Source organism: Melospiza georgiana, chromosome Z (genome assembly GCF_028018845.1).
Source record: "Melospiza georgiana isolate bMelGeo1 chromosome Z, bMelGeo1.pri, whole genome shotgun sequence".
NCBI lineage: Eukaryota > Metazoa > Chordata > Aves > Passeriformes > Passerellidae > Melospiza > Melospiza georgiana.
In genome coordinates, this window is record NC_080465.1 from 10,434,998 (window position 1) to 10,579,176 (window position 144,179).

Genomic DNA, 144,179 nt, shown 5'->3' on the forward strand with positions numbered 1-144,179 from the left:
GTTATCAATATGTTATACTAGAGAGTATTTCCTTTTAACTGAAGTAAAATCTCCTGGCCAGTTTCTCATAACTTCCAGTAAAACCAAGAATATTGTGATGAACTTAAATTTCAAAAAAGTAGTCATAGACTTTTAGCATACTTATTATGATATTAAACAGAGTTAAGAGAAAAAACTCCATGGCAGCAAAATCAGCTGATGATACACATGTGCTAAGAGTTTTGTAATCGTGAAAAAGGTCTCTCTCAACATGAATATCTCTTCACATTGCATCTTCTGTCAAGTAGACAAAAAAATTACCATTAAACAGTGTGAACTTTCAGAAAAATTACTGTGAACTTTTAGAGCTGTCCCTTTTAGCAGTGAAAAGTCCTTTAATAACCCCAACAGTAGTTTTATTTTTCTTTCTTACAAATAAAAGAATATTGAGATCAATAGAACAAAAGATAGGATACACATGTTTATTAACACCTAGAAGTTTCCTTTCATCAATGAACACTTTCTACCCAAAAATGCTTCTAGGTTATGATGGTAGAAGACTGGCTGTTTATGTATTAGTGAGCAAAAATTATAAAAATAGCTGAAATTACATGATCAGATCTGACTGTTGAGTGATGTCTGAAGGCATTGCTTGGTGATATTAAAGGCTGAACTTCTTTCATATCCACCTTAATTAGTAGTTGCATGACATAAAGTTAAAATATGATTGCATTTTCACTCTTAGAGAAAGAAAACACCTCCTGTTCCCATGCATGTGGTGCATCAAACCACCTGTTTTACGTGCCTAACTATATTCACAGACTATTATGTGGAATTGCACACATCACACAAATTACTTAAAATCTGCTCACCATAATTTAGCAAGGATTCGTGTAGACTTATATTCATAAAACAGACAGAATTTGGTCAGTATTACATTAAAATTTCTACAAACTACTTTCTCTCTCCTGACTTAAGCAGAAAGAAAATCCATTTGGTTAGCATGTACCTAAAATTATACTACAAAATGCATCTGAACATCCATGCAAATAAATGTTAGTGGATTTTGGACCTCCCAGTTATAATAACCAACAACAAACTGTAAGATTTCCTCACTTACACGCATTATCCTGAACTGCAAGCCAGATAAAATAATGTTTTGCAAGATTTGTACATTTTTTCATCTTTCAGACTATCAGGAGAAGTAGTGACATCTTCTGCCAGTAGAATTCCTCAATTCACTGCATATGTTAAAAATGCACATAATACTTCCCACCATTGAACTGACAAACATAACAATGAAAGAGGTTTAGTTAGAGAGGGTCCAAATTATCTGCTGTGGGATAAACAAATTTTATTTAAGTATTTATTAAAAAGTCCAGCAGTAGCCAACCCAGAGCTATCAAAAAACCCAAACCCCATTGGGTTAAACTTACTTATTTCAGAGAAGTAAACCATAAGAACAGAAACAGGAATTCAGAAATTAAGAGAAAAGAGATGGTATCATTTACTCGAAACCCAACAGCTGGGTCTATTTCTACTTTATCCTTTACCATAGACACCAACAAAGCTATTTCAATCTATAACACAGAGGATACTGCAACCTCAACTCTTGACCTTGCTGTACTTACTTTGCTTGCAGCAAATCTCCATAATTCAGAAGGAAAAGCAATCTTAGAAGTTCATACACAAGATCTGTGAGAACCAACCCAGAGAACACACAATTCCTAATGCACAGTCAAATTTAAAATTAAGTTGCTATAACAGAATTGAGGAAAATATTCAAATGAATGTAATATTAATGTCATTAACATTAATTATGCATGACAGGCAGTACCTTTTTGTCTATTAAAAACACATAGTCTTCTCTAATACTCAGGATGCAGAAAGAAACCTGCTGAAAATATTTGAATTTTTTGAAAATCAGAAAATGAGAATTCGTCCCTTAGAAATTATATTACAAGCATAATCCACCATACACCACCTGAATCAGGGTTCTCAGGTGGAGCACACATCTTATCAGTCAACTCTCAATAATGAGAATCATCCAAAGCATCACACATGGAGAAATGGGGATTTTTACTCATTCAGACATCTGGTACAAAATCAATACAGCTAAACAAAGACTGTAGAGAAACTTCTTTAAATAAAGAAGTCATAATTTATCAATAACTTTCCCCCAAACTGTCAGACAATAATACAAAGAAAAGTGTAGCAGGAAAATAGTTCTTTTCTAGATGTACTTCCTAGTGTTGTTCTACACAATAGGAAAGTTGGTTTAAATGTAATTGAAAAATTGGGGTAAATAACCATTACTTTAAATTTACAACCAGGTAATTTTGAACTTTTCATTCAGGTTTCTGGTTTGACATAGGGTACAAAAATAAATTATTCAGAGGGTGCTTTTCAGGCTGTGTATATAAGGTAAATGTCCTCATTCCTCTTGTTGTACTTGCACAGTTCATGGATGCCCATGTATTACTTGTATGACTATATAAACATTCAAAAAGCAGTGTGGAAATTGGCTTCTGGTCTTTTTCACCAATTTTTCATTTTAATGGGATCATAAAAGACCTCATAATCTCTGAAAGTATCTCCTTGTGGTAGTAGAAAAATCCCCATTGGTCAGATCATTATAACAAGACCAACTCTGTGCCCATCCCAAACCCCTCAGCTCGCCTCTAGAGTAATCTTTATTTTTGAGCTTTAATGAGATAGTTGAATTGAACTGGTATAAAAATGATAAGGCTAACTGGATGAATTATTTACATGAGCTGAAGCCAAACTTTTTATGTGTGAAGTCTATGCACAAAGGAGCTTTTGCACTGCAGATTTCCAATAACATTTCAGTCTAGATTTTCTGGTTTGCAGTTGGCTATGCTCAGCAAGGAATTTTTGTCAGTTTCAGACATCCAGCAGCCCCTGCAATTGGCTTTTTTGACCTTCACATAAATTTAAGTATCCTAATAGCCTACTGCCAGCAACTGCAGAAAAGAATTCAGTGGCTAATGACTATCGTGACCTCTCTTTTTTCCCAAGGAGCTCCCACATCAGGGCAAGGAGTAAAATCAGAATCCATTACCATTAATTAACCCCCAGAAGTTGTGTAGAAAAGTGTTATGGAGGCTGAGTTATCAACTTTCTATCTGCTTTCCAAAACTACTGCACTGCACAAATGTCAGGTCTTTCACCTAATGACAAAATGAGTGAGAAATCAGAAGGACTGACATAACATTCCCTTGGAAACAGAGCCTAAAATGTTGCTAATGCAGTAGATAGGCCACAAAGCTAAAAGCATAAACCAAATTTATTTCCTTGCTTGATATAAATTTGAGCAAGAATTTTGAGCAAACCAATCCTAAGCAGTCTTAAAAGATGTTCTTAACATATATTTTACGACAGTCCTTCTCTCTGAAATTTTTCCAGAGGTGGGTATTCATCATTGGACATCAAGAAGTCAGATGACAAGAATAATTTCACAGAATTTCTTATTCATGTATTCACCTGAAAATTGCACTTTAAACAGGTTTCTTTCTGATTGAAACACCAAGAATCTACTTGTTATTTTCCGGGCATGATTCTACAAATGGAAGAACTACAACCAGGTATTGATCAAGCTAATATTAAGGGTTGTAGAGACTTTGTATATTCAATGGCAGAGAACTTGACAAGTTCTCTATGTACATGCATTTCTTCCTAAAATAACTGCTATTCATTCAGAATGGTAGTCACGCCAACTGTCTTCCATTTATGAATATTTACTTATGGTGACCATTTTCACAAGAACATTTTTCATCCCTATAGAAAACTAATAAGCACCAAAAATATTGCGACTGAAACACTGCTTGACACTTTTGTCAACGCCATTGAGAGTTTTCTACTACAGCAGATGCAACAGAAAATCCAGGTTATTCACTAAGCTCCTCTCCCACTCTAATTGCTTTGAAAGAAGCAAAATCTGCAAAGAACTGTGTCTGCACTAACTCAGCCATGTAGAGGCTGCTGCAGTAGTCCTATGGAGGCCTTGTGAATTAATTCCTCTAAATTTCTCTCAATAGTGCAAAAGGGTTTTCTATTTATTCTCTCATGCAGTATCAAAGTCACACATGTGCACACACAAATACACACAAATATTAAAGCAGTGAAAAAAATCCTACTAATGTTTTATTAGCAAGCCCAACAAATTTGCTAATGCTAAAAATATGAAGAAAAAAAATCAAAGAAGGAATTTGAATATTCTTCCTACAGTTACAATAAACTAAAATACAGAGGTTCATAAAATTGCTGGAATGCTTATGAGAAATGTCAATGAAATGCAAGAAAAATGAAAAAATAATACAAGCCAACAGACACAATTACTTTCCTATTCTGTTTCACAGATTGTGGCATCTAAGACAGGCTTTTATTTCATAAATGGAAGTTAGACCAATTTGGAAACAAGAACAGATGTATATAATGCAGGCAATTTGGAAAAAGAGACAGGAAGAAACTGGGAAGTCCCTGACAATCTGTATGGTGGAATCTCTATTCAGAATAGTCTTCAGTGGACTGAAAAGGAGACTGTGAAGATGCCTTACATATTTATGCAGTAACAACATCCTTGAGTCTTACATGTTCTAGCTTACTACTCACTTGCTATAAGAAACAAAGTCCACCTTCCTACAAAATTACATCAGGAAAAAACCAACCAAACAAACTCCCCCCCCACCAAAAAAAAAATAATCCAAAAGAAGGAATGCTCTTTTGTTCATCACTCTATCAGTGCTCTTCTGACCAAAATACAAGATTATACCCCTGATGTGCTCCTTCAAGATATGACTAAATTGCTCAAAAAACCCAAAGAACTGAGATATAAACACTGATCAGTTAGGAATGGCCTACTCTTCTTCCCACCACTTACCTGTTTCAATATAGAATAATAAACACCAAAAACATATACACTGGGTTTTGAAATGATTACGAGTTTGCACCTGCTGCCTCTTATTACATCAAGGAGGCACCACTTCATTCATCACATAGATTCATTGATAAGATCCCCCTGAGCTTTCTCAAGGCTGAGCAGTCCCAGGTCTCTTGCATGCTCCTGTAGCCATCTTGCACTTGATGTGATCCAGGATATCCATGTCTTTCTTGCACTGGGAAGCCTAGAGCTGGACTGACAGTTTCAGATGTGTCTCACATGTGACAGAGGGCAAGAAACAGTATTCTCAACCCACCAGCAGGCAATGTCGTTCCTAATGTAACTCAGGAGACCTCTGGCCTTCTTCGCTAGGAGGGTGCATTCTGGCTCATGGTCCACTAGTTCCCACCGGGACATCACGGTGTTTTCCTGCCAGGTTGCTTTCCACCATGTCAGCCCCAAGCTTTCAGAATTCAGAAAATTATCTTGTTTTCAGTGATTTCAGAGCAAACATTCAACAACAGCTTTGGCATTGGAAAGCCACCAGATTTTCTCCATCACTTTGTGGCTCGAAAGCTCAGTATGTTTAATCTTTGCCAAAGGATCAAATTTTACATAAACTCTGGGTATATCACATAATGTACTCTCTTGCAAAGACATGGAGTGCTTTTAAATGAAAAACTTTTTACAGTTTGTGCTGGTTCAACAACCTTGTAAATTAAAAAGACTCATTAATTTTTCATCTGTATTTCTCAATGACACTTTTAAAAATCTTGAAATGCAATTCTGCTAATGGTGCTACAGCTAAAGATTCATTAGTCAGAATTTTCACCACAGACTCTTGCTCTCAAATGTGCATCATAAAATTATGTTTAGATATTAACATTAGTTTTCTAAGACTAATTGTAAACTAGTTCTAAGCCAGGAGCACACACACAAGAAAAAGAACCAAGAAAACCTTTGTTGTGTTTGTGTATTTTCCAGCTTCAAAGCATAAAGTCTCCCAGCTTTTATGTTCCTATAAATTGTATAAAACAAAAATCAGAGTGTTTCATAAACTGCATGTTAAAGAGAAATTACTGAAAATTGTTCTAACTTTCTGTTCACTTTGATGAAAGAAATGATGAAGTTATCCTTGAGAACTTGATACTACAAATCAGTACTCATTGTTTGGACTCATTGTTTGTAAGTAGAACCTTCTTCCATCAGATTGCTACAATCTATCTTATATTAAATGTATCCTGAAATTGGCCAGTAATGTACTTTCCAATTCAACGATGTAACAGATAGTCAGGTGAAGATATATAAGGGCAGTGCTCGAAACATATATGAGACCGTAAAATGCATTATGCACCTCATATTTGAGCAACGTTTGCTCATGTTCTTGGCTACCCAAACCTCTTAGAACTTCCATTAGTTCTGTGATTATGCTCATAACCTAAGTGACAGCAGCTGTTTCTTTAAAGTCAGAAGACCAATGACAGAAAATTTGAGTGTGCCAAGAACTACTGCGTATAACTAATTACTTTAAGAAAACTTAGAGTGCATTCCAAACTTTTGTTTATATTTTGCTGATTGTCATGGAGATAAAACATTAATTTTTTTCTAGAAAAAAATCAGTTCACTTTAAGAATAAGATATGAGGAAACAATGCCTTTAAAAAAAACCTCAGGTTGAAATGCCACAATCCTTTACACATTATGGTAAAAAAACTGTTAATTAGTACCCTGAAAGAAATTCAGAGAACTTAACATTGTAAAAATTTGTTCTTGTATGTCTTTTATCTTTCTCATATATCAAAACTATTAGTATCAACACTGAACCATGATTCCCATTAATCACCACTTAACAGTACTGTGTAAATATGCAATTTTCAAAGTAGTACTCTTTGTACTTTAATCATTTGATTTACCAAGCTAAAGCTTTGTTTTATAAGTGGGGAAGCTTCACAGGTCACTTTCTGATCTGTGGAATTTGATGAGTTCTTTGGACTGGACTCCTGAGGGAGGAATCCTACCTGAATTCTGCTCAGCTTCAGGCTTGACTCATAGATCAGTTCCAAAAGGAAAAGAAAATGGAGAGTAACCTTGATCAGTCAGGTGCCCGCTGGAATATGCTCTGAGACTCTTAATTCTTCAGCTGCTTTTGTCCATGAACTTGATGAAACATGACACTGACTCAAAGGCTTTTAATTACTACAGGGAGCACTCAAGAATCACCTTGTTGTGTCTGGAGTAAATCACATCTGTTTATGCTTTCAGACTTAGGTAGACTGTAACTACCAGTTTCTCTCCTTCTGTATTTCTGAGCTTTTCATCACACCTACAATGACACTCACGCTAAGATTCATCCTATCTCACTAATTTTTAATTGATGCACTCTCCTGGTTTGAGAGGAAGTGAGTTTTTTGGGATGCTGTGGTCAAACCGATAGGTGCTCAGATTTGAATATTGGCACCTGATGTGGCCCCTGAGGACATGGACACGCCTCTGAGAGCACAGGGGGTTGAAAGCAGAGAACTCCCAGGAAAGCTTTTTCTTGTGTTCCAGCGGTGAAACAAATCAGAGCTCCCCGGCCCGGCTGCTGTGGGCTGGGCGAGGGAGGGGAAGCCCCGCGGCCGGGTGAGGCGAGCCAGGGCCTGAGGATGGAAGGGTGGAGGGGCACCAAGAGGCACCGGGCAGCCAGGGCCTGAGGATGGAAGGGTGGAGGGGCACCAAGAGGCACCGGGCAGCCAGGGCCTGAGGATGGAAGGGTGGAGGGGCACCAAGAGGCACCGGGCAGCCAGGGCCTGAGGATGGAAGGGTGGAGGGGCACCAAGAGGCACCGGGCAGCCAGGGCCTGAGATGGAAGGGTGGAGGGGCACCAAGAGGCACCGGGCAGCCAGGGCCTGAGGATGGAAGGGTGGAGGGGCACCAAGAGGCACCGGGCCCTGAGGATGGAAGGGTGGAGGGGCACCAAGAGGCACCGGGCAGCCAGGGCCTGAGATGGAAGGGTGGAGGAGCATCAAGAGGCATCGGGCCCTGAGGATGGAAGGGTGGAGGAGCATCAAGAGGCACCAGGCAGCCATCCCCTCCCCGAGAGAGAGAGAGAGAGAGACGGTGCCTGTGTCTGTGCCAGTAAGGCAGTGTGGGAGTTCTGGACAGGCAGAGCCTGAGATTTTTAACCCTTTTCTTGGATGATGGAAACCTTACAAATGCTGATCCTCCTGGAGTTGAATGAGAAGAGAGATAGAGATGAGATAAGAGGAAATGCGCCACGAGGGAAGTGGAGAAGAATCTTGGGTGGGCGGAGGTGATGGACTGGCCTTTGGCTGGACTTTTCTTGTATAGCCATGGACAGAACCATTTTTCCTGTGACACAGAGACTGCATTTAGGGGGAGGCAATGGCTTGGAGCCAAGAGAGTGCAGTGATGTTATGTAAAGGAGTGCGTGAACTGTGACGACGGGTGAGGAGTGTGGTGCCGTCCATCTTCAGGGAAGAAGAAGAAGATCTCTGTTCTCGAGACCCTCAGTCCCAGGGGGGCGAAAGTTTGGGTGGACAGATGTGCCAAAAGTGAAAAACTGTGGGTTTTTTTGGAACTGGGCAAAGCATCCTTAAAAGGGGAACCCTAGAAGCAGCTCTGGTCCATGCGCAGAGATGAGAGCACTGGGCATGAAAGGAAGATGTCACGATGACAAATGTTCTCTCATGGAAGGAAGACGTCACAATGACATGTGACATGGAAACACACAAGGTCTCAACTGTGTTTCCAGGGGAAACCTATGGTACAAGAGGGACTCCTCACTCCTTGATGTACTGAGAATAGATAATCTAAAGGGTGGTGATGGACTGAGAGTTGATGGTCTGAGGGATGGATGTATTGGAAATTTGGTGGGGGGAGGAGGAATGTTTTTGGAAGGTTTTCATTCTTTCTGTGTGTTTCTTTTCACATATAGTTGTAGGTTAATAACGTTTTTCTTCTTCATTCCTAAGTTGGAGCCTGCTTTGCTCTATTCCTGGTCACATCTCACAGCAGACACCAGGGAGCATATATTTTCATGGGGGCACTGGCATTGCACCAGCATCAAACTGTGACAGGCACTTAGGTCAAGAATCTAGTCATCCTAGACTTCTGTTACCCTCAGCAGCAAGATCTCAGATAAGCCTTAACTGTTCTCTGGAAGTATCCTGTGTCTCACTCTAAAGGGAATGGAAGTAATGAACAATCCTGATTTGACTCCTGCCTGATAAAACATTCCGTTCAAAAGCCTAACACTGGGTCTGACAAACTTTGGCCTTCTGACTTTTCTATATAGAAAATTTATGCTTCCCAAATTTAAATTCTGGAACAAAATAATTTCTGAATTGTCAGAGTAAAATTAAATGATGCTTTGTTTTACATTTTCACGTAAGTAACTAAAATTATTCTATGAATGTGAAATTCTATCCTTTTTAGCCAAGTGTCTCCTTTACTTGTCTCTTCATACCTCTCCATGTGCAGTAATGATTCCATGTTACTTCTGATCCTACTTACTAAAAGTTCCATACTAAAATTTATCCTTTTCTTGCTCACTCATTCTCTGCAGCTTTTTCTTTGCCATACAGGCAGCAGACAGTCCCATTAATCCCATCAGTCACTCCAGTACTATCACACATACCCCTTCCCCATCCATTTCTAAGCTCCATCACACACTTCCAAATTCCTTATCAGGGACTTGGTACAAGGACTCATCCTGCAGCTCTAACTGTAGACACCACAGATGTGCACTCCCTGTGCATCTTTTACTGTGAATTCAAAAACCTCTCTCTGTAAATAAGTCAGACCCACTTCATTCCCAGTACATCTCTTGTTTGAGCACCACAACAAAGACCTATCGTCCATCTTTTGCTCATGGGATCTCTTCAGAGTGCTTCTGCAGTTTATTTTCAAGTGTTCCTCCTGCAAGGGATCAGGGATAGCTTGGTCTTTTGTCTTTTTCTCCTTTTCTCTTTTTCTGAATCTTGCTTTTGAGCAGTCTTTTCTGCTATCATAAATTCAGCATTTACCTCTGGACTGAAACATAGAGTTGTTTTTTTCTACTCCAAACCCACCGACCAGTAACAATTTCTGGATATGAAACGTTTCGAGTTATCCATGACACCTTCATGGGATTTTTTTTTTTAATTTGCAATAATACTTAGGGAATCTAGCAGGTATTAGGACCCTAGTTTTTACTTAACACTTTATTTGTGTGTAATAAGAGAAAATTTTGGCCTCACACAACCAACAACTGAAATAGCCAGCTGAACGACTGGAACTGCTTCTTTGAAAAGAAAAATGTAGAATATAAGAATTATTAAATAATACATTTATGATTGATTGTAGAAGAAAATGATGTGCTTTACGCACTTAAACATAATATCCCAGGTGCAAGTTCATCACAAAATCTTCCTTTTAAGCTCTGTTTTCATACACTTTAAAATAATAATTAAATTCAGATTTTTTTTAAATTTAAATTCTCAAAGTGTTGCTGAAGTTGAGTGTATTCTAAGCAGGAAGGAATTTCAATGTTAATTCTGCTTTCTTAGTAACAGAGTTCTGCTTTCTTAATAACAAATGATCATAAATAATTTATGATGTAAATATAGTGAGTTTCACTAAAGTGTGTGTTCTAATGGGTACATAAGGACAGTAACACATGAAGACTTGTCTTCTTTGTGTATGAAAACTCAACAGTGAAGAAAGTAACAAGGAAAACACCTGCAATATTAAGAACAAATTTTTCTATTCTATCTTAGAAGTCAAAACAACTAATTTCATAAAACCTGTTTATAGAGGACAAAGGTACTTTTTACTGTACATTTTTTCAATAATTTTCCTATGTAAATAAGAATCCCTCTCTTGGGGAAGAGGCTGGCATCATTTTCCCATAATTTCCCCAACACACAGTCAGCAGCAGGGGCTGCCATCTTGGGAGGGGGCAGTACCCCAACATTTTGGGATTCTCCTTGTTCCCATGGGGCTCCTGAGATATAGCAATTTTGTGTTAAGTGATTATTTACTAGTTGGTTTGCAGTTTTTTTTGCTGTTGATGTTTTGCCTCTTAGTAATCGCTATTTTTAAACTTATATCTACTAATATCTGTTCCTTATCGGTGGAAAGGGATTGGTTGAAATTAGGGGGAGGCAACTCATTTTAACGAGCGTCCACATCTTTAAATTGTCATGACGAAAAGAAAGGGAGCAAGCCCAGAACACAGGCCTTAGTATCAGTAAAAATGAACTCCTCTGGCAAAAGTCAAAGCAAAAGCTATAGGAAGCACCAAGTTGCAGAAAACCTTCTGTTTTTGTTGTCCTCCGTGCCTAGTTAACATTACTGGCACTTCTTTCCATGAAACTTCTTGAAGTTTAAGTTCAATTCAGAAAACATAAAAGATTAATTGAAATTTCTAAAATTTACTTATTGTCATCACACAAAACAAACTTCATACATATTTCATTACATCTGTACTGAGCATACAAATGCAAGTGTCTGCAATAATCGTGCATTTCAGTAAGTGTTCCAAAAATATAACTTTTATGCATGGCTTCTGGGACCAAGGCCAGTTGCAGCTACAAGATGGTCTACACAGCTGCTACCACATCACATGAACCTGGAGAGTGCCAAGATAAAGGGAGTGAAATAGGACCCAGCTATAACCCCCTCTTTCTTTAAATAGTTTTCCATTTCATCTCCCCTGTGTTCTTCTGCAACATCTTACATCCTACAAATAGAAATACAAAATTGTAGAATACTCTGAGTTGGAAGGCACTCAGCAGGATCACTCAAGTCCAACTCTTGGCCTTGCACAGGCCACCCCAAGAATCACCCCACATATTTCAGAGCATTGTCCGAACACTTCTCGAGCTTCTCTCAGGCTGGTGCTGTGACCACTTTCCTAGGGGGCCTCTTTGCCCATCTTCTTGGTGAAAACCCCTTTTCTAATATCCAACCAAAACCTCCCGTGACACAACTTCAGGCCATTCCCTCGGGTCTTGTCCCAGTCACCACAGAGCAGAGATCAGTGCCTGTCCCTCCTCTTCCCCTCACGAGGAAGCTGCACCTGCAGTGAGGTCTCCCCTCAGCCTCCCCTTCTCCAGGCTGAACACACCAAGTCACCTCAGCTGCTCCCCCTATGGCTTCCCCCTCTAGGCCCCTCGTCATCTTTGTAGCCCATAAATATATGCTGCCCTGCAATGTGCAAACACAGACAGTTGTTCACAAAGGAGAGAAAATAGTTCAGAAAATTGCATTCCAACACTGTGAATACGTGCCAAAATACTGGAGTGAAATACTGACACCACTGAAGAAATGTCAGAACAAAGCATCAAAGTACAAAAAGTGTTATATGGGGCAATGCCTCAAAGCATCCTGGCTGTGACAAGCTGACAAGAAAATCTTGACTTAGAATGCATTTAAGTCAAAAAATAATATGACAAAAGGGCCGACAAGGAAGCTATGAGGCACAAAGACTCTTAACTCTGGACGACCACTGAGGTTTAAAAAGGCAGAAAGAAATAAAGCACTTATTTTAAGCAATGATTAACTAAGTGAGAAGAAAACAAAATTGTTGGATGAAGAAGGGCCAGAAGTGTGTCATTGGGGCCTACAAGAAACTTTCAAAGCAAGTTATTTCAGTTCAGAGGAAAGGAAAATTGAAGTTATGACCCAATAGGCTACACAGATGGAACAATTTTAATTGATGTGAGGCCAGGCTGGCACTGGTTGGATTCACAGAACCAGCTGGCTCCCTGTTCCTGCTTCTGTCTTTCTCTTTGCTAAGATGCACAATGGAACCTCTGAGTGGCATATGTAGGGATTAGTTTTGCATGAAATACCAAGACAAAAGGAAGGAGCTCTTTATTTTCCTTGGAAGATTTTTCCTCCTGGATTTTTTGCATTCAATTTTACACTCACTGCAAACAAAAACAACCTAGATGTGAGATTATATCCAGTAATTCTTAAACATATATTGACAGTATGGTGTGTATCACAACTAGTACTAATCTATACAGTCAAATTCAGCTCCTCCTCGCACAGATCACTGTGCACACAGGTCACAGGTAGCTGCCTGACATTGGTGGTACGACAAAGAAAAGTTCATTCTCTGATGGTTGGCTGACTTTTGCTAAACTGGATATAACTGTTCAAGTCTGAACTTTTATGAAGCACCCGCTGTGGTAAACACCCCTCATCTGCAGTGAGACTCAAAGTACTCTCAGCAAACATACACTTTAAATTAAATTCAGCTCCTGCTGGAACAAAATTCCTTTACTATAAGATGAAGGGATGAACTCAAAGTATTTTCAGTTGGATCCTTACTGATCCAGATGACATCTAGACTGCTGCTGAACATCCAGCACCACCTTCAGAAACATCCCAAATGGAATTCAAAAGTAACAATTTGAAAGGACTAGCTTGGGCTAACCTCACTTGCATGCAAGGCTTGATAAAAAGCACAGTCAAGTGGGATTTTGCCTAAGCATCAGTTAGAAATCAAATATTAAAATATAACAAGATCCAAATGCTAGGTCCTGCAGATAAAATGTATTACGGAGACAGTTGACAACAGTTGTATTTGTAGAAACATTCAGACTTTAAAGCAGAATTCTAGGCACAACAGTGCCATCCAGGGGCCAGCTAATTGCTGGAAAATTTCCTGAAACTATTTTGGGGGGTTTTCTCTTTGTTTTGGGTTGTTCGCTTTTGGGTTTTTGTTAGTTTGATTTTTTGTTTCGTAAAAAAAAAAAAAAAAAAAACACAACAAAACAAAAAAAAAATTTATTCATTCTCTAACATACTAAGCTTTGCTTACATTTAAGCACGGCCTTTGCAAAAGTTTCAATAGAAGAATATTTGTAGCAATTTAAATCAACAAATCCTCCTAGCACAAGAAACTGGCAATGATGAGGAAAGTTCTGATGAAACGTTGCCAAAATTTTCAGACTGAGACATCACTCAGTCCAAAACACATGCTCAGCCGCACTTCACCACGGCTATTTAAAATTAATTACATATATAAAATTTCACACAACCAAAGCTTCAGGACGTTTCTACACAGCCCTAAATCTTCCTTCTGCGCAAACGGAAGACTCAATCTGAAAATTGTGAGGCACTTTTTTGAAAACGGAGGCTGTTTTGTCACGGTGGCCATGGAGCAAAGTCTGGAGCTACGGCAGCGCCCACAGCTTACTCCTGCAACGCCTTCCGCTCAGCAGCAATAAGGCAGGAAAAGCAAAAACCCCGAAATATTTCTATTATAAACTAGAAATATTTCTACTATAAGCTCGTGGGGGCAGAGCCCCTTCAGCTTAACGATTTACAAGCCTACATCGGCCGGATTAAGCCAGCGAACCAGCCGGCCGGCCGGCGACGCCCCGCGCCGCCAAGCTTTAGGTTTCGCCTGGGGCCAGGCGACCGCCTTAGGCTCGGCCCAGACGCCCCGGGTAGGCCGGGCTCGGGATCCGCCCCGTGTCCGGTGAGGCCCGGGAGGAGAGCAGCCCCAATCAAAGCTCCTTAACCCGCGTTGAAGGCGGGCTCCGGGGCGGGGTCGCGGCCCCTGGGCGCCTGCGCGCGGTTTCGGTTCGTGCGGCGGCGTGCGGGGCTCGGAGCGGCCTGCGCGGTTCTGTGGCGCCATGGCTCCTGTGCTGAACCTCAACAACGAGGTGAGACACCCGGGGCGCCGCTGGGAGCGGGCCGGGGGGGGCTTGGGCCGGGGAAGGGCCGGGGTGGCGGCGGCGGATCGGCCTGCGAGCGAGCCGGCTCGGGGCCGAGCCTGCCGCAGGCGGCGTGGCGGCCCGGAGCCGTGGGGGAGATCGCGGGTGATCGGCGCCGTCCCTTGGTGTGGGAGAGCGCGTCCCGTGTGCTGGAGCTCCGCTGTGGTGGAAACAAACATCCGTCGGGTGAAGTTGAGCTGCTTGCGGGGGGTGGCACGCGATTCCGACCGACACATGTGCCTCGGTGCGGCGTCCTGACCCCCGGTGCCGTTCCATCGCGCCGGCCTTGCTGTGTTTGTGTTCACGCTGAAATCTTGCAGGTGATCTAGCGGACCCGCCAAAGCCCCAGCTGCCTGCCTCCTGGATGGCAAAGATATTGCCTTATTTTCTCGCACGTGGACAGATTGAAAATGAAAAATGAATAGGTTGCAGCTAATTTCTCCTTGTTCTGTAAGAAGTTTGGTATTTCATGTTTATTTCAATATATATTTTTCTTCTTCACTATAGTGTGAATTCGGTTATGTGTGTTTCACTCGTGACGGGTTTTGGTTACGTATTTGCAATTCATTACGCGCAGTAAGCCTGACACAACTAAAGTAACCTCATTTTAGGTGTTGCAGTTTAGAGTAGCTGGCAGTTCTGAGCATGTGTGATAATAACACCTGCACTTAGCACTGTGCACATCCAGAATTCCTACATAACTAACAGCTTGATGCCATCAGCAGAACAAAAACTACTTTTTTTTTAGGGGTACGAGAACTTGAAGAGGGGTTAATTTGCAAGTTGATTTCAAGAATTTAGCGAAGTGTAACCTCTTCATCAGGAAAAGTGTTTGACAGTGCATAAAATCAAGATATTTACTCAGTAGTTTTTGGTTCATGCTCTTAACAAGTGTAAGGTCAGAAATGAGTGATTTGACATTGAAACATACCTGTAAATCACCGAGGAGGAAAGAGGGTATTTCATTCATTGTGGTAGTGTGGACTCCTTGTGGTTGATTCACATTTGAGTGATGTTTCCTAGTCTTTCACTGCAAAAATGCTAATAACAAGGGATGAAAACAGGAGCATTCTTTGACTCGAGGAGCTCCTCATAAAAAGAATACAGTAAGTTTCTGCACAAAACATTGGAAGATTTCAGGAATGTCATTTCGTCTAATACTTCAAACATAACTTTGTCCTGAGAGGAAACTGAAAGTTCTGGAGAAAGTAGCTTTTACTAGTTTCTGCAAAAAGTGGACACTCTGTCCTACCTTACATCTCAGATAGAGCTATTATTACAAAGACTGAAATCCTGGATGCCATCTCTTCTAGAGGGACAGAAGATCAGTCTGGCTTAGAGTAGGACGAGACCTAGCGTGAGTAGAGTAAAAGGTGTTTTCCATTTCTATGCATATGTCCTTTTGTAAGTGTCAGAGCTGTATTAATGACTGTGGTGTTTAGTTATAAAATATAAAATAAATTATTTACCAATGCCTGGGTATTTCATATCTCTATAACAGATACCCTCTGTGTATTTGTTACAGAGATGCCCTTGTAAGAATACATTTTAAGAGTAAAAATCATATCTTCCTCTAATAAAGATGAAATGGAGGAATTTTATTAGGACCATGTTTAAATGGGTAACTTTTGAAAATGCAGTCTATTAAATAATATTTCTTGTCTATTCTTCCAGTTTGCTAAGGGAAAGCAAATTATGGAGCAGCTCCATTCTGTGCACCTTCAGCTTTCCACAGTCAGACAATACTGTGGGGATCATGTGGGTTTTTTCCCATTGGGCCATATACAGTAGGTATGATGGTATTTGTTGCAGAGACAACCTTGTCACCCTTATACAGCTGATAACTTGTTTGTCTTTGCGGGATTTACAGGAATCCACTATCTGAAGGGAGTCTACAAGAAAGCTGGAGAGAGACTGTTCCTAAAGGCATGTAGAGATAGTATAAGAGGAATGGCTTTAAATTGAAAGAGAGTAGGTTTGGGTTGGATATTAGGAAGGAATTCTGTGGTTGTTGGGCTGTGCATATGTGGATGCTCTGTCTCTGGAGGTGTTTAAGGCCAGGCTGGATGCACTCCAAGCAACCTCATCCAGTGGGAGATGACAATTCCCATTGCAGCAAGGTCAGAACCAGGTGGCTTTAAGCTCCTTTTTAACCCAAACCATTCTATGAAATTCTGTGATATTATATATTTCAGGCTTTAGTTCTAGCAAAGAAAGGCTTCTGCTTTTAATTAACGTAAAATACCATGTCCTGCTAAATGGTGGAATCTTAAGGAATTCTAGGATGACAGATTTCAAATTTTTTTTACCAGTTAACCTTTTGTTTACAGGAAGAACAGATATTCTTAAAACCATTGTTTCCCAGTGAGATAAACTGGCACTTATCTTAATGTTAATTGACCTCTATTTTAATTATGTACTGTTTTTTGTTTGATATTAGTTGCTGAGAAATAGTTATAAGTGTCAGAACGCTTACTTGTTCTGCAGTGTCTTCTACATCAGGTGTATGTGTGCTTTGAAACTAGAGGGCATTTAATTGCATCATAATTTAATGGTGATGATTTAGAAGATGCTCTGGGGAAATTGGACAAATAGTGGACTGTGATGCCTTTGTCCCTTCTGAGAGCTTTTGAACTCGTTGGTTAATTTCAAAGAAATTGGAAAGGAATGGAGACTTTAAAAGTTGTTGTGGTTCAGGTTTTTTTAATCACAATTTGCTTAAAGAATAATACCTCCATGGAGCAATAGTCTCCCAGCTGTTCTGATCCATGGGGAGCAAAGAATGAGAATGTTGTACTCTTTAGGTGACTGGATGAATGAGGGATTTCAGGACAATGTTAAGGACGCAGGGTGAAAAGAGGAAATTGCAATTATTGTGAGGAGGTGAATAAAGACAGAAAATAATAAGAAACCAATCATATTCACAAATAATTAGTGTAGACATTTCATTAATGTTTCTTTTCATGAAAAGTTGTTTATAGCAGTGTAAGTGCTTCAAAATATCACACTATTTCCATGTTAACAAGCAGGACTTGTGCCAAAAGTGTATAAATTATTTCTTTCATTTACTCTAATCGAATATATACGTAGATAATAACAAAAAAAGTAAGGTCTTGGCAGAGCTCACAGTCAGCAAGTTCCAGTAATTTTAGGAAGCTATCTTGCTGCTGGTAAATAGCATGGTACAGTTTCGGTGTGACTGCATGACTGAAAAATTGAGATTGAAAAGGGTTAAGAAACACAATATTTTTGTAATGAAGGCACTGTATTACTGTATGGGATTGCTGCTTTTTGATTACTGGATGAATTGGGTGGGTGAAGGAGGGAGGGTGGGTGCAGAGGAAATAAAAACCACAAAATTGGAACAAAGTGAAGCAGTGAAGACTAGAGTTTTTGGGAAAGAAGAAAATGCAGTATTTCTTACCATTTTCTACTTATTGAGTTCACTGAAACAAAGAAAAGCATAAGTCATAGAATGAAAATTTGAGTTTTGCCATTCCATATTCACTGGATATGGTCTTACTTTTGAAGGGTTTGTCTGTATCAAGTCTAATGGTATTCTCCAGTTGTGGTTACTCTTACAAGCATGCATGCTGAAGGAATCATTTTAAAAACCTGTTGCTGTCTTGAATATGTTTCCTATTTTAAAAAGCTTTCTAAGAAATTTCAGGTGTCTTGCCACAGAATAGCTCCCAAAGTTAAACTTTTCTGGAAACATTTGCTAGATGGCAGCACATAATCATCAACTACCATGGATAAGGGCAAGTTTTAAGGGTAATAGCTCATGTTTAATGTGAAAAAATTAATCCTTGCTGATCAGCAGTACACAATAGTATGAAACAGAAGCTGTTGAATGGGAGTCCTACAGATTTCTAGGGTTTTTTTCAGCACCTGTGTTTCTTAAATTATGTTGTTCTGCTTTTAGAGTCCTAATCTGCTAATGATATTGAATTAATGCTACAAATTCAGTTCTCTTTCTATTCTCTTTTTTTTTTTTTTTTTTGATGGTATTCTGTTTGCAGCTCCCTCAAGGAGCTATGCTGCAGAAAGCTCATGAAGCTAATGCAAATGAAGTCTGTATAGAGCGTTTTTAAAATAAGTGTTCTTATATGTACCTCCATGAGTGCTGTAATGGCTAAAGTTGAATATTAATAAGGCATCATACTATAAAAAGCAAACTCTTAGAGTAGAAAGTTTTTTCTGTGGGACACATGAATCAAATTTTCCAAACTTGATTGGATATCAAAACTTTGCTATCAGGTGAATTTTTCTCTTAAATTTGTAGTAATTAATCTTACGCAGACAAAATAGTTTTTCTCTGTATTTACAAAACTACAGATTTTAGATAATAAAAGCTACTGTCTCCATAATGCTTGTCATCTTCAATGGAATTGTTCTTTTTCTTTCCCAAAAGGTAGGATCAAGATAAAACCATAACTTGAGAATGATGTGTGCGCACACTTATTTTTCAGCCTGCCAAGCAAAGTCCAGAATTAAAATTGTTATGTAGGGAGCTTAGTTATAAAGCTCAAGGTGATAAATTCCATTTATATTGTTTTGGGTCCCAACACTTTGTGTTGTGATACTCTACATGGCAACACTCAGCTTTTCTACTCTTTAGATTTAGGGCAGACATCCTGGCCTCAGATTTAGCTGGGCAGCAGTTTAGGTCATGGCATGTTTAGAAAGCAGTCTGGAGGTGTGAATTAAGAATTTAAATTGGTGTATTGCAAAGTCAGGTATGAGTAGCGTGGCTGATAATGAAAAAAATCAGACAAGCAGGCCACGGAGCATAACCTTAACTAAGGGAGAAAGACTGACATACAGTCTCTGGAAGTCTGAAACTGCAGTCTTGAGTTTTAGCTGTAGTTTAATAATTGTACAAAACTATATCTGTAGTTATTTAATCTTTTATCACAGTGCAAACAGAAGTAAATGTATATTTGTAGATGCTTATATATAAAGACTGAGTTGTCTTGGTGTAGCATGGGTAGGTGTTGTGTTTGTCCTTAGGTGTTCAGATGCTAAGACAGAAAACAAAGAGGAAAGAGCTATTGAAATTGCATTTATACATGTCTTTGTTCACAAATTGAAGAAAGTTCAAGTACATCCTTCTACAAGTAAGTAACTTTTGGTCACCAAAGTTTCTGTATAGCAGCAAAGAGAATGTGGTCTGAACAGAATATCAGGAAAGATTAGGGAGGGGGAAATTGAGCGAGTCATTAATTCTTCCTGAAGCTGAATTGATTTCTATAACCAGGAACTGCGTCATGTTTTTTGTAAGGTGCACTAAAAGTGAAAGATCTGAGTATTTACCCATGCTAGTCCTTCGTGTATTATGTATTTCTAGTTTTTATACAGTACATCTAGCATGCTTAAATATTTTTTAATTGATAATAAAATTAACCTAAAGTTTTTTAGTCTTTGAATGGTCACCATTTTTGCAAGAAGCATTCTGTACAAAGTGAGTATTTATTTGCAGTTACTTAAGATCTTCCGTAATTTCAGCCTTCTTCAACATTATGTATGACTATCTTGTCACTCAGATGTGATATGCCTCTCTGTGTTTTTATTGATTTAGGGTGATAAATTAGATATATAATTTAAAATCTTCTTTATTCAAGGTCTGTTTTTTTACTCACATTCTGTAGGAACCAAGAGAGTTGAAGTACCTTCAGTGTTAAATATCAGGCTTTTTGTGGAGAACTGCTTTGCAGCTCAGACAGAGGAGGCGTGCCCCTGATGGAGTGTGATGCTCTAACTGTGGTTTCTTCACAAATGTCTGGACTTGCTGCTTCTAGTCTGGGGCTTCTCGCTCACCCATTCCAGCCACGTCGTCTTGCCTCCCACTTCTGTGCTCATCGGAAGTTTGTTGCTAGAGTGGTTTTCTGCTGCAGATTGATGGTAACAATCTTACCGGGTTCTGACAAGCCAGCGGGAGCAGCGGCCGTGTGGGACTTGTGAGTGGGATGGGCACAGAGGCAGAGAGATGGATTATCCCGCCACAGCTGTTTGATTGGCTGATAGAGCTGTGCTGTATTTCATCTCACTTAGGTGTTTCTCTGTAAGCAGTGGCTTTCTGTGAAGTAAACATAGAATTTAAGGAGGGTATTGAACCAGAAAAACCTACAATAGGGTGACGCATAATGTACAGTTATGTTGTCTGGCAGGTGTTTTGTGACCACTAGAAATAGTGGTCAAGGCTGTGAAGGCAGGAGAACTACAGAGTTCAAAGGGGAAGCCAAATGAGCCCTTACATTTGTCTGATCTTGATGGCTTTACGTAATGAGTTCCTAGGAGACTAGTTAAAAATCAGCTTTAAAGAAGAATCTTAAAATTTCAGTGGTGTCAGGGTATACAGGTGCCTAGGATGCTCTGTGGTCAGAACTGAAGCTGTGGCTGCATACTGGCACTGCCAAGATCTGTTTATCTCTGACAATTTGTGTTCTTAAATACTTCCCTGAACCTGGTCATACAGCCTCTTGTATGTCACTGAGTTTATATTTATTTTATGGGAAATGTGAGTAAGGGGGGAAAAAACAGTCTCCTATCTGTTGCAAAAGAACAAGTTGCAGTCTGGTAGTAAGTAAAGTGTAGTATTTGAGTTGTATTTCCAACAGTAATTAAGAAATTAACCTGTTGCTCTTAGGGACTTGTTGAAGCATGATGCTTCAATCTTTCTTTTAAAATGCTCTTTACTATTGTGGGCAAATTGATATGAGCATTCAGATTTTTACTGTATTAGATCCAAGGATCCAAATGGCTTCTATTACCTAACGTATGTTTTGATATTTTAAAGTATATTCCTAAGCCTTCCTTGCTGTGACGAAAAAGAATTCTAGATGGAAACTTTCAAAATAACACTGACAGGGTGCTGTAGACACTACCATGTTTAAGGCAGTTCAGAATACTGGGCAGTCAGTTCAGTGCAGTGATCCAGCATCTCACGGAAATAAAGTAGCTACCCCCAAAGATCTATTTTTATGCTATCCCCTGGGCTATGAGGTAATTGAGGAATCTCTTAGGGCAATTTCATATTTGTGTCTGGTCTCCTCATATAAAGGAGAAGTGAGACTTGAGGTCAGGCATCTAACCAGTTACCTGATATTGGACTGAGCTGTGAGATATCTTAACTGCTCATAATTCATGATACAGTCTTATCTCTTAAGGCATGAAGCTGTCTGAGGGGGAAAAGTTTTAATTTAATGGCTTAGTTGTTATAAAACTTTCCAGTAATTGAGAAAGCTGATGGATAGGTTCCCTCAGTCTGAGGTGAGTTTATTCCTATGAATCTCAATGACCAGCAGAGTGCACTAATCACAAATATTAACAAATACTGTTGCTGGGCTACTGTCTGGCAAAGGGTGATTTTATGGAGTGAGGGGAGCCTGGTCATGTGTTTCACCAGTGGGAGCATTTCCGTAGGGAAAGTCCTTGACTGTGCTCCAAAGGCTGCTTATCCAACAATTAGTACAAAATACATGAGCTCCCTGAAAGGAAAAACATGAACTCAGAACTCTTTACTCCTGAGAAAAATTCTTCTTGTTGGTGTATAGACAAGTTCCCTTGCTATTTTCTCTGTGGTTTATGAGCTGTATTTCATCCAGCACCTATACAGTGTGCTGGCCAAGCCATTTTCTTGAAGTAGAAACATTTACCCTACACTCCTATATCAGGTTTTTTTCAATTCTTTTAAGTGCCCCAGCATCTAAGCTGTTCCTCAGATGGTGGATGCCAGTTCTTGTTCTCTGCTGAGCTGTCTGCCAGTGTGGTTCACACATGTGTCACAGCATCTCTGCCTCTTGGTCAGCTTTAGCTGGCGTGAAGTTCATGTGTGACCACTTCAAAATTATTCTGAAGGTAGAATGGCTAGCACTTGGATACTTTTGAAAAACTATGGGTGCCTAGGATGCTTTGTGGTCAAATTGAAGCTGTGGCTGACTACTGGCACTGCCAAGATCTGTGTATCCCTGGCTCACACATGGTCTTAAATACTTCCTTGAAGCTTGTTCTGCATTCTCTTAAATGTCACTAAAGTCAGTCTAAAGTCTTGGAAAGGCGTATAAACAAGTTATGAGAATTGAGAAAAGATAAATTTCTGCACGATTCAAAACTAAATAGCTAATCTTTTCCATCAGTTCATTTCTTAGTATACTGGCAAATCACTGTGTTTTTTCTGTATATTATAAGTCTATGCAAAGTTGGAAAGCAAACACGGCTTTCTTTTTAAACTCTGGAATACTTGGCAGGAATCATTTTAGCTCTGTGGAAATGCATGTAAAAATTCTTGCATTAGTTTTGTTACTAATAAATAATTGTAGGCACAACAGTTTCTTGAAGAAGGAAAAGTTGTGCTACATAGAGCTTGATTTCTGTTTAAAACAGTTCAAGTGTTAAATTCCTGACATTCTTTTACAGACCATGTAAATGTCCTAAGGAAAAAGTCTTTTGAAAGCTTATGAAATTTCCAAAGTTATACTCTGTGAGATAAAATTCTGAGGAATTGTGGCTTTTTTTTCCCCCTAGGAACTGTTCCAGCAGCTGTTTCTAAAGTTTCTAGAGTTGCCACATCATCAGTTTTACTAATATTAGCAGCAAATTCTGATCTGCTTGCTCTTCACACAGTTTTTTTTTCAGCAGATTGCTGAAGCAATTAACCATGGCTAACAAGGCAGTTTTTTACTTCTGACAGTGTTGTATACAGCCTTTATTGGACTACTGTACTTGAGGACAGGAATGAAAACTTTTTCTTAGCTCAAGTGGTTTATATAAAGTGTGTGTGGTAGGCCACGTAGGCTAGTAAGATGCTCTCATAAAGCAAAAACATCTGTGGTTCCTTGGTGTGGTAGTGTACAATAATGAAAAAAACATGCAAACGGTCATGGGAAACTTAGTAACTTTTACTTTAAGGGAACTGTGAGGTACTTGCAGTACACAGTGTAGTTTTTTTCATTAAATGTAATTTATGGCTATATATGCCTGAGTAAGACACAATTTAAAAATAGTTCCGTTACAGTAAATGGGCATAATTGCTTACTGCTGTCCTTGCAGAGGTCTTTCAGCAGCCTTTACGTTGCTGGGTCTGGAACTTGGTGCTAAATGAAGAAGGAGCAAGGCTGTAATAGGTGTAGAAGGGAAGGTGTGGTGTTAGACTTTTTCATAATAGGCTTTCAAATTTCTGGGCTTGGGGGAGGAGATGTTCCTATAAGAGAATAGTAGCCAGTTGTGAATTCATTGCAATTCCTCATTAGTATGCTATGATAAAATTCTTTTCAGTTTGTTTTGTGCTGCAGTAGTAAAGGGCAATTAATGGACAAGTAAAGTGGCCAACTACTAAATTCAGTGACTCTTTTGAATGTGTTTCAAGTCATATAAACTAAAGGGATTTAAAAGTCTTGTACTGATTTTGTCTGAAAAAAATACCATTATGTTATTTCCTTTGCAAAGAGGCGTCACAATGATACCTGTTTATTCATATGGCATTTAATACCAAATGAAACTGTGCATAGAAAAAGAAGCTGAGGTGGGCAGCTCTCTACAACTACCTAAAAGGAGGTTGTAGTGAGGTGGAGATTGGTCTCTTTTCCCAAGTAACAGGACAAGTGGAAATGGCATCAAGTTGTGCCAGATTGGCTGTTAGGGAAGATTTTTTTCACCTAAAGGATTGTCAAACACTGTAAGAGAATGCTCAAGGTAATGGCTGAGTCATCGTTCCTGGAAGTATTTAAAGGTGTGTAGATGTGGCACTTTGGGATATGGTTCAGTGGTTGGCTTGGCAGTATTTGGTTTATGGTTAGGCTTTATTGTCTTAAAGGTGTTTTCCAATGTAAATGATTCTGTGAATCCGCTTTGCTGTTTAATGAGGACACATATGAGAAAACATGATGTCATGCAGGGGTACATTAATATAGCAAGAGATGAGCAGATAAAAGCTGTTTGCACGAGAGGCTGGTAAGAGCTGTTCTGAAGGCACCTGGTTCAAAGGAATGAATAGTGGATTTCATCCGGAGGCAGGTGTCACTGAGGAAATGCTGCAGAGGTTGTGAATAGCACAGGAGAGCATACCTTACATGGGTAAGATAGGAATTCCAAACAGTATAAAGCAAAAGGGCAGTTAAGGTGATTGCTTGCTTGCTTGCTGGAAGGAAGTGTCGGAAGGAAGTGTCGGAAGGAAGGAAGGAAGGGGCTTGAAGGTATTTGAATATTAGAACAGACAAAAAAGATGGGTAGGGGATGGGGTGTGTTAAACAAGAAGGATAGGTTGGTGAAGATGAATGAGGAGAGCTTTTAAGGACAGGAAAGGGGAAATCAGTTTGGTAAGAAGCACCTAGAGATGGAAGAAGGTAGCAAGCTTCAGAAGAAGGAAATCTCCCAACAGAACCAGCACTTGGTGTGGAAGAAAAGTTGTCAATGGCTGGACAATGAACGCACTATTGGCCAGACAGGTGAGAGTACTTGTTCTGTCACAACAGAGAAGGTTTTACAAGAACCTTTAAGTATTGCTCCAAGTTGTTAGTAAGTAGTACTGGGATAGTTGTGTGCAAATCTGTTGTAGATTTGGCATTTTGGCAACTGGTAGAGAACAACTTGTGGAAAGGTATTTAAATTAATGAATAGATGTCAGACATCTGGAAGGGATATTTTAAGTGCTTTATTTCTTCTACTTTTCATACTTGTCCTTTTCCCCCATTTCTGTTGATATCATGAAGAAACTTCTAGGAAGAATGCAGATTATTAGATTTTTGGGGTTTTTTTTAAACCCTGACTTTCCCATGTGTTTGTGTTTATGAAGAATTTTCATCATGAAATTGTCTTGTTTTTTAAACTGTTTTGAGGGAATATGGAACACTAACTGGTGTAAGAAGGCATTTCTCCATTCCCATTAGCAAGAATTCTTACCATCCTTCCAAAAAGACAGAAGAGTAGCTTATATGGTAATGCTACTTGATTTTTTTAAATTTCTTTTTTTTTTTTTTGCATAAGTCTATAAGTACTGAGAAAAAGTTCCCACAAAAAATATAATTCATAGAGACATAATAGTAGAGAGCGCCTTGAAGGATGAGCAGTTTTTCTGTGAGAAGTAGGATAGTATTTCAGAATTTGTCAGGCCAATCATACTGCAGCATGTTTGAAGCCAATGGAGGTTTTCCTCATGTTGTGGTGATGTTCATAGTCTTTGGTTGAATATACATCCTGTTTGGAAGTGTAAATCAAAAAGATCTGTGATGCAAATTTGGATTTCCCTTATATGAGGTTTTTAGCAGAGTGTGTTTCCTGAGGCTATGGCTTTTGCTGGTCACTGGCATACTCTAGGTCTGAACACGAGTTGGTTGTACTTACTTGCACTCACTGGATGCATTTTGGTACTTACTTTTTTTTAAGAAGAAAGGCAAAAGTACCAAATACTTTGAAAGTCATAAACCACAAACACATCTTTTCTGATTTCCCTATTTTCTTGTTCTCCTTTCTTTTTTTAAGAAAGGATTTTTTCCTTTAAAAATGCGGATACAAAATCTTTCTTATTTGTTTCTCAATAACTATTTTCCCAGGCATGAGAAGAAGGTGGTTATGATTTTTTTGTTATTATTGTTTTTCATTCTTTTTTTCCCTCTGGAAGTCCACTCACTCATTTTTATGTGATCATTGTTTTAGATTTAACATCATTCTGTGCTTTTCTTATCGAGCTGTGTCATTCCATGACATACCACTCTATTATTCCTGTGTGAAGTTTTTTGTTATGGTCTTGTGATGCTACTTTTATAGACGATTTCTTTGTCTCTCTAAATGGTATACATGTCATATCAGAACATCTGACAAGGAGGCACAGCCTTGAAAGTTGCAGCTTAGAGAGGAGAAACTTCTATTGTTGTTTTAAAATACACTTGCCGGCCTGAAATTTCTTCGGGCAGTGAGGAGAGTGTGACGGAGAGAGCTGCTTATCCCTCCAAAATGTATCAATATGGTGGTGAAAATTGGCTGTAACTGTTGCAAGATGTAACTTGAGGCGTGGTTTGCTTCTTTCCAGAACACGGACTGGAAATGAGCATGAGCAGCAGAACTTGATTGCTGTTCCTGTTGTTGGCAGTTGATCATCCCCCTTTTTTATGGGAATTTTCACATACCTAAATAGCCCTCCAGCCTTTTTCTAGTACTTAGGCCTCTTCATACTTGTGTTGACAGAGGGCAGACTTTACAGAGGAGGAGTTTGAAGAAAAATGAATTTAAATTTTAAAAGAAATGTAATTTTTCTTATCATAGTAAGATTTCGTAATGCAGGCAAAATGTATATTTATGGTCAATCTAAAATTGTGGTATTTAGCTAGTTTTTTTATCATTCAGATTTAGGGAGAAATGGAATATGATTTAGTAGATATTTCTCCAACTTCATCATTCCTCTCCTGATGCTGTTTTATTTCATTTAATGAACTTGAAACCATTTTTCCTTAATTATTCCTTTATGCTTGCATTATAATAACAACAACTATATAGTGACATTGTAATACAGTTTTTGAAATTAATGTGTCTTACTACAAAATGAGTGTTGCTGTTGAATGACAGATGATAATAATGCATTTTCCTGGTAATATTAAGATACAAATATTTGTCAAATACTGTGATGCTGTAACATTGTACTGGCTTCCCATTCTTTTCCTGGCCTCTTGGTGCATGAGACTAGTGCAAGCTGAGGCCAGTTGAAGTAACTATAAAAGTATATTACATGAACAGTCTTGCACAGAAGAAGCTCTCCTTCTTCTGTCCCATTCAGCAAGTCATCTGTGTTCTGATTTCCCTTGAAGTTTCAATCATGAGATTAAATCATCAGTACAAACAATGTGATAAAAATAAAATGTATTGTACGTGTAAGTTGAGAACCAGCGATGGCCTGGCATGTTACAGCTTTCAGTCCAGTATTTCGTAAAGTTTCATATAGAATATGTAGTATAGATCATGAGTTATTCCTCTGTCTCTTTAGTTTTCATTGTGTTGTCCTTGGGTTTTGTTGTTTGTTATGCTTTTGGAGTGTTCTCAGTAACTGCAGTTCTGGCCCATGTTTCCTGCCTGTTTAGACAGTCAGGAGAGGGTGTTCTGTGGTTGGTTCAGAGCCACATGTGCTGGTGAGCGAGTATGCATGTCCTGTTCTCAGCCAAAACGGAAAATACTTGAATTCTGTGTTCTGCCATGCTGATGTTAGTTCACAACTCCTACATGACTATCAGTTTTCACAAAACATGTAGGAGCTGTGATGATTGGTCAACCTTGATTTCATTTTAATAAGCCCAAAAGTTTCCAGAGATGGATACTGACAGACAAGCAGTGTGCTGACAAAGCTAATTTTTTCAGAAACCAGGCTAACTAATATAATTCCAGAATACACAGTTTTGACATTCTGCTCTTTCAGAATAGCTGAGAAAAGTTGCAACATATTAGTGCTCAAGACTTGAAGTTTTTTGTGGTGACTTAGGAGGCCATACCACCATTATACTAGCATCTCTTAATCCCAAACCAAAGCAGTCACACCACCAAACATACCTCCAAATTAATACTGGAATCACTGTGATTGTATTTTGTATTTGTTAGGGGCAAAGGTTCGTATTCAGTTTTGATGCAATTTTCTTTTCGTCATGGCAGTTCAGCTCTACAGGTGTGGATCATGTTTGTGATCAATTTAATGAATGTAAAAAATTACATAGATTGTTTGTGAGTCACTAGTCAAGCTGTGCTTCAGATTGTGCAAGTAATGTAGACATTCATAACGTTGCCTTGTGATCAGCGCTCTTCCAGCTGCTTTTAAAAAGTTCACCATTTGAAAAAGAGTAGAAGCCCTCAGCACTCTTACTGTTTATTCATGCGTGTTCACCTTTGTAATTCTTACTTCACTACTGCAGGTTCTGCTGTTGCTGTCTTTCTGTAAAGTCAAAGCTTAAGGAGGCATGAAATTCACGTGTGAGTTCTAGCTAGAGCTCTGGTCTGATTAAGAAGTCCTAGACATCAAAGTCCATTGAGTTGAGCTTGTCTGTATTGAATGCCTTGATCACATCCTCCTTCAACATTCCACAGAAATATTTTTAGCGGAGTGATAGCTGGGGGTTTTCAAACTTGCTGATCAATTAAATACGGTTAGAAATTACCTTCAGGCGGTCCTCTGTTTTAGAAAACATGTATAGTTTCTATTCCCATGTGGATGAAGTAATATAGCTAATATAGCATTTTGAGGCTAGTTTGTAACAGTTATTTCTCATCTGGACGTTTACAACTACTGATGTGTATTTATGGTCTAGAAATGTGTCTAGCCATCTCATGGTGCTGGTTTGGACTTGAATGCTTTCTGAAGTACAGCGTGGAGTCTGACTCCATCCAGTGAGACACTGACTTTGAAGCAGCAAATCCATTAAATTTTGGTCTTTGGCAACAATCAAGTAATTCTAGGCTAGCCTTACTCCTTCCCAACTGTCTTAGATACTTGGAATTGCTTTTCAAAACCTTTTGATGAAAATGATCTTTTTTAGCATTTCCGAGTACTCACTGTGGTTTCCCCTTGGAGAAATTACACTAGAACTGACAACTGTTCTCCATGCAGGAGGAAATGCAGTGCTATACGGAATAAAGAAACCGATATTTCAGTGCTTCAGTTGAGAAAATACAAAGAAAGCAGCATGGGCAGACTGTGGAGGAAGGGTTTGACAGTAACTCACAAGGGGTGTGTGCATTACTTTTCCTGTGAGGAAGGTGGAAATTCGCCCAAGTGGGTGGTGTGCTTTTGTTCATTCGTCCTTAGCAAATCCCTTGGGAAAGCTGTCAGGGTGAGCACCCAGAGGCCTGAGAAGCTGCGGGTGTTTTGTTTTCCGGATGCTCTAGCCAACAGTGGCATTTCTGTCGACTTTGAGCAGCAGGGAGAAATAATTTAATCCAGAAGAATTTACCTCATGTTTAAGGAATTTTTGTATGTTCTGATAGTTGTATTGGGATAGAATTGAACCCGCTTGATTCATACTGCTCTCGTGTAGCTGCAGATGGCAAAGGCAAGATTAACATGACAGTGGTGTTGATTAACATGATGTTGGCACAAACAGTAATTGAAAAACTCTCCTCCTTAGCACTTTCTGTGTTGGGATTTGATCTTTATATTAAATGAAGAGATAGCTCATTTTTTGTAATCTGATTTGTTGTGGTCCATATCTCTGTCTTGTATTGAGTTCTTACTTTGCTCTTTGTGCTGGAGCTAGGTAACATTTATGTGTCCATACGGATCAGGAAACTGATCTGGCTGAAAATTCACCTTGTTTTGGTTTTTTTTTAATATATTCTTTTTTGCATTATATATTTGTATAAAACTGTTCTGGAACTGAGCACTGATACTGCTCACAGGTGTGTTTTATGTTTGTGTTTTGTGTTTGTGTTTCTTGCTGCCTTTGCCACCCTACTTACATGTGTTTTTATAATGAAATGTATGAAGCTGTATTAAGTATTTCTGCCTAGTTCCACATATTTTGACATGCATAAAATATATACTGTAATACAAGGATTCTTTTTGTAAAAAAAAAGGAAGAAATAGAACTTGGCAATTGCTAGCTTTTCCTAAGAATCTAAAAACCATTAGATCTTTCAAGCTGGAATTCCAGATAACAGAGAGAAATATTTGTAATGAAGTTCCAGAAACATTTTTTCACTTAGATTATTCACTCATAAGATTATGTACTATTGTTAGTTCTGGCTAATTTGTGATCCGACTGCAGGTGTTTTGAATTTTAAAACTCTGTGTTGCCAAATAGCACCAAAAATTAACATTGAGAATACTCTGTTACCATGGTAATGTCTTTGTTAGAAGACTGCCAAGTAACTATAAAGTGAAACCAATGCTTTTGATGTGCCTGATATTAGGAAGGGAAAGAAGATCAGTAAGAACTGAAACATTACTGAGTTCCATGGTTTTTTTGCAGGTATTGGAGACACCTTGAATATTTATCTTAAACTTTTCACTTTCTTTTTATTGCTTGATTTGGAGTTTTTAAAGCTGGATTTCTTGCTTTGACACTTGCTGATGTCTAACTTAAGCAATTTGTAAAGATTTGTAGAAAAGGCCACTGTACAAAACACAAGTGATTTTGGTATATTTTTAGTGACTTTTTCCCTTTCTACTTTAGTAGCACTGTTTAAACTTGAGGGAGTTCAAAAGTAAATCTCTTACTGCAGTAAAATCTAAAAGCTATTGTGTGCCTACAGGCATATATAAATAATTTTTTCCTTTTGCTTTGAGCCATTTTGATTCTAGTAGATCAGGCTCTCATTTCAACCTCCTAGCCTTCTCTTGGCATGAAGGGAATTTATGAGGGCTCAAGTATATCCTGTACCTGCAATTTCATCTTTTTCCTGTCATTCATTCACTAGACCCTGGTAAATGGTAGTTTGTCAATAGCAATATGAATTAGTGGCCTTGGTTCTTGATGTTTTCTCCTTGTTATTCACTCTCACATGTGACCCTCATGTCAAATAAATCCTGTTAGCCTGGAGAGTACAGGAAGAAACTGAAGTGGAAAAGCAAGCTCAGAACTACTATCTTTTTTTCCAGGCATCAAGTGATAGAAAAGACATAAGAGACCTTATATTGCACCTTATATTGAATTTGGATGTGCCTATGTAAAATTATAGAACACTGCTTTAGGAACATTGTCTTCAAATTGTAGAAGAAATATTTTTGCAATTGTCTGCAAAACTGTCTTGTTGAAGACAGTTTTCACAGACACTATACTGTGCTGAGGGAGAGGCTGGAGGCCTCTGTTTAATGAGTGTGTATTTGTTCAACATTATGGATATTTCACAATGTTTTAAACTTTTATAATAAGGGGTTTTTTCACTAGATGAGGTTATATGCAGTGTCCTTCCTTGAAGAGAACAGAATGATTTGTCTTTTCTGCTTTCTTGTACCAGAACTAGGAGTAGATTGTGTGCTGGCATAAAGCAGAAGTGGATGAAGAAATTGTGGTCTGTCTAGTGCTGGTTGTTTAAGGATTTAATAATTTAAGTGCATTATTGGGTCAGGACCAAAATATTCAGTACCTCGTGGACTGAAGCCCAAGAAGAACAGTTGTATATGCTTCAGACTGCTCTGAAGAAAAGAACATGTCCATTCGTTTATTGGCTTTCGTGCATTTTGAATAGCTGGGGCTGACTGTGTAAGTTAACTTCTATTAAGTTTAGTCAAGAACAATTTGAGATATTTGAGGTCCTTCAGATATTTTCATATACGGTATTAGCTTTTGTATGTGGTAATATTAAAAAAAGCTTTTCCTTCACAGTTTTTGTTCAAATAAAATACATTCAAACAAGTCATAGGTAGAAACATATTAGTGCTTCTCTCAATCCATTGGATTTTTTTTTGTTTTGAGTAATGATTTGGTTTTGGGATATTTTTTTTGTCAAGTACATTTGATACCATAGTTCAGAGTAGACACGTACCTTTCTTGATACATCTACAAATCTTTAGTCACACTTTTTTGTTTTTCTAATTGGCTGAACATTAGCTTAGTTTGGAGTCATGTTGCTTGTACAGACCTCAAAACAAGTTTCAGAAGTGGCCAAGTATAACATTTTATTCTAATGTAATGCTTGTTTGAGAACTTTGCTGCTGTTGTCTTAAAAATGTGAAGGCAAATATCTTTGACTAGTCATTTGAATTTGAATGTATAATTGTACCTACACTGTCATTTTATCCACATTCCTTGGTGTTTTTCTGCCATCCCTGATATGAGGACTGTTTTGTGGTAATACAAACTTTCAGCCTAAACTAGCCTTCTTAATGTTTTATCTAAAAGTGCCTTACATTTATCTTAAAGAAACTTGAAAATTTTCAAACAGGTATTTTTGGAACAGCTTAATTATGTGGGAGGCTCTTAAAATAACTTCCTCTTCTATTTTACATGTGTTTTGTCTTGTATTATGTAGAATAACAGCGCCCCATTAATTTAAAAGGGATCATGTCTGTGATCAGAAGCCCTTTCCTAACACTGTCTAACACTGATTTAGGAATTGATTCAGCCCTTCCAAGACTTTTGTTAGTCAAAAGTAATTTGTAACTGCAAGTGAAATACCAGTGTCAAAATGGAACTACTTCATGGAAAAACCCTAGAGAAGACTTAAGAGGTACAATTAAGTAATCCTGTGTCAGTTTCTTTCTTGGCGCAAGAAGGGCTTGGACATGCTGAGGATTGGGAAGGTCTGATTGAACTTCCACACAAAAATACAAATCTCTGGGAATGGCTTTTAACCCTTTGGAGCCAGGTATAATCTGAAATAGAAAGCAAAGTCGTTGAAGTTATTAGATTCTCCTTTTCTCAGCTGTGCATTCTGGGCTAAATACAGTCCTTGTGATGTCTTTAAATACACACTCGTTCTTTATTATTTGATAGAAATCACCCTCTTGGTTTGACATGTGCCCTCTGGTGTCTTTGTACTGTGTGAGTGGTACCCATACATTAAAGTTGGGGCTGTTTTCATTGCCAGATGAGTACTGGGAGCGTGTGCCAAGTATCATGTTAGTGTAGGCTGTGCTGGAGCCAGCAATTCCTGTTACAGTCTCCCTCAGTAATGCACACTCCTAGGAAAAGGTGAGTTACAGGAGAGTTTCTAGGTCTTGTCTGGCTTGTCATCTGCTGATCCCGTGCTGTGCTCTTTGTTTGCCCTTTTTAGAAAGGGCAGCAGCAGCTCCCATCTGCCTGCGGCTTGAAATGGTTTGTGTGCTGCTGGCTGGTACATGTCAATGCTTACTGAAGGTGAAAGCTGTTGGATTGATGGTTGCCTCTCTTTGTGGAGTACCATTGGTCATGGAACTTCTTGGACTTCATCTTTGTTTAGCGTCTGTAGCAATGTAACTACATTTTGCATTTGTTTCGTAAAAGGGCATAGTGCTAAATGGATGATTTTTGTTCATAACCATAGCTTTTGAAATATGCTTATGTGCATTCTATATGTTACTACCTAGGCTTGTTTTCAAAAGTAAGTTCAAATCTTTTGTAATTTCTTTTGTATTTAATAATTGATATGTAGTCTATATTTGCTATTACTTTGATGTCATCTATTAATAATGTGTGAACGCAGACATTTGGTGGCATTAATGAGGAGGTATAGTTTAATTGTCTCATAAATAGTATTTCCAACATAGTAAAGAACTGTCTTCAACAAAGGAAAACATCTCTTGTTCTTTCTTCAAAGAAATCCTTGAAGTGGTTATTTCCACATGCAATTGCAGACTTCCTTAATTTCCAGGAATCCTAGATCCTATTGATAGAGGAAATTGTTTGGTTTGTGTTTTGCTTGTTTATAATTATTCTTTAGTGCTTACTGTCACTGCTGAGTACATTAAAAATCCTTGTTGCCTAGTCTTAAAGCATAAAGTCTGATCTGTACTTAGACTGTTGCCTTTTTATGTTTCAGTGCAAAGACTTCTCCTTATCTTACTGTCTTTCCTAGAACTATTTATAAAAACTACCTTATTATGAATAAATATTTGTTATTATTTTTTGAAATATGACTATTCTTGGTGGTGTGTTGGGGTTTTTTTGTTTATTTTGTTTGTTTTGGCTTAGTTTGGTGGTTTTTTTCCTACTGATGGCGAAGTTGCTGCTTTCCTTTTGTAATATAAGAGAGCAGGGCCTACCCTGGTGGTCTAAGCCCCATTGTTTCAAGCACACTGTAAATCTGAAGCTAAACTTTTTTGATTTCTTTCCCAAAGAGCTGACTGCTTTCTTGAGAACGTTATGAGTACTTCCAAGAACAGAGTTGAGGCATACTGTCCCGTGTGAAATAAGTGACTGGATTACTTAAATTGATACTCCTAGTCTGCCAAGGAGCGAATACCTTCCCTCATTCCTGCTGTCATGTCTATACAGCCTTCACGGGCTGGCAGCAGAGGAGGCTGAAGTTTGGCTCTTGTAGGCCCTGGAAACATGCTGTGTGTGCATTAGTATTTCTGTTAAAAAATACCTGACAAAACATTTTTGAGAGCAAGTTAAATGTACTTCATGTTTGCATACACAGTAACTAATATGTAAAGTATGAGTTACTTAAATTCCAGTACGTTTCTAGCTTATGAATGTTTTTAGTGGATGTTAAAAAAAAATAGAGAATAAAAAATCCCAAACTAAAAACAAGCTCCCCACCCCAGACGTTCTAAGAAGGCATACACAGTTTTCCTCTGACATTCCAAACATTCCATTGAATGTACCAATATGTATGTATAGTATTGGTGTTCAGACAGAAGCTGCATTTTTTTTCTTTTTTCCTTTAGAAGATGTACTATAGGGACCTATGATAATTTCATTCAATGTCTTATAAAAAAGAAATACCTACATCTATCACCTTGATGGCAAATGGTGATGTTATTGGTTTCTTCCTTAGCATGTAAAGTCTCGAGCAGTGCTGCTGTGTAGCAGAAACTTGGCACTTGGTGCTTCTTGGCATGTGGTTTCTGCTGTAAACTGCAGCTTTTGTAGGTAGATCTGTGTGTACAGTTACTTTTACTAGGGTAACTAAGGTAAGTACTGACCTTTCCTGTAACAATTTTTGGAACAGGATACCACATTTAAGTCAGTTATTTTTATCCAAAAAACCTCCCTTACCTTTTTATTTCTCATGATGCAAGTGACTAGCGCTGCCCCCGTACAATTCCCCTCCCTTGCTTCTCAGAGGAGTACTGCTTCCCGTGTTCTTTCACTTGCCTGGCAGAGGCAAGGCTGACAATTAGACATGCCCCTCTCTGGAAATTGTTTTGCTCTGATTCAGCCTTCAGTTAAGCTACTGCTGAATACCATTCAGGCTTAACAACCTGATTCAATCAGTACTCTAAGCTACAAACATAGTCAGTTATGCAAAGGATGTGTTCTGCCTTCCTTTTGTTTGCTTAAGTATCACCTTTATGGTCTGTGCACAGGTGTATATGTACTGGCCGACTCCCCATCACAGGTGTGAAGTACTGCTCTGTGAGCTTTGAAGATTTTTCTGGGTTTTTTTGTTCAAGTCTGATGTAGGTTTGTAGTACTAATATTCTTGACCTAACTAGGTGGTAGAGTCATCATCAATCTGTCATTTTGATGTTATCGCTGAGAAATTAGAATAGAAATCTGATGTAAAGAACTTCTTTGAGAAGGAGGTGCCAACTTAATTTTGGAACTTACCCACTGGATAAATTTATGATAAATTTGGCTTTTGTCAGAAAGACTGATTTTTTTTTGTTTGTTTTAGTATTTCATGTTATTCTAAGTTTAACTGTCAAATATATAATTTTAATAGACATAGTAAGATATATATGTATAATTAAGGGGGAAGTTGAGTTGTAAAAATAAAGGATCACTATTGACTCCCTGTATCTGTAGTGTTCACCATTAGACACCACCTGGGCTTAAGGTTTTCCATTATGGAATTTAATTGTTAAAGATTGGAAAGATTTCTTTGTTCATCCTATCTATCTAATAATAATAATGAGAGTTCTTTCTTTGTTATTGGGTTGAGAATTAAGACCAAAATATCATTTCCAAATTTTCTGTAAAACTGCCTGCTTTAAATTTGGGAACAGAGTAGTGGGTAGGATGGCAGGTTGAGACAGACTGTAGCAAGTTAGAAACCACTTGGACTTTTGTTTTGAACAAGAATGAATTCAAATATATAACAGGAATTTAATATCTCAAATTTTGTTCCATAATAAATAATGTCAATTTTTGAGAGTCTTTCCTTAACACTTGATGTTTAATAATTGAAATGCTTTTATGTATTATGCACCAATGGACTTAATGTACTGCTGGTGTTTCTCTGGGACAAAAGTAAGCTAAGTGAAGGCAAAAGGTGAGACATTTCAAATCCCTAGCTCAGTCTAGCTCTAAGAATAATATTAAAGTATGGCTAGTTAGGAATGTCTTGTCTTCTGTTTAGACCTCAGACACATTTTTAGACTGTTGGTTATTCTTCCACTGATGTTTATGGAAGCAGTTTGATTTTAATGTAACTCTGAATGCATTTGAAATGAGATTTGGTTAGCAGGGAAATGCACTCTTATTTTTAAAATATTTGTCTTTGTTGAACTAATTTCTAAAATTTAAAGCAATGTAATGAATGTATTGTATATGGAACGTAATCAAGGAAAACAGTTTCTAATGTCTTCCATATTTCTCACAGGTTGTGAAGATGAGAAAAGATGTGAAGAAGGCCAGAGTCCTCACTATTCGCAGACTAACCAGACACATCGGGAAATTAAAATCGAAAAAGTCAGTTTTAAATAATAGTGGTTTTTTGTGGTTTATAAATAAGGCACTGTTTTAATTGTTTTCACAAAAATTGAAAAATGGGAGAAAAATGTACTACATTTAAAACTTAAGGCACTAAAGCACATATTTGTCTTATTTTAACTTAATTTTAGACTAAAAATGCAAACTAAAAGGAGTTTCATAAAGCACAATCGGGATTACTTTTTTAATGGGATTTAGTGTATTGGAAGGTAATCTGAATCAGTTACAGAACCTTTTACAGCACATCTCAAAGTGTCAGATTAGATTATTCTGCTGTTGAATTTAAATTGCACCAAATTTTCTCACTGTAGTTGTCTTTAGATTTGTGTAGCAAAAAATACTTCATTTGCATAGATATACAGGTTATACTTGATTATTAGTAATTACTAATAATTAATTCTTATATGAACAGCTTAAACAATATATTGTAGATTATGTTTTTAGAGATTACTGGCCTGAAATAATTTAGCACATATCTTGGAGATGGTGTGAGATACATCTCCTACTGTGTTCATAGTGTAAATTGTGAGGATACTCTCACAATTTTAGCAAGTTGTCCAAAATAAGAAGCAAATCCAATGAACTTCCATATTTAAATGCTCCAGATCTTAAATCGGAATTATATTTGAGTGGGTCAGAAATACTGTATCAGAAAATACAAAACCACAATTCATATGAAGCAGTCACCCATTCTTGAATATGAATTGTGGTTTTGTATTTTCTGATAGAGTAATTTTTGTTTTTCACATAGTTCTGCTAAATCCTCAGTTTTTCCTCTGCTGTTCAGTACAGCAAAAGCTTTAGGCTATGTTCAACTCTTTGCTAAAATGTTCACTTGCCAATAAGGGATTGTGTTTGTGCACCATCTCCTGATTTTTTTTTATTTTGCTACTTAGTATTGCTAGAGAGGAAACAAAGTTACTAAACTGAGATTTTTTTAAAAATAATTATAGACTTCATTTGCAGGGGTTCAGAAGACTTGAAATTAAAGAACCAAAAACGAGTTGAGAGATTAATAGAAGAAATCCATGCCATGAAGGTAATACAATGTTTAAATAATTCAGTATTAGAGACAACTATTTTAAGTCTGTTTTCTGAGACTGCGTTACTGAAACTTTAAGTATTTTCAGAGTAAGCTTGAACATTAACACAGCTAGCAAATTGTGAGTATTTGCATTTGTCAAGGTGTTAAACAGTTTGAGTCTTAAACGTTCCAGGCCAAACATGAATTTGCTTAGCAGTGTGTGGTGTTCGAAGTTTTTACTGTAACAGTTAAAGCACAGAATCTGAAGTTCTTGTGCCGCTCAGGAGTATGGTGAGGTATTTTGTGTGTCTGACAGTACAGTATCCTCATTGTCTGTCCTGCAAGCTCTGAATATCATGCCATTTGTATTTGGTTCTATAGTAATTTCAAATTGTAGCTTTAAGGGACTTGAGTCAGATATGTTTTTAGCATTCAGCCTTGCTGTTAATTGATACAGTGTTTGTATCTAATATGTTATGACATCAAGAAAATGCTTCAGAAATTTTATAACTTCATAATGACTTGTGCTAATCTCTCAGTTTTAGTTGATACCACATAAAATTATGTGTGGTGAAATGAGTTATAAATTCCAATCATAGGACTTGAGCACAAGTCCTATATAGGTCATGACAAATGTTTTCTCACAATATGACTGTTTTGATTATTTCCTTGACAAGTGTAGTTGATAACTGTAGTGATTATATCATTACACTACTATTTTATGCTTATCCTGGGAGCACACAGTATTTCTGTTTGTTTTTAACATTTCTTTTTTTTTCTCAACCTTGCAAAGATCTTAGTCTTCAAAAAAGGCTAATAACAGGAAAGGCTTCATTGACCAATTTAGATGTGCTTTGTGCCAAATTGATCAAGTAGAATCAGTATTAAGCTAAAAATCTTAATACTTCTAGGAAGAATCTTCATAAACCAACAAAAGGGAAAAGAAAATGGGCAGCACTTCTCAATCACTATGACAGTAATATTGAGGCACTCTGCATTACTGACTTGCCATCAGTCTTAAACTTGATCTTGTATTTGCTTCTTTTTCTCTGTGTTTTTGGTTTTTTTTTAATAGTTTGATTACATTGTTTTTTAATGCCAAGTATGTGTGTCTCAGTTTCTAAGAGAATGATGATCAGGTGTGCTGGAGCACTGAGCTCAGAAGCCCATGTTTTTTATGGGGCTTTTGTGAGTGTTCTTGAGGGAGTTTCACTGCAAGATTTGTTCTGCACACATTTACCAGGAGTCTTTGTTTTGTCCACATTGTACTTTTCCTGCCAGGATCCGGATCATGCAGACATCTTAAAGCCTGCTTGCACTCAGGACTGCATTGGCCAAGTACATTCAAGCATTGCTTCAGTTGGCATTAACATGTACAGGGCTTGTAAATGGTAGCTTTAAGAGTGGCTGTCAGGGATGGAAAGACTTGTAGTCTAGAAAGCTGAAGGCAAGTTTTGCCCTGAAATAGTTTATAGAAAGGGAGGAGTCCTCAAAGTAAGCAGTTGAGAAGGAAGAACTCTCCTGCTTCCTGGGTAGATGCACTTGATTATCTGTAAGTTGAAATTAGTAAATGCACTTGGTTATCTGAAATTTTAAGTGCTGTAAGTTGACTTTATTGTTAAAAACAATGCACTGTTACATTAATATTTAATAGGAAGAAGGTTTGTTTACTTGGAGATTTTTAGACTTCAAAAATGCATAAGTTGACACTTACTAGCTTTACAGGATATTTGTTTCTTAAATGAAAGAAAAACTCCTGTTTCTTATTAATCACTACCTAAAAGGCACAAGTCGTATATGTATTTTTTCAACCACTGTTGATTTCTGTACTAACAGAGATTTTTAGAGTTGACATTGCAATATTCCTCATTAAGCATGGAAGAAGTGAAAAAGACAGCTTTCACACTAACTAGTAAGGTTATTTCAGATGACTGGAGGATTTTATGTTGGTGAAATCTCACTCCCAGCAACCTTTTGTCTTAAGTTATTAATCATAAGATTCATAAAAACACGTTCACATAACTCAAATTATGAATTTGAGAATTTTAAGGAAAAATTGGACACAATAGAAATAGAAAATTATCTATAAAGTTGCAGTTTAGAGCAACTAAGGTTTGAGTTATTCTAGATTATTTTAACAGTTTTAGTGGGTGGATCTCAAACACATGCTAGGGGAAATTCAAAATCCTTTCAAAGTTGATGGATTGTGTGGTGGATATGGCAATTTTTTGTGTTCTTTAACAGCAAGAGGTTGTCCATTAACTTCTCGTTATGTGTTTTATCTAAGAAAAAATGCCTCTTCTCTCTTAGAGGATGATTAGTCTTTAGGAGCTGCAAACTGCAAAGAGCAGTTCAGTGGAAAAGACAAAAAATCCAACAAAATAATTACAGCAGCCAAAGTGGTTTGGAACCAGAAAATGGATGTTGCACCAGAATCTGATAGTGTGTGTATTTTCAGGACAAAATATTTATTGAAGTGGTAACTTACAACTTCTGGAAATTCTTTGTTGGTTGAAGGCCTGAAGGCTTTCTGTAGGTTGAAGAAAATAGCACAGGTTTTTTCCAAGTTCTTCCCAGTTGTCAAAGTCATGATTTGACACTGGCTAAGCACCAGGCACCCACGAGAAAAACTATTCACTTATATTCCTCTGCTACAGTTGAGCATAGGAGACAGAAAGAAAGACTCAAGGACTCATGGGTTAAGGTAAGAATTAGGAGAAAACATTCCAAGGGCAAAACAGGCTCAAAACTTTAAAAGGTGTAAAGAAAAATTTGTTAACATAATTTAAAGAGGTTAATTAGAATTGAAATAAACCTTGAGAACATTTTCGTCCCTCCAGCCTCTCCTTCTTTCACGCTGACAGTACAGAGAGACAGGGTGTGGGAGTTTTGGTCAGTTTTTCATCTGAAATCTTTCTTCAGTTTGCTTAGGCAGAGTCTCTCTGCTATGCCATGGGGTCCTGACCAGGGGAGACAGTTGTCTGTGAACTTTTCCAGCGTGGTGCTAATTTTGATGAACAGCAGTCCTGCCCAACCTGCTCTAATGTGAGTCCCTCCCCCAGGCAAAAGAGTTTTCCCAAACTACATGGTGTGGGTCATATTAGTTCATGGGGTATATGTAAGTCTTTGAAGGATAAGCTGCTCTAGTTCGGAAGCAAGGTTTCTCAGTCTCTGCAAGCAAGGGTCTACGCTCTCTGTTCTGGTTTCCTATTCCTATGTATTTCCTATACAGCTTTTCAGCATGCACCTGCTCCAGCATGACAACTGTTTCTCACAGGCTGCAAATGGTTCTCTGGATCTCCCATGCACTTCCTGAGTTACCAGGAAACAGTTTGTTGTATTATAGTCCTTGCCATAGCTTGGAAAAAAATCTCAGCTCCGACATTTGGAACACCTCCTCTCCCTCCCTCTGTTCACTGCAACCTTAGTGTTACCATGTTGTTCTCCTCATGTGTCCTCACCTTTTCCTTTTCTCTGGCTTGGAAGAAAATTGTTGTCTGCAGGTTGGTTTGTTCTCAAGTTCTGTCAATTGAAAAGTTCTCACAGGATTTTGCAGTGCTGAAAGGTTGATCTCGCCTGGGCTCTGTATCGAGGAATTGCTCATTATGCCCCTCGCTGTCAGACACGTGCGCCCCACTGGCAGTGCATGGGCTGTGCCAGCTGCCGCGATGCTGGCACCGTTTGGCACCTCTCTTCATGTGGGGCGGTGAAAAGGAGAAGCCGCTGCTGCCCCCACTGCCCTCGTGCCTGCAGCGTGGCTGGCTGGAAGCAGCTCAGCAGGCAGAGTTCACGGCGAGCTGTGCCGAGGGGCCGTGCTGCATGGCCCCAGCACCTCCCCACCCCGTGGAAGAAGAGCAAAGACTGAGTGTGGGTTTTGCCTTCTTAAATATGTCATTGCAGAGGTGTTACCAACTTCACTAATTGGGTCAACAATACGTCTGTCATTAGAGCCTTTAGGGATTGGCTTCTCTGGGCATAGTAGAAACTTTATGGAGCTGCTCTCAGAAGATGCTTCTGTGGCTTTCCCCATCCCCACTAAAGGCGGACACAGTCTCAAGTTGCGTCAAGGTAGATGTAAGTTAGAAGTAAGAAGGAAATACTTCACAGAAAGAGTGGTCAGAAACTGGAATCATTTACCCAGTGAGGTGGTGGAGGCATCATCCCTTGAAGAATTCAAAAAAAGACTGGATGTGGCACTTGCTGCCATGATCTAGTTGAACAGTTAGAACATCGGCTGGACTAGATGATCTTATAGGTCTCTTCCAGTCTTGAAAATTCTGTGATTCTGTGATTGTGTTAAACCAATACACAAAGATGCCTCTTTCCAAACATCAGTCCTTTTTCTTCCATCATCGAAAACAGACCCAGACCTCCTTTCTCCTTATCATATATCCAGGAAAAAAAAAAGAGCCACCTGAAGACTGTTGGCAGCAAAGTCTTTGGAAGGACTATATATGTTCTGATGACCTCAGAAGACATTATTGATGGATTCCATTTTACAGGGAGTTGGGTTCAGTCTTAGGGAAGAAAGACTGAATGTCTGCAACCTTGACACAGTTGTCTGTTTGCTGAAGTTTTTAATCCAATGGCTTAAGTTTCTCTTACTCAGAAAAAAAAAAATCTAATGGTTTGAAATACTAATCAGGGACAATTCTTTGCTTTAAGAATTACGTTTCTCAGTTCAGCTGCCTGTAAATTTTTTGAGCCTGCAGCTCAGCAGGATTTCTGTGAATAAAACAAATTTGAACTTTCAGTTACAAGATTTTAAATTCTCTTTCTAGATCTTTTCTGGATTTTAACGTTCTTTAACTTCTCTTCTTCTTTTTCTAGTTTGTATCTCTACTAACTACAGTCTGATACAACAGGAAGGACAAAACGCTTACTGTACTTGCAGTTGTATTACTGACTCTCAGGGATGCTGTTTTCCTGTCCTCAAATAAATTGTGAGCAGACAGTGCTGACATAATATCACTTTAAACACCCTGTTTCCTCGAAGTGAGATGGTATAAAATGCTTTCACTTTTTTTAATAGAGTGTCCATGTCTTTTTTAATATGCTCTACATAGTTGCGCATGCACAATTCTGCATATATAATGAAAATCTATGAATTGTTGGTGCTGGGCTGTGATGAAAAACCTTTTGTTACTTGAATTTGCAAATAGTATATATTGTATTATTGTTAGAATGGTATTTAAATATTTTATTCTCTATATTCTCATTGTTAGAACTAAAGAATAAAAAAATCTTAACCGGAAAATACAATTAAAAGTGTCTCAGGCACAACAATCAATGTAAACACTGTGAGAAATGAGAGCAGTTAAAGTTCCAGCTACATGGATGCAGGAACTGGGTTAATTGCACGAGTTCTCAAAGCTATTGGAATAATACACTGTTTTTTGAGTTCTTGAGTTTTCATTTTTCCAAAACTGTACAAATATTTATTCCAGAATTCATGAAAGATGGGGGAAAAGAATGGTATGATCCTTTTAGACTTCTCTGAAATGTTAAATTCTGTATACTTACGGATACTTTTTTACTTGTTTGTCAGGCTTGAGGATACTATCAAAATGGATTAATTATCCATGGTAGAGTACTGCTTTCTATGTTTAAGAAGCTCTTATTTTTTGAAAGTTTCTTGACACAAAAATAACAGATTGTCCAGTGATTTCTTAGCAATGTGTATCTTACCTTGAGTTGTTGGAATTTCTTGCTGAGAAAAGATCTTAATATAATAGTTGTTCCCTTACCAGGTGTCTAGGTATACTTTTGCCTTTATATTGCAACAAAAATCTTGTCATTATCTTGTCATCTTGCAACAAAAATCTTATCATGATATCGCAAGATGTTGCTATATCATGTTTGGGCGATGCATGCCCATTGAGAAAATATGGACAAAAGGCAATTTGCAGTGCTTAAAGGGAAAATGCTTCCCATTTGTCAGGAATGAGCTGCAGTTGGTTTCCCTATTCAAGTGTCTTGGAAAGATATGTTCTCTGTCCTGAAAATTATCACTGGAGAAACAGATTAGTTAATACAATGAGTGATTTTAGTACACTTAAACCACAGTATTTATCACAGAATAATGAATTCAGTAAAAGAGATAAAGGAAAAAATAACGCTTTACATTATTTTATTAGTTTTATATTCCAGCAAGATGTTAACAGAAGTAGACTTAAATACTATGGTTTTGAGAGCCAAATTATTTTATAGAAGTAGAACCTCAGTTTGAAGGTTATTTTCACATTTATTGTCCTTGGAACAACAGTCATTCAATTTCCTGAAAGTAATAGGTGTGGAATAGTGATGAGGTTGAGGACAGGGCTGGGTAACTGATGATTTTTGTAGTACGTCAGCTTTAAGACCTTGGTAGGTCTTTCTTCTTGTATGGCCTTTTTGCATGGAATTTTTATATCCTAAAATTCTAGTCTTTTTTGTAAATCTTTGTATCTGTACTAACTACTGTCATTTTCTTCTAGCAGTATTGTGTTCTTTCTTGGTTAATGGTTCCATCTTGTGTAACCTGGCTTTCAGTTAACACCTCACTGTAAAATTGTTTTAAGTCAGAGTGGAAACAAATGCACTTTTTTGCTTTTTTTCCTCCTGGCATGTGTTTCCTACAGTCTTGCATATTTTCTTTTAAAATAGATAGAAAACATTCATCCTAGTGTTGTAGAATCTTCAGTCTTTAAAAGTTTTTGTAAGAGTAATGGGAATTGCTTGAACTTCAGTGTAGTCAGCCTAGGAGCAGTTCTTCATGCTTCTCAATAAAAGGCAGAGGCACGGGTGGTTCAGCTTCCACCATGGTGTGGGCCAGATGCCACTTGAGGACGATTTCAGGGAAGGAAGAAGGGGTAGAACTTAGTTATTCAGCCCTCCTTCAGTGGAGCAGTCCAGATCCTTGCTTTGGTGCAGGTATCTTTCCATCCATGGTGATGCATTCTTTGACAGTAATGCAGGAAGCGTGGGGCTTTGAGTGGCAGATATATATCCATGTGTGCATTGGCCAGACATAGATGTGTGAGGAGTCAGGCACTGTTGGAAACACAAAAGTTTGCTGCTTGTGCTCTCAACAGCACATTCTACTTTGCCAGCAGCAGTTCATGGCTGTTCTGGACAACATATGCCTTACTAGGGAGTATTATTTATGTTTAAAAACTGCATATTAGTTCAGTGGCTATCTAAAATTATGTTAAGGTTGAAGTAAAAGCTCTCCCAAGTAGGGAACACAATCTAAAGACCATTTGACATAATGGAGAAAAAGGTGGTGTGGATAAAAAGTGCCCAAACACTGAATGAAACAGAAAATCCACCAGAGGTGAAAGCAAGAACAGACAGCCTGTGATGAATGTGGAAGACACTGCGGTGATGATGTGCAGAGATGATGTTAGTAAATACGAAATTCTGATGGATTTTCAATTAGTGAGGAATGTGAAGCTCTGTAGGAATGGATTCTGTACCTACACTGCAGCAGAAGTAAGGCTAAAGGAAGATAAGAGTCTACAGCTCAGTGTGGAACTATGGGAAAAGGTGAGCTATTTAATAATGGGGTTTTTTTAAATTTATGAATAAGAATGAGGAAGGAATGCCTCATCAGGAGCCTACATGTCTCCTCAATGTATCCACTTCGTTTGAATATTCCTACTTACAGCCTTTTTTGATTCTCAAAATAGTGAGGAGGAAGATTAGTATAATCAGTGGCTGAGTTCTGTTATTAATCTTTATAGCATTTCATACTCTTTTCACTGATACATTGCTTCCATTCATATTTATGCTAAAATGAGAAACTCCATACTTAATATTCTTAACTGTTTTCCTAAGCTAGTCTCGTAGTTGCTTCTCTTGCAGGGTCAAAGTATGTTGAATGGGCAGTCTCAATATGAGAATACTGTAGGATATGATACTTTCCTTTTTTGTTTTTTTCCTAGATAGCAAGCATAAAAAAATACTTAAAATTGTGAGAAAGACCGACAGAAAAATTAGTGTGGGATGTTCTACTATACAGTTTTAATTTGAAGGAAGGAAATAGCTGACAGCCATTCTTACTGTTTTACTACATTATGATAGTAGAAGTTCTTTGGCTTTTTTAACGTGCTGAGATACTGTCCTGGATTACATTAAAAAAATGGGCTGCATGTCTTAAAAATAAAAGTCAGTAAAAACATCATCAGCTTCATTTTGAAAACTTTATTGTTGACTAGATACTTAAGTAGAAGCAGCTATTGTGGTTCTTTTCTTATGCATTAGATTCCTTGTTGCAAAGTCAAAACAGATCACAAAGGCGGCTTTTTGTTGGATTTGAGACATCTTAAGGAAAATATTAGAGTACGTTCTAAGTGCAGGTTGTCAACTGACTTAAAAATATAGCTTGCAGATGAAGCTTTTCCTAATGAAGTCTTGCATAAGAATTTTACACTCTCATTTTTTGTAAGGATGCAAAATAAGACATTTTCATTTTTTGAAAAAATAAGACTTGCAGATGAGACTTCATCTCTTTTCTGAATTCTATGTATTTTCATTGTTTATTTTAAAAAAGAGGCAACCTTTGCAATAATATTAAAAAAATGCAACTTGTATGCCTTTATGTGAAAATGAGTGACAGCAAAAAAAGACTTAGTATTAATCGAAATAATGACAGAAAGGTCAGCTTGTTTCTGCACTCATTTTGAAAATGTTTATGTGTGTTCAAAATAGATTTTTTTTTTGTACTTTTGACTTCTTTCATGATCCCAACATGCATTTCACTTTACTTAACCAGTTTGGGCCTTTTCTTAAATGTCTCCGTAATTCATGAGAACCTAAATAAAGAACATTTCTGTATGTACTGCATACTTTTGCTTTGTATTTTGATGATCCTGTGCTGAGGTATTGTGGTTGTTGTGAGATCTCTGAGACAATTCTAATTAACTTCTTGCTGTATACTAGCTGGTCTTTGTACTTAATTTATTCTGGAGAAGCGAAGAATAATACCTGCAATCAACAGTGAATCTTCTTAGTATGGTGGATAAATACTAAACTGTCTGAATATCCTTAATCAACTGTTCTTTTTTGTCCTCTTTCTTCTGAAGAAATTTTCCACAGAAATGAGATCATTTGAAGGGTTTGTAGTGGGAGGGGGAAAGAAGTTGGAGATTACTCTAAATATCTTTATAGTCACTTGGAAATTAATTAATTCAGAATGGCAGCTGCAGCTGCTATGACTTCCAACTGATGCTTTTGTGTGTAAAATCTTATTTCCCCCATGGCTACTTCCTGCTTAAAAAAAAAAAAAATGAAGTCTCTTGGGAATGTAATGCTAATTTAAATATGACTTCAGTGCTGCACAGATGTATGGGCACTTTTATTTAGGTGAGGATTTAGTGAACATATAGATCAATAGGAAGAGGTAGAATATTGGTGCCTTTACGAGATGAAAGTCATGCCTTGCAAATCAGTGGGAGGTCTTTGAAGGAGTAAATACGTAGTACATATTGTTGGTTTAGTCTTTACATTGTTTAATATTATGAAAAAAAGCCATTGTCCTGCTTTCACCAAAGCCTCTAGTGGTTTTATGTGGCTTTAGTTTGTTGGGGTTTTTTTAAGTTGTTCCTGAATATGAATTTTCTCCTTTTAGTCATAGAGTTAAACATAGCAAGCGAAAGAGAAGAATAAATGCTTGGCTTTTGTAGTGTTGGAAAGCTAACAGTGGAGTTTTGTGCAGATCAGTGCTGGAAATGATTCAGAAAAAGTGAATGAATGACAGAGCTTGATGATTCCAGAATTTTGAGGTAATGAAGATACTAATACTTAAGACACTGCAGAACTGATCAGCTGGGCAGCTAAATGACTGAAGAAATTCAATGGTAGTAAATGCTAAGTAGTACTTGTGGTGGTGGTGAGAATTACATTTCCAGTACTTCATTTTTACTAGATTGAAAGAAATTGGCTTTTGGCGACACCACTAGGAGGTGGATATCAGAGTTACCATATATATCTATGAAAATACTAGATTGCTCTGCCTTGTCTTCAAACAGAAGACAGTCTGTTCCTATTAAAATTGTTTTACTGTATACTGCATAAATCATCTTTGTGTATGGAAACGCAACCAAATAATCTAGTAAAAGTATAAAGAAGAGTGTCAAGATTGATCATATATGGCACAGCATGTGCATAAGGTGGAAAAAAATCAGAGGAGGATTCTCCAGGATATAAGGTGAACTACTGATGCTGGAGTTCTACACAATTCACGTATTTGTCCTGGATAGATCTTGTGTACCAGTGTTTTTCTGAGGTGGTTTTAACAGCCTGTTTAAAAATCTGCTTGTATTAAAACCAAAACCTTTTTTTGTTACTTTCCACCATTACTCCTTATCCTGGGCTAATCAGGTGACAGGTTTCTGTTGCGGAAGTTTCAAGATCTCCAGGAAAGGACAAAAACTAATTTATTTTTTCCTCTGTGGAGCTTGAAGAAAGGACTGGAGGAGGAGTAATTCTCCTGGAGACAGTGCATACTGGGAAAAGGAATAAAAACAAGAAGTTCGTTTTTTCCTGCACGGTGTCTAATCTTTGAACTCTTATGCCCTCTGGAAGCAGACAAAAGGGTTGTGCACACGGGGTCTGTGTATTCACGTACTTCTGCTTCACGGGTTCTTCTGTCCCCACTATTTGTTTCTGTTTCCGTCTCAGATTTCAAACCCAACCGTAGTGGGTGGGAGTTATTACATGGATCGCACCCATTTGTCAGTCACTATCTTGTTGCTGGGGAATGCTGTGAGCATCTAGTGCGTCCTTTCACTGGCTGCCTCGGTGACGCCTCGCCAGGGGAACCCCGCGCCCTCTCCTGGACGATGGTGCTGCCTTCCTGCCCGCCTTCCTGCCCGCCCGCCTTCCTGCCTTCCTGCCCGCCCGCCTTCCTGCCTGCCTGCCCGCCCGCCTTCCTGCCTGCCCGCCTTCCTGCCTGCCCGCCTTCCTTCCTGCCCGCCTTCCTTCCTGCCCGCCTTCCTTCCTGCCCGCCTTCCTTCCTGCCCGCCTTCCTTCCTGCCCGCCTTCCTTCCTGCCCGCCTTTCTGCCTGCCCGCCTTCCCGCCTGCTTCCTGCCTTCCCGCCTGCTTCCTGCCTTCCCGCCTGCTTCCTGCCTTCCCGCCTGCCTGCCTTCCCGCCCGCCTGCCTTCCCGCCCGCCTGCCTTCCCGCCCGCCTGCCTTCCCGCCCGCCTGCCTTCCCGCCTGCCTTCCCGCCTGCCTTCCCGCCTGCCTTCCCGCCTGCCTTCCCGCCTGCCTTCCCGCCTGCTTTCCCGCCTTCCTGCCTGCCGTGCTCACTACAGCCATGCTGCTGGCAGCTGCTGCTGCTACTGGCAGCTGCACCGAATACCGCGGATAGTAACTCTAAACCCCCGATGCTTCCAGCCAGCGCAGGGCTGCTTGGAAATATGTTAACCCTCAAGTCGCATGTGGTTGTTATTTTAATGTTAGGAAAGCACTGTGGAACAAAGTGTGTCAGTACCATGAAAATGCAGATTGCATTACAGTGCAAGGGAGCACTGACATTCAGAACTAAGGGATGTTTGAAGAAAAAGGAACATTCAAATAATGATAATTTTTGGCATCATGCTTGCTGTGCTTCTAAGCTTGTTTTGCTTCTCTTTTTTGTCATTTTTATATGCTTGTAATTGTAGTTTACTTTCATGATACCTTCTACTTCTGAAATTGTCACAAGATTGCAGACTTGCTAATTGCTTTCTGTATGCTGAGGTGAAAATAGTGGCTGCTCTCTGAATGTAACTACTGAATCAGATGTGAACCTCCAAAATGAAACAATTCGTTTAATCTAATTGACAGAATAAAATGCCAAGTTCACAGTGTTCATCTCAGTAGACTGATGTAATTGCTGGCATTTGACTTGCATACCTCTTGAAATATTAAATTAGTTTATAAACGTGGCAGAAAAGAGTGGCTTATACTTGCCAAATAAAGTTTGGGTGTTTTACAAGAGCTCAAACAATTAGCCATGTTAAGTGTTCTTTTGGGGAGTTGTTTTATTAATTTTGTTTTGTTATTAAAGAATGAATAAATACTCTTTCCCTCACCTGCTTTTTCTTCTTTTAGAAGAGGTTATGCACATAGAAGAATGAGGGCATTTAGCTCGAGGAAGGTAACCATTTGTGCAAAACTGTTTGTGTTTATGCGAACGTGGTGTCGATTGGTTAGATAGGTATTTTTGTAGCTTTAATTTTCTAGAAAACAACAAACCCAGAAAACTATAAAATTTTGTATTGTGAAACATATTAGATGAAAATTCACAGGTTGACATTGAATTTCACTTGGATCTAAACTGAGACAGCAATACTGTAGACATTTAGTAATGTTTAAAACTGGTGCCAGCAAAAACCTGACACCAGTATAGTTTACAAAAAGAACAATTGCTAGACAAGTTCCTCTTGAAATACATTCTTAAATTCCCAATGATTAACTGTGATTTTGGAGTTGTTTTTTTGGGGTTTTTTTTGACTGGTTAGGAATAGTTAATTTGCATCAAAATCAATTGTCCTTCGTTCATCTAAAGTGAGGTGATTCCTGATCTTCTGATTTTCTTGGGAAGTTGTATTCTGGTAATTTCCTCTAGTGCTGTCTTTGGTTTTGTTATTTTAAAATATGAATTAAATTTTACCATTTTTTTCTTAATCTGTTTTGTGATATTTCTCTCCCAAGTTGTTATTAACCCAACAAGGTTGAAAATTAATGATTTCAAGAAAGATTACTTTTTTATTTTGAGATATCTTATGTTAAAATCAAAGATCAGTTAAAGCAACATAAAATTCAATACAACTTCTGAAAATTTTAGGCAGTAGATAAAACATGCAAAGTCATTAAAAATACATTAAATGTCTTTGGTGCATACATCAGGAAAATAGAAACTGTAGAACCATTTCTTCTTATGCTTTTCTTCCTCTTTGTAATACAGATCTTAGATAAGTTATTAATTAAAAATGCTATAATTACTTTTGAACATCATAATAATCTTGAACCCAAGTGATACAAGGGAATGTATTTGAATTATAATTCACTTAACCTGTCTCTTCAATTAGAGAGAGAATGTCTTCATTTCTACTGGATATAACTTCTGTTTTCAGTATAAGGTGATACAGAACCAAATCATCCAGTCAGGTCACTGGCAAAAGCTTTGTTGGCTATACTGGTGAAACAAATAAAAAAAAATCAGTGGAATAATTTTTCTTACTGTGCTCTTGCTTTGCTGAGTTGTCTGTCCTTTGTGACACAGGTATGTACAGTAAAACTTGACTTCCACCGAAAGCTACATTTCTACATACATATATTTTTGGGCATTTATCAGACTTGCTGCGTTGACTTTAAGCTTTAGCAAAGGCTAACTTCTTGAAGTTATTTATTTGTTTCTGAATACGTGCAAAATTCTGAAATAGTATTTAATCAAGTACTATTAGATTTCTATTTGAAATCCGCTAGTACATACGTGTCTTTGATAAAGCTTTGAGAAGCTTCCACAACACGCAGAGCATTGTTAGTCGGAAAGACATTCCTACCTCCGTTGTAATGTGGCATCTAATTTTCTTAGAATAAAGAGTACATTAGTAATAATGCTGATTTGTTTTGGTTTTGAGTGCACATGTGCCTCAACAGACAGTCTTTACTTTGTCACTATATTACATTGCATTAGATAAAAAGATCTTCGCAAACACATGCACCCCACAGTGGTTAGTTACTATCTTTTATGGTCTCTTACCAGACAGTAGAGTCCTGTGTTTTTAAGAAGATTTACATGATAGCACCATTTAGATTTTGTGTTCTTCTGTAATTTGAAAAGCAAGAATTTATGCTGGTGAGTCACCTAAGAAATCCTGAATATAGCTCCCAAAAATAGATTATTTTATTTTTTCTATTTGAAAGGTGTAGGCTCTGGCAAAAAGGTGCACAAACATTGAAAATCCTAGGTGTTGTCTTGCCAGGAAGAATGGCAAGTCAGACAGAATGAGGTAGAGAGATCCTTTTACTTTAGTGTGAGCAAATTAGGTAAAACTCATCTTTTATTTCTTTTCCTAAGAACTTTGTAGATGTTTCTGTCTTTCTCAAGTATTAAAAATAAATGGGTTTAATGGCATTTTATTTAAATCCAGCATTAACTGTCTTAGTAGGCACAGCAAGGCCCTTGCCTATGTGGTATGAGTGGATTGTGGTGGCAGAGGAGAGCTGAAGTGCTGAAGTTTCCCAGCACATCCTCTGCCCTGAGCCCCAAGTGTGGTTCACCCAAGAACTCCAAGAACTAGTCCTCATTTCAGCTGCACGGGCCAGTGAGTCAGCTGATGCTTTCAGGATGAGTGGGTGCAGGTTTTTTCCCCAATGACAGTTAAAAAAAAACTAACAGGAAAGTTTTTAGCATGGAGATGCATAGGTATATACTAGATTAATGAAGGATTATAGTATTCTTAACAAGTGACTTTTTGGACATTTTCTGGACATCAGTCAGCTTCAGACCTGTGATGTAGATGTTCCTAACAGCACTATCCTGGACTTCTGTCAAATCAGTCTACCTCTCATGAGACTGTTACGGGACCCCCCTGGATTCTCACCTGTGGATTGAAAACCTCAGTCCTTCTCAGCAGGAAGCTCCTCATTTAGTGCTTTCACACCCACAGATGTGCCTGCTGCAAAAGGAGGCAATGGAAGGTCTTTCTAGAATTGCTTTATAAATGCAATGAATGCAGCATCTTAATGATTATCCAATCTGTTTCTTTGCACCAAGTAAAATAAATTGAACAATTGCACCATTTGGGCATTCTCACATTGTCATTCGGCTGGAAGGATAAATTTTTACTGGGAACTGTCACAGTCAGCAAAGCAGGAAATCATTAAAAGTGAGTTATTAGGTGAAAAATGCTTTACTGTAGAAGGTGCAGTTGCAAACAAGTAGCAAGTACAGTGTTCTGAGTTTACCTATCATCAGAGTGCAGTTAGGGAAATTTGGGACAAATCAGCAGGCCTCTCTGGAAGGATTTTATGTAATTTACAGGTGATGGATAAAGATGAGAGTGACCTGGATTGCCTGGATTCCATTGAGGAAAAAACTAAAGCCAAATGGAAGATGAAATTTCCAGGGCTAAGGCTACAGACTCTTTGTCTAGGATCAGCCTTCTCTTCTTCTGTGCAATATTACCAAGAAAGATACTGCCTCCCATTTTATTCCTGTTTTAAAAGTTGTAGTTAAAAAATGAGAGCAAATACAAATGCTTAGACACCTTACATATCTTGAAACTTTTATTCTGTAGATGAAGTTCAGGATATCTAACTACTCAGAAGGGATATTGAGAGGTGTTTTCCTAATAGTTTATAAACACTGGCAGTAAGTCAAGCATCTACATGAAAATGCTTAGCTTTGTCTGTGATAAAATTACATGGAGATATAGGGATTTTATAATAAAGCAGGTAAGTCAGTGTAGCACTGATTTGTTTAATAAACCTGCTTACAAGCTTATGCCACACTTAACTAGACTATGTCATATTTTGCCTACCAGACCTTTTTTTTTTAACTCTCTTTATTAATTTTATCTAAATTCTTATTCTGGTGGTACTTTTCGTCTTGGTTGTACATCTAGTAAAATGGGGACTTTGGGAGATAAGTTTAGGATTTATTAATTTTCTTTTTTTATATAGGCAGAGTGCCTTTTACTTTGGTGTGGTGGTACACTAATGCGACTTACAATGGAAATTCTTGTGTATGTATTTAGGTCACAGCTACTGACAAGGGATTTGGATTTATAAACTGCTGGGGGAAGAAGGTATTCTTTTTCTTCATAATCAGTTTGATAATAATCAGAGCATTGCATTTCTGGAAAACATGCCTTCCTAACTTAAAAAAAAATTCTGCTTTTATAATGGATTTAGTTCCTTTTTGGAAGCTGGATAAGCTTTCAGATGAGACATTGCTGATTTATTTCATTACTTTGAAGATATCCCATTTTTGTGTATTTTCAAAATGGTAATACTTACCCATAAGTCTAAGGCTATTTTGTTCTGAATAACTAAAATACTGAACTTCTAAAGACTTAGGGGAGCAAATTAGTTATGAAAAGAAGACATATAGGGATTAAATTGTAGGTGAAAAAAAAGCCTAAAAAGTGTTCTGGAATTTCTTCTTTTATACCTTTCTCCTCACAAATCAACCTAGAAAAATGGCAGAAAGTAGCAAAATCAGACTGAATGCTCTGGAAAAATATAAGAAACTTTGTGAGGAAGTAGTCTCAAACACAGGTTTAAGAGTGAAGATTATGGTTATGTTTTAAAAGCTGAAAGTGTATTAAATGGGTAGCAAACTATAGCTGAGATTTCGCCAGAAATACGGCTTTTGGTAAGGGTGTTCTATTACTATATACCTTGATTATATTACTTATTTTTTGTAGAAGTTTCAGCACTTTATGGTGAAAATTATCTTTTCATATGGAAGAGTCTAAAACTTGCACAGCTAAGAAAATTTGAAAAAATAAAGAGGAGAAGTAATGGATTTTATGATAAAGGTGAACAAAAGATACTAGTCAAAACAAAATTGAAATTGTGTCTTTTTAGTAGTCTGAGGGCTCTTAAATTGCTTCCACAGGCCACTGGCAGCCTGGGGTTTTTTCCTGAGTTATCTAAAACTGCCTGAGACAGCATAGCTGGGAATACATTTTTGTGTGAAAAATCTTGCGTTTCTGAGATGTGTTGAAGCATCGTTTGACAGCAAGTTTTTTGGTTTTGCTGTCTTCCAGAGACTATTCAATAGACTATTCAATACATTTCCATGCCTTTTAGGTTAGAACCTCTATCTTACACAGTATCACTTGGATAAAGTGTCGTCTGAGCAGCCACAATCAATATAAGCATGAAGTCTTATTTTCACATACTGTTTACTCTTGACATACTTCTCTTCAACATAGTCTTGTCTTTCTGCGTAAGACACCTAAGGTCTATTAAAAAATAAAATTTCCCAAGATTGCCATTCCAAGTCTCTGTAAGTACTGGGGTGAGCTCGCTGCCTCCATACTGTGTTCAGAGATGACTGCCTGCCCCACAGCTGCCCCTTCCTATGCCCCAGTGCTCACTTTTCCCAGCCCTGGCCAGCCTTTGCCCACCCATAGTTACTTTTTCCGCAAATTTTGTGTTTCACTGTTGGTGTTTCAGTGTAACTTTGTATGCAATGTTGGCTTCATGCACTATTAATAGTTCAGTTACCTTAGTACCTTGCAAGATGTCCACCCCTGAAGTCTGCCCTGTATTCCACCTTTCCATGGAGCTTGTCTGGTTTTTGTGTAACTCTGCTGTGATGGTCTGTACACCCACTCTGCAGCTTCTTGCATTGTCTGTCACATCCAGCAGTTTTCTTATGTCCAATAGTTTTTCACACCCTGTTTATTTATCTTAATATCAGGCCAAGGCCTGGTCCTCTGCCTGCAGCCAGGATCCCAGCTGGCTGACAGGTCAGTTCTCCTGACAGTGCTCCACTCCCCACTGGAGCAACTGTGCCTGGGCAGTGAATGATTGGAGGAGCATCAGTCCCAACACTGTTGGAGAAATTGAGTCAGGCTGGTCCTACTGCTGCCACGCCTTTGCCACCTCTTCCCAGTGTCATCTTGACATTTTTTTTCTTTTCTTACCAGTTTGTAATTTCACCTCTTTGTCCCCTGCCTGCAAGTGCTGTGAGGACTAGGTGCCAGCTGCTGAGGGTATGGGGCCGGCAGCAGGAGTCAGGGCAGGAGTGTAGGTGCCCCAGGCCTGTCGTCTCAGCAGCAGTGGGTGGGGGTCTCAGCTCCAGGCACAGGGGCAGTAACAGATAGACCCTCAAGGAAGACAGGCAGTGTGTGTCCTACCTGCATCTGCAAGTGAGACTGGGGTGAGTGAGGCTCTTGGCACATCTGGACTGGGCGGCTGGTCACAGCCTGTGCTACTTCTGATGGGACAGGCTGACTGGCTAATATTCATGTGCTTTGACCCCACGTGTGTGTCTCTTGGGCATGTGCAGTTCACTAGAAAACCTCAAATTGGGGTAGCAGTGTGCGGGAGAGGGACTTTTACAAGGGCATGTAGTGATAGGACATGGGGTAATAGGTCTAAATTGAGATGGGTTAGGGTTGGATAGTAATAAATTCCTTACTGTGAGGGTGGTGAGGCACTGGCACATGTTACCCAAAGCTGTGGATGCCCCATCCCTGGCAATGTTCAAGGGCCCCTGAGCAATCTTGTCTAGTGGAAGGGTGCCCATGCTGTGGGTTGGAACTAGAGGATCTTTAAGGCCCCTTCTAACCATTCTGTGTTTCTATGGTTCTGTGATCTTGGAAGGGATGTTAGGTGGCCAGAGGGCCCTTGCTGGTCTGGTGCCTGTAAGGTGAGTGTATGCATCTGCCTGCTGGTGACTTGCCACCAGCCAGCAAATGGGAGACCCATAAGAGGGACACAAGAACTATGGCCCTGGCTAAGGGCTGTTAGATGGATAGAAGGATATGCTGTGCTGATACTGAGGGATCCACAAGTCCTCATTTGTTTGGGCATTATGAGGGGGTGGGAGGTGGCATGCTCTCAGGAGTGAACTTCAGTCCTGATCAGAAAAGAAGGGAGAGGTCTTGGCTGGCTCTACTGAAGTTCATGTGGTCCTGAGAGTGCTACATAGTGCAGAGCTGAGCTTCACTGCTAGTTGAACCTGTCAATGAGAAAGCAAGTGCTACATCTGTGGACCTGGAACAGACACCTCCAGATCTCTGGACACATTGGGCTGGGCTGCAGCATCAGGGCAGGAGGAATCCCTGGACTGGCCTCAGAGATACTGGAGGGGGCATCCATTTATAACATCCCTTAGCACAATTGTAAAGACAGTTCCATAAAAGATATTCAACTCTAAGATTTTCCTTGTGAGTCAGGTGGATCTCCAAGTTGAGAAAACTGTACTGAGAAAAATACCATTATTTCTTTTTTCTGTTTTGTTGTCTGCTGCTGACCATTAACAAAGATGGAATAAACATGTGTTTATTACAGTAACTTGACTCGTGTGGCTACATTTACAAAACCAAACAATATTCTTCTGTGAAAGAATGTTTAAATGCTTAGTCAAAAATGCTTAGTTTGCCTTAAGACTAGGAGAACTGAAGGAGATCATTTATAAAGTTGGGGATTTAAGCCTGAACAGAAGGTTCTTGGCCTCATTTTGTATCCTAGGCATTTTAGTGTGGCTTTAATGACTTCACATTCCAAAGTGTAATTAATTCTCCAGTATTATTCATGATTCTGCAATGTCTTGGGAATTCTGCAGTATTGTCATATCAAAATTAAACTTCTGACATTCTCATGGAGGGATCACTGACGTTTGTCTGCCTCTGCCCTGAACCCTGTTGCAGCATTTAAATCCTAATAAGACAGGAAATAGGCAGTTTTATTTGGGATGAAGATCATAGGAATTATCTTTTTTTGTGTGTTTTTGTTCTTTTTTTTATAAACCAACAGCTTAATTTAATGAATAATATTGAGTTACAGAGCTTCATTTGAAACTCCTAACCTCCTATGTGACAGTAGGCATGTCACTTAACCAACGCGTCCTACTTTCACCATCTGTGAAACACTTTGGAAAGTCATGGAAAACTGAATCATAGGTCTTTTCCATCTCTATTAGGTCATCCAACTGTTCATCTGCCAGTAGAAGATTGTTTCCTACATCCACCACTGTTTTTCCAGTGTAGATCCTGTTCTCTTAGTGACTGGGCTTCCACTAGTACCTTTGGGAGATGATTTTGCAGAGTTCTAGATCTCATTGTCAGGAAACTCTTCTGACATTCACAAAAAGAGGTTTTGTTGTTGTTGTTGTTGTTAATTTAACTGAGTTCTATTGCTTTTTTCCCGTTAGTAGGTAATTGCTTACAGTTTTAAGTATACACAATTCATGATAATTAAATAGACAAATTGCAAGTGTCTGTAAAGTATCTTATCTATACAGATAGAGGAAAAACATAAGGTTTTGAGATGCAAGGTATGACCTTTCATAAGAAGATAAGGTACTTGATTTTTCCTGAAATCGTGTGTAAGGAAGTGTACAGGCTGCTCCAGATTTACAACAGAAAAGGGATAGAATATGGAACTTAACAGTGAAGTTAAAATGAAGGTATTGGAATAGGTTTCAAGAATGCTTAAGCAGGGAAAGAATTTAAAAAATACAGTGTAGTTGCTGAACATGAAAGCTATCAGAAGAACTAAACTACTTTGTAGAGAATTTTAACTTTTCAAAATGTGTGGATGTTGAGTCTGGCATAAGAATAGTTAAACTACTTTTAAAATGGCTGAGATACAACTGGTATGTAACATGTCTTTTTGTTGCACTGCTGTAGGAGGAAAATAATGTTCAATTAATTCATTTTATGAGGTTAATAGAGCATTTTGTAATACAACCTACATAAAGCATGTGTCTTAAAATAGCAAGAAATCTGTCATGGGGGCATGTTTGGTAAAATATTCAGCTTTTAACAAAATCCACTTGTCCAGGGTTTTCATTCCTCTATTTCAGCTGTCAATGCAAATGCTTATGTCCAGGAATGCAAACTGCATGCTCAGTCAGTCTCTTTAGAAAAAAAATAGTATTTTTTATCTCAGCTTCATTTTCATTGTCTTTAACTTACATATTCATGTGCATTGATAAGATGTAACTTCATCAGAAGACAAGTTGGGAATTTAAGGCCTTCCAAAGTTAATTTGTAGTACAACAATATGGGCAATATTTCTGCAAATAAAACCACCCATCCTACATACATTGCTGTTGAAAAATCCCTCTTGCCTTCAGCACTAGTATATATAGTCAGATTAGGTATAAGGTAGTGTTTTGAGAAGGTCAGTCAGTATAAATGTAGTGTTTGCATACACACCAAAAAATTCTCCACATAATGAACTGGTTTTCTTCCTTTAAGAGATTAGGGAGGTGCCATGATTAAAATGTTTATAAGGAAGGTGAACCTTAGACTTCATATAGTCTGATCATAAGAAGAATAAACTTATCTTTCATCTACAGGAAATAAAACCAGATGAAGTTACCAGACTTGCTCTTAGGACAGAAGTTAATTTTGAAAGTGTCTGCAAAAAGGTAAGACTTGCTGGTTTTTGTTTTTCTTCCCCTGCTTCTCTCAGTGTGAAAAGGTGCATGTGTGGGTGCAAGTACATGGATTTGACACAGTGTTTTCTGTTTGTTGTGTTGTATCTTCATTGTAGATCTTCCTTTTCTGAGGAGGTTTATCCTTTGGGACATATCTACAGAAAAATGAATAGCTGTCTAGTATGAATTGTCACTAGTCTGGTGGGCTAGTCCATAGTAATTAGAACAGAATACCAGGAAGCATAGTGGTGATTTCTTAGTCTTTATAAATAGATTTGTTTTGTTTATATAGTATATATACATGTTATAGTATAAATTAATTTTCAATTAGTATAAACAATCTAAGTAAGCTTTCAGCAGCAGTTGGGAAAAGGCACTTTTAAATACTCCTGAATGCAGAGAGAAGTTTTCATGTGTAAACAAAACAGGACAAACATTAACTTGAAATAAAGGTGGAATTCTAACACCCCTGTAGCTCCTTCGTTTCCGTGTGATGTTTCTCTTGAAGCCTGCTGATGCTACAGTATCAAATATTAACAGCCTAACTAGAGATGTCATAAGAGATTAAATTAAGACACAGAAGTGCAAGACGCTCGTTGAAATAAGCAGCTGAGGCTGAGAGCAGTCCACTTTCAAAGAGCATGTTACATTTTTGATGCAAGAAAGCAATTCTGAGTTTAAAAGTGTCAGTGCATGAAGTTTTATGGGTTTTTTCACTTTATCTTTAATTCCTATGGGTGGCCACCGAGGAAGGCTGACACTTGAAATGTTTGTTGTACACAGGGTAAGTTTTAATGTAGAATTGGGTCATTTACTCCTGTAATGGCATCATTAGTTTGTAATTTAACTCTGCTGTTGCATATTACAGTTGTGTGATGTAGTTCAGTTATTAGCATAATGTGCAGCAAATTTTTCAATGTTTTATGTCAGCAAAATCAAGTTAATAGGAAAATACCACAGGAATTCGGTATTTCTGGAGAAGTGTTTGGGTAGAAGCATCCTAACTGTTTTTCCTTCTCTTAATGATAGAAGAGAGTAAGGAAAAGGTCACAGATACACTGGCATGAAGCTAAAAGCATTTTTCTTTTAAATTTATTTGACCAGGATTTTCCAGTGTGAAGATGAGGCAGTCAGAAACTGCTTACTGTGACATTAGAATTGGGGCAGACACGAAGATTTTGAGTGTGTGAGGACACATGGAGAGGGATTTTATTCTTGAAGAGGGATGCTAAATTCAGTGACATTTTGTCATTTAACTGTAGGAGATTCTTCTGCCAAGAATTCAAATTCACCAGGTTTATGCTGATTTCATAAAGTGAAGGAGGACCAAAATGAAATTATTGATGCTATTTAGTAAAGGAGTTTGTAGGTTCACAGTTGGAATTTTATTTTCTAAGATGGCAATTTTATTGAAAGAATGCTGAAGGAATTTAATTAATCTTATTTTCGATATATTTTTATATATTCCTTATTTATTTATATACCAGTCATGACTGATGGACTGTTTCTCATATTTACTTAAAGTCTTAAAATAGGCTTTAATTTAGCTTTAATTCTTGAAAACATGTATGCATGGAGTTGTTTCGGGGTTTTGATCTGTTGTTTTTTCTGTTACTTTCTGCTGGTGGCTCAGTTTTTCCAGGGAATGGAAGTCTGTTAGTTTCACAGTTTTTAGTGGATGGAACTTATATTTCAAATCAAGCTGATGAATAGATGCTGATCCTTTTTATAATCTGTAGAGGGTTTTAACCTCCTTGCAGTAGAAGAATATGTACAATGTATATCATAACTTCGCTGGTTGCTTTTGGTTGACCATAACATATCCCCAGCGAAAGAAGGCATCCCTTCTGTGCTTAAACAGAAGTTAATTCTCCAATATTTTATTTCTTATTTTTCCACAGTTAGTCATTAAACATATAATAAAAAATTTGATCTTCTGTCCTTAGCAATATTCTGTAGTCTCATGAAATACAGACCACATTGTTTACCTTTTCATTAACTTGAGTTTCAAAATATTTGAAGGAAAACATCCTGTGGCTGTTTTCATTTTCAGAATAGGTTTGTTTTCATTGACAAAAGGCAATCTGCTTTTAATTCACTGTGGAATGCTGAATATTAGTTTTACATAGTGGTCATGTAGTCAAGATACTTTTTTAATTGCTTATCCTCACCGAGTTTTTATGTTCCATTGCTGTTTCCCAGACTTTTTCAGAATAAAGTTAAGCATACTTTTCTGTTTAAAAAGAGTTTGCATATATTTCTGTCAAGTACAGTGAAATTGTGCTAAGTGTCTAGCAGGTGGCAATTTACTGGGAGTTCCTGTGATTTAGATTTCAATATGGCTGTATTGATAATAAGCAGATCAGATTTATCGAGTTGCAGGGGGTGTTGGCAAGAGTCACCAGCCCCATGACACAAGACTTTTTTTGAAAGCATTACAAGAAGCAGCTGGTAAACAATTCTTTATGTATGTCTGCTGAAATATTTTTAATCAATCTCAATATTGCTGCAGCTAGCACCATTGTTACCGACAGGTGATAAATCCTATTGTAAAAATTGGATTTTTACAATGCAATAATACAAAAATTAGATTTTTACAATACACAACAAGGCACTCTCCCATCCCACATCACGTCAATCCAAAACTCCTCCACACGAGAACACCTTCTCATAGCCCTCCATATAATTCCCATAATGCTTCTAATCCTCAAACCTGAACTAATCTCCGGTATCCCCATATGCAAGTATAGTTTCAACCAAAACATTAGACTGCCACTCTAAAAATAGAAATTAAACCCTTCTTACCTGCCGAGGAGAGGTAAAACCAATGAGAACTGCTAACTCTTGTATCTGTAAAGATCGTAATAAATGTTACCACGCAACTTTGATTAGGCTTTATATTGTTGGTTCTATTTATAGCTGTTGAAGAACAGATCCTGTATTTTGTAGATTTTCTCCAAGTCCTCGTACACTTTTTGTACCAAGTTGTGCATTGTCTGTCACAAATATATTTGACAGACATTAGTAAAATTAGAAAAACATGTCATAGAGCTCATATTTTAAACTCAAATTTGCAGGTGTGATGGCATTTTGAACTGTTGCACACAGCTATATTCCCGCAGTGTACGGGAAGCTTGATTCATCAGTGTTGTGCCTCAGGAATCTGAAGTTATAAATTGGAAGCTAATCCTAATAATGCTCTTCATTACAAGCCGAAAACTGAACTGAGCACTGGCAAAGTCTTAACTGTTATCTTCAACTTGTTGCTAATGGGGATTTAGGGTAGTTTGGATAGGTGAAGATAGGCAGGATAAATAAGTTAATATGAATTAATGTTTTTATTACAAAATTATGTTTATAATCTGGGCTGTTTCCTTAAGAAAAGAGAATGTTGGTCTGCCTGCAAACACCTTCTTCATAACCACGGTTGGTTTTGTTGCTTTTGCTAACAGATGTTGACTAACTTACTGTAGCATCTCATTTAGCTTTTCTTCCATACTTTGGTGTATAGCACATAAGAAAGAAATGTGTTTTAAACACCTGAGAATGCGAGAATTCCAGCATAATGGAACTGTGCTTACAAGCAGTAATATGTCATCTTGCCTTAAGTCAAAATACTTACTATTTTTTCTAAAGAATAAACTCTGTGCGTTTCAAAATACAGCAGCAGTCTGATTTGGGGAGCAGTGTTGAAACAGAAATGAACTATTGTATTTTACATTGAGTGTAGAATAGAGTACCAGTATACATTATGATCAGAGATTGGATTGAGCATGTGCTTCTGACTTGCAGAACAAGCATTCACAGATCATAAATACCACCTATATTTTTTGCCTCCAGATGCAATATTCACATAATGGTAGGAGCATAATATTCCCTTCTTTTACGCTGATCTTAAATCTGTGGTCCTTGAGAAGAATGCCACTTTTTCCTATTAAGTCTTGTATTTCCACGCATTGCACAAGTCCTGTTGTGTTTGAATCATGCAGATGCTTGTCTGCAAAGAGGGTTCTGCACAGCAAATACTGAGTGTATTATTATCCTCAGAGCTTTTTTGGGGCCACATCTCAAGATTACTGAAAAGCTTGCCCCAGTTTCTAAATATGTTTAAAAAAACTAGTAGGCCAGAAATGTAAGTCATTAGTAGCTTTTTTTCCCCCGAATTTAAGTTCTGGCAAGCTTGTTTTGGATTGCTTCATGTACAGGAACCAACTTTGTCCTGTTTGGAATTTAAAAGGAATTCAAAGGCTTTAGAAATAGGATCTCAGGCAGCTCATGAAAAGCCATAGGGAGACATGCCAGGATTTAACTGAGCAACTGGGTACGCAGTGTGAGTTTGGTCATTTAAAATCTAAGCTGCCTGATGAGGACAACTCGGCTTAACATGATTTTGGAGGGTTGACCTTAGTGCTGTGTGGCTTCTGGTGCAGATATTTTTTAACGGATGCCTAAAGATATAGTACACTTAGAAGTTCTGGGGTTGAGTACATTTGGTATCTCCGGCACTTTACCTATATGGCTTAAATGAACTTGGGATGAGGGAGCCAACCAAAGTACTAACAGTAATAGGAAAGGGTTTTCTGTGATTTATCAAACAAGACTTTGACTTATTCACATGTGAGAAGACCATTTTTGTTTCACCTTCCAAACTTCTCCTTGAATCCACTCAGTCTCTGGTGTGGGCTAAGGAAGTCCTTGGGCAACACGGACATGAGAAAGGGGTTAGAAAGGTGTTTCTGCCCAGAACAGACAGGAAGAAGGATGACAAAGTTATAGGGCTAAATATGTATTAATTGTATTTCTTTCAAAAGTGTGTTTCAAGCACATTATCAAAATAGCATTTGTCAGATTCATGTCCTTTTTAAATTATGCAGGTGATGGCCTGAGATTAGCCTATCAATTCAAAGCCTCTCTGTCATTAGTAAACAAAGAGTGAGCAAGGGTGGAGTAGTCACAATACTAGTTTTTGTTCTTCTTTTTAGATTTACGTTGAAAATGTTTTTCACACCAACAGTATGTGAAAAGCAGTTTATGAAAGGCTGCTAGCTTTGAGGCTTTAATTAACAGTGGGTAATTAGTTGGAGCACCAGGTGTCCCAGAATAACTCACTAGATGGATACAAGCCATCATTCTTGCTGAAGGAATACACAAGATATTGTTCTACTAAATACACTTATTTATTAAGGAAATTTCAAAATTAATACCCTTGTACTTTTGAACTTTGTGGCAGGATAAGAAAGATCTAAGTTCTGAATCAGGTAGAATTTTTGATTAAACATATCTGCATGTACAGAGGAACAGTCATATCTGTATTTCTTAATTTTGGAAAATAGAAAGGTTTCTCTCTCATCTGATAATCCTAATGTATGTTTGTGATCTTTGCCTTCATTTATTTTAGAAATGTACTTCCTAGTTGAAAATATCTAAACAAACCCCTCTGCATGTACTGTAGATTTAATCTGAGGAAATGTACTAAATCATAAAAAGGGCCCCTAAAAAGGGTCTTCTGCATTTTAATTGGAGACTTCCTGCTAGCTTCAAAGGCTTTGGGTCAGACACAGAATAGTCGCTGTCTTTCATTTCGTGTTCGGAGGATTTTTCCACAACCTCCCTTCTCCTCCCCCCCGCCCTCCTGAAGAGTTCTACTCATGACACAAACATACTAATTAGTCTAGATGTTATTATTGATGAAAAACTTCTGTTTCTGTTGTTAGTGCCTTTAATAGTAAATTCTTTTGTACATGGATTTTTTAACATTGCTTATGGAAATATTTTGTTTGCAGTACATAAACCATAGGGACAAGACTACTGTATGAATCAATTTTCTTTGTAATACTGATGTGACAGTCCATTAGCATTGTATAACATGCTTATCATTAATACATTGCAGTTTTGTGGTTTGATTTTGGCTATGTGGGGGCAAATGGGTTTGGGGAACCCATGAAAAGCTTGGTTCTCCTTTTTATCTAAATTTTCGTTGTTACACACTGATAATTTAATAGCCTGCCTGGATTTCATAGATAATCTCCATCTCACTCAATCCCCCCTACCCTATAAGTCTTAAGTATTGGAAATGTTGTTATCTTATTTCCTTTTGTTCCAGAAGGAATGTATTGCCTTACTAAGTTACATGATTGTTTCTATTCTCCAACAAAGTGTTTATGCTGAAAATAGTAAAATAATAATAGTCAATTTCTTTTCCTACATGTTAAAATGTTACCTTCCCATCTTATTTCATTATGAAACAAGAGATACTAATTTGCATATTACACACCCGATAGACTTTTCTGTCTGTAATAGATGCATCTGTCAACATGCTATATTTTTTGGAAATATGTTGCATTCATTTAATGTTACAATTTCCTGCATCACAGACTAAGATAATTGTCTTTATGCTGGGCATCACTGTTACAGAGTTTGATTCTTTTTGTCCTGAGTATTTTTACTCAGTTTCATTGGAAGTTACACTAAATGTGTGAAGCCACAGTTTCCTGAGAATTTTCCATGTCAGACACCAGATGTTAGTCTTAAACAGGAATGTTTGTGATCTTCTGAAGACCACTGATGAAGTGAAGAATTTTGCATTCATTGATGAATATCACATTCAGGTGTAAATACTTTCTCTGTGTAACTGATTGTTCTTTATTTTCTTTTCCTGAAAGTTCCTCATCTTCCAAATTTGATCATTTGAACTCCAAGCTGTTTAGCATGGCCTTTATATATACCAGGCTGTATTTTAGAGCCTAGAATCCATTACTGTGGCTGCAACTGAAATTTTATGTCAGTATAAATGAAGTCTGCCAGTTTTTGACAAATCTGTCTCCAGTCTTCTTCCCACCTACTTTGCTTTGCAATTGTCCATATGTCTCCTAGCCTAGCCAGTATCAATCCCTCCCCAGGCTTCCAGTGGGAGAGTACAGAATTGTGCTGGGTTCTGTCCATATCACCCCCACCTTATCCATCTTCTCCAGTTGCTCCTCCTTCACATCCAAACCAGGCTGCAATACACACTCCACTGTGGTGCCACTCTTTGGGATCAAGGAGGTAGGCTAGACCAGAGCTAGCATTGTCCTCAACATCAGAGTAGCAATTGCAATGAGCATTGATTGCAAGCAGCTTTGATTTTGTTCATTCTGGAAGGAGTCTTCCTTTGAAGTTCAGTGTTGAAATAAGTTGCTAGTAACTTTGGCAGTGTTTCACAGAGATATTTTTTTATCTCTGACACAAAAGGGCTGTCTCCTTTCAGATTTTAAATTGCTAGTCCAAGAATCTTTCTACCACTCATTTTCATCCCTGTGAGGCTGTATTTCTTAATTTGGTTGCCTGGTTGAACAGGTCAAGTTTGCTGAAGTAGTCTTGTCCCTAGACTCAGAAGTGGTGTGATTGCATTTGATTTGAATGTGCTCATTTCACTTACTTGATGTGCCAGACCAGAATGTGGGCAAGCATATCAGTTTGTAAAACTCAGAGGAAGTTGGTTCACATTTTTGTGAGTGAGACTTAGCTTGGATCCCCAGGTAATTCAAACAAAATGAATATGCTTGTGAGGGTATAATAGATGCAAAGCAGGGTGGGAAGAACAGTGTTGCTAGAGTCAGATGTGCCTGTGGCAGTGGTGTTGTGATGCATGATGCTGCACATATGCATGGCTGTACTTCTTCAGCCACAGAAAGCTTTATGTCACAGCACTCACAAAAGACAAGCAACTCACAACTTTCATTCCTACTTTAAATGAGTGTTTGAGTGATGTGTGATCAGTATCTATCTGGATATGAGTTGTCGCAAGAATAATAGAGGAGAACATTAGAAGTTGTCTTGTTTCTGTACTTGCCTTGAAGAAAATACAGGAAAAGTGGCATAAAAAGAGGTTCTCAGAGTATTGTGGTTGATTTGGCAACTGTTTGGTTTGGTTTGGCTTTTGTTGTTTTGGTGGGTTTTGAGTTTGGGTTCTTATTTTATTTTTAAATAAAGGAAGGCCAAGTTACTGATGGCCACAGTCTCCTTCTCCAGAATATTTCCCAGACTTGCATACAATGCCTGTGAGGCAGAATATCAGTGCCTAGACAGGTGTATGGTATAAAAATGAGACACTTAGATATTTGTAGGATGTTTGGGGCCAGGAACAGCTGACATGAAAGATGACCTGCAGCATAATCATTATTGCACTGGGTTGTCAGCACTAAAAATTTTAAAGGACATAAAGGAATATTTAAAAGCACAGGGAAGGTTATATGCTTGGAGGAACATCAAACTAAGTGATGTGACACACAGGGAACATGTAGCTACTTTTGGGGATGTCTCTTACACGCCAAGGACAGAACAGCTTGATCCAACAAGTAATGAAGGTAAATCAGACTGACTACAGTGACAGTTGATTGACACCTCCAATACTAAGGTACAGGGAAAGAGTGTAAATTGTGAATGCTTCAGTATTAATCCTTTCACTGAAAACAATAATGGCGGGGAACTAAAATTCCTGTCATATATCATCATCACATAATATGGATGCCTTCTTCCATCACATCTTCAAGATACTTAATGCAATTTACCATCTTTACAGGGATAATGAGGTGTGATGTACATGCATGGTGGTACTTTTCTGTGAAACACTGCAGTTTCACAGCTCAAAGGTATTATCAGAAAAAAAAGCACTCAGAAGTGTTTTGAGTGGAAGTTCCAGCTGTGACAAAAGTTTGATACCAGTTGTGTACTACAGGCCCCAGTGAGAATGGTAATGGTGAACAGAAAATGTTCAATGAGACTAGAGAAGCTACAACTTTAGAACAGATAATAAGAGCGGGTGTTTTCAGTTATGCTTAATCCTTTTGAATACTAAAGAGAGAGTCTTTACATTGTATATTTTATGTATCTATAGGGAAAGTAATCGGTTTGTAGAGTTGATCCACATGAAGGGGCAGGGAGATGGATTTGTGCAACCAAATGACAAAGGAAAATACTTCCTCTGTCTTGCCATCTATCTCAAAATCCTCTGGGAATAGATACTCATTGAGCAATTTCAACCAAGCTTCCTGAAGCTTGTTTTAAGAGATTTAACTTCCAGCAGGAAGGCTTTTTTCTGGTTTTGTGAATGTGAGAAATCAGTGAACCCTGGAGGGGAAAATGGCCATAGTTTATTTTGTCTTGGTCTTGCTTTGAGAAGCACGATAGAGTTGGGACTCTATGATAGTGTGCCAAGTGAATGCACTTCTGTCTAAAAGAAAAGTGCAAGGAGACCACATAAGGTAGAATTTACATGAGTTTAAACATTATTTTGGTTACTTGCTTAGAGAATTTTAAGTGTTAAGATGTCTTTAATGTTATATAAGCATGTGTGATTACTTATGTTAAAGACTAACAGTTCTTGTTAACTGCATTATTAACTGGAAAAACTCTTTCTGTATATTTGCTTTGTTGTGTGACTCAGAATTGCATTGCAAAATCAAAAAAAAAAATCTGACATTCCTGATATTTCTGAAAATGAAAACCAGCTGCTGGTGCCTCATGCTACTTTTATTTTTACAAATAAAACTCTATCAGTTTTTCATTATGTATATAATGTAAAAATAAAGTACATTTTTCTGATTTGCTCCCATCTCTGCTCTCCAGATAAGTTTTTAGAATGCCCAACTAAGTACTAAAAAATTGATTCTTAGAAAAATCAAACAAGTAAAACAAAAGTTATGGAATTAAGCAGGCTCTTTCAGCTCATTAGGAAGCCCATCAATCTGCTGTTGACCCTGGAAAACTAGGAAGTGCTAGAGCCACTGTTGCCTGAAACTGTAGATGGTATTCCTGAATTATTGGAATTCTGTTTAAAAAAAAATCTCATGTATTGGGATTTCAATGAACATAGCTCTTAAGACCATCCATGTGAAAAATTGATGGTCTTAGCAGCTTGGTAAAATGACAGCATAAATTTATGCACATTGCACCTCGCTAGCAATATTGGTAAGTAAGATGAAGTATTGGAAACTGGAGGTAACTAGTGACTTAATGGAAATATAACAACATTAAATTTCTACTGGTGATGATCTGGTTTTTCTTGGATTTGGAATAACTGCCAAATGATTGGAGTGGTTCGGTGGTTGCACTAGGGAGACAGCATGCCAGAGTTAAGTAATAATAATGTAATAGCCTAGAAGGTGCCAGAGAGCCTCTAAGCATAACCATTCTGTGTGCCATAAGGTCAAATACCAGCTATAAAATGTGAGCACCCAGGATTGCCATCCATCTTGCATCCATTCTCTGCTGATGTGCTCAAGTGATACCAGGGATAGTATGTGTATCTGATGTGTGTTTATCTTTAGAGCTGGTCTCAAATGCATTAAGTCAATAGACTTCACAATGGAAAATCTACATTTTGGTGCCAGAGAAATGGCATGTTTATCTCTGATGTTTTAATAGTTTTTCAGTGAACTGAACTTGAATTTCCATTTTCTTTTTCAGAAAAAGTCTAAAAGACATATATATATATATTTTAAAAAATCTGTTTTCAATCATGCACACAAATTGCAATGTGGTATGCCAAGAAATGCTGTCTTGAGTAGCTTATTATAACATGGCCTAACCCTGGTTAGTGTGAGCAGTGCTTGTGAAGTCTTCTAAATCATCTGTGCTTCCAATTCACTCTCTCTTAGTTCCTTCAACAGGAAGGACTTTGAACAGAAGTACATCTCTCCTGAGAGTTTTATCTGAAGACATTAGCTTGACAATACTTTAGTTATATATAGGTGTGTTCCCTGCTAGTAATGCTGGCAAAGGTAAAGGTCTGAGCAAGATGTGTCCACAGGGATATTTTTTTTTCCTTTATGTTATAAATTATCTGAAATATACATTATTAAAGTGGCACTTGTTTTTGAAATGTTAGCCAGTTTTAAAGCATTACATCTGTTTTAAATTTGAAGAGCTCAACTACGTCTACTTTCTCTGCTATAAACTTAAGTTCATATGTGTTTACACTTTGCGTGCAGTATAAGCCTGCATCTGTATAGTTATAGTTTGAGATTTGAGCATCTGTTTTGAAGTGAAATATTGTAAGGATATTGCAAGATTACATCTCTGATATTTTGGTACGGAGTGTTGTCAGCATATCCATGTCATAGAGATAGTTGTGAATTTCTCAGTTCTGAAGCTCCTTTGGTTCATCCAAGACAGAATATTTTGGACTTTTTGGTTCATTATAATAGTTTTAATAATACAGAGCTCATCCCTGTATCAGCAATTTAGTTGCTACCATGAGCTCCACTCAGTCTTTGCACAAGCCTGTGATGCACAGCTGCCTCACGGGAGTTCAGATGCACTCAGGTTAAAGTGAAGTCAGAGAATTCTGTTTACTGATTGTTTTACAGCACTGCCTGAATGTTGTTGGTCTCCTTTGTCTATTTGCTCTCTTTTCTATAACAAATAAGTATAAATAATAATTTTTTTTTTTATTTTCTTTCATGATTAATTTTTATCTTACCTAGCTTAACTCTCTATTTGGACAACTGCCTGTTTTAATATTTCAGACCCTCATTCAAGATGGCCAGTTAAAAGAAATGATCTCAACTTTACTTTTTTGTAAAAGTCAGTTATTGTTTCAGATCTGATATATAGTTGGTGTCCAGCTAATATGTTTATCATGTTTTCTCCAAATTTCATTTTCTTCTCTTAAGACTGTGTGAATTTTGTGGCAAAGAACTTTCTCTTTCTTACAGCTACTGCTTGTTATCCAAGATTTTGTTTCTATTCCCCCTGAAGTACATATTTTCTTTCAGGATTTCTGTTTCATCTTATTTTGCTTTGCAGTTTAATATATTAATATGATTGTGTCTTACCTTTTTAGGATGGAATGTTTGCTTGATTTTCTTATGTGGGGTTTGGATGGGTTTTTTTAGTGCCATCTATGCTCTCCCTGAGAATTGTTTATGCAGTTTGGCACAGTGCATATATTTTATTGCAATACTATGCCCAAACAGTTCAAATGTCCAAAAATATGAAAGGCATATATTTTATAGAAGGCTATATATTAAAAAAACCCCAAAAAAACATGTAGACTTCATATTGCTATACTTTATGTGTTTGATTTTGTTTGTATAGTTAGAACTGTGTGTATTTTATCCTGGTCAATTGCCCTGGATATACAATTGAAATTATTTAATTTTTTTAGGCTCTGACTTAGGGAGCACTCCTTCACATCTGTTTTCTACTTGGAATTTGTCCACAGTTTTCTATAGCATAAAATAATGTTCAGCATTCTCTGAGGTTTTCGTAAAGGCCAGCAGTGGTTTCAGTGTTCATCTGAATTAGACCATCACAATTTGGGGAGGAGTTGTCACAGAGCTCACTTTATGTCGTCTTTCATAATATTCAGAAGTTTGTTTGTTTGTTTTTTTTAATGTGCACATTGTTTGTGTGGGATGCCAAATTGAGATGATTATAGACACATAGTCTTAGTAGCCTTGGAAAAAATGAAGATGAGTTAGAAGCAGTTTCCACTTACACCTAGAGTTGACCCTGTTTTCCATAAGGAAATAATGAAGAATCCATGCCTGCTTCTGACTTTACTTTATTGAAACAATCATAGGAATTGTTTTTTTGCATGAAGAGAAAAAGGAAAGAAGTGTAGAAGATTAAGTACATAATTTGTAATTGGGCAGGTCTGAGGTTTATGCCAAGCTCTGCTGTACATCACTCTGATAGTTTGGGATGAAAGACTCCACTTTTCTTTGATCATTTCAGAATCTGAAAAATAAGTATTTACTTCACACTTCTTTTCCTGATTAAATTAACTGTGACAGATTTGTCCAAAGCAACTCTATTGACTTTTTTATACTCATTAAATATGGTCATCTAACATTTGCAGAGTGCTACGCTTTTTAAAGAGCCTGTTGTGAACATCTTAAAATGCTTAGATAGTAGGTACTTTTTATCATGCATGTAGTAAAGAACAGCAAATAATCTTATTTTTGTTTGAATTGATGACTTATTTGGAACTTCTATTTTAAAAGAAGAGGGGGAATGATAGAAACATGTTTATACATCAGACTTATTTTTGATAAAAGACAAGCCAAAGAACAAGGCAAGACAATGTGGAAAGGAATGTGAATTGAAGTGGACAAATCTATTGGGAAAGGGTAGCTTTGGTCCAGACATTCAAATAAAATTATAGCAGAGTAAGTACCTTGATAGTATTTAGAAGAATCTCATGCTGTTTCCTGGTGCTGGATTCAAGAGTCTGTGGTAGGCACTGATGAGTTGAGTCAGTGCAGCAGCTAGCAGCCCAAGCTCAGATAGATTTCCCAGACTTCTGCCTTCTACTGTGTGCGGTTTTACATATGAGTAAAAAGACTGTGTATTGTCAGGTACCCCTGTGTTCTTCATAATGTTTTGTGTGGGGTTTGCATGGCAAGATTTTGGTAAATGGGTTGGCTGTAGGGGTGTATTCTGTGAGGAGGGGCCAGAAGCTTGCCCTGTGTCTAATGGAGCCAATGCCATCCAGCTCCAGGATGGACTCACCACTGGCCAAGGCTGAGCCCTTCCGCGATGGTGGCAGCGGCTCTGGAATAACAGAGTTAAAAAGGAATGGGGGGAATGCACAGGAGCAATTGCAACCAGGGAAGAGAGGAGTGAGAATATGTGGGAGAAAGAAGGGAAGGAGGTGCTTCAGGCAGTGCAGCTGAGGAGGCGACAGCAGAGACAATGTGTGAGCGGCCCCAAGGCCCCCCATTCCCTGTGTCCCTCTCTGTGCCTCTGGGGTGGAGGAGGTAGAGAAAATGGCAAGTGACATGGAGCCTGGGAAGAAGGGAGGAGTGGAGGGAAGGTGTTTAAGGTTTAGTTCTTAGATGTCATTACCCTATTTTTATTTGATTGGCAATAAATTATTACTTCCTTATTATTACAAGCTGAGTCTGTTTTGCCCATTGTGGTACTTAGTTAGAGATCTCTCCCTGTCCATATCTTGACCCATGAATCTTTCGCTGTATTTTCTCTCCCTTGTTCTGCTGAGGAGGGGAGTGATAAAAACAGCTTCACTGGGAACCTGGCATCCAGCCGAGGTTGACCCACCATGGTTTTCAAGATAAATAAAGTAAATATCGAAATACTTTCATGGTTGAATTACTATGATAAAAGAAAACAATGTAAATAAATATAAATTGTGGCAAGCATTGAAAAGAATAATAAACAAGTTTTCTTGTGTATCTTGGTGTTTTGTAAGAAATTGTTCAGTTTTAATTCAGTGGTTCTATCATAGAACATTGTCTTGATGAGTTTTTGCAAAGGTTTTAAACCTGTTAAGACATTTTTTTTATCTTCAAATGGAAATTTTTCATCAGCCTATTTTAAAAAGTGTATATTGTCCAATTAAAAAAAAAATTCTACTGAAATTTAGGCAATTTTCTGACATCCATAAAGAATTTATTTCTTTAAGAACTTCTCACCTGTCATGCTATTAAGCTTTTATAATTGCTACTTTATTACACCTGTATGATCATTTTCTGTTACATTGAAAATACTTAACGCTTGATTGAAATCAAAGTAGTAGATTATTATAAAAATGAGAGGTTTTGGCAGATGATGAGTAAATAATTTGTCATCATTTGTCATTATTAATGTGAGACACAGTCAGCTACCAACCCCTTGCTGTCAGGAGCTGAGACAGCAATGCTGCAATGAGTGATACCATTAAGCAGTTGCTTCCCATGCCAAAATCTTCGCCATGTCTGATGGCCACAAACCCCATGCTGTATGCCTTACAAACATAAAGCAAGAGGGAGAACTAGCTGAGTGTCACAGTCAGAAAGTAACTTATTTCAAGTCTTGTTCCAAAGTAGTATGAGGTAATAGTATAGACTTGGGTGACAGCCATGATTGGCACCTTCAGCCACCCTGTGACTTCACATTAATCACATCTGCTGTTCTGAAGGACAGCTGTAACTAGTTAGAATTTTGTAAAAAATGTACGGATTAACAGGTTTTCTAGTGTGGTTGCTTTGTGCTGTTTTTTAATAGAGACATCTTCTCCCAAGCTGCTAATAAAGGATGTTGCAATGACATCTTTGGCCCAGAATTGGATGTTACCTTTTTTATGCTTACTCTAGTTAGTATTGGCCCTTTTCTCTTTCCTTTATTTTAAATCCAGGGTGTTGTTAACATTTGAAATTAAACTGCACTTCTAGATAGTTTAAAAACTAGTATGACATTCCCCAAGTTTGGTTTCTATATAATGTTTTGTCCATGTACTGCTTGCTTCCCAGTGGGGTTTCTTACTGTCTCCATTTGAATGTCATTGTTTTAAATAACTGACTAATGACAGATGCAGAGCCACCAAGCATTACCAGTTTGGTAGCACTCTCACCCAGGTGGAACTCTAGTTGTTGTCCTTATAGTAGTATATGCTTCTAATAAGAGTCTTTTTTCTGATGAGATATGTAATGAGGCAGTTCTCTTCAGTGCAAAAGTCAGTTGAAGAACAGAATACGACCTCTTTCCTGTTATTGACTATAACTATAGCAGAGAGGGTACAGACAAAAGTACCCTGGAACAGAAAGATTGTTCAGAATATAACAATGGTCAAAAGTCTACATTTCATGTTCTCAGATTGATCACAGGTTTCTGCCCTTTGATTCATCCTGAAGCTCTACTGTCTCAGGCTTAATACCAAGGCATACCCTTCAGCTCCTGCAGTCACATCTGCCTTGAGACACTCACTTTCTCATTCTCACTTTATTACCTGCATTGTATGAAACAAGTTCTACCCACCCAGCTTCTGCCTGATGTTTACATCACACTACTCCTTCTTTTTACCCCGTGGTGCCAACTCTCAGGGCCACTCCAAACTTCTGACCTGTTCCAGCACATCTCAGAACTTGCATTGGGAATCTGCTTTTATCTTCGCAAGTTTGTAACTTCCATTCTCTTTACAGTAATTGCCACTGTTTACCAAGTTTGTCTCTCTTACGTGGGGCTTACACGTGTGTTTGGTAATAGATGTTTTTAGTATTATTTACAGAAATAATGTATTATTTACCAAGGTAGAATTTTAGGAGGCTGTCTCAGGTGGTTTAACTGTAGCCAACAGCAAATTCCAGACAGCTGCTCACTCACTTCTGCACCAGCAGGATCAGGGAGAGAATTGGAAGGATAAAAGCTAGAAAACTCATGGGCTGAGATAAAGACAGTGTAATAGAGAAAGCAAAAGCTGTGCACAATAGGAAAGCAAAACAAGAAATGAATGCAGTGCTTCCTATGCTAGGCAGGCGTTCAGCAATCTCCAGGAGAGCAGGGCCCTCTCGGACGTGACAGTGACTTGGAAAAACAAACACCATCACTCCAAATGTCCCCCCAGTTCCTCCTTTTATCCCCCACTTCAGGTTCTGAGTATGATGTCACACGGTCTGGAAATCCCTTTGGTCAGCTGGGCTCACCTGTCCCAGCTGTGTCTGCCAAGCTCCCTCACCAGTGTGGCAGCACCAACAGCAGAAGGGCCTTGGCTCTGTGTGAGCCCTGCTCAGCACTAACCAAACATCTCTGTGTTATCAGCCCTGTGTCCAGCACAAATCCAAAACACAGCCCTATACCGGGGCCACTGTGAAGGAAATAAGCTCTACCCCAGCCTCAACCAGCTGGGGTTTAATTTAACAGAAAGTTAAAATTTCTCACTACTGAGTGTGGCTATAGACTGCTCTGTTGCTTTGTTCACTTTACAGAGCCTCAGTTGCACACTGAAGGAGGAAGAACATTCCTGTAGAAAGTACTAGCACATTCTTGCATAAAAAATAAGTAGTACAAAGTAATGCAAGAAGTAGCAGAAGTATGTCAGAAGAAAGGTGTACAATTTTAGTATCTAATTAAATGTCCAAGGGAAGGGAAGGACGGGTAAAAGTGTTCTTGATCGTAAAGACAGATTTATTTTGTTAAGTTTTTTTTTCTGTATTGTCTATATTTCTAAAACATTTTATATACTGGAAAATACTTGAGGGAAAATAAATTGAGTGTGGGCTGTGCCAAAAAAAAAAAAAACCCAAACCAAAGCAAAACCAAAAAACCCATACACAGAAAAATGAGAAATTTGAGGGAATGTGAATATCATATTGTGTGTTTGTTAGCTGGTGGCTATCAGTGTGAGTAGTGTTTGTGAAGTATTTTGCTCTAAGGAAAAAAATGTGGTTATGCCATATGGATTGGCCTATATATGCTTAAAGCCTTTCTATAAATACTTGAATTAAAAGACACCAGATGTTGCACAGAAGCTGCTGCTGCTGCTTTCTGAACGTCATGGTATATTCTTTCAAAACCCACAGGAAGTAGCTGAGGGAAAAAGTGTATTAATTAAGTTCAGAAATAGATTTTCCAGCTATAGGAAAATCTCCAAAGAAAATAGCATATGATCTTCAGAAATGCGAGCTTTCTGTCCAAGAATCTGGTGGCAGCATGCAGCACTGTCACATGAGGATCAAAATTCAGAGTTCAAGTTCTTAGAGCTAAACTAGCCTGGAAATAAGCCAGTCTGTGGCCCTTGGAAATGGACCCATCTTTTGACATGTCCACTCTAGCCTGCATTCATAGTTCTAGAGACAGTCTTCAGAAAAAACATTTTTCCAGTTTTTCTTGACCTGAAGAAATAATGTTGTAGTAGCAGATACTTGAGGGGAAAGAAAGTACTAGAATTCCCAGATGCTCTACACTTCAAACTTGAAATATGGCTGACTGCAGAGTATATTTTATAAGCTCTAAAACTATGGCGAAAGAATTACAAAATCGGATTTGCTTTCCACTGGTTGAGGAGGAAGATTTATGGCTGTCAAACCAATTAAATGTTTCTGCATTTAGAGGTACTGACTCTGGTTTATTTGTAATGCCTTCTTTTTGCTCTGTTTCCTTCAGAGCAAAGCACTGAGAGTGACTCTCTTGCACTAACAGTTGGTGGGAATTGTCCCATCTCTCTCTGTGCACTGGATATATAACTGTTTGTAGTCACATGGTTCTGCTGGAAGAAAATGGACATGCAAACAAGTAACATTCACCACTGAGCAGTCGTACATGGATCACGTCAGCTGCTTTAGGTGTGAATTGCTGATGTGCTGGGTATCGTGTGTGTCATGGTGATTTGACCCCAGCCAGCAGCTGCTCACTCACCCTACCCCTGTGGGATGGGGAGAGCATCCCAAGAGCAAAGTCAGGAAAACTTCTGTCTTAATATGAGGATAGTTCAAGGAGGAAATCAAAGCTGTATGTGCAAGAAAAGGAGAAGAAGGAATTTATTCACCACTTCCCATCACCAGTCAGATGTTTATCCACATCCCAGAGAATAGGGCTTCACTTCACATAATGGTTACTTGGGAAGATAAATGTCATAACCCCAAACATCTCCCCATACCTTTTTGTTACCTCAAGCTTGTATTGCTAAGCATGACTTGAAAAGGACTTGATATCCTTTTGGTCCATATGGCTCAGCTGTCCAAGGGGTTTTCCTTGCCTATGGTAGGGGCAGATCAAGAAACAGAGAAGGCCTTGATGCTGTGCAAGCACTGCCCAACAGTAACTAAAACACTGATGTGTTACCAACTCTAAAATGTTTCAGTCGCAAATTCAAAGCGGAGCACCGTGTTGTCTACTATGAGGCATGTTAACTCCATGCCAGGAGAGAGCCAGTGCCACTTCTGCTCCTTGTTATCTACAGATAACACCTGTGGCTTGGGCTCCATCTGCTGCGGCGATTGTTTAGGACAGGAGAGGCAGCATGCTCTGTTGAGTTGATGGCACCAAAATCAGCTCAGGTTGGGTCACCGGGCACTCGTCTGGTTCTTTGTGAATATCATCCTCTGTTGATTCTGGTGGCTTCTGCTATGATATTTCCATAGCACAAAGCTGAAATCACAGAAACAATTTGAATATGTACCCGTTGCAATAGCACTGGGAGGAAAAAAGAAAGGTGTGTCTTTTGTATTTGTTTTCCACTGTCTCCCAGAGAATTCCACTGCAAGCTTTTAAGAAATCTTTCTGATAATGGTGTGTTTTACAAATCTGTTGGACCTACTTTTCCTCCTTTCAAAAAAGAAAATAAGAAAAAAGGAAACAAACAAACAATCACACAGGGGGAAAAAAACCAAAAGAAGATAGAACTGTCTTTGGAAAAGTCTTAGATACCATTCATTTTGTTTTTCAAGCAGAGTAATGACAAGAATCTGAAAACGAGAGCTTTTGCAATGTGTCGCCTGTGATTTCCAGTATCAAAAAGAGGAAGTCAGATTAGAAGCAATTTCTTCTTGTCTTTTTTTTTTTTTTTTATTGAAGCAAGAATATTTCTTCTTTGAATCACTTTGCAGAGTTCCAGTATTCTACCACGTCAAATTTAAAATTATTTGTCTTTATGGTCAAGTTAGACCTTGCCTTTCAATGGTTTACGTGAATTCTTTCAGTATCTGCTACGTCATTTTGCCAACTTTAATGGGATCAATACTGTAATTCTTGTAAGCTGTTGCATTCCTTCAAGCAGAATGCTTTCTACCAGTATGATGTTCTTTATTCAGTGAGTTCATTCATTTTCTTTGCTCTGGTATGAAATAGTAAGTGTCAAATCAGTGTCTGTTGTGCTTTAAAGAAAACATAAATTGTGTTATCCCTGTTCAGTACCTGAGAACTATCACATGTTGTGTATCTGCTACGTTTCTGTCAATGTTTAGGTAGGAAGATTTTAATGTGTTTAGAATGATGGTAATACATGAAGAATAAAATACTTGTTAGTGTCATAAGCTTTCCTCTTGCTCAGTTCCTGGTGAGGATCACATTAGCAGTATGCATTGTAGCATACTGACACAGACCTGTGTAAGCTGACTGTTCTGTTGACTTCATGCCCTTGAATTTTTCTTGTGCAGCCAAACTGTACTGCAGCTGAGCGAGCCATGGCAAGACTTGCAACACACCCCACCTTGAAGCCCAGATTTGTTGAGCTTAAAGGTATGAAACATTTTATTGAATTTTTTATTTCATCTATAGCTTACGGTGTGTTACCTTGTTCATGCGTATTTCTGACGTGAATAAAAGTAAAAAACCCACAAAAACTAAAAGCTTCTGTAATGGGGCTAAACTAGCTGCAGTGAACCAAGCCACGAGCTTCAAACCATTTATATGGCTTGAAATTTATATGGCTTTATATGTGATAGTATACAATATGACATTTATTTAATATAGGGTGTCGAACAAACAGAGCTTATAATGGAAATTCTGAAAATCAAATAGATGTAATAGAGTGTTTCTAAATTAAGTAGGAAGATAAATGGATTATTGCAACTGGATTTTCAAAGGCGTCTAAAAAGTTTTACAAATCACTTTCTTAATTTCCCCTGAAAACTGTCCTCAGAATCCTTAGGGTATCTTTCGTGGTTATTTAGGATTTCTCTTGAAACTGGAATTTTCCACCTAAAATTAATGTTACAAATAGTAAAGCCCTAGTAGTAATGTCACAAAGTTACTTCATTAATAACAGAGCATATCAAATACCCATTTAATTATATATGAACAAATTAGTGTTAGTTTGCAGTTTTACACACGAAGTGTACATGTGTGTACAAGTGTACACTAAGTGAGCATGATTGTCAGCTGCAGATGATTTTTGAAAGAGAAGTTCATGGCTTAACCCAATTCATAGTGTATTTATTGATAATATTTTCAGGGTTTTTCCTTCACTTTTGTTGATACTGTATTCTAAGGTATCTCTTGTCCCTTGTGTTTGGTAAATACTTCATAAGGACATTCAAAATATACTCAATACAACACGTATAAGTTGCAAAAATGTTTTATTATATAAAAATAATTCATATGTAGCTGCAACAAAATATTTTCTGCCCCTTGCACAGCTGCTGTAAAAGCTTTTAAGGATGCAAGAAAGAACCCAGACAAAGCCACTCCTATGAAGAAGGATCAGTCAGAAGAACAGCCTAAATCAGCACAACATTCCAATAACAACTTGGATGACCAAGCTTGTAAGCGGCCTCAAAAACAGCAAGGATGTGAACACAAAACAAAACCAGGCATGAAAGTAGAAACTGACAAAGTGATTGAAGAGCTCTGTGAGAGCAGATCTGAGCAGAAAACTCTGGAAATGGAGAGAGCGAATGCTCCAGAGGAACCTTCATTTCAGGCAGGAAAAATGCAAACAGTTACTCAAAACAAAATAGAAAAGAAGCTTGACTATCAAAAAAGGAAAGAAAATATGAGTATGAACAAATTAAATGAAATAAAAGAAATAATTGATGATAGTGACCAAGAGCATCCCAATGAAAAGGAATACTTTGATGACAGTACTGAAGAGAGGTTTTATAATGAGTCATCAGATTCTGACAGTGACAGCAATGATGATTTCTTCATTGGAAAAGTAAAAAAGAAGAAAAAAGTAGCAGCAGTTAATAATTTTTCTTCAACAAAAGAAAAGGGTAGTGTTCAGAAAAATGTAATGAAAACAGAGAAGAGCAGAGTGTCTGGGACAGCACAGGATTTGATCATGGAAGAGAGAAAGCCACTTGCAAAAGCAAGCAAGCTGGAGTCAGTGTTCTGCAGTTCTTTGTCTACCACCAATCAGAAATCTCAGAACAGAAGGTAAACCTCTTCCCCATGTTATATTCTCCATTCCTTCCCTCCTTCATGGCAATGAAAATGTGATTTCTAGTTGTGATTTCTAGTAAACAAAGAGAATTTACTTACTAAACAAAGAGAATTTCAGCCGGTTAAATCTTAGAACATTTTCACAGAAACTACTCACTAGTCTTCTTAAGCTTTCTTGACAATTTTTTATATTCACAGTAGCACTGATTTATGATGCCTAACTAGATCTAAATGCAAATTCAATCACTTCTGAATAATTCTCTTTCTACTTCTTTATTAGCATGGTTGGAGCAGTATTGAAGAAGCTTGCATGTTATGTTTGAAGTTATTCCGTTACTGTTTTGATGATGATGATTCTTTATTCACAGGTGTTTGTAATCTTATGATTTTATTGAAAAATCTTAATTTCTCTTTTTGTTTTTTAGAAATTCTAAAGATCAGCCTCTCAAAAAGGAAAGAACAGGTATGTATTACTTAACCTGGTAAAATTAGGAGAGAAAAAACTTTTTGAAATTTTATTGCCTCTGCAGTCTATTCGTGATGGGATGTATTTGTTTCTTTTCAAGTTTGTGGCACATATTTTAGCACTTGTTGTTAAAATGGTCAAACTGTTCAGCTTTCATTTTAATCTGTGGATATTGTCTGCTATTTTCTATTTTCTCATATTTGAAATACATAACATAAGGTTTACACTGGCAAGTGCTTTTCTGTCTGTCAAGCAGTTAGCATTACTTGTGCATAGGTAAAGGTAACAGATTGTTATATGTAACTAGGACCTTATCTCACATGTAGTTTCTTCACTAGCTCCTGAATATGGAATATTTTATTCAGTTTATCTTCTGTGGTACTATTTTGGAGTTCATTGGACTAAGGATATAATTCCAGTCATACTGAGTTACATTGTGTAACAGTCATTGGTTTATTGTGAAGAAAAAAGTTTACATTGTGCTGAATGTTTGTCTACACAAATTTAGAGTGTAGTCAGTATTAATAAATCTTAACTGTCTGCAGCCTACCGAGTGGCAATTTATCAGGCTGCAAGATGAAGAAATCTTGCTGTGAATATTCAGATGACTGTATTCCCCATGGCTCATCATGAAATTTTTGAGAATATCTGCAATCCCAAGGTAGTTTGCATACTTTTATTAAGGTTCCTGATGTAGTTAATGTTTTATTTTGTACTTGCACAGGTTTTCTTAAAAATGAAACAAAGCTCAAGAAGAAGAAACCATTTGCAAAAGCTTCAGGGGAAATTACATGCAACAATAAGAAAGCACCTTTGGAGCAGCCTCTTCATCCTTCATGGGAAGCAAGCAGGCGACGCAGGGAGCAGATGTCTCAAATTACAGCATTCCAGGGGAAAAAGATTAAATTTGATGACTAGACTATATGTAAATGGAGGTTCTAAAAAAAAATTTTCTGCAACTGCTGTTTGAACATCTTTGTTATACTGTCCATAACCTTTGCAACCCACAAAATTGCAACTATTATTAATCTACAAATTTGCAACTATTGTTTACCATTGTAGAACATCAAGATTGTTTCATCCATTGTTTGTGCTGTCTGTTGATTAATGTATGACCATTTGGTGCTCGTTCATAAGTCCCATTATGTAGTGCCACCATTCATGAAACATACCATAACATGCATAAAGGGTTTTTAGGAACATAATTTGTGCCCTGTAGGAATAGTACAGATTCCTTGGAGGGGGCTTTGTAAGGGTTTTTTTGGTATGTAAAAAAATTTACTTTATATGAGAGTTTGGTTGTCAAAAGAAAGGTTCTATATTGTATCTCACCTAAGACAAAGTAAAAGATTTTTTAACTTGAAGAGACTCCATAAATTCATCAGTGTATCGGGTAGTTGGAAAAGTCAATGTGTTTTAAGCATAATATGGAAATTTCTGGAGAGAATAAAATATTGCTCTTTTACATTGTGATCTCTGTCCTCTGATTATACTGGCAATTTGAGGAAATGAAGAGGTGTCTTTAATACTTTGTTCTGGTTAGTTATGTCTGGATTCTTCAACATGTGTGTCTTGCACGTCTTGCACTTTCTGAAGGAATGTGAAAGCATGAAAAAACTTTGTACACTAAGAAACATTTGACTTTTAAGTGCCAGTTTGACACTGGGAGTTCATCTGATTAGAATATGACAAAAAAAATTCATTGAATACTTCTTCAGGTGCTTCTTCTACTACCTAATTGAAAGAAATTCTGAATGTGTAATTAGTCTTTAATAGTGTTGTTTATATAAATATAGTTACCTTTCATGATCAAATTAATTAATAAACTTGGTAAATGACTGGACTGTGCTATTCATGTAGCATTTTGAGATGCCTGAGGAAAGCCCTGCATCACCCCAAAGGCCCATCTAACCCAGGATCCTTGTAAGTAGTCAGAAAGGCATGCTTTAAGGACAGAGGGAGCACACAGTGATACATCATGCAACATCCATCTCTTCAAGCTTCCAGTTTTACAGCTCAGTGACATCTTGTGATATTTTAGCTTATGGTGTTTAATAATCCTTGATCAGTTTCCTGTCTTCAGGTTTGTCTGCTCTTACATCTCTGGAAACTTGTAGAATATGTCATTCCTTAAGGTATAGATGGCCTTCCTACATACAGTCTGAAAAAACTTAGTCTTTTTCTGTGTCTCAGCCAAAGCCATCAGGCCCCTGGGCTGCATTAGAAAATGCTGCCAGCAGTATGAGGATCCTTGTCCTCGACTAAGCACAGATAATGCTACATTATACTTGTCCCATCTTGTGTTAAGTTCTTGAAGCCTAAACCTTCAAGTTGATCTGTTCTGTATTAATATTTAGGCATGGTTTAGGCTTTTTTTTTCTGTGTACTCAATAAATGTCAGTATATGTAATACTGTCTTTAATGGCATTACCTCCCAGAGGAATGAGAAATTCAAACCACTTTTCATTTCAGAGTGGTTTTGTTGCTGTTATTTTCACTGTACCGTATGGAACATTATTGAAGGCCAAAAGCTTCAAAGTAAAGCACAGAAACTTGTTTACTGTGATTTTGTAGGATTGTATTTCACAGAAAAAGCCATGCATTTGCCTGCTTTCTACAAACTTCAAGATTTCAGGTGCAAATGTTAATCTTTAAAGCTTTAAATACAATAAGTAAATCAATCCTAGATGAATAACACAACAAACAAAGATTTGGTATGTGACTTCTCTGCTTCCAGTGTAAGGCAAGAGAAATGTCTTTTGGTAGGTGTCATCAGTGGTAAGAGTTTTTCATGGACTGCTTACCTTTCTTTTAGCAGATGACTGCCCTATTTAAGGATCAAAAATTTAAAGCTTGCAAATAATTTGAAAAAAACTTCAAGACTTCAAGGAGCCAATGTTCTAAAGTGCTTTTTTGCATGTGCTTAAAAGATCTAGGAGCATTGGTTTATCTTGGCATTAGAGCAAGTTTCTTACTGCGTTATTACACCTGTAATTTGTGGCCACAGAATTCTCCCTGAAGGAAGCCTGACTTATCAAAACATCCCTTTTTTTTTTTTCCAAAATATTCTGAGCTCTTACTTTAAAGAAAAGAAAGAAGATAACATGCACTGAACATGAATGAGAGAAGAGAGATTAGGATACTGGCATTACTTCATTTTCTAATGGGTTACTGCTACTTTCATGCTTAGTGACTCACCTGGATCACAGCTTTAATACATTATACAAATGAGTAGTGATGGTGGAGGCTTGATAATATCTTTTACGTGTAACTGGGCGATTTGTTTATGAACTGATAAACCCAGTGAACTTGCCTGGAGGTTGTTGATAAAGTTTAGAACGTTTTCTCTTCATTATAACAACATAACATTTTCAGGATATATGTGATTTTTAACTTACATCATATCTGTGGCACTGTTTAGACAGAAGCCTCTCACAAAGTACTAGCAATTTATTTTTATAGTGACATGGGAAGTTATTTCTTTCTGTGATGATTAGATTTTAAAATGTTGAGAACCATGCTTTTCCATTCAGTGCCATACCGTAGAAGAAATATCTTTAGCCAGGTTAGTACTGTCAGATACTACTAGGCTGCTTCAGGTGCACAATTTTTTCACTTCAGGCTTACCAACAAATCCGTCTCAGATTTTTTCAGTGTCTTTTAAGACAGTCATCACTAGTTTAAATGTGATTATTGGGGTTTTTTAATAGCCAATAGGTGTGTTATTGACAGGCCCATTCTGTAGACTTCCAAAGAGGCGTAAATACTTCTTTAATCAGTTTTTTTAAGAATTGTTAGATCAGGAAAAAAGGAGCTTGAATGAAAATTCAGTTAGAGCAATACCTTCTGGAGTGAAAGTGTTGACCTGCTTTGTGAATGGTGGTAGATCTGTTGGTGGTAGATCATTTTGTGATGCAATGTGAAAATGAGATAGCAGAATGGGGGTAGAAGGTATGCCATTTTTTTGCATTTTTGTATTTGCACAGAAGTTGATCCACTCCAGGTTCTGTACTCTAGGAATAGCACTTGGAGAAATTCTCAGTTTGAAGTTCTTAGCTCTAATTATAGTAGGGTAGGAAATACTTTTTAAATAGAGAAACATTACACAAAGAGGGTTTTATCTGAAATAATTCTACTTTTATGAATTTGAAAAGATATTACACTGGTTTTGTCTCCATTTACATGAAGCCAAGAGTGCCAATTAGTTGATATTTGTGTGTTTGATGACTTCCAGTAGGAAAGAGTCTCCAATAAGACTCTTTTTAACTATTAAACTATTTAGACTCCAAGTTTCTTTTCAACTATTCTCTTCTGTAGTAGTCCCTCAGTGAGGGACAAGAGATGCTTCACAACTCAGACTGTTTCACCAGTTCAGCATAGAGATCGAAGAGGCAGCAGGACTCTGGCTTGTACTCAGAGGGTGTAAATAACAGGATAAAATGTGTTTGGAGTAACTGCATGTTTGATCTGTTAGTCAGTTTTCTAGAGTACACAGACTTCCCACCATGTACTGCTCAAGTGTTCTTTCTGTGAAAGCTTAGTTTTTGGAGCAGAAATTCAGAAAGTGCTTTTTAAGTTCCTGTTTTTACCAAGACAGATACAGTAAGGAAATCATGTGTCGGGATGAAGCACATGCCTCCTCCTGTTAGACTTTGACACGTTAATCCTTTTTGTAGTGTGGGGGGTAGTTTATCATGCCTTGAATTTTTTATTTATTTGTTTCTACTTTCTTGTCGTATTTTTTCTGAGACCATGTCAGCAAGACAGAACTTTCTTCATTTTCAGGTAGACATAACAACCTTAACTGAAGCCTTCTCACTGAGGGATGGATCTGGCCTGTGCAGTAAGTGCAATACTTCGACAAGCAGAACGCTTGAAACATTTTATTCAAGTCATTTTCACATAAACTTGCAACCATAATACGGGCAGGTAACACAAGAATATGAAAGTGCAGTGAAGAATACAAAGCTAGTGCATGAATATTATAAATTAGAGCTCTTCAGATAAAGATGCAAAGTTACTGAAATTAAGACTCTTTGAAGAAAAGTGAAGAAAATAATGAAAAGTCTTCAAGAAAGTTGCAAAAATAAGTGGCATTTCACTGTATCTGTAGCATTTAGTTGCATAATAAAAACCTCCCAATTACATACTCTTTGGTTTTAATTCAAGTTAAAAATCTTTCAGCACCTTTTAGGATTTGGAGAAAATGAAAATGCCTTTTTGGCATAAATGTGAGACACAGGATAAAACCACCTTTCAGTGTCTCATTTATGAAAACCACCCTGCTGGTTTTGAATGAGCAGACTGCAAACAATGAATGAATGACAATAGGAAGGTACATTTGATATGTGCATTCATTCTGGAGCAGAAAAAAAAACGAGTAGACTTTTTCCTAACACAAAAACATCATCTAGACAATGTTTTGGTTCCATTGGTGACCAGTCTGTCATTTTTGTAACACTTTTGTCTAGAAATACACAAATACCAAATGTATTTCAGGATTAAAAAAAATATATAGCAAACCCTTCCTCTAATGAGCCTGACATACATTATGTTCCTTATGTGCAATTCTTAAGTAAAGATTTGAAGTGTGGGAGGTTATTGTTTCACACACATTTATACATTCTGGCTTTTCAGAAGAAATTTGAGACTGCAAGACAGCAAATTCATAGTAGAAATCCCACAAAATTTAAATCTGGTTTTGCTCCCACTGAGACCAATGTCAATTCAAAGATAAGGGAACAAGCCCGATGTCTGGTAAAATGGAATCCAAATATAATGTGCAGTAAAAATAAAAACTTTTTCTAAAACAGTTTTTAAAGATATTAATAATCCCAAAAACATATTCCAGTATGCAAAAAATAAGGTGTCAAATTTGCAGAGCCAAGATACTGAAAATATTGGTTGGCGCTCCCCTAGTTAGAACTACTTCTACACATGCTATATAATAAACTCTTCTACTTCTACTGCGTTGTGATTTACTATAGTTAAGACAGGGTTGAAGTCACATTCCTTCATTTTTTTTAATCCTAAAATCCCTTGTTTTTCTGTTCATGTCTTAGGCAATTTTTGTGCTATTGTACATCAATGTCATGTCGCTTAACACACATTTCAAAACAAATACAATATTTTGCTACGGAAAAAAAAGCTACATTTTCGTAGCTCCAGTATCCCCAATATTCAAAGTTACAGCATTGAACACCTTTCCCAATGAGGCCATTCCCACTTGTTCCACCTGCACAGATGCTCAAGGCCCTCTGGCTCCTTGCTGACTCCAGTGGAGTCTCCCAGTCTCCTCTGCCCAGGGAGCAGCCGTGCCCACAGCCTGCAACTCCGTTCAGCAGCTCCTGTGTCCATCGCCCAAGCTGCTCTCAGGACTCTGACCCCAATTTTGGCCTACGTCTGTAGGAAGGTGAATGCGCTTGCATCCCTTAACGCCTCTTAAACCTAAGAACTCTTTGGGCTGAGATTTCAGAAGCCTAGACTTTAAACAGGCCCTCGTTTTTGCAGACATATGTTACAAATGGTCTTCTCACAAATCAATTTTACAAATTTTGCTTCTGTTCATTGCCCGTACTGGTTACAGATTGCTATAATGGATCTCACAGCAAACAGAAAGGGACCTGCAGGTATAAATTATATTATTCTGCACCCTCTCCCACTGGTGGGTAGGAGTCACCAGGCTGCAGATTCTCAGGTTTCTTTTAAATTCTGATTGTGCAAATTTGTAACCAAGTCATGATTAAGGCGGAAATAAACTTAAATAAACGTACTAAAGAACAGCTGATCCGTGAAGGATGTTATGGTAACTCATCAAACTTCCAAATTAAATCCATAGGGTTCTAAAGCATAAAATATTTCCAAATACTACCTGAAGTATTCTCAATAGTGATAATAAAACCTCTCCATACTCCTCAGATTTTTAATTTTTTAACCATATTGAATAGCACTTTTTTTCTTTTTTTTTTTTTAATTTACTGAGCTTCCAATATTTCATTAGGTGTTTTGAACTGCTGATGAAATTAATGAACACCAATCAATATTTCTAGGTCCCATTGCTCCAAAGTAGATTCTTCATTTTACATGATCAGAAATCTTCTGAAAAAAAAAAAAAGCCAGATCCCCTTGTGATATGTCATTTCACAGTTTAAAACAAAAAATCACAGCTACTGTAGCTTACAGCAGGGTGCACTGCAAAAGCAAAATAATTTGGGGATGGGAGGAGGAGTAGTACACCCAGCACCAGTTAAGCAGTTCAGCAAAAACATTAATTTGGGCTGGAAGATTTCCCCTTAACAATGTTGCATTTGGTTCCTGAACAGCCTAAAGTAGGATGTCAAATACACTGACTTTTGCTTTTCCTCTCTACATAGTATATTTTCAACTTTGTTATTTTGAATATTGAGATATACATTTTAAAGTCAACTACAGTACTTAAGGGGGAAGCAGGTAGTAGGTTTTCTTCACACTAAAAATACTTTCTAAGAGATTCTGACCTACTTCTGTTTGTGGTGCCACCTGAGTTAATTGCCTGTATTATTTTGATGGTTAACCTGTTCAAGTTGGATGTTTTTCACAGATGACCACATCAGGGTCTCTTCATCATTTCCAAGAGCCCACTTCTTGACAGGTATTTTTTATCCACATTAAGTTTGCAGAACTTTTTTTAAAGTCCCACCTTGAAAAATTTCTTGAACATATAAAGGTGGGCAAGCTTTTTAATTAATTTTCACAGATGAAAGTTGTATTTCAAAACCCCATCTGTTTTTCACTTAAGAAAATGGAAAAACTTCTAATGTATTAAAAATGTAAACATAACTTTTCTTGCAGGGGTATAACTGATATATATAATATATATGTATTTCTCTGCTATATGTTAATATTCCTTGAAAACTGAACATACTTCTCTCTTTCATATCAATGTGTCCTAGCGAGAATTTTCAATAGTACTGTATCATCACTCTTATTCTGTTTTTCATCATTGTCTTTTCTGAGATAGCTGACATTAGTACTTTCTCTTGAGTTTTATTTAATTCATTTTGTGTACATTTTTTCTACGTTTTTAAATATGTTCAACTCATTCACCAGTAATATTCCCACTGCAGTCTACTATCACGTAAACTCCAGATTTGAAGGGGCTAAGAAATGGTCCCATGTTTTTATGAATGAGTTAGATTATCAAAATTTAAAATATCTCTACATGAAGCACCAGTTTCACGCATTTCAATAGCAATACAAGTAATGCCAATTTAGATTCTCAAAATCCAGTTAAGTTTTGCTTGAGAAGCAGCAGAAGTGCTTCAAAGTCACATAAGGTGTGTGGGCATATATCTGTGTATGTTCTGTAGTTTTGTTTCTATAGTGTTTGCATCCTAGTGAAGTTTGTATAATGATACTTCAGTTCAAAACATCTGTCACCATCTCGTCCACTTCTTGCAAATTTCTCAGTATCTGTTGAGAGAGGAGAAATAATTTTATGCAGGTGAGCAGGCACGCACAGAAAGAGGAACTGCTGAATACCCACTTGTCAGCTGGAAAGCACAAGTCAGCCAACAGTCAGACATTTGGTTTCCTAGCCCGGCCTGAATATGTCCCTGAGAGGAGAGATATAATGATATTATGTATGGTGTACATATATACGTGTGTGTGTGTGTGTGTGCGTGTGTATATATATATATATATACACACATATACACACATATATATGTGTATGTATATATATATAATATATATATATATGTATGTATATGAGGTGTTAGCCTGGAGAAGAGGAGGCTGAGGGGAGATCTCATCACGCTCCATGAATCCCTGAGGGAAGGAGGTAGTGGTGAAGTGTGTGTAAACTTCTTCATGTAAAGGGTTGTAAAGCATTAGAGCAGAATATCCAGGGAAGTAGTGAGGTCGCTATGCCTGGAAGTGTTCATAAGCCATATGAAAATGGCACTTGAGAATTTGCTTTCATGGAGAGCGTGGAGCCATCTGAGGTTGATGGCTGGACTTCATGATCTAAAAGGTCTTTCTGACATTAACTGTTCTATTATTTTATGTACTCAGTAACATTTTCAGAGGTAAGATGGGGAGATTACATGTTAAAAGCGTGAAATGTAAGTTTGGCTCATTTAACTACTGAGTTCCTAATGCAAAGTAAGGAATGAATATTTCACAGGCTAACTAAGCAAGTCACATTAATTCAGTCTGCTTCACTGATATTGTTATAGAAGACTGCGCTGGTCATATGTTTTACTTTTCTTTCACTGCTCTGTAATTTGTTTCATATGAACTCTATACAATGTTAATGATCCTTATACAAACCAAATGAAGTCTCTTGATAAATATTTCATATGAGCAACCCTCACAGTTTTCTGAGAACTGCTTACCTCCGTGTTAAGAAGACTGCTTTCTCTGTGTGTCTTTCACAGATACTAAAGTACATTAGATCTACCATGGGGACATTTATTAAATGAGTTTGCCTTTTTGGAGGAAAAAAAAGTAAAAAAGGCACTTTTTTGGCATTGCTTAAACTTTTAAAGAGCAAAACTGCAAATGAAGGATGTGTGAAAGAACTGTTTCAGGGAGAGTGATGCTCTGCAAGTGAGGTAACACACACTTGTGGGATTTTGCACAACGTCTTAAAGAGCCCTGCTCAGTTGTGTGTGGGTGCTGTAAAAGGGCACTGAATGACCACAGAGAGGCCCTAATGCCAGCACAAAGGAAGGTGTGCGAGCCAGAGGTTGTCATCTGGCAGACCAGACAGGAGCAGCGGTTTTGGGAAGCGTAACATATTCCAACGGCGTGAGTGCGAGAGCAAAATTCCCGCAAATTTTAAAATTCCCACAAAACCGAAGGCTGTCGGTGGGGCGCGGTGGCAGCGAGGGCAGGGCGGGGAGGCACTCACGGGGAGATGGTGCAGCCAGAGGCGTAGGCGTGGTGGCCCGTGTAGCGGATGTCGCAGCGCACGATGTTGTTGGAGTAGTCGGACTCGGGCACCAGGTAGCTGGGGTTCACACTCACCTGCAGGGGAGAGAGCACGCTGCTGTCTGCTGCCACGCCAGCTGGTAACTCACATGCCAAAGCATGCATGCAAAGGATTCGCCTCTTTCTTTAAACAGGAAAAAAAAAAAAAAAACCCCACTTCCAAAAAACCCCAAACCTCCCCATTCCCAACAGGCTTACCTTCAGAATGTAATTTCCAGGTTTTACATCAGTAATATCAATCCACTGGCAGTCTATGTCAGCATTGTAAGTGTCGTAGCAGCCAGGGCTCAGACCCTTAAGAATGAAGATAAGATGGATGTGAAAAAACATGAATCTTTAAAAACAGTGACATTCTAAACATTAGGGACACTCAGACTGAAGTTCACTTAGCTATCACAGTCCACTTAGAAAATTAACTTGGAAAAGGAATCTTATTTTTAGCTGGCATTTTATTTGTGTGTCTAAACTAGAACACCTAAGTCTAATGTACCACTTTTTATGCCCTTTATTGCTACTGGATAAAAAACACCTATAATATTGACAGTTACCTCACAGTTGTTCATCTGTGAGGTATCTGTATTTTCTTATAATCACTTGTTACAATACTCCTTTTACGTCAAAACCGCTGATGATATTATTTCCTGTTCTTCACATAAGATCAGAAGACAATAAAAATTGACCAAAGACTGGAGGTAACTATCTGTAATTGTTGAGTGAATATCTTCTGAGGTCATGAGTACAGACAGACTTGATCACCATGTTGGATCCTCTCTCCACCCTTAGGAATGATGTAACATTTTGCTATGGATGTGCCATCTTTGAATAGTAGGCCCAAGGGCCATTTTCACATTGAGCTTTGCATGGAAATGGTCTCTCTTCAGACAAATAGTGACACAAGAATCTGAGGGAACCGAAAATGTAGTATTATTCCAGATGCATCTTTCCAAAAAAATCTTCCTTGTTAGGAACATGAGTAAGAATCACCACATATGAATGTGTTGGTGTTTCAAAGCTAGTGTCTTTAGCTGTGGCCAATACAGATTGCTCTAGGCAGAGCTGATCTGTTCTGGCAACACACAGAGTGCAGAAAACCCAAGTCCTGCAGGAATTCCCTCTTGACCCAGCTGGTGATCAGCTCAGACTCTTGCATGTTTGTGCCAAGTCTGAGGCTGGAGGAAAGTTTTACAGTCCAATTACAAACCCCTGAAATATGGGCTTCCAGTGGAAATGCTGACACAGCCGTGATTCTAGTGACACAAATACTCAGCTGTAAAATATGTATGTTGCTTAGTTAGATGTCATAGTCTACAGTAGTAGAAAAGGTATTTATAAAACCTCTTCAAAGCCTCTATGTATTGCAGATCATTCATTATAGTTAAAATGCAAATGTGGACATGTCAGCCAGGGAAACATAGCTGTCATTTCTCTGTGACAGAATAACTACCTTCTAGATTAAAAGCTGCAGAATGAGGGATACAGGTTCGTGTGTACGTATGGCCACACTGAGTTAAACCACAGATCCAGCAAAGCTCGGTGTCATGTCTCTGGCAGTGGTCAGCAGCAGATGCTTAATGAGAGAAGAGCATAAGGAATGGGATGTGTAATGTCACGCAAAGTCCTTCCACCAGGCATTTAACTGTATTTAAGGCACGGGGTACCATTAGATCTTTGTGTTTAATAGCATCTGTTACTTTGTCTAAATTCTTCTTGAGCCCATGGAGATTTTTGATCTCTGCAACATCCAATGGCTAGGAATTTAATACTTCATTCATGTGCCAAAGAGCACTCCTCTCTGTTTTAAAGCTGTTGCCTGACAGGTCTTCAGTTCATATATTGACAGAAACATCAACTATTGTCAGTAAATATCAAAAATTTCCTATTTAAATCCACAACCAGTCAAGTTTTGTTCTTACATCTGGTTTTCCAAATAGAATAGTCTATGAAATTTCTTAGCCATACTACACTGCTGATCAACCTTGTTCTGCTGGGGTTGGCTACTTAGGATTTTTTAAGCTTTTCTTTAGCAGTTCTGAGAGGTGGTGATGCAATGTTCAAGGCAGGATTCTTGCATGGATTTGTCTGTCATAATGGTGTGTTCCCTTTTCCATGTTCCCCTACTAAGCCCTGGCACCTGGCTTTACGTTGGTACGTGCCCCCATAACATCCACACAGGTGCCACTCTCCTAAACAGCCTCCTGCCCTGTCGGCACAGAACAGCACCCTGAGGTTCCTGTGCCAGGCTGCCAGCCAGCAGCTGCAGGTGCTGCAGGAATCCAGCCCCTTGCAGACTCCACAAGGGAGAAAATACCGGCCGTGAATCTCGGCACCACCCTACAATGTCAGTTTGGGGAGATGAACAGCGGGATCAGCTTCTTTGTGGGCTGTCTTGTGTGCTCTTAGCAAGCCTGACCAGTGCTACTGCCACGAGCACCTGGGGTGTGTTTCAATACAATTCAGTGAGCAGTGGTGCTACGCTAGTGAGTGTCACTGCCCTTTGACAAGACTCCCACAGGTCACAGCACGTGGGTGAATTGCCAGTCTCCAGGTTAGCATCCTGGTCTGTGTAATGGGGAATTCCAGAAGCTAGTAAGGACATCAGCTAATTTAGGGCATCAGGTGATTGATGGCAGAAAAGTTATCCAAACACAAACCCGTGGCTGTCTCCACAGCAGCTCCTACCTGTGTGTGTGCTGTACATGCATACCGCCTGTAATATCCATAATCACAGGAAGTGTCTTCAAGGCAGAAACTTGCTTTGTGACCCTCAGCAACTTTTCTGTGTGAGCTTGCATCCAACAAGTCATAGTGGCTGAATTCATCCATGCTGTGGTAATGTCTGTTAAACCACAGTTACATCATTAGAGATGGATCGGATCTCATCAATAACTTTTTCACATATTTGATCTACATCCCATTAAATCTGGACAAATTTAATTACTTCCCAAAACTTGTGTGTTAGTACACTTTCCTACTACTGACCACTCAATTATTTTCATTACTCTCATTTTCAAGTACCACATATCATCCTATAAATAAATAATGGGTTTTAATTTGTTATGGGAAAGATTCCATAGCAGCACTGTTTTTCCAAAATTTTGTTTCACCTCTTTTCCAACAACAAAAACAAGTATTAAATAGTTCATATTTGAATTGAACATCTTATAAGTGCCTTTAACCAGAGGTTTACTAGGAATGCTTACCTTACATACCATAAATTCCATGGAAGTTTGCTACTTGCTAGCAAAACCCCAACAATTTGGTTTCACATTTCCATGACCCTCAGACAATGTAACATATTTGTAACATTGGTGAAGACAAAATCTGCATAAAGAAATCAGCTTCTGTGTAGTGGCAATGCAGATTTCATTCATTATCAGCTATTTTTACAGTCTGTACTTAGTACTGTCTCTATTTCAGAAGTGTTTATTCTTTTTATTTGGGCAAAGTGATGCATTTTTCTTGCTTTCACACAAAGTGACTTCTAGCTCTTACTGTGGAGTTTTAGCACCTCTTATTCTTGTAATTTCACCCTTTCCAAAAGTGTGCGAAAATAAACTTGTCTTCTCTACCTGCACCATATCTTTTGGCTGCCATTACTTTTGGATGATTTCAGCTCAAGAGGGATATGAGAAAGACCTAATCAACAAAACTCAAATGTATTGGTAAAACGAAGCAGCACAGGAGCCTCAAAGTACAACCAGAACACTAAAACCAGTCCACAGATGATGATGACTAACACTGAGGTCTGATGGCTAGCCAAAGCAACTGGCAGTTTGGGTTCATTTCCAAAAGAGTTTGCTTCACTGTTATGGAAATGATCACGAGAGCTGCATTCTTTTGTAGGCAATGTATTTTCTGTCCAAGAACTGAATCAACATCAGAGACACTTTGCATCTGGACAGTGATAGCTGGGCTATTGTGGCACAGTAAGAAACTGTTCTACAAATGGAAAACTTCAACTGCTCTCTACTCATTTCATCCGTTTATCCAGTATGTAAGCATGAGGGTTGGGGGATTTTTGTTATTGGTGGAGATTTCTTTTTCGGGGATAGAGGTTAACTAAAGCATTTGTGGAGGTTTTTTTGTTCAGTTTGATTTAGTTTTAGCTTTTTTGATGCATGAAAGATTTATAAATTGATGATATGAGTCTCTTTTGAAAGAATTTGTTCTAATGATACTGATTTTTCATTCAATACCTAAAGCCTCTAAACCTAGAGAGAAATATTCCATTGGCTTCAGACCAACCCCACATTGCATACCATTTTTAAAAAAGATTATCACTTACGTGACTGTAGCAGCACAGTTGTACTTTAAATAAGGTGGAAGTAAGTATTCTGAGTAATTAGTTTCAGTATTTTATTACTGCTCCTGCTGAGAAGTAGCAAAAACTGGAACAAACCTGCAAACTCCTGCGTATGAGTTTTCCAAAAAAGGTACAGGTTTGCAGTATTACCTGCTTGTTCTGCTACAACAATAGCTTGTTCTGCTATTCCCCTTGCTGTGTTTCCAGCAAATATACTATTTCTAGAGCAATGCTGCTATGTCAAAATATCATCATATATAAATAGAATATTATTGATAAGGGGACCAGTCAACTCAGTAGCTTTCCTTTTCCAAATTGATTGGACTATTCCTTGTGAAGAACTAGATTATTAACTTCAGCTCAAGAAGTATGGGTCACTGTTTAAAATGAGGTGTTATAGGGAATATGCCAGTAAATGTACATTTTAGGGTTTCTATTTATTTTTACGTAGTTGGGACTTTTATTTACTTAAATGTACACTTAAATGTAAGTGGACTATATGTAAAATAAAAGGAGAAAGTGCTACTGTAAAATCTCATTTCAGACTTGTATTTGTATTTAATCTACACATTGTAAGAGTTTCCCACGTATGGATAAGCTTTGTATCCATCTTCATTTCATGTGTCTCTACAAAGTGTAATTATCACTACCTACAAAGAGTAATTACCCCAACATAAAATTAATCAGATAGTAAAAGGCTAAAGCTTCCCTGTGGTTTCTCTCTACTTCACTTTAGTTTTAGAAAATGTGTCCTTGTAAGTGACAATTGTTAGTGAAAAGCATAATTAGAAGATGCCACACTGAGCACTTCACTCACTGGTGACAGCTGTGCCACTCCCATGAGTAACGGGGTCTGCTGGGCAGAAAATCCGATGTGCCTTGGTTTTTCACTCTTTGGGGGAATCTCAGGAGAACCCGATTGTCATAGTCTCTAACATCTGCTCGATAAGCTGAGCTGCAATGGTGCAAACCAAAGAAAACAAAGGAAAAAGCCATAAGTATATGCGAGAAATACTTCCAAAAAAAATGCTTTATATTGTCTCAAAAGTAACTGATAGCAGAACTCTTTTCAGGCTCCATAAGCCTCATGCATTGGAGATTCACAGAGGAATTCCATATGGTGTGGAAATGCCTGGTGTCAGACCAATACCTGAGTAAAATTCAGACCTGGTTTTAATTTTATAAATGGAAGTTTGACCACTGACTGACTCTCTCTATGAAGAAGATCACTGCTGAGCTGTAAAATTACTCTGGTACCAAAAAACATAATTTTATTAGTTGCTGTTAACCAAAATAACTCCCTGTGTATGCAAGATCACAAAACAGATGTCTGATTCTGTTAAAAACCCCAAAAAACTAATATGAATATAAATGAGGCTGTGTTTTCCCATTCTACATAGTTATTACCTACACTCTGTTAAATACTGGAATATTTTAATCAACTAATGGCCAGCAAGAACACTTCAATGAGTCTTCACTGTGAAGCTAGCAAAAAAAAAAAAAAAAAAACACCAAACCAACTGCTATATCTTTTTTTCTTTTTTTTTTTTGCAAGTGAAGAGTAGGCATGACCCTGAAACATAAATTTATGATGCTGGTAAATAAATAAATTTGTTTTGCATGATAAGGTATCAAACAAGTTAAAGTGGTTAAAACCAGCCATGTTGATTTCTTTCCAAAGAAAACAGGAAAAATCCTTCTTTGCCAACTGGACAAGACTTAACTTCATAACAAAGCTGTTATTTCAACCCCTTAAGAGACTCTGAAACACTTTTCAGCGGGATTTTAGTTTTAGGAGACATTCAAAGGCATAGGCCCAGAAACAATTAGCTATTCTAATCTTAAGGGTAAATTGTGCTGGTTAATAATAGGGTTTTTGTTCTTCAGTTTTTGTTTTTTTTTTTTTTTTTTTTTTAATGAAGTAACATATGATCTTGTGGGAGTAGAGGAGGGAGATTAACAGAATGAAGTTGTTTTCTAGGTGCCTCCATTTCACAGAATTCAGAAATATTCAAGTGAGGCTGACAATAAAAAAAATGTAATACAACTTTCCACAGCGTGTAGGTTCTTCATGAGATCTGCAGCTTGTCTCCCTAATGTGGCAGGACTGCTCTCTCTACCACCTGCCACAAACTCGGAAGAAGGCTACAAAGGGCTGTGTGTCCGTGAGCCCTCCAGCCTCACTCTTCTCCTTCCTCACCGCGTTCACAGGTGGAAACAGGAGCACAGCAACCCACAGCAAACGGGCAAAGCCTTGGGACAATGCCTACCTTGCCAAGCAGTTCTCCTCGGCAGCACATCTCAAGTTATACATGGACATCCTCTGGACATATGTGGACGCCTGGATGTAATAGGGATCCGGGACTAAGTCAGGGAGACCTGCAGTTCATCAAACCAACCACATAACAGTAAGATCAACCCAGGACACGTTTGCAAATATTTGGCTACCATCCCAGTCGTTAGGAGCCGTCGTTTTGCTACGGACCCCTGCTCTCCGTTATCCTCGCATTCCCCTTTGCCCAGGCTTATCCCAATTCCCCCCCGGCAAACACGGCGCCCGGAGCCCGCGGTGGGTTCGTCGGCAGCCCGCCCGTCCCGGCAGCAGGGACTGGGCAGAACCGCCCGGGTTCTGCCCCGGCAGGGCGGGCAGGGCAGGGCAGGGCGGGAAGGAGGGCTCTTACCGTACTGGAAGTAGCCGGTGCCGTAGCCGGGTCTGTACCTGCTGCCCTGGCGGGGCCTCTCGTAGGTGTCGTAGTAGTTGTAGTAAGGGTTATCGTCCGTGTACTTGTAGGGGTTGTAGGGGTCGTCTCCTACCATGACATCTTCCCGGCCGGGCCTGAAGCTGCCCAGGGGCGGCAGGCTGCCGGCCCCGGCGCTGCTCCCGTTGCCGTCGGTGCCGGTGCCGCCGGCGGGGCTGGGTCGCGGCGCCCCCGCGGAGGCGCCCCGGGCCCCTGGGCTCCGCTGCGCGGCGGCGGCGGCGCGGCCCCCGGAGGGAGCCTGGTAGCCGGCCTGGAACCAGTGCCGAGCCCCGGAGCCCCCGCGGCTGCCGGCGGCGGGCTGGGGCTGCGGCTGGGGCTGCGCGGCGGCGCTGGCGGCGTTGCTGCGGGCGGCGGCTCTCCGCGGCAGCACCGTGCCGTTGTTCCGCAGCAGCAGGATGGGGCTGCCCGCCGCCTCGGCCGCCTGCCTGCGCCGCGGGGGCTGGTACTGGGAGCCCAGGCTGAGCAGGCTGTACACCTGCCCGTTGTTCTCCCACTGGATCCGCTGCCTCCAGGCGGCGGGGGGCGGCGGGGCGTCCCGGCGCGGCGGCTGCTGCTGCTGGCAGCCGGCGGGCCAGAGGCAGCTCCAGTAGATGCACGCGTGAAGCTGGGCGAGCAGGAGCCCCGGCGGCGCGAAACGCATCTTCTCCTCTTTCGTGGGCGCCGGCGGGTAGAGAGATACGGGCGAAACCGAGAGGGGAGGGAGGGGGATGGCGAGAGGAGAGCGAGGGGCGCCTTTCCTGCTCCTCGGGACGGAGCGGGAGCGGGGGGCGGTGCGGGAGGCCGAGGGGTGCGGGCTGCGCTTCTGGAAGGGTCGGGCGGGCAGCGGGGTCTCAGGCGCTGCAGCACCCGGGAGGTGCCATCGGGCAGGTCGGGTCGTCGGAAAGGAAACCCGGCCCGGGGGAGGCGGCGAGAGCGGCTTTTCTTCTCCCCGGTATTTATAGGCGAGGGGATGCGAATGGGAGCCGGAGCAAACAATCAGCCTCTCATCGTCCTCCGGCCCGCGCTGGTGTCTGGAGCGAGGGAAGGAGGAGGAGGAGGAGAGACCAGGGACTTTAAACTTGCTGGCACGCTCGCAAAGTTACACAAGCCCCGCTGGCTGGGCTGGCTGCACCCCCGCCATTTGTTCACGTAATGCGGCTGGAAACGTGCGGCCCTGACAGTTCCCCCCACGGCCGCCCCCCGCCCGCCCCGCGCGGGGGCGGCTCGGGGGGAACGGGAACGGGGGGAACGGGAACGGGGGGAACGGGAACGGGGCGGCTCCGGGGGAACGGGAACGGGGGGAACGGGGGGAACGGGAACGGCGGGGACGGGGCGGCCCGAGGGGAACGGGGCGGCTCGGGCCGGCGCGGCGGCGGGGGCTCCCCATCCTCCCTCGCTGCCTGCCCTGCCCTGCCCTGCCTCGCTGCCTCCCCCCGCGCCCCGAGCCGCGCCGAGCCGTGCCGAGCCTGCGGCGGGCGGGCGCGCTCAGACACACGTAGGCTGCCAGAGTATGCCGTGGGGCAGCGCCAAAGTATGCAAAGGAAAAATGCTATTAGCTCATCAGCGCTGGAGAGACTAGAAACGGGGTGGCGGGGAGGGGGAAGGGGCCGCTGGCGAGAGAGGAAACATGTTTCTGGAAAATGTGCTGGCCGGCACATCTCCCGGGCTGGAGCAGCTGCTGGTGACCTTCGTCTCAGCGCTGAGTAACAGTCGGATCTCCTTGATGACCCCTTAATTAGGAGAAAAGCTTCATCAAATAAACTCTTGACTATTGACTTTTGGGTTTTGTGCATATGAGTCACACGAGAAATATATTGGCGATGCTCCTCCCGGAGTAAGTTTTCATTGAAAAGTGAAATTTCACATGGGAGAGGCTTAGCCCCATCACCAGAACAAATAAACCTAGTTTGTGTAGTGTCTCCCCAAAATCGGGCTGGGGAAGAGAGGAGCACGCTGTGGCCCGAAAGCCTCTCCCTTCCTTCCTGCTTTTACAAGAGTTCATCAAGGCTGTGTTTTGATAAGTACAATCACCCAGTAAGGCAAATGAATTAAGGTCCATGGATTTCAGCCAAAACTTCTTTTGGGTGTATTTTTCCAAAGGCTGTTTGCTTATGAATCCTTGCAAAGGAATTGAGGAGAATACACAAAAGTTCTCCTTCACCGAAAGTTTTGTGGTGAGAATATTTAAGTGAATCCTGCCAATGATGATCACTGTGTGCTGGAGGTTTTCACCTTACTGAGGTAGATTCAAGGCACCCTAGGACCACTGCTGGCTTCCCCAGGTCAGGTTAACAGGTCACATGTTACTGGCCAGGTGGATATTGTGACTAGATTTTGATGGTTTTGTAGAGTTCTCCTGTCATTTGTTGTGTCGTAGTTTATTTTAATTGCACGTTACTTTTAATGGTACACGATAACAGAAAAACAGCAAAATGTGGTCCCACATTGTGGCTGTGACGGATGGTGAATGCTGATTTACACTGCTGTAGAATTATTAATTGCAGTGCTCATCTTTAAAGTGCCTTCACCACCCTGGATCCAGCGGTGCCAGCTGTGTGTCAGAGGTGCCCCCGCGGACGGGGACTCGTTGGCTCTGAGTGTCACTGTCACCGGCTGCTGTGGCTCTGGCCACACAAATGGTCAGTCTGCAGAACGCTGGGGAGCACAGGGCACTCGTGCTCCAAAGACTGCAAAGTCTTCTTACCTGAGAACACATCCAGTAGCCAGGTGGGTGCTTGCCACCATTGCCAGCCAGCAGCAGGACGGTGGGGAGCATCTGCTGCACTGGGCCCCCAACCAGAACAGGAACTGGTGTCTTTCCACACGTGTGCTGTGCTGCTTTGGGCAGTCTGCTGCAGAGATGGTTTGGTTTGGGTTCTCTTATTCATCGTATTTGCAGGCTGCTCATCCCCTATGATCTTCCTCATTGTGGCTTTGAAAATATTATTCTCCATTTAAGGGTTTGCCTGGAACAATTGGTGACTAAAGCTGAGTAAAATGGAAAGGTTGAAGATAGGGAAAATGCAACACTGAAGGAATGAGATTTCTGTCTTTTTAATCTTCCTCTAAATCTTACTAATGTTACAAACAGCAGGTTGTTGCCCAATGTGTGATATTAGACAATGTTTCCACACAGTGGGATTCCAGCCATTTTTTCTTATGCCTGATTAAGTTACTATTTTTCATGAAACTGGAGAAAGCGTATTTGAGAGTGGTATTCTCACCCATCAATGAACTATTCACACTGTTTGCCGTTTTCTCCATAGCACGAGTTTCATCTATTAATTAATTTAGGGTTCATAATCCCTGAAAAGCATTATTAGCATCACTAGAGAGTCATGTCCTTCCCTTAGCGTTCGGTGCCCATGTCCATTTAACTACTTTCCTCTCCCTACAGGTTGCCCAATTGTACCAGGTTTTTACATCTTAGGTCTGAAAAGACCATCAAAAAGCTCTGTGACCTGAGGTGTGGAGGTGAAAATTTCTGCAATACTTCAAAAAGACTCATAAGCAAGTCAGGTACTGCGACTGCCCCAAAACCTGTCAAGCACTCTGATGTTAAACTTTCCCATGAGGCTGATACAGCTGCTTTGTAAAGTCCAGTTCTGATACTGATCACAGTTAATTTAGTTACTTAAGCATTTGCTTACCCCTTTCTTTTTTGTCTGGAATGACTGGTATGCCTGGGTATTTCTTGCACTGATTTTGATTTCTGCCACCTACAGAAATAAATACAGTGTATATCAACTGAAAAATAGAACCTTCCTTCACTAAAAAATGACAAATAATTAAAGCAGATGTCAGTAAGCAATTGCAGCAATGTCTCAGAACCTGGTATCAGGTGGTAACTTATATTTAAATTTACATTTAATTGTAAGGTTTTAGCAGTCCTCATTCAGATGTTACAAAGTCTCCAATGGCATTAGTAGCATTTAGAGTTACGTTAATGAGTACACTACTGTTAAACTGCTAATTCAGTTGTAAATCTTGAAAATTGAAAAATATTAACCTGTTCACCACAAAAATCAACAAAAATACTCCGAACAGAACAAAAGCTATTTGAATTTGGCATGTCTTAATACATCTCCTAAGACACACATTTTAATGTTCTTTAATATTGATACATGTATGAAAAAATTATGATAATGTAAAAAAGGGGAAGCAATTTTAAATGTCAGTTTACATCAATCACATTATTTGTTGCATTTAATATTATTTTTTAAATATCAACTCTGTAGGAATGGGTTGGAGAATTCGTGTTGTTTAGTCAAAAACTGGTATGCTTAGATAGGGTCACATGCATAAACCAAGAAATATAAATAATTTTATAAAATTCTAACAGGAAACTAGACAAACTTAGCATGTGTTAGTATAATTATAAACTGCTATTTTTTCCCTTAGGATCGAAGTGTTGTTTGTTGAGGAGTCACTGCAATGAAAAATCTTGAAAAGTAGGGGTTGGTTTCAGCTTTTTCTACCTGGTAAATATTCAGTGTACTAATCTGATTTATGTTTGAATAGACAAAGAACTTACTCTGATTCTTCAGTTTGCATAAACACTGAGTTGCAAGTAGATTATTCAAATTTATCTTATTTTGTAGAATACTTTTTATTCCTTCAATATTAAAGGTTTTTAAAGTAATTTAAAATTACTTCAAATATTAAAAGTTGTGTGATTTTGTTGCACACCAGAACACTGGATTTTTCTGAAGCATGTTTTGCAGAAGATCCAGGTATCTTTATTTAGGAAGTCACTTGTAGGTCTTGGATTAAAAAGTTCCTAATTTTAATGAATTCCCCTTAATAATTGGGATTAAGATGTTTTACAGTATGTGAATTTTACTAGAAACTAAGAACACTGAGCACTTTCATATTCATGTCTGTAATAAGATTTTTTTTACAAACCAACTTAATTAGAGACAAGGGTTATAGACTTTTTCTGACATCAGTAGTCTTTGGAGCAGACAGTTATTATTTTTACAAAAGTTAGTCTTCCAGTTAAATTTAGCTACCCTTTGCATGTCTGATTTTGAAGTCTCTAATCAGGCAACTTTCCACTACCATAAGTAAAATGCAAACATAAACTTTCAGACTTTTTTTTATTGCTCGGAACTTATAAAGGAAGAAACAGATTTTTGTTCGTCAATGAACTTGTCAATTTGTTGAAAGAATAAAATTCCTATAATTTTATCAGCAGGTGAGGTCCTCGATTCAAAATTAACAGCCAAAATGCCACCTGTTCCTTATCTAATATTTTGGGTTTATCTATCTGCAGTGCAACACCAGTTTGTGGTAGCTTTGTTTTATGCACCATGGGTAGAACTGCTGAATTGCAAATACCTGCACCAGGGGAAGTAAGTTAATCCATCTTTCTGTCCCTTCAGGATCTGACAGCTTGATCAGGAAAAGCAGCTACAGGGCCTGAGACAGGTCTTGCTCTCTTCTTGCATGGTGAGGGTTGAAGACAAAGCCTTCTGATATCAGTGAATTTGTCAAATCACTGCTTTACAATGAGGCTTTATTAGCAGTATTGTTAAGCCTAGAGTATTAAAGTGTTGCTAAAGCTGAACATGAGTGGTTTCACAGGATGCAGTTACATGGTTTCTTGCTTAAATGTACATTTTAAAAGAGCATAGCGAATATTTAACAAAAAGCCTTTCACTTCTTGAATTTATAATGCATTTCATCTTGGTATATTTTTCTAATTTTCATATTTGCTTTCTGTCTTCCAAGATTTCTATAAAAGCGAGATTCTCAAAAATGTGAAATAAATGGATAAATATGCAGTTGCTGCAAACTTATTTAGAGACTTGAAAATCCACCAAAACCTTTTCTTTTCTTATATATCAGCATCTGTAATGAAACCTTCCCTACCTATTTTTTATGCAGTATTCATGGCAATGGTATGTAAGTTGTCTGATGACATATACAAAGGAAGAGAAGTCCAAGACACTCAAAGTAAAGATCTGTGCATTAACACCTGTGATCAGAACTAGAGTTAGCTTCATTTAACCAGGTCAGTAAAATTCAGATTAGATTACACAGTGCATGGGTAAACAGTGCCTTACTGCTTGGGCAGTTCAGTCCTGTATTGTCTCCACAAGCTGAGCAGGTGCTAAAGGACTGCCACCATTCAGGTACAAACACCTAACTTTATCGAAATTCATGGACACTGAGGAGAGATTACTGTGAAAAACACAAACTGGCTGAACAGTTCTATACACATCTTTGTTGTGGCAATGCTCCAAAATTAGTCTTTCCTTATGTATATTTTGCACAAAAGCAAGAAAACCCATCGCGTAAGCCTAAAGAATGCTTGAGAGAATAATTAGTTTTGAATCGAAACATTCACCAGGTTGAGATTATGTATGAAGGGAGAGAAATGGACAGCTTTCCAAATCTGTCATTTTCCTTCCATCTTCAGCAGGGAATGAGTGCCTGTAAATCATTAACAAAGACGAACACTGCCCAACATACTGTAAGAACAGAACATGTCAGTAGAAATTCTGGAACATGATTTTACTATGCATCTCATCAAAAACTCTCCTAAATACCTGGATGTGATTTTTTTTTTTTTAATAACATCTTTGTCTTCATAACCATCCTCAAATTTGCATGGCCATCACAGACACAGGTGACTTTATTTGTGGAACTTCAATGCCTGATCGAAAAAATGCCAGAGAAAATGTCTGTTTCAAATCCCAAGGTGAATTTTCATAATTGACATTAGAAAAAAATTGGTGTTATACTTAAAAGGCTCAATTAAAACATTGATCAGTATTGCCCTTCATAATGTGAATGTGAATGCATAAGAAGTGGGACACTGATTGATGGTAAATAAAGAACTGGTAGAGGAACTCTTATGTCTAGGCTTTTAATTGTCTACTTTGTTTTCACAAATGAGAATATGTACACAATAAAAACAGGCAACCCCCCTGAGCCTTTGCATTAGAGAGAATGTTTAGAGGCATCAAGGACAGTAGAAATAGAGCCTGCAGTTTGCATTCAAAAATAAATGAGGGTAGAATAGAAACAGCTGAATGGCCCAACTTCTCCACAGTGAGATCTGCTTCTTGCAGGACATAGCAACCTGACAAAAGTCTTCTGCTAAGGGAGGCAGGTTCCAACTTGTGAGTTGTATTAGCCAAGCTCCTATAGAAAAACAGTATTGTTTAGGCATCTATCCCTCCTGAATGTCTACAGCAGTGCTTTGCTGTACATGATGTCAAAATGGAAATACCTGATCGGGGGAAGGATGTTTCTAAAATAACACATTTGCAACTCAGTCTTGGTGCCTAGCATGGTATTGGCAAGCAAATGTTTGATATTATTAACACCTATTGTTTCTATTTTGCTTATCAGACAGCCATGTTCAGAAAGTTTTATGTGTAAACCCTGAAAAAGGGGTTTTGTGTAGATTACATAAACATATCCTCCTGGATAACCTGTCAAGGCATGTGGATGACAGGGTGTTTATTAGAGGCAGCCAGCATGGCTTCACCAAGGGCAAAATCCAAAGAGCTGCCATCAACAGCTCAGTGTCCAAATGCTGATTGGTAACAAAGGGTGTCCCTCAAGGGTCCATGTTTAGACCAGCAGTGCTCAATATCTATATTAATGACAAAGGCAGTGGGATTGAAGGCATCCTGAAAAAGTTTTTTGAGTGGTGTAGTTTTCTCTGCTGGAGAGAAGGGGTACAGCATGCACTTCCAGCCCAGAAAGCCAACAGGATCCTGGGCAATTCTGCTCCTCTGTTGTACTCAGATCCCATCTGGAGTACTGTGTCCAGTTCTGGGGCACAAGAAAGACATGGACCTGTTGGAGCAGGTCCAGAGGAGGGGCACAAAAATGATCAGAGGGCTGGAGGACTTGCTTTTGAGAAGGCTCCAGGGAGATAATCCAGCAACCTTTTAGTCTATAGACGTGGCTTGTAATGAAGATGGAGGGAGGCTTCTTACTGAGGCCTGTACTGACAGAACAAGGAGGAATATTTTTAAACTGAAAGCAGGTAGGTATAGGTTAGATACAAGGAAGAAATTTTTTTTACAATGCTGGTGGTGAGACATGCAAAGAGGCTGCCCAGAGAAGCTGTGGATGCTCCATTGCTGGAAGCATTCAAGGCCATATTGGATGGGCTTGGAGAACCTGGTCTAGTGAAGGTGTCCCTGCCATATCAGGACAGTTGAAACTCAATGATCTTTGAAGGTCCCCTCCAATCCAAACCATTATATAAGTCTGTGAAAACAGACATATTTCCAATCCTGAAACAAATCAGCATTCATTCAAGAGTAGAAATATGACAGTTTGCCTAAAGTGATGGCCTGGACTGGTGAGCATTTCTTGGCTTCTGAGCATTTCTTTGTCTACGCATAACTAATTCAACTATTTCAGGAAGACTGAAATAAGTAGTATCTAATTGAATAAGTCTTGGGAAAAACTGACTTTATTTATTTATCTTCCTTAAAAGATGAAGAGAGCACTAAAACTATTGAGAAATTGTTTGTTGTTCAGATTCTCATCCTATCAAGTAGGATAGGATGAGAATCTGAACAACATGATCTTGGTTCTGTTATCTTTCCTCTTTGCTACTCCTGTTTTCTTTACAATTGTTATGTCCCTTTTTCCCCAGGGCAGGGACCACGGCTTCCTATTTGTCAACTCAGTGATGCTCCCAGTAGGGCACTGCGTCTGATTATTCCTTTTGGCCTCTGCTACAATATGAAGAGCAGTCCTGAATACAGAATGCTGCATTGAACAAATGCGACATTTAGAACATGTGAAAACCCTCATGCAGCTGTGTGTGTTATTGAACAGAGTTGACACTCAGCAATTCTGACTCAAATAAAACACCCACGGTGGTTTTCCCTTTGGTCTAAATTTCATCATAATATTTTGTCTTACATACCAATATTATGAACTCTTTTACTATTCTGCTTTATAGTAGATCCTTTTTGAAATACATTCCTAATCTAATCCCTATTTTCATCCACACATAATTATCAGATTTAGCTTTAGATATTCTCAGTGATTGGGGAATGTTTTTGAAGTAAAACATTAAATCATGCAGTTAGATTGAAAGGAATGTTTATAAAAATATGCTGAAGGTATATCAGGGCAATGACTCGAATATTTGCTTTACCAATTAAGAGTAGAAGAAAAGTGTATACTTAGAAAGAACTTGTTTGACTTTAATGAGCTGAAATAAGGTTGATGTTTAACAATTTTTTCCGTCACAGCAAACAGACTCAAGCAGCTCCTAATGGAAGACCAACCATTCTTTGAGGGCAAGCTCAGAACCTGTAGGGTAGGCCAAGCTGATTTCACTTTGTTTATTCCAAGTGGAAGTCTCACACAGGTTTAAACTGCTCTTATGTGCATCATTTCCGAGAATTCAGGATTAACTCAACATTCAATGTCATGTAGTCAAACAGAAGTTTCTGTGAAAAGAGGTGGCTCACTCAAAAGTGTGCACATTCAGCTGTGCCCTGTGTGACAGAGGTGGCTGCTGCCTTTAACTGGGAAAGGGAAGCCCCTTCTCCATCTCTGCAGCTGACTTGTGTCATCTCCCTGTGCTGGCTCAGGGTGGTGTGACAGCACCAGTTCAGGCCCTGGGCTGGGCTGGTGCTGCTGCTGGGCCCCGTGAAAGGACAGGCAATGGGCTGAGGGAGTGCACACACAGCAGCCTTGACTGGCGCAACACTGACTTCTCTGCGGCATTCAACGCTCTGGGGGAAAGCTGTGGTTTCACAAAGTGGCTGGGTTTGTATGACTTATCTGTGTGGTGACATGGAAGCATGATGTGAGGACATGAGATGGGAAAGACCAGGAAAAATTAAACCCCTTACTTATCCTTCGCAATAAATCTACAGTTAAACTCACCATGCTTTTTCTTTTGGTCTAGTTTTACCATGGAAATTTCTTTCTGTACTTGCTCTTGTTTAACACAGTTTTCTCTATGCATCTGATATATAACACTGCATCTAGGTACAATTTCCTGGCATAGCTTGAACAAAATCAAATGCTTGGATCTACATAAACCATCAAAAACCCCACATAATATCCTAACCTTCAGGAGATTTTATACCTCTGATCCCTCTGTCCTTTATTGTGGAGAACTCAGGAGGGTGGCAGCTGTTCTGCAGCATGGGATACATTAGCAGTCATAGTATGACAGACTACACCTTGCAGCACAACAGTGTGAAAGGGCTTTAGGGAGGTGTGCCTGTTTCAAGGTTTTCTGCTTTTTCAAGTGGAAGTCTCTGTGCCTGCTCCAGTGAAGTTGTTGTTGTTGGGTAAGCCAGAAAGAGTTTTTCCAAAGAGTAACAAGAAATCAATAATGAATAAGAAACCCTTAACTTCGTGGCATTGTTTTACTCACTCTCATGGACCTCTTGAGGAAAGAAGAGCAGAAACTACAGAAGCTGCTATAGGGCTGCTGTAGGAGTCGTATCAGCAGAAGAGACCATGTAGAAAGACAGAACCTGATTAAGCACTGGCAGGTTTAAGAAGCAAAGATGCTGCTTGAGGAGAATGAATGTCGGGTTCCAGAACTGGATGTTTCCCCCACAGACAAGAAAGGAATACAGTATGTCTGGATTCCCTTTAAAAGTTTTGTGGATAATACTGAGTTCTAGTGAAAAACTCCCATGGAAATTAATTGAGTTACCAATTTCACCAGTGTGAAACTTTGCAGCTGAGAGTGGAGCATTTAATATGTTTTTATATGTCCTGTGATGAACTTTTAAAATAATGTAAATTGCTCCAGGTATTGTATTTTCCACTTATTTCACAGAATTATGAAATCAGAGAATATGGTGAGTTGGCAGAGACCCACAAAGATCATCAAGTCCAGCTCCTGGCCCTGCACAGGACACCCCAAGAGTCACACTGTGCCTGAGAGCATTGCCCAAACACTTACTGAGCTCTGTCAGGCTGGTGCTGTGACCAATTTCCTGGAGAGCTGTTCCAGTGCCCAACACCCTCTGGGTAAAGAACTTTTCCTGATCACCAACCTAAACCCTTCCTGACACAACTTCAGGCCATTCCCTTGTGTCCTGTCACTGCCACCACAGAGAAGAGAACAGTGCCTGCCCCTCCTCTTCCCCTCACAAGAGCTGTAACCATTGTGGGGTCTCCCCTCAGTGTCCTCTTCTCCAGGCTGGACAGACCAAGTGACCCCAGCCACTCCTCACACGGCTTCACCCCAAGGGCCTCAAGGCCCTTCAGCATCCTTGTGGCCCTCCTTTGGGCCCTAATGGCTCAATGTCTTTCCTATAAAACTATTTATCATAGGTCTGACTTTGGATTTTGCTTCTCATTAAAACTATAATGGTTAATAGCACAATTGTGGTGTAAAACTTTGGTTAATTTAAGTCTAAATGTATAGGAAGTGGATCCAGAGCACAGTCTAAAAGTCCTGAGTTAAGGGCAAGGTACTGTATTTCTCAAACTACTACTTGTCTTTCCATCATTACTGCACTCTCTTTGCAGGTTAGTATTTGCCAAGGACTGAAAATCAGCAAGAAGAAACTTTGGTTTGTGTCATGTCATGAAAGATTCAAAAGTATGTTACAGAAATTTCTCCTATGACTGATCTTTGCACAACACCAAGGAAGAGAATGTTAACTCCATTGAAGTAATGTAAATGAGCAGTGTTGGACAGAAAGAAAATTAAATATCCTTTTATAGAAATCCCTGGGAAAATCTGTAAGAAAGATTATATGTGTTAGAATTTGGATTTACGAAATTTTAAAGCCAAGAAGGACCTGTACAGTCTAAACTTCTGCGTAACACAGGCAATGGAATTTCACCCAGCAATTTCTGCATAAAGATCATAATTATCTGAGCTAAGATATCTTTTTTAGAAAGACAGTCTTGGATTAAAGAGGTCAAATGATAGAGAGCACACCACATCCCAAAGTCAGCTGATGCAATACTTTCTTCCCTTCCCTACAAAACATAACAAATGTGCCTTGTTTATAATTTGAATTGAACACCTTCACTGAAGTTTTCATGCAGGACAGCACCTGTACTAAAAAAACATCTGTTAACACAAGCATGAATAAAAATGTTTTAAGCATGGCAAATGTTGACTAGAGAATTAAGAAAAAGAAAGCAAAGTTTTGTTTACTGTTCTTATTGCCTCGTTTTTATAAGGTCCCTCACTTTTCCCTGCTGGCTGCTTGCTTCATGAGGGAGGATCAGATTTTTGGCAATGAGCTGCAGCAGTTTTGAAATACCCCTGCCATTATCTGGTCTTCAGAGTGACTGTCTTTCCCTGGGTTTCTAACTGAGAAAGAGACACGTTGCTGTAAAGGAGATTTGTGATCCAGACTCTGGTGTGCTGAAAATATATTTATCTGACTTTACATTCTTCCTACCAAATGATGGAGTACTACTGGGCTGACAAAACCACTAGTAACTGTCAGCTGGGAGGAAGAGATCCACTTATCCTCCAGAAGCATTTTGGAAAGTTTTCATACACATGCACCTAAAGACAGTCTGATGTCTTTTTCTCAAGGAGTCATCAAACACATTAATTAGGAGAAATTGCTAATTCTTCTCTTTTGTTACATGGCTTCTGCTTGCCATAAAGCTTGAATATGGTGATCAGAATCAGTGATGCATCCCTTGAAAAATTAAAATTCCTTCACCATTCAAAATTTATATTCAGAATGCATTTATAAATGTAGTTTATAGAACTACATTTAGGATCCATACTGTAGTAAAAAGGCATAGTTGGTGGAGGGACTTCTCAAAAGAAAGCCTGGTACTGGGGCACCACAGAGCTCCTTAGTCTTACATCATGATTTGCAGCTATTGGCCGGGCTTAACAGGTGTCACACAAATTATATCTGCACATACCTGAAGAAACCGACCCGGTTTCTTTCTCTGGGGTCAAAGTATATCAATCAGAGGCCAGAAACAAGGTACAGATTTCCACTGCAATTAGTGTGACCCAGGCAGTCCTGTCTTGCCTGTGCAGTCCAACTGAGTCCTGTGCACCTGTCTGTTGCCATCTCCACCTCTGTGTGATAAAACTCTTACTGAAAAGTACTTTTCCAAAAAAAGCTGCCAATCAAAATAGAGTTTGCTGGTACATTCCTTCCTGTTCTGAATCGTTGGTGGCTGTATAGCATCTGGACAGCATCTCTTATCGCTAGGTTTTAAAATACTGTTGAGAAAAAGTTGCCTTCATTTTTACTTTGCTCCCTGTGGCAGCACCCCAATTGTAAAAGTAATGCTCTCATAAACAATAAAGTTTATCCTCTTGAAGAACATAAGATTTCATTAAGTCATTTTCTGTGATCAAAAAAATGGTCATGTTGTTCTTCATATCCCATGAAATCATGTTTTTATAAACAGGTATTTAAAATGCATTATGTCAGAAGAATGTTCCAAGCAGTGAGCAAACTGTGCGGGTTAAGTGTGAGAAAACAATATCCTGGAGAAACATGAACTCAACTCATCTGAACCCATAAAAAACTAAGCACTGAGGTTAAACCATAAAAAGTGGTGGGCAGTTTCTCACTGCAGTAAACCACTAGACTATTAGGTATGCAGGCAATATGTGTTTGTTTGCTCCGGTGGATACTAAAAGTATTCTGAATTCCTCAGGACTTTAAATATTATGTTATAAAATATTAAACCAATACCTTTAGGACAAAACAAGAATCCAACACATGCCACCTAAATTACTAAGGTTGAAAAATAAAAAATCAGGACTTGAGCTTCAGAAGAATATTTTTTTTGTGGAACATATTTCCACTTCAGCTATAAAAAGGCTCCCATTTAAACCCCTGCACTTGTTTATACCTGAGAATAATGATGTACCTTATTCATTTGCTTTTGGAGAAGGTTATTTTTGTTTCTGCTGAAGCAACTTTTTTTTTTTTAATTTTTTTTTTTTTTTATTACAGCATCTTTGAAGTTAACAGTTACCCTGTCTTCTTAAATGAAGAAAATTATATGCCTCAATACAGCAATACAATTTATTGTTGTTTATGTCTGCAGTGGACTTAACAGCAACACACAGAGCAGCAAGCATTTTTTTTCCTGGGGAAACCAAACAAATGCGGTCCTCCTTTTGTTAATGAACACACAGATTTTTCAGAGTTCACTCAAAGTTAAGCTTCCTAAAACTGACTAAAATGAGCTAAATTGGTTTCTTACAAAGAATATGGGCTGGGAAAGCAGCAACTTAAGAGTGTGTTCATGTGAAGACTGTTGTGAAAGCAATTTCTTAGAACAGATATTTTTCAATGGGTTTTCCACTTCTAAATGCTGGTTGTTGGGGTGGGGTTTTTTTGTTGTTGTTTTCTAATGCAAATTTCTGTGGCATTAATTCTGGGAATTTTTCCAGTTAAACACATTCTTCCATTTAGCGCAAGAGGAAATTCTCAGCAGCAATTCTGTTTTTTATTTTAGCAAGATGGATGAGGAAACCTTTGGTTTGTTTTGAGAGAACCTGAGACTTATTGTGCGCAATGTGGTAATATTTAACCCCAGAAGTGCAGCTTCTTCAGGGCCAGTGATGCTGCAAATATATATTTATCCCTTGATAAAGAAGAAAAAAATGGCATACCATTCAGTAACTTGGGCCTTCCCAGCTATCAGCAATATTCCGTGTGCTCATTGCCCTCTCCTGGTTTCCTCTGGTAAGTTTTCAGGTTTAATATATCCAAAATGGGTTTCCTAAGAACACTGAGCACTCAAAAAAACACTGATTTTTGCCTTTGTCAGTCGAAGGTATCACTCGTGAACATCTTTTTTCAGGTAACACAAACAACTCCTTTCATCAGGGTGCAGATACCAGGCTAAAAGGCTTCACTGGAGTCGCACCTGAGAGCTCTCTGCTCCCTGTGCTGCTGCAGCACCTGTCTGCAACACCTACTTTGGGGCATGCAGGCAATTCTTGACTTTGGTTTAAGAAAATCTTTTGGTAACATCCTGCCTTACATATTTGCAACAAAAAGAAGCTGTTGTGAGATAACAGCTCACATAATCCCTACGTTATAGTAGAGGTTCCTCAGAGGGCAGAGGTGTCTGTTTCTTCATGAAGCATATGAAGCAAAGCCTCAGCAGCTTGCTCAGGTCAGTGTCCAGACTGGTTCTGGGTATCTCCAGGGATAAAGACCCCACTTGCTTTCTGGGCCTGTTCAAGTGTTTCACAACCCTTGCAGTAGATATTTTTTCTTAATATTAAGTTTCCTACATTTTAATTTGATGAGGTTGTTCCTTATAATAGGACCTTTCATTTCATAGAGGAGAAAACTGACGTTTTCAAAGGAAAAATACAAATTAAAAGTTTTGACTGATGCAGAGAAGGGGAATAAAGAGATTTTTTTTTAGTACTAAAACCTATGACCATTGCCAAGTTTATCTTAAAATGTAATATTTTTTTTCACTATCATATAATTACCTTGTAAACTTGCTACTTCTGATTAATGTAGAGGCACAATGCTATCTTATTTCTACACACATTTCTTTTGTGTGTATGTGTGTATATGTTACACAAACAAGTGTGCATATACAAAATGTAAATACAATCAGTACATTTAACTTAGAAAAGTTGTTCTCTGACCTGCTGTCCTGCTCCTGTGAAATGAGAATGCTGAACTAGTAAAAGAGACTTGGAAGGCCCACACCTGAGGGAAGACTCTCCCAGGCGTGGAAGTGTGACAGTGAGCAAACCAGGTGTCTTCAAGAGCAGCTTCATTAGGGTCACATCAGCAGTAAGCCTAGGGTTTGTAACTGAGACATAGTAGTGAATCATCCCTGATTTTCCTCCTTTTGAATGGCAAGACCCTGTGTTTTATAATGCAAAATCAGCATTTTAAATTTATCAAACCCCAGTCATTTGCTCTATTAGAAAACCTGCATGGGCATCTACAATTATTTAAGCAAAATTTTGGAAATCACAAATTTGTATACTCTCACAAACTTGCAGTTGCAGTGTTGTTGTGAAAGCCAAAATATTGGGATATTCCTGAAATTTCACTTTTCCTTTAGCTATGTTATATGTATTAATCTACATTTGAAGATAATTCCATTCAGATCCCAAATTGTCCAGGAGGTATGTTGGTGGTTTCAAGACCTCTCAGGGGTAAGAAAAGTCTTTAACTTCTGATGGGATGAGACTTTAAACTGACTGTTTAGACTAAAGAATTTGTCTAAAATAACTTCATAGTGCTCCCAAAATAATCTGTCTGCCAGATTTAACAGACATTCTGCTAGGTTTTAGTGGAAATGTCCACATCCTGGAATAATCTGGCTTTTATATAACGTGGTAATACTAACATGGGTTAGAACTTTTGGTGGTTCTGCAGGTAGAATATACAGTGACTATTAGCATACTATCCACAAGGCATCATATCCTATGTTGTTCTAGGTAGATCTATAGCCAAATCCCTGTGCCACATACAGGGAGTGGTTCTCTAAGGCACATCCACGTCTTTGGGTTCAAGATAAGATGACATTGAAAATAAAGAGCTATTCCAGCAGTGGTTACATGTAGATTATTTGTTATGTGACTACCTACTTCTGACCAATCCAAATCCATGACAAACTACATGACTCTTAAGGAGATCAAATGCATGAAAATTGGTATGTCTTATTTTGTCTGTCCTTTAGTAAATCTTAAGGAGTATACCCAGCACCAGATCCAGAGCCTTCTTAAACAGCTCTGGGGATGAAGAATCCACCAGTTGCTCCCTGGACAACTATTCCAATGTCTGGCCACCTAACAGGGAAAGATTTTTTTCTGGTATCTAATCTGAATCTCCCGTGTCTCAGTTTAAGGCCATTTCTCCTTATCCTCTCACTGCAGGCACCGTACAGGAGACTGATCCCCACCTCAGCACAACCCCCTTCCAGGAGGCACAGCAGGTCACCTACCATCTCCTCCCAGACTGTGCAGGCTTCACTAATCTCCCCATCACCAATTTCCATCTCAGGGAGAGGGGTATCTAGAAGACAACTGGTTTTGATATTAAAGACTGAGGCAAAGAAAGCATTAAACTCCTTTTGCCTTTTCCTCATCCCGTGTCATTACAGTGCTCTGCTATTCACAGATGATGGAGACTCCTTGAGCCTCTTTTTGCTGCTAATGTATTTATAGAAACTTTTTTGTTATCTTTAACTAAAGCTGCCAAATAAAATTCTAGCTGAGTTTTGGCCCTTCTAATCTTCTCCTTATATGACCTCAGGACATCCTTATAGTTCTCCCAAGCTATCTGACTCCCCTTACAGACATGGTAGAGTCTGCTTTTCCCCTAAGTTCTAGCCTAACTTCTTTGTTTAACCTGGTCAGTCTTTTTTCCCTGATAACTTGTCTTTCTACACATTTGGACAGCTTGCTTCTGAATATTTAACGGTTTTTTGAAAGCACACCCAGCCTTTCTGGACTCCTTCATCCTTCAGTAATCATTTTTGCTACTCTCCTGATAGCTCCAGGGCCACATGTCTGTGTAAGACCAACAAATTTGATTTTTCAAACAGTAGCACCAAATTAATATTCAGGCACACATTTTCAACATATTTTTAAAATATAGTTTTAAAAGAATTTTGTACTCTAGGCTCATTTCTAAGTGTTATGGTTTATTTAATTAAGATCAGGAAGCCCACTAGAGATTGAAGAGTGCAAATACTTTTCTGTTTAAAAGTGTTTAAAAGGTATTTAAGAAACCATAAATGCAAAGCAATTTTAAATAGAGCTGTTGATTAGCTAAAACAATACAAGAGAATAGTTGAGAAGCAATATCTTAAATGTAGTCCAGAAGAAGTCAGACTACACCTGGTCAGCCCTCTCTGTCTCTATGGAAGTGTACTGCTGGAAAGTGCTGCAGTCCACGGTGATAACAGCCTTCTTTTGGGTCACTGCTAACAAACCTTGCTGTCCAGCACAAAGGTAGGAAGTGCTGTGTTGTTCAAGGTACAGCATGTTATGTGAGTTGAGGGGAGAATTAGGGCTTAAATAACTTGCAACCATTATATGTAGAGAAGTGTTCAAGAAAGAAAGGATGTTAGCCTTGGCATAAAAGCCAAGCGATAATGTGAATGAGTAACTACACCCACATAAATTCCCCTTTATACTTGCATCATACTCATTGATACAAAAAACTATTTACAACTTATTTTCCCATCAGAATAACATGTATACAATAATAAATTACTTATCATGTATAAACAGACAAAGAGAGTTTTGCAAGGCTGATGTGATGGTAGTATTTATATTTCACTTAGTCTTCATCTAAATTATTCAATTCGAACAAATATGCCTCAATTGTCACCTAAATTATTTAATTCAAATGAATAAGTTAGAATAATGGTATATTTAACTCTCAGTTACATCTTGAAATATCCCCAGTCCAAACAAAATTCAAGAATTTTTACAGAGTTGAAACCAGATAAAACTCTATATAAAGCTTTAATTATACCTTTAATGGTACTAAGATTTTTCTGGAGCTGCAATCAATCTGATAGTCTGTGATTTCACATTAAGATGATTCTATGCTCCTGGCTCAAAATACAAATTTGCTCTGAACTGTTAATCTTTTGGGGGGCATAATGTACTGCATATTTTATGTTTTTCCATCACTTCTTTTTCTTGTGGGTACTCTTCACAATGACACACTCCAAGTGTGTATCTCTGTTAAGCCATTCTGTCAGCATCTATCAACTTCGTCCCAGCTAAATGGACGTAATTCTTCCATTTTTTTGTACTACTGTGATTCCCAAAATTTGACAATGAAGGGTGACACAGCTGGTGGCTCTGCCATTCCAGAGTCATACTTTTAGTCAGTATGAACCACTTCCAAAATACAAACATAAGTAGTATTTGCTTCAGTTGACTTCCTAATTTAAAAGGAAGAGAATATTATTTCCAAATATCATTGCAATTTAGAGTGAAAGTAAAGCTGAACTATTATTTGTGAAGCAAAACACACTGTTCCAGCTAGATGTAAGGGATGAGTTACTAGATCTTCAAGGATGAGATGGGGAAATTCTCCAGCAAGCAATATGAAACAAGAAACGTTGGAACACACAGTCTTGCACATAGCTGTCATTCTTAACCTCATTTTAGGACAGGACATGATGCTGTATGTGTATTTCCTTGAATAAGGGAAAAACAGGTAAGCCAGACAAAAACAGGAAAACCAGAAAAAATGAAATGCTCAGTTTTTATTAAAGTAGGTGTCACTTTACGTCTAAAGAAAGTGAATAAGTCATAGTTTCCCCAGCCTACTCCTAGAGAAGGACTGATAGGTTATGCCTAGATAAGAGGTCCATGTGGAGGCTGAGGGACTGCCTGAATGCACCAAGGGCATTTTAAAACCAGAAGCCTGGCACAAGTGGGGTCCCCCAAGGATCAATACTGGGCCTAATACTCTATTTAATAGCTCTGTAAGTCACTGATAAAATGGCACCAGGTATAACCTGAAAAAGTTTGCTGATGACTCTAACCTGTGTGGGGATGTGGACACTTTGGAAGAAACAGCCACCCCTCAGGAGCCATAGAATCACAGAACATACTGGGTTGGAAGGCCCCCAGCAGGATCATAGAAGTCTAATTCCTAGGCCTGCATAAGACACCCCAAGAGTCACACCATGTGCCTGAAAGCATTGTCCACATGCTTCTTGATCTCTGTCAGGCTGGTGACCACTTCCCTGGGGAGCCTGTTCCAGTAACCAGCCGATCTTTGGGTGAAGAATCTAAACCTCCCCTAACACAACTTTAGGCCATTCCCTCAGGACCTGTCACTGTCACCACAAAGAAGAGATCAGGGCCTGCCCCTCCTCTTCCCCTCACGAGGAAGCCACAGAACTGCAGTGAGGTCTCCCCTCAGTCTCCTCTTCTCCAGTGTGACCTCAGCCACTCCTCACATGGTTTCCCCTCAGGGCCCTTCACCGTCTTCATACTCTCTAACAGTTCAATGTCTTTTTTGCATTGTGGTGCCCAAACTGTCCTCAGCACTCCAGATCTGTACAGGCTGGAAGAATGGGGTAACAAGAATCTTATGGAGTTCAACAGAGACAAGTGGAAGGTTTGGCACCTGGAAAAACATAATCCATGAATGCAGCAAGGGCTGGGCTGGGATCTACCTGGCTAAGGATCTGCTCTGTGGAAAGGGACCTGGATGTCCTTGAGCAACAAGCTCAGTGGACAGTGCTGCTGTGGCAGAGAAAGCCAGTGGGATGCCAGGCTGCATCAACAAGGACACCACCAGCAGAGACAGAGGAGTCATTGTCTCACTCTGCTCAGCGCTTGTCAACTACAATACTGGAATCGTGTGTTCAGTTATGGCCCCTGCCACACAAAACAAAAAGAAATGGAAAGGCTGGAGACAGTCCAGAGAAGGGACACAAAGAACAAAAAAGCCTGCCAGATAAGAAAAGACTTAGGGAAGACCTAATCAGTGTGTTCTAGTATTTAAAGGTTGTCTACAAAGAAAATTGAGACTCCCTTTCCACAAGGAGTCTCATGGAAAAGATGAGGGGCAATCGGTACAAGTTACTCCTGTGGATAGTCTGTTTAGACAGTAGAGGAAAGTCTTTCACAATAAGAGCAATAAGCCCTTGGGTTAATCTCCCCAGGAAAAAGTAATGAATTCCCCAGCACGACTCGGGAATTTGGCTGAACATGGTGCTGGATTCTTGTCTACACTGTGCTTTTCCCAGGATGATCCTTGAGCTCCCCTTCCAATCTTATATGATCATTCTATACAATAGATAGTAATTCAATTTTTAAGTTACAAATTAATTATTTGTATGTATATTATTTCTATGTTATGCTTTCAGCAAGAGGTGAAGGCACAAAAAACCTGACCTAAGGAATCATCATTGTATTTTAATACAGAAATTATTTTTGATTGTAAGCATTCTGGAAAAACAGGCAAATAACAACTCCATTGCTATGAAATTTAAAAGGTTGACAGCCTTATAAATTGTCTTGTCCTACTCCAGAAGAATTCATAGTAGCATCCTCTCAATGCTTGGTCTATCTATCCCTGTTCTGATCTGCAGGTGCTCTATAAAACTGAATTAAAATAGTTTGCACTTGATCCATTGCATCTCCCCTTTGTGCCAATAAGTACTAAAAATGGCTTTATTTTATATATACATTAAGTGACCCCATACAAATCATGGGTCAGCAGGAAACCGTCAGACAAGTTTCTTTAGGACAGCATCATTCTTGAACCATATTGGCTACACATATCCTCTTTTTCTCTTTCAAAAATATCTTTTTCTCATTTCCTCCTGCTGGTATTTTTGCTCTTCTCCTGTTTTCAGAAATATTGAGTTCCAGAAAGGCAAGAAAAAGGAGAGTAGGAAAAATAAGTACCTCCTAGAATCAAATACATGAGAACTGGAAACCTCTTCTTCTGAAAACATTAGAAGTGCTTCAATAAGGCAATTAAATGTGAAAGCATTTCCTTGTTTACTTCATCATACTCGAGAATCCAGTGTAGCCACAATGTGTTCACACTGAATATGTAATTTTTAACTTTCAGAAGTTTCCCAATTGCAGATTTTTCTGTTTTCTCACCCTTATGATGAACTGCATTTTACTGGTCATAATTCAGGTAAAGATCAGACTGTTTAGTATTACAGGGCTGATACAGGAAAGATTACTGACGCTAAAAGTTCAGAACTTGTTTTAAAATCTGCAGTTTCTGTAGTCACCGTCAGAATTCCTTTCTTTAAAGTATTTCTTAGAGGTGTAATATTAAATAGATGCCAATTTTTCTGTGATGTGTTGTAGCAGCTTTGTGGTAGCAAATATACTTTAACCACCACTGTCCTCAACAGGTTGCTTTTTTCAGCCAAGATCTGACACCACATTTCCAAATCAATTTCCATTCCTAAAATGCTATTATTACTCCATTAATCCTTTTTATTTTAACTCTACGTTCCTCCCAGCTTTGGTATTCCAGCAGAAAAATGGAGGGATCTTGTATGATACATATTTACTGGCTAAGTTACAGGCAAGCGAGCATTCTTTGAGCCTAGTTCAGTCTGCACCTATGCATGGTGGGTTTTTTGGGGTTTTGGGCTTTTTTCCCATAGGTAACTGCATCTGTGGCTGTTTAAATGCCTCATAAAGTCTGGAGCATATATGTTTTTAAGTTCCCCTTCTTAATGTTCAAGTTCTTTCTCTTCATACTCTCATTCCCTATTTTCCTTTTATCATCCCTCTCTTCTTTTACAAAGGCACACAGGCAGATAAATGGCAGACAATATTTGTTCAGATGATTAGACTGCTGTAAGTACAGTACTTCCTTTCTGTTTAATTTTCCCACCTGGTTCAACCTATGAGTTTTCAAAATGTTTTCTGGAAGCTGAGAAGGATGCACAGAAATGAAATTTGCTGGGAAAAAAAGAATGCAAACCTTCAACACTAAGACCACATTCCAGTCACAAATTTTTGTCACTTTGCCTTGCATAATGTCATAGCACAGAGTGATATGACAAAAACAAGTATTATAGCAGGCACTTCTTTGTACAATTAGGGAATACAATATTGGCACTGTGTCCAAGCAAGGTTTGGGAGCAGTCCCTGCAAGAGGAGATAAGGGCTGCCCCATGGGTCACAGCTGCTCAAGCCAGCTCCACTAGATCCACCACAGGACACAGGTGAGTCCTTCAGCCATGATGCTGGTGTGTCAGGGAACACTTATTTTAAAAAGGGCAAAATGTGAAAGGGAGACAAAAAGAGTGAGAAGCAGCACTGGGAAAAACCAAGGTCAGACAAGGAGAAGGAGATCCTCCACAGCAGAGCAGAAATTCTCTGAAGACCATGGAAAACCCATGTTGGAACAGGTTTATCCTGAAGAATTGGAGTCCATGAAGAGTACCCACACAGGAGCATGGGAACAGTGTGAGGAGGAAGGAGCAGCTGGGTGGGAGTTAGACTGCTGTGTGTTTACTGCAACCCCTGCTGTGCAACTCTGCGGGGGATGGAGTCAGGAGGGAAGGAGTCAGTGTGGGCCTTGGAATGGAGGGCAGGAGAGCTGTTCCACTGACTGTCTTTGTATCTCGCCATCTGAATCTATTTTAATTGAAAATAAATTTATTTTCCCCAAGTATGTTTTCCCTATGGCAGCAACTGGTAAGCAATCTTCTATCTTTATCTCAACCAATAAACTTTCTCAACTTACTTTTACTCCCATTCTCCTGGAGAGGGGTGGTGAGCATCTGGGTGGGAGTTGGGCTGCTAGCCAGAGCTAACCCACCACAATGCATTACTGTGTTGTGGTGGCATGCAAAGGTCACAGTTGTCATTAGACAAGGAATGACCCTTGACTGTAAAGATTATGCAGGAAGACCACCCTGGAGCAAGACCCAGAATTCTCGCCACAAGCTTATGAATCAGCTACACAGTCACCAGTTTCTCTGATGCTCTAAAATACATGTCACTGGGGGAAATGAAACCTTGACATAAAGAAAACGCATGCTCCTAATTGGTACCTCATATAACACGTAATTACTCATGTACATTGCTGCTTTCAGAAAAGTGGACTCCGTGGACTTTCTGTGGTGAGACACTGTAGTCAGGATAACTCTGGCAGCTATGAGCACTCATCAGTTTAAAAACCAATACTGGAAAAAAAACCCCTTTTCTTAAATCTTCTATAGTCAGTAGCAGAACACCACAAGAAAATTTGACTCCACTGAGATTATGATATTGGAAATGAAGGCTGGATTTGAAGAATAATTCAGGGTTATGCAGTAACTCAAAACTCCTCTGTATTGTCAACTAATTTTCATCTATCTTTATGTTCTTTAAAAAAAAGAAAAAAAAGAACTAGAGGTGCTGAAACTTATCCACAAACAGTGGCATTCTTCCCATGCCCATTCTGCCACTCAGCTTGTCCTCAGGAACAGGCTTTTCTTTCCTTAACATCAAATGGAACTCAACACAGCTTTAACAGAACCTTCTCAAAGCACCAGAAAAAGAAGAATGGCTCATACTGGGTTTGTTTCCTTGGATTTAATGTTTTTAATTAAAAGAAAACAAAACACAAAAGTTTATGCTTAAAGCTTCATTCTAAGCATATTCAGGTGCGTGCCCTCAGCAGCTGGGAATGAAAACAGTTTTATCTTAGGGGGCACTGGGTAGACAGCTTGTGTTGCTACTTGTTTGGGAATAGTTTTGCACTCAGGAAATCTGTCCATCAGCTTTGGTAATGATCTGTGTTTAATCTGCTGAAAAAGAAAACAAGCTCAGATATCGTACGCTTCTCATCTTTACGACAGGTGTATCAGCATGAGAAGTTTATTTTCTTTTCCCAGTCAGTATTTATTGTTCCAGAGATAGCCTTGCTGCATACGAATGCTCTACTTTCATGTGAGGTTGCAAGTTCATTACACTGGGATGTTTTTCTTAACTTTCACTGTGATAGTTAAAACAGCTACACCTCAGCTTCAACATGCAAATCATTATTTGTCTGAGTAGTGGCAAGAAGTTTTGCTCTAATATTTCAAAATAAAGAAGATAAAAAATGCACAATGAAATATATGTAAAATCATTTTGTTTATCCAGCTGGACCAGGCCTTTGTTAGAAATTGTTTGAAGTGGATGGATACTGATGTAATTTTGGAAAATGCATTAAACAGGGAAAAAATGTTTTTCTTTTATTATAAGTCAATACCAGGAGGAAAGGAAATACAGTAAAATTTGCCGCAAGCAGTCTCTCAGGGGAATAACAAAAAATGACTGCTTAATGGACATGGCCTTTTAATAAATTCAGAAAAGAATTTATTGAATATTTTTTAGGGATATGCAGAGGGTGTTTGTAGACAAAGAAGTCTGATAAAGTTTATATTTCATGTAGATTAATATGTAATTTTATTTAGGGGAATGTTTAGTCATAAAAGTAGTCTTTCTCTTAGTAATCAACAATTTGATTTAGTAATTCTTCTGTAAGAAAAAAATCTTGCATAGAGTAATGTGTTGAAATATGTGGTTCCCATCTGATTAGTTACAGTTTTCTAAGTATCTGGTTGTTATTGAACCTTCAGTACTTTTCTCTTGAGTACTCTTCACAGTGAGACTGTTTGAAGGGACTACAAGGACAGTACTCAGCTTGTATTTTGAATAGACAAGTGTTTTCCAAAACAGGAAAATGTTTTGTTAAGCAATGCTGAGGTCAGACACGAAATGACAGTGGCTTCTGACTGACTGGCTTTATGTGGTTGAGGAAATCTGGACCCTATTCTTGATGAGAAGATGAAGGGATAACCTACACAAAACTTTTCCAGGAGGAGTATTGCTAGGAACTATCATGTTGCACTCTGTAGGATAAATGACTCAAAGACATGGAGAATAATCACTCTTTTGATACTTTTATAATGCGGAAAAATGTTTGTATTGTTGACACTCTCTGTCGTGTCACTGCATAGGCCAGGGTCCCCTATGATGCCTGGGATAATTACACCTCCAGGGAACTTCATCAAACGGACATTAGATTTCACAGATCTGGTCAGGCAGACTACTGCACAATAGGTTATTCCTTATTGACAACCATTCAATATTTTACTAATGGCATCATATCACTGCCATCCACAAGTTTCAAGGGAAAAACAGGTCCCTGCACATCCTGGTCATAGCAGAGAGAAGACATGCCCTTTCAAGTTCACAGCTGGGGTATGACTAAAGACAAAAGGCACAAGTGAAGAACTCTTGTCAGAGAGAGATATTGCTCTTAAAGCCCCACCTATCCAAGTATGTGAGAATCACTGCTTTCACTGAAAAGTTAACTAAGTTCTGATCCCAGGACTCTGCTGAATCTGGCCTGTTAGCTCACTGAATGCCTGCAAAACGTTGAAGCAAAAGCAAGAAAGAAATGTTTACCTTTGGTTTAATTTACGCCCAGTGAATCTGGGACTATTCTTATACCTCCCTTACTGGTCAGCAAGAGTGCTTGTCCACTCAGAAGACAAGAAAGACGAGTTCAGACTAATACTGTGCTAGAGTTAAATCCCACAATTTCAAACTACGGACGGAACTTATCACACTGAGATAACAAAAATGGCACTATCTAACACAAGAAGTTATTTTCAAATTCTTGCCTCCAGCAAAAGCAATGATGATGGGTTTTGCGCAGCTTATTCTATAGGGAGATCATGGGCTCAACGTTTAGCTTAATTGTGAGGCTTAGACAGCCGCTTTTTATCAGAGGGTACACAAAAGGAGGAAGAAAGCAGACAGTTAATGAGAGACGATTTGGAATGGGGGAGGTAGGGGATAGCAAGTGGCAGAGAGTTACAGTCCTGTGTTGCTTTAGACACTAAGGCAGCATGTTTGTTACACTGTTTTTGATTTCAAACAAGTTTTCACTCCACTCTTCTGTTTACGATCATGCAGCTATAGGATTACATATGGAGAAACCAGACTGTGAAAAGTCAGTAATCAACTGTGAAAAGATTTTGAAAGCTGGACGTAATACAAAACTGAAATAACATGAGAAAGGAACTCCTAAGAAACAGCATGAAACCCATCGTGCCATTCATTAAATGCCTCCAGTGGAGTGCAACAGTTTGCCTTATGGAGAATATAGCCCCTGACTTTTAACTTGGTAATTTGCCTTTAAGAATGAGATAAATAAAAATGTCAATGACCTTGGCAACATGATCTGAGTGTCTTAGTTTCACTAGGATGAACTGTTCTTGGAAAAAATTCCCCCCTGTCTGAGTCACAACCAGGTTTTTCCTTCTGGAGTAGGAATGTGTGCTGTTCTTCCCCCTGCTCCATTCCTAGCTAGCAACGCAGGCAAATTCCAGCTCACTAGTCTGGCATTTCAATTTCTGTAGGGTCTTCTCATGTTATGCCAGTGTAGAAGCTTTCACATTTTTTGTAACATTCTTTTGAAACAGAACTCTTCCAAAGCACCTTGCTAGAGTCCAGTGACCGAATTTTAAAAAGGATGGGGTTTGGTCTTTGTTCACAAAATGTGCAAAAGTGAATTTCATTATCTGTGGCATATTAGAGAGGCCTGTGAGCAGCAATTGCAAAAGGTACTACATTTAGGCTTAAGAATACAGTGGGAGGGATAGTCACATGAGAAACAAGGTGATGGAAACTATACCAATTAAACATTCATTATCTTGTGTGAAAAAGGTATTTTTACCTTCGATTGAACAAAAAAAGCAAAAATGTATGCATTCTTTAGATCAACTGCATTTAGTGATTTTTTTGTTTCTTTTTTTCTGTCACCCTTTCCACAGGCATATAGACTATCCATCCAGAAAACAAATCATGCAAGTAGTTCATACGTTTTTAAGAATTAATTTAAGAGTTTAAAGTTTTCTGCAGTTAAGTTCTTTAACGGTGAACGCCAATGACAGTGCTTTTAATCATTATTGGAGTCTCCAGAGCACTCAGTGATATGCAGGATGCAGATCTGATACCTCCCTCGGGTCGCGGGAGTTGTGGTTTTAACATCCTGAAGCGAAGAAGAGCTACCTGCTCAGCCAACCAGGAAATATTGAGATGGCTGGGCTCTCAACCCCCCTGGCCTGACGCTGTCTTGTCTCAGAAGCTGGTCATGTTCACCTCCAGACTGCAGAGTCCTTCTCTCCCAGTAGCTGTCAAATTTGTTTTGAGAGCAGCAGGTTAAGTCCTTGTGCTAAGACACTGATGTGACAAGTAGGTTCAATCCTTTTCCTGCATCACGCTAATTTTTACTGGAGTTTCCAGCCTCTTAGTCTGACCGTCAGTAACACCATTTTCTCTCAAACAAAGAAACCATTCTCTGGCAAGAGCCTATTTTGCATTACACTATTTTGAAATAGTTTTTAATGGCAGTTGTCCAGCCAAAAATAATTATGGCGAATTCTCCATTATCTGATGGAAAGACACAAACAGAGCAGAAAAACATGGATGATGCAAGAACCAGGAGCAGTCATGGAACCAGTTCTCATAAGACCAGCCAGACCTAGGAGTATCCCTTCACTGTACCGCACCTGACACTCCAAATTGGAGGAGGAGTGCACTCATTCATGCGCAACACCCGACCTTAACTGATCTCTAAGTGCACCACATTTCAACAGAGCTAATAAGCTTTCTAGGAATCCCGAGTGCTCTGCAGCACAGTGGGAGCCAGATGATGCCTGATACAGCATGAACACAAGTGCATAAAATCTGCTGGCCATTGGATGCAGTTTCAGAGGGTTCCACAGTTCTAGTTTTGTGCGTGTTGCACACAGACAACAAATCTGGATAAAACCCAGTCCAAGCCTATACTACAGTCTGCATAAACTGCATTTTCCCCAAAGATAATAACCCAAGGAAACTAGATAGGTTCGTGCAGAGCCAGCATTGTCTTGTCTTCTGTGACACAATTAATTAGTGGTACATATCCATTACTGATCAACAGACAAGTGGGAAATATATGGAGAAATATGTTATGCTTGTGCCACTTGATTTCTTGATGTTTTGTGTCTTGCCACCTGTAAGGAGGACATGAAAGTCAAACAGCACTGTGTTTGACTGTGTTTGTCCATGAAACACAATGCTATTGCTCTCTTATTACCTACAACAACATCCTTAAGTATCTTGAAGGCAAATCTGCAAGAGTCAGCTACTGGCAATACCTGCAAAGACAATTAGGGGAGGTGAAAAGGAAGAAGCAAGTATGAAAGGATGATACAAGTAATGTAGCTTTAGTCCATATCCAAAATTGCCAAACTTATACATTGTCTTTAGCAAAGATCTCATGTTTTATTAATAAACTCAAAACTTTTAATCATGGTATTGTACTTATATTATAACTGATGCCAAGTAACTAACAACATAAGCCCCATTCTGACCTCTAAAAATACTGAAGTTGAAAATTCAAATGTGTCATAGCATTTTTACAGTTGGCAAATACCTGTTACAAAGTGGTTGTTAATATTTTTGCTCTTTGTAACACAGGCAACCTCAAAAAGGTCCTCAGTGAGGTCTGAACTACACTTCAAGTTTCTTCTGTAACACAGTTTTAAAAAGCAAATTCAGCATTTGCCATTAAAACAAAAACAAAACTATGGAGACAGGATTTGCAACATTTTCAGCTGCATTTCCAATCATTGTAGAGTAAACTTTTCTAAATTATTTGGCCACACAATGTTCATTAAAAATAACTTCATATGCCCTCTTTAATCTGTATTGACAGCATTCAAATCACAGAGCACAGTGAAATTAAAGTGAAATAGCTCAGCAAACAACTCATATTCTCAGTCTTCAGAAAACAGAATTGAAAATAATCTTGAATTTTCTCCTAATTATTTCCTTAAAAATAGGTTTCATGTATATACAATACCTTCCTTTTTTTTTCTGATTTAGGTAATAAAAATTTCACTCTTCTAAGGGCTCACGAAATCTCCTGCTAATTCTGGTAACACCAAAAAGTCCTGTTAATGTATAGCCAGAAACAGAGCATAGAGGTCTGCTGTAGAACAAAGGATGAGACGAACTACAAGAAAAGTACTGTCCATACAGCTTGTGAGCAATTCAATAAAAGGGAACTGTAAATTCCTGTCTGGTGAGTCTAGATAATACCACAGGTATCCTCAGCCAAGTACAAAAAAAAAAAGCGGAGCAAACAAACAAAATACCCAAACCGCCTACAAAATTAAGTGAAATATTGCTCTAAATCCTTTATTTTCTTGTTATTAATATTTCTGTTTTTGTCTCCCTCCTGCAGCTCTTGGCAAACACTGAACCTAAACTATTTGGAAAAGCAGTCCATTCTTCCCACCTCATCTGTGCCTCTTCTTAACCCCCGAAATCATTAAGCATTGTGGTCTTTGCTGAAATCCTGTTTACCAGTGTTGCTTTGTTACGTGGCTATTTTCAAGTTTTCAAAGGAACTTTTTGTTCCTAACAGAGTGAAGTCTCTTCATGTCATGCTGCAGCCAAGTTAGTCAAGGTGCTGATAGCCCCCTGCAGTGAAAGAACATGAGGAGAGTGAAAACTGGGGGAAACAGAGCAGTCTTTTCAACTGTCAACATTTATTTAAATGTAATCATGAAATTTGGCTGTTCCTTAGGCCATGTGGTGTCTGCCCATTCTGCAGGGTGGGGCTGGAATTACCGCTGGCATGAATTTGTTTGGCCTCTTATTTTCATAACCCTTCAGAGCCACACAAGGGGAAAACAAGAGACTACATAAGTACATTTGAGGGCTAAATGTTTGTCTGGCATGCTTGCATCACACAGGACTTGGAAGGGCCGAGGAAATCCTCTGAGCTTAGGGAATGTGAGGTGAGCTGCATAGTTTGATATGCAGACAGACAGCTGAAGAGATACAGAAAGAGAAAATACTCAAGAAGGTACCAAAAGAGTTCAATATGTGGGGATCAATGTCGGAGGAGAAAATGATATTAAATCCAGTAAATAGCAAGAGGATTAATAGGGCATCCCCACCTACAGGAAAGGGATACGCCCCTGCATTTCACCCAGCTCTTTGATTTTCTGAAGCATTTTGTGGATGCTTTTTTTCCCCCACACACTTTCTGGTTTCTCCTGTAGTAATCTTGGCCCTTACCTCGTCATAAAACTTGTCATATATCTCTCCCCCCATCTCCTTGCAGGTCCCCCTCCCCCTGCTTAGCCAAATTGTCATATTGCCCTGTTCTCCTGACCAGGCTGCAAAGAGGGGTGTTGCTGCTGCTCCTGCTTCCCACTAACAGGAAAGATTACTTTAGCAAGTGACAGCAATTGGAAATGGCTCCCATGCTTTGTTGTCAACTCCTCTGCTTCTCTTCAGCAGCAAAAACTGAGTACAAAATAATGAGAAAGATGGAAAAGCACAGAGAACGTGAAGGTTGTGGTGGTATCTAGAGAGGTTGAGAGAAATATAGATGATGATTCAGAGGAAGTTGAAGAAATACTGGAGGAGAACTGGAATTGTTTTTCACACAGGCAAATTAGGAGAACAACACAGTGCTTGCAGTTACAAGTTATTCACATGTATTGAATGGTAAATCTGTATATGGGCCTGCATAAAACAAGCAATTAAAAGAGTATCACAAAGATGGATGATAGGTGTAGCTGTTGGGGATGTGAACATATGACTGAAATAGGTAAGTGGCTTAGAAAGGAGAGAGAAAATGCCCAAACAGTGCAGCTGGACAATGAAGACAGAGGGTGAGCATGTTGAAAAGTGAAATGAGAGAGAAAGCAAAAGGCGGGGGGGAAAGAAAGATGATGAAAAAGGAAGCTGGCACTGGCAGGTTTGCCACAGAACAAAACATTAGCAAAGCCAAGTACTAGGAGGATTAAGAGTACAAAAATTTAAAGAAGTAAAATACAAAGAAAGATTGCAATATGGGAAAGGAAGGAGGAAGAAGACAGAAGAAAGGGAGATAGTGACCAATGTGACAGTGATAGATTCTTTCATTTATTATTAATACAAAGGGTCTGCTGATCTTGCAAAGTGGCCTCTCTGCTTCTCACACTGAGACTTTGCTTGGTCTCCTTCAGAACATAAATCCAGGTTTGCAGGAGAGGACTCAGTGGTTATTTTACAGGCTTGGCACCTGATGCACAGACAGACTGCAAAGAGGCCTTCAAGTATTTTCAGACCCATCCGAAGACTGTAGAATCTCTTTCTTCACTCTTTGTTTGAGGGCAGAGAGATTTTAAAATCTGTGTCCCATTTACAATATGCTGCTGTTGTTTTAGTGACATCTTGGCTTAGAAGTATAGGATAGAAACTGATCTAAGTGTGGTTCTTGACTGTTTTTGGCTGTAATTAAATTCTGGATCTTGCTTGTGAGGGATTTTTAAGGAAGAACTGGAAATCAGTCCTTTCTGCTGACACTATTTCTGGCTTATTTATTTTTAATGTAGTTAATGGAAAGAAAAAGACAGAGGATAGGGAATCACTTGCACTCTTCTGCATGGAGATCCATTTTGGCGGGGCTACTGTGATGAAATAGGAAGAAAAAAGGCTAGTAGACTAAAAAATAAAAATCTTTACCATGTAAACACAAGAAGAAATGGCAGGGGTTTAAGTCACAGAGGGCTCATATCCCTGCTGGGGCCACTTAGGAAGAATTACTTGACTCATAGATTTTGGAGCCAGAAGGGATCAACAGATTGTTAGTTTGACCTACTGTGTAACATGGCCATAGTATTTTATCCAACTAATTTTGCAGCTAGCCTAAAGCCTGTCTTTCCTGAGGTCACGTGGATTTGACATGGAGATCTGAGGGGCTGAAGAACTCAATGCATATTAACAGTTTCTCCTCTGGTAGTTTACTCCTTCTTGTTTAAAATAGGTTGATCTTATATTTAACTTTATACAGTTCAGCCTCTTTTCTCTTTCTTTTTGTTGTTGTTGCAGTTAAGCTTTTTCTGCTTTGTTGGAAGCCTTCATTACCTATTATGTTCTTGATGTGAAAGATGCTTATGAAATGAAAAGTGTATGCTATGTACAAAGGATATGTGAAAAAAAGGGCATCCAGGCAGCAGTAATATGAGTGACTGGAATGGGGAACATCTGTTGCAAGAAAATTGTCTCATCCCGAACTATACTGTGTGTATGTAGCTGGGCTCCCCTGATTGGAACTGCTGTTCCAATCTGCATCGTAGGTATCGATGCTTGGGGCACAAGATTGCTGATGGCTAGACACCATGATAGCAGGGTAAAGGGGGATGCACTGGAGACAAGGTGATTCCAGCTCTTGGGGCAGATTTGGCAATGGTGGCAGCCTATGTGGGATGTAACAAGAGAGGAAAGAGTGTGAAATGGCAGACTGTGTGAGGCTGCAATGAGTCAGCCACTCCGAGGGGGCTGGAAGAAACGTATAGTCTGTATAAAGGAGCCCTGGGCTGCCCTGAGCTGGAGGCAAGGAGTTCGGGTTTCTGCAAATCCAATTCCTCTGATATTCTTGGCAGTCAGGGGAGGAAACTCACAGCAGAGAGCTCTGGTGTCTGCGGAGTGATGACTCTCGAGCTGCCTTCTGGGAAGGCAGGCCAATAAACGTGGCTACCATGTCCTGCAACTACAGTCCTGAAGAGGGAGCATTAACTAATAACAGTGTCCAGGGCAATATAATATGCATCCTTTGTGATGGGCTGAGAAATGTAAGATTAACAGCTACAGCACTGCACAGCCATAGGTGTCTTTAATAACCAATGATTTGGTTATTGAATAAAACCTTCTTGCCAAGAGAGAGAAATTCAATACACTAATCAAAACTGTTCTTTCTGGAAGATTTTTTTTATGAGAAGTTCATAATTTTATAATCCTTATGCTGCCACTTATTCTTGCATTACTTCTTAATACTGGGTTTGTTCTTTTTCTGTCCAAATACAAGGGTCCTTCCTCCCTCACACTGCATTTTGGAGTTTCAAAATTCTCTCTCAGAATTCCTCTTTCTCTTGTTAAAGACCCTAATTCAGAGGATCTGACATTTTTCCCACCAATCTTTGTTACTCACAAGTATTATCAAAGGTATTGTAGGAGCATAATTGTGAGATAAACACAGTTCTGGTGAAAAAAGAACTAGGTATTTTCAGGTGGTCACACGGGGAAATGTCATTAACACTGTGTAATTTGCTTGGAGTAGTTCAGCCTTGGAATGTGTGGCAGTATTTCACCTCATGAAAAATGATTGTTGCTTCAGCTGCAGCCATATCCATCTTCCTGGGAAAACTTCCAGCTTCAAAGGGAAATCTGGTTGTACACGTTTGAACTGTGTTCTTAGCTGCAACATAATCTCTTCTGTCTTCTGGTTGTCCATTGGAAACGGTAATGAAAACAAGGCATGCATTCCCTTCAGCCTTGGTGTAACCCTTCTCTTCTTCAGGAAAGAAAAGTTAAAGAACACAGAGGGTAATTAATTTACTGACATTCTTTCAGATTCTTTGAAGATATGCTCTGAAGGAGAGTCTGCATGCTAACCTGGCGGGTAAAGCAAAAGAGTGGCACCTAACAAGGCAATGTCACAAACTAAATACATTGGTCTCCTAAGTAATGTCTTCACAACAACCAAATCATATTAAGTTCTTAAATCTTCAGTTACCAAAACATGTTGTCATAGGAAAATCTTCAGTGGAGCTAATATTACTGCTTTACACACAAGAGAAAAGAAATACTGGTAATGGGAAAGACATATAACAAATGTTTCCAAACGTTCAGAAAAGCAATCCTGAAAGCAAAAATAATATATAATAAAATGGACTTGCCTCATTTGTTTTCTCTCCATGAGCAAATGAGCTATAATAAACAGTAAAAATAAAGAAGTCCTAGCAATTGATGACCTCTCACCTTTACCCCATCCAAGCTACTTTTAAAGGCATTTTTCATACTCTTGGTTTATTTATTGTTCCTCTACGGCTTCCAAGTTGACCTTCAGATAGGATCCCACCCAGAGTTTTGAAAGAAGCAAAATAGGGCAGCAGAAGCAAAGCAGTTATTAGTTGGAATGGCGGTTACAAAAATATGAGCAAAGTAATTATATCAGGGTTGTTCCTGTCTTGCTGGGATACAAATATTTTTATTGATGTTTGTCTCAGGCCTTTTGGGAAATTATCAGACACATTGATATCCTATGGTAAGTTTCCCATGGCTTCTCAATGACTCTTCCTGTTGCTCCAGGGTGCCCTAATTGCACATGTACAAGAAATGTCAGTTACTTCATATAAAAGCCGGTTCTAGGGAGTATCTTGTCCACCATGTGATAGAGTCTGGCTTTAAGAAGATACATAGGGGAGAGCAATTCATTTCTGCTGTTCCTCTTTCTCGGGAAAAAATAATTCCTGTGGGTTTTGTTTGTATTCTATCTAGTCAGCAAGAGTTGATAATGGAGTATGGAAAAGATACAAACCAGAAGAGATTAAATGCAATTTTGTACCATTTAATTTAAAATAACACAGAGATCTGTACCAGTCAGCTGGAAAAGTAAACCACATGTATGGCATATGTAATATAGCAATTTTTTTTCAGGGCTGACCATTTTTGCTTCTTCAAGTACCTGAACATCTCCACACACACAAGCATATGTACATACCTACATACATACATAATACACCAATCAGGAATTCAGCTGGAAATTTCTCATCCATTTTTAACATATTGTTGGTACAAATTTATGTGAAAAATTACCAAGTTTTATATACATACTAACTCATTAAAAATCCATCTATTTTATTTGTGGTACTTGTAACAGGAAATGTATTCCAACACCTCGATGAGAACTTTGTTAAGATTTGGGGTGGGCTTTTCAATTGGAATAGTAATATTGTTTAGATTGTTCCTAATTTCTAGTGATCTGAAAACACTTTTATTAATTTAAACAAAAAAAAGAGCAAGATGTTAGGGTCTTTTTCCTAAATCTTGCATTGAGATTACTTCTCTTACTATTTTCAGACCTTTGAGTTGACATCTGAGACAGCTCATGTGGAAACACCAGTCCTACCTAAAATCATACAATGGAGAAATATATTTTTTATTTTCTGAAGACACATAGGTCAGTGTAGGTGTTTACAACATGGAAAGATACTTTTATTATCTATTTATAAACTTTCTGTTAGATTGGTGAGTCGAAGGGTCACTCTGATTTTAGCACTTCCTAGATTTTGACTTTGTAACTGCACCATTATACTTTTGTACTTGTTTATCTGTCACATACAACAATCACAGTTTTGTAACCTCAAATAACTTGAAACTAACAGTCTTGGGTGATAGAATCAGTGACGGAGGTGAAATAATTTCTTCTTTGTTTTTTTATGGCATCAAAGCATTCTGCAAATACTGCTAAAAAGAGGGTCTGCATATTAATTGTCAAAAGGTGGGAGTTCTGTGTCACGCTGACAATAGGTTTGGTGCAATACAAATTGTGTTTAACCCCTAAGGCAAAGTGCAGGTTAAATGTAATTTGCTTTTAATCCAGGTGCTACTCATTTGAAGAATACCCTTTGTCGTACACAGCATAAAGGTGAATTAACTGTTGGGCTTCCTGGTGCTGCAGTGTCAAAAGGCCTCACACGCTATCACTTCCCTCCTTTGCACACAGACATTGTGCAATGCAACATGTTCTGATCAGACAACCTGATTTTACTTATCTGAAAGCTTTTTGTAAATATAACTTTGGGCCTCAGGCCTGGGAATTCACCTGGTTGAAGGATGTGATGTTGTAAAAGCCTCTTTGGCAGGTTTGCTTCACGTCTACCTTACCAGCACACCAGGCACACCAAACACTTCAAACAGGTACTAGAATTTGTTGGCAGTAGATCTCTGTTGCTTAGCAGAACACTTGCTCTTGGCATGACCCTACACAAACGATGCCTGTTGTGCATTTTAAGTTTTCACTAAGTGACAACTGAAGTTTGTTATGCAGAAAAGGGCAGCATGAAAGCGGCCCTGCTGGCTTGCTCTTGGCACTGCCACCAGAGGACACTTGCCATGGGAATGTTTGAACCAGTGGTGTTTTCTTGTAGCAATTATTTATCATTGTTTCTGTAAAAACTTACTTCCAAGGAAAATATGAAGCTTGCAAAAGTTAAATCTGGAGAAGTGTTGAAAACAGTCTGGCCGAAAAGTGTAAATTTTTGAATGAGAAGAGTGCCTACGTGGGAGATGGAATTAGGACTCACCATGCTTATCCTTCTCTGCTGCCTGGACTTCGCAATGCTGCCATATGTCCCTTCTCCCCCAGACAAGAGGGGAAAGGGATTGAGAGAAGGGTCTCTGCGCAAGGATGCAGAGCCTGAGCGGAGTCACTCCCCACAGAACGCTGCCCGGCGCTCAGCTGGCCAGGCGTTCCCCTCAGCCCGCCATGAAAAGACAGCTCGCGCGGCCCCCTGCGCCCCACTCAGCGCCCCGTGGGCCGCGGGCGGGGCCGCCCGCGCGGTGACTGACAGCCGCCCTCGCCAATCAGCGGCCGCGCCGAAGGCCGGGATTTGCACGCGGTGCGGCGTTGCCGCGGTAACGGCGGCGCGCGGCGGCAGGGCGGGCGGTGCGGCCTGGCCGCGGCCACGTGAGCGCCTTCCCGCCCGCCCCGCCTCCCTCCCTGCGGAGCGGGCACGCCGGGCCCTGGGCGGCGGCAGCACAGCACCCAGCCCCCGGGCGCATGAGGGAGTTGTGATCCACGCGGAGGTAATAGGTGTGTAGGAGGACATGGAAAATTAGGTGCCATCCACGGCCTCGGGAGCCTTCGATCTGAATAAGCCCGTGAACTCTTCTTTTTCGGACAGAGCGGTGGAAGATTGGTTGGGTGAGGAGGAACCATACTTTGGCTTCTCTCCTGAAGTTCAGGCTACTCTTCTGCCTGGCCAACCGGCGCAGGGTCCTCTGAACTCACAACCCAGTTTTGCTGGTTTTCACCTGATTTCCCTGTGAAGATGGTACTGACAGCATGCCTGGCCTGAGCCTCAGTCAGCCAGGGTTTAAATTATGCAGTACTGTGTCCTGTCCTCATCCAAGGAAAACAGTGCTTTTCCCTGAGTACCAGATGGTGAGATTCCTGCAGAGGTCAGGGGCCCAGTTATAAATAAGCAGAAAGGTCAATCAACAGAGATTTGTGTGACTTTGTACCCTTAGACCAGCTAGCTGGTAATATGTTCACTTGTATTGGTACTTACTGTGAGGATAATGCATTTGTTCTCTGGAATTTGTTTCTGCAGAGATTTGCCTGGCCTGGAAAAAATGGTGCGTGAACATTTACCAGGTCAGATGTTCTGACTTTTTGGTTCCCCACTCGTCATTTATGTGTGTGTTTTAAGGGGCAGGACAATACAACTGCGGTAGTCATGCTAACAATATGGACATTGAAAGGCAGGAATGTTATTCTCTGCAAAAGGCGACCTTACCTGACACATAATTGCTGATTGCCCTATATAACAAATTATCTCAGTTCCGTTCCTAGAAAATAAGTGGTACATAACAATAATGAAAAGGTTTAATAAAAAAGCCATTTTGTTTTGCTTTGTTTTGTTTTGTTTGGAAAGCACAACAGAAACAGAAAACTTTGCTCTCCAAGTGGTTTATCTTAAAGCTTACTGCAAAATGTGTTCCTAAGGTACTATAACAGAACTGATCTCCCAAGTCACAAACTAATACAATTTCCTTCATTACAAATTAATATATTTTACTAAAATTTACTTTTTCTCTCACCTTAACTTTGTAGGACATTGATCTCTAATAGAATGCACTGGTTTATAAACAGGTGAAATTATGGCTACTCAGTAGGGAGCTCGGACATACCTCTTTTTAAGCCACATCTGGGGACACTTCAGGCTTGTATTCCATATGTATTTTTGTTGGCACATGGAATTTAATCCTAAAGAATTATAAGACAGAAAACAGGACAATATGGACCAATGCTTCAAATGCAAACTGAGAAAAAGATGCTCATTAAACCATGGCAAGTTACATAATCATCATGACCCAGGGGTACCAGGTAAAACTTGATGACCTTTATCCATCATGTTCTCTCACACCAGTTGTAAATCATTGTTGATTGAATCTGGAGGAGAAAAACAGTAATGTAGAAGAATGATGCTGTTAAGGTTTTTTACAAGCAAAGCCTTCAGAATGAGTGCTATAGTGCTGTTAAGGCTCTTGATGGACATGATGAATGTTTTGACAGCCCTCCTACCATGCTGTTTTCTGTAACAGATTTAGTAAGCAGCCCTTTCTTTTTTGTGTTACTACATCATGAGTGTTCTGCAAAGAATTAGGATGTGCTGCATTATTCATGCAACAATGAGTATTTAATAATGTCTTGTTAGGTTTTCCAGCATTTCACAAAATAATTGGAATGTCCAGAGTTTTGCTTTTCTAGACATTTTCCACTTAAGATAATTTCATCTGCTGCTCTAGATTCCCTCAGCTTCTCTTCTGCTCTTGTGGCTCTCTGCTCATTTAGTTTTCCTATTTTAGTAGCTGACCCATCTTGCTGAGTTTAATAATTTCCGTGATAATCAGATTGTCTATCTGAGTATCCTGTTCATAACAAAAGTACCAAAAACCTTAGTTATGGAATCATTTATCAGAAGAAACAGTTTTTCTCCTATTCAGAAAAATCGATCTATTAAGATTGATTTTCACTGTAAAAGAAAAGAACATTTACCACTTCAGATTACTTTAGCCTGTATAATGTAACTGTATTGCTGCAGATTATTGGGACAAATATCTTTCCATCACTGAATCACTTTACACTTGCAGGGAGAGGCTCTCAGCACATGTGCAGTGTCCTCCTCCTTTTGACTTCCACTGCCTTGTGTCAGTTTGTACAAGCTGACATTCTTGGCTTCTATTCTTTTTGTTTCAGACTCATAACTGAATATGCATTTATCCATCCACCATTTTTTTCTCCCTAAGGATGACCCTGCTATATTGAAATAATTGCATAGTCATCATCCAGATCCCTGGGGAAAAAAAAACCCTGATTCTGTGCATGTGAGTTCCAGAAACTGAAATGCTGAACAAAGATAATTGAGCTGGAAAGCAGAGGTTGCTTACCTTTAGCTCTGTAAGCATACTTCAGTGTCTGTTTTCTCTCATACTTGAGTGCTGTGGGCAGGGTTAACATACTCATTATTATCCATTATTTGATGCACATCTATTATCTAGGATTTGCAGGGTAAATATCAAAGATATGTGCTAGTAACTGAAGATGATTCAGAATGTTATATATAAGTATCCCTATTGTCACTCAATTGGGAATATATATGCTGATTTTTGCACAAGAATAAGTGTGGAGGCAGCAATATTATTCCTTTACAATATGAGATGAGTGCATTAAATAATTGTGAGTAAAACACCCTCAGTCGTATTGCATCACTAAGCAAAACACAAAAACCAAGAACACTGTAGAGTCTAAAGGATATCTGAGATGTGAGAGAATCGTGTTACTGAATTTTAAAAGTTTTTTGAATGCTGAAAGTCTAAAAAATTACCCCCTTTTCACTAAAAATATTTCATTTTTTTCCCATGTATTTTAACTAGTAGCAGTCCTAACTTCTTCACATAATGTTAGGATCTCATTCAAATCAAAGGAATTATTTCTTACGTTTGGCAGAGGACATAATAACATGAAAGAACTACTGGGTCTCTAGAAGCAGTCTCCAGCTTTCTCTGGTAACACAGTCACAAACTTACATAGAACTAATTAAGTAAAGTAGAACTAATTACTGCAAAATTGTAAATAGGATCTTCTTAAATGCCAGGTATACAGTGGCTGCTGTTGATACCAGGGACGTTTTGAGTGACCCATAAAGGTAGGTTTTAGGTAGAAAGGCAATCAGATTCAGTGAAGGATCTGGTCATTTCATTGGTCAGAGGAAAATTGTGAAAAGCATTGACTAGGTTGATTGTCTCATTACAAAGAACACCTTAAACAGTTCTCTGTAAGAGCTGTATAGCAACCTCTGGGATATGTATTTTTCCTTATCTTACACATGCAGACCCAGGCTTAGAGACACCACGATTTCTCTCTTGTGTAAGTCATACAGGATACGTCTTTGAGGAAACTTCCAGTGTTTTCTAACCAACACTTTAAACAGTGAGGAAAATGTTCACTAGAAGATTCCCAGAGAGTTCTTGCCTGATTGCAAATATCAGATCACAATGGCTTTTTAAGTTGGCCTGTTTGGTTTTGAGTATTCTTGTCCTGCCCTCCTGTCTGGCTGTATCCACTTTAGACAAAGGCATGACCACCACTGTCTGGGCTGCAGATCGCAGGGGAGAAAAGGTGTGTGTGCACCTGAGCCTCTGCTAGAACAGGCTGCACACTGGGATGTTTCTGAGTGTGCATTGGTCCTGAGACATTTAAGCCAGGCTGCTGTGATATTAGGTGTTACAAAGTCTTGAAGCTGATGGAAGTGACGTATATGCCAATATTTGTATGTTTGGAGCTTGCAGGTGGTTTCATGAGAGAGGAGGATGCATAAAGACATGGATCATGCTCAGCTGTGAAAAGATGAAGCTTGTTGACATAGTAAACTTTGGTATTTATTTCCATAAAATAATAGATTGTTCTTTTCACATGACTGAAGGAAATTATTTGTCTCTAGGACTAACCAAAGGCGATTCCTTCAGCCAGAAACTGTGGAGAGAATGTAGTGCTGAACTGGAAAAATGTGAGGTTTTTAATATGTGGTTAATTTGCTAAAAATATTGTTGGAAACATAAAAATGTTTTTTCCTTTTATCTTGCAGTGAAAAACAGATCCAACAGTAAGATATTACAAATTGTCCAATATTTTTGTCCAGTTTATGTTTGAGTACTTTGTCTTAACAGATTTCTAAAATGATTTATAATTGAGCAATATAAAACATTAACACAAGAAAAAATAAAGCGTGAGATGCTGGTTAAATTTTGTTTGCTTTCCCTTAAAGAATAATGGGAAGCCTCATAGAAAACATTTTATTTGGAAAGAGCCTGAAGCAATGCTTTCTGGCACTCAACAGATGGTGTAATTTTGTCCTTTCTGACACCTCTTTTTATATGTAAATATAAAGAGAACCCATGAAAGTGGAGAAAAGAGACTTACTTTTATTTTTATCTTAGTGTAGAGTTAGGGGTCAGCCTTAGAAAATCCTGTGACTGGACTGATTCAGTATGGAGGTGCTAGAAAATCTAAATTTAATTTTCCTATTTTTCAGACTTCTTGTGTTATGCTTGGCAGATTACTTATTTAATATCTCTTATTTAATATCACTTATTTAATATCCTTTTATACTGAGTTTTCTCCTTTGTCTGTTTACAGAATCAAGCCCAACCCGAAAAACCAGGATCTCTAGGTGCCCTTGTACATGAAGCTTTTGCTTGTGGCTTCTCACTTAAAGCTATTTGAGACATTTCCAGTTTATATAACAGTACAGTTAGGTACTACAAGTAAAATCTTTTCTTTTAGGGTGAATTTAATCCAATGTACATAAATTACCCTTATTAAATGACCCACATAACAAAGTGGTGTCACAAACAGAAAGCTTTGGTTCCAAGCACTGCATGGTGGACCGGCAAACAAAGGGAAAACTCAGAGTGAAGTGGCGTTTTACATAAACGAGGGTACACACAACCAAGTGTTTTTGAATCCAAGATAATGGATGAACCAGTTCCATTCTGCAAGCTGAAATTAGTCTATTCTTTTTTTGGCGCTGACAATCTATCTGTAGCTCAGCTTCTGCCAGGCTTTTGTGTTTGCCACCAATTTGAACCCATATTTTTTCCTCTTCATTTATGTGTCTGTGTAGCCTTTCATCCTCTCCCTCCAGCAGATCAACCTATGCAGACATTCTTCTAACTCTGTTATGGGATTCCTGATTTTTGTAAGCATTCTACAATTATAGATGACCTCTCCAAAGAGCCTCGTGGATTTAAGCCACTGTCACCTGAAACAAGTACTCCATATAAATCCTTCTCAGCTTTATCAAGCACTAAAAAAATAGCAAAGTATTTGGTTCCCACTGCATACTTTGCCTGTTTATGGTCTTCCTGGAAGTTGTCTCTGCTTTTAGATGAAGCCAAACATGTCCAAAGGGATTTTTTTTTTAATTGTCTCTGCTTTTAGATGGAGTCAAATAAATATGAGAGGTTCTTGGGGCACTTTTGACTTGTAAGCTTGAAAGCTCTGTGTTTATTTGGTGCAAGGATTTATCTTTCTGTGGTAGCAGATTAGAACAGTGACACTAAACCAGCCATATAGATTAAACAGAATTTACAGTCTGATACAGCTACACATGGAAAGGCTGTGATACCAGTCAGCATCCATAAACTGTACAAAAACAGAATCCCCAAATTCTCACAGCTGTTCCAGTATTTTGTCCATTGAATAAGCGTGGTTATGTCCTGGTAGTAGGAAGCTTCATGCAATGTGTTCTTCCATTAGGTAAACTCTGTTTTTGTTATAGCTGGGAGGTCTCCGTGTGGAATTCTAGCTAAGTCAAAAGCAGTAGTGTTGGGGATTCATTGGAAACAGCCAGTTTAGTCCCCCAGCTAACACAAGTATGTTTTTTTCAATTCAGTCAAGGAATCCAGGCTTATAAAATGACTTTATAATGGTTTTTGAGGAATTGTTTACATGAGAGAATCAAGAGAGATGAAAAACAGAGAGGGTCGCTCTTCAGAAATGGGCTGCATACAGGAAATAGGAAACGTATGTGTCAACTTTGCTTCCAAGTTCCAACACTGACATGAAACAAGACATAACGAAGGCTGTTTCAGGGAAAAAGTTTCCACTTCTATAGATTGAATCACACAGGGAGGCGAAGAGAAGGCAGCCTAAGTGAAGCATTGTTAATAATGATGTTGTTTCAATTTCTGGCGTTAATAATGCTATGGTTGCTGTTGTTGCAATAATGTTATTGTTGCAATTGATTAGGTGAAGTTCAAAAACTGTGTGCAAGAGTTCCCGTTCCCACTTCAGGACAAGAAAATGATAGAAGTATTGAGCTACTTGTGCTCTCGTCATTCTGTTCTATTTTGATTAGACTGAAGCCCTTATCCTGATTCGAAACTATACAGAGTATTTAATTTGCTTTTAATTACATTGAATTTCTCTGATAGTTGTAAGTGACGTCACTGCAGTTCATGAAATTGTTTTTAAGTGTTGTCCTCATTGGAATTGCAGGGGAGAGAAATGTTTTCCCATAGCTATATGAATGATCGACTGTGCCTTCCTGCTTTATTAAAACATACTGCAACGTTTTAAAAAGAAAAACATAAGAAAGTTTTATGTTTTGAATTGTTAAATCCCAGTCCTGCTTTACTCCCACATCTTTACCACTGAGCTTGAGAGAAGATTTGAACTGCTCATATGCCTTTTCATTTCACACTGAATTTATAGGAAGTTTCCAAATAATAACAGTGAAGTTGGCAGGAATAAATGTAGACCAAATTGTGTAATCCCCACAAGGAAGCATAATTCTCTTATGAAGTATTTACAATAGCAAGCTTGGAAATCCAACAATAGGTTATATTGTTAATAGATTGTTTATAGCATCTTTTATTGACTGATTCATTCCTAATGGCAACAGATTTAGTCACCTAACATTCTTCATATGGCAGGCAGTTCAGTGTTCACTGTTGCTTTAAGAATCCTCTCAGGTATGAGAAAGTTTCTTTTTGACATAAATCAATAAATAGGACATAAATAGGACCTTGCAAAGTTCAGAAGTTCCCTGAAATGTTACTAAACTTTCTAATGCTCCCTTCCTGTGACCTGCCAATAACCCTTATCTCCCCTGCCTTCATGACCCTTTAATGTTTCCCTGGCTCTCCATTCCCTTCATCCTCCTAAAGAGCTTGGCTATTTCCCAACTCGGATTCATCCAACAGGCCACCCTCCTTGGAAACACTCCCAGTCTTTCAAACAGCCTTGCAGTACAGTAGCCTAAATACTAGTTTGCACATTTAAATTTCACATACTGCTGAACCTGTTATTTTGATATCTGAACTAAAAATTCAAGTACTATAGTTCATTGTAACCATCAGCGTATATTATGTGCACCTGATACACCTGATAGCTTCAGACATGACAGGATACTACAGCCACACACTTCACCCTGTTTTTCAACTGACTGCAGTTATCTAATACAGTTTTGGATGAGGTGTTAACTTTGAATGCGCCAAGTATAATGGTCCTCAAAAATTTTATTTTTAACAGCCACAACATACTTGCTCACAGATTTGTTCCAGCACAAATCACAGACTGGGTCTGACAGTCTTCACATTTTCCAGTTTGCCTACAAATAAATACAAGCTTCACAGGAATTATCTGTAAAATAAGAAAGTATCCCAAGTGTCACAGAAATGTCCAGTTTTGTGAGTATTTAAGCAAGCAGTGTCAATGCAGCAATCTAAACATCTTTGTGTGCTGCGCAAAAGGATGACTACTCACATGAACCTGGTGACAACTTGTTTTTTCACTGTTGCCCCTGTACTTAAGGTACCCCCTAGAATATTTGTAAGAGACTAGAATGAGCTCAGTTGCTTCTCAGTAACACAGACAAAGTTTAAGTTTGTCATCTCAAAATTAATGACAAAACTATGTCATTGCAGTTGGGTATAGTCAAAGTCAGCCTGGGGGTTTAGAGTGGGACAGAGGAGGGTGAAAAGGCTGTTGAGTGGGAACAGAGTCTTGAATGGTGACATGGCAAAAAAGCAGTAAAAACATCCAGGTTGCAGCAGGGGAAGTGAACCAAGACACCAAGACAGCCAGTGTGGATATGTATGTGTATTATGAATCCCCCACAAGTTTGGAAGGATTGAGATAAAGTCTGGAATATTCAGTAAGGGCAACATGACTTCAGCCACGTATTTCTTCTATCACAGATAAAGTACTGTCCTTGGCAGTTGCCTATCTATGTGATGTGCTAGTTTTGTTTTTTATTTTACCATGCAATTAAAACAGTAGCCTCTGCAGTATATGTGTATGGTCTGAATTATATTTTCTAGTCTTTGGAGGAACAGCCCAAAATACTGTAAGAAATGAGCACTTAAGGGATAAAGCACAAATTTATCTGTTTACAGGGATACACTGGACATTGAAAAACTGAAACATATTTAGTAATATCTGGAGACTGAACAAACGCAGTGCCCTTTCTCTCTCATCCAGCATGTACTTCAGCCCCCAAAGCACCTCAGTAAGCCTTATTAAAAACCTGCTCCATTTCATTAATAAGTCTTGTACTAGGACAATCAAGACTGGTCAGAGAGTTTGTGACACCACAAGTGCTGAATTAAGGGGCTAAATAATCTCCTTCAACCAACAGATTGACTGGGAATACTTTCTTACTGTCCCTTTGTAGATTGGACATTGACATCTCTCTAATGAGAGAGTTTTTCTTATGTCTCTGGATACAGGGAAATGATGTTTAAGTATCGATGTTGAAGACTGCCAGAAATACCAGTTCTATCAGAAACTGAAAGTAAAGCATATTGGTTATACACCAAGCCACTTGCATGTCATCAGTTTCAGTTTGTGCAAACCCATCAAATTTCATGTCCTTCATGATTTTACAATCCTCTGGGACCAGAATTTCAGATTTACATTGTTCAGCTGATCACTACAGATAAGAATATATTTGATGTTATTTATCTGCTATTAAAAATATAAAAGATTAGTAAGGTTAATTGTTCCTTGTGATAAAACCAGTGGTTGGTAACCTTAACTAGAGAGAATGTATTT

The 144,179-nt window shown here is 38.9% G+C and overlaps 3 protein-coding genes across 3 annotated transcripts in view; 2 read left to right on the forward strand and 1 right to left on the reverse strand.

Moving 5' to 3' along the window:
- Window positions 1–14,412: 14,412 nt before the first annotated feature.
- Window positions 14,413–82,506, forward strand: SRFBP1 (serum response factor binding protein 1). Its single transcript, XM_058043738.1, has 8 exons — window positions 14,413–14,543; window positions 36,756–36,844; window positions 37,832–37,904; window positions 58,908–58,979; window positions 78,845–78,926; window positions 79,826–80,564; window positions 80,996–81,033; window positions 81,761–82,506. Exons 1-8 carry the CDS (start codon window positions 14,514–14,516, stop codon window positions 81,952–81,954), a joined length of 1,317 nt encoding a protein of 438 aa, XP_057899721.1. The 5' UTR covers window positions 14,413–14,513; the 3' UTR covers window positions 81,955–82,506.
- An 8,421-nt stretch (window positions 82,507–90,927) lies between these two features.
- On the reverse strand, window positions 90,928–98,713 carry LOX (lysyl oxidase). Its single transcript, XM_058043981.1, has 6 exons — window positions 97,996–98,713; window positions 97,585–97,693; window positions 96,132–96,269; window positions 93,691–93,847; window positions 91,210–91,305; window positions 90,928–91,047 (listed from the first exon to the last, which is right to left on the reverse strand). Exons 1-6 carry the CDS (start codon window positions 98,711–98,713, stop codon window positions 90,928–90,930), a joined length of 1,338 nt encoding a protein of 445 aa, XP_057899964.1.
- A 35,961-nt stretch (window positions 98,714–134,674) lies between these two features.
- Window positions 134,675–144,179, forward strand: part of ZNF475 (zinc finger protein 475) — a 20,608-nt gene continuing 11,103 nt past the window's right edge. Inside the window, 1 exon segment of the mRNA XM_058044521.1 lies at window positions 134,675–135,142. Coding sequence (XP_057900504.1) covers window positions 134,675–135,142 — 468 coding nt within the window.

Coding starts and splice junctions, on each gene's coding strand:
- SRFBP1 (XM_058043738.1), top strand. CDS start 14,514: ATGGCTCCTGTGCTGAACCTCAACAACGAG. Junction 36,845..37,831: donor GGGAAATTAAAATCGAAAAA/GTCAGTTTTAAA, acceptor CTTCATTTGCAG/GGGTTCAGAAGACTTGAAAT. Junction 78,927..79,825: donor CAGATTTGTTGAGCTTAAAG/GTATGAAACATT, acceptor CCCCTTGCACAG/CTGCTGTAAAAGCTTTTAAG.
- LOX (XM_058043981.1), bottom strand. CDS start 98,713: ATGCGTTTCGCGCCGCCGGGGCTCCTGCTCGCCCAGCTTCACGCGTGC. Junction 93,848..96,131: donor GAGTGGCACAGCTGTCACCA/GTGAGTGAAGTG, acceptor GTGGTTTAACAG/ACATTACCACAGCATGGATG. Junction 91,306..93,690: donor CATGTACAGCACACACACAG/GTAGGAGCTGCT, acceptor TTCATTCTTAAG/GGTCTGAGCCCTGGCTGCTA.